This window comes from Tenrec ecaudatus, chromosome 4 (assembly GCF_050624435.1).
Source record: "Tenrec ecaudatus isolate mTenEca1 chromosome 4, mTenEca1.hap1, whole genome shotgun sequence".
NCBI lineage: Eukaryota > Metazoa > Chordata > Mammalia > Afrosoricida > Tenrecidae > Tenrec > Tenrec ecaudatus.
In genome coordinates this window covers 113,287,657-113,431,835 of record NC_134533.1, presented here as the reverse complement: position 1 = coordinate 113,431,835, position 144,179 = coordinate 113,287,657, and positions in this window count along the sequence as shown.

Genomic DNA, 144,179 nt, shown 5'->3' with positions numbered 1-144,179 from the left:
CAGCTGCTAACTGAAAGGATGAAGGTTCAGGTCCACCAGCAGCACCTCAGACAAAAGGCCTGGTGATCCACCTCAAAGAAAGTGTTGTTACGGGCTGGGATGTCCGTTCTGACTGACTCATAGCAACTCCACGTCTAAGAGAATGAAGCACTGCCAGCTCTGGGGCCGTCCTCACAATTGTCCTTCTGGTCGGGCCCATTGTTGCGGCCACTGTGTGACTCCATCTCCCTGAAGGGCTTCCTCTTTTTCGCTGCCCCTGTCCTTTACCAAGCATTTGAGTACGCATTTGAGGTGGTTGAGAATACCATGACTTGGGTCCAGTGCACCTGAGTCCTCAAAGTGACATCCTTGCTTTGCAACCCTTTAAAGAGGCCTTCTGTAGCAGATTTACCCAATGTAATGCGTGATTTGATAGCCCGACTGCTACTTCCATGTCAGTTGTCGTACTTAGGCGGCTGTGTGTCGTCGCAGAGGTTAGTTCACATAAATGTTCAAGGGCCTTCTTCTCAGAGGCTCATCTCTAAAGGTGTGTCAAAAAGCACAAACATGGTATGATCACACTTTTATGAGAGCTCTAGAACAGGCAGATAGATACAGCTCTGAGGGTCTTAGGGGCTCTTAGGGATAGGCAGGCAACAAGGAAAAAGAAGGACCACTCTTAACAGCACTGTGTGTCTGTGGACAGGTGTGAGAGAGAGAGTCACATCTGCTGAACGTGGTCTCTGTGTCAGGAGCACACTTATTAAAATAAGTTTGCGATAGAAGTGCTAACCTGCCCTTAGTAGACAGAGAGTGAAAGAACTTCCGGTTTAAAACAAATAAACAATGTCTTAATACGCACTGCCATTAAGTCAATGCTGACTCATAGCGCCCCCCCCCCAGTGGGTTTCTGAGACTTTCCCTATTTGTGGGAGTAGAAAGTCTTTGATCCTTGAAGCTGTTGGTGGTTTTGAGTCGCTGACCATGAGGATCACAGCCCAGTACATAATCACTACATCACCATGGGCACCACCAAAAAGGAGCATGGTTGTGATTTAAATCGAGGATGTGATGAGCCATGAAGTCTGTGATCTTTCCACAATCCCATGTGCTCCTTCAGGATTGAAAGTCCGGAACGCGAGTGTTCCAAAGACCGACCCGAGAGACTAAGTGCCGAGGGAGGGAAGAGCCAGCTGAGGGAAAGAGTTAGTGGGAGTCAGATAGCTCAGTTTATTATTGAGCTCTTGCTTCGTGTCCAGCAATATTCTCATATCCCAGGTAAGTGGGGCTACATCGGTGAGTGACTTGAAAGCCAACCATTGTTGAGGCTGCAGACCCATTGAATGGTATTATCCAAGAACAAAAATGTAGGGACCCCTGGCAGACGCTCTGCAGAGGTTTTCTAAACAGGATGGGCGGCTGTAGGATATAGGAGTGTGAGAGAGTGCTGTTTTAACACCCCCACCCTGGGTGCGCCAGGGAGGAAACCTGGCCTCTGGAGTGACTCAGCATTGGATCAGACCAGCATGTAGTCACTTAACCTGTGGTGTAAAATAGCGATTCTCACACAGGGGAAGACTCACTCACCACTGAGACACAGACATGCTCAGTTTTCACTATGATGTGAATCCTTAACATACTCGCTGCTAATCAAAAGGTTGGAAGTTTGATTCCACTCAGGAATACCTAGGCAGAAAGCCTCTGATGCTTTAGATCTGAAAATCAATCATGCATTCAAGTCCCTCCTTAGCACAGATTTACTCTGAACACATGGTGTTGTCAACAGTCAGAATCAGGACCAACAAAGAACCAGCAGGTGAGGTTAAGCAGATGTAAGAAGCTGGACAAATATTTTCTGAGCTTCCAGTATTTCCAATATTCTACTGTCATGGTCAAGAGGCAGCCACCATCTTCTCCACACCCAGGAATTTGAATGGCTCACCACTTACCAAGAAGCCCTCATGGAGTAGTGGGGAGCATTGACCCCCTAAACTAAGGGTCAGAAGTTCGAACCCATCAGCTCTTCCATGGGAAAAAGATGTGGCAGTCTGCTTCCATAAAGATTCGCAGTCTCAAAAACGCTATGCAGCAGTTGTCCTGTAGACTCACTATGAGCCAGAATGAACTTGACCCCAGTGGGTTTGGTTTTGGGATCCACTTACCACCCTTGACTTGAGTGGCCACGAATCCTTTGGGATATGAGCAGTAGGTTCTCTATAGCAGGAAGTTGGGGCTCTTTACTTTATAACAAGCAAGCCACCCAGAAAGCTAATCAGGTCTTGATCATCGGCATGGAATTAGGTCACTCCAGTCTCCCCTGGGCCCTAGCTAACCTGAAATAATGGGAAATCTAAAAACCACTTTCATTTGGTCTTGGGATGCATTATATGATTTTTCCTCCCAGCAGACTGACTTCCATGATGATGTTTGACTTAGGGTAATATTAAAATCCCTAGCTTTCACTGAGCATATATCCACTGGGGTGTGGGAGTAAGGCAAGATGGTGTAGTAGCTAAGAGATGCTGACAGGAAGAAGCAGCTGACCCCAATGTTAGCAGATAAGCCCTGTTGCTGCCTGGACCTAATTCCGAAGTGTGGGCGTTTCTCAATGGAGCTTGATGAGGTCAATATGTGATCCTTCCCTTCAGATTCAATAAGATTCACCGATGTTCCAACACTGTGATAAGTACTTAAACATCTTTATTTAATCCGTTCAATGGCCCCATAATATAGGCATTATTATTCCCAAATTTACAAGAAGAAGAAATTGGGTCTCAGAGAAATGAAATGTTTCAGAGTTACATAGCTAGCAAATGCCAGAGCCAAGATTTGACTCCAGGTTTTCTCATTAAAAGTCTGCTCCACTTTTCAGTGAAGAGAAGAGAAATCCTGATAGATGCTACAGCATGGAGGTACCCTGAGAACATCATGCCCGAGGGAAAGCCAAAAGGACAGATATTGCTTGATCCCCTCTATCTGAAAGGTCTACAAGAGGCAAATGTATCCAGAGTTAAGGTTGGTGGTGTTTACTAGGGTCACACAGGAGGGTGAACGAAGAGGGGGGTTCAGTGCTTAGGAGATAGGAAGATGAAGGACGATGGGAAAGTAAGACACAAGTCCTGGTGACAGTTGTACCACATGATGAGTGCAATTAAGGTCAGTAAATCACACACGGGAAAATGTTCAAATGGCAAGTGTGTGCTTAGTACACAGAACAACAGCAGAAGCACATGGCTCTTCTCATGAACAGGTTCCATATAGATTTATGCAACATCATGTAACCACAGTCTCCACCCAGTGCTTCCTGACAGCTTCTGTGTGTCCCCTCTTGGGGACATCCATAGCATGGAGACAACCAAGATGAACAAGATTCCGGACCGGTGGACTAGGTACCAAAGCTTTTTCTCTCTCCTAAAATTCAGATGGAAGTAAAATAAATGCCATAAAATTAATCAACAGGGAACATAAAACAAGTCCCTTGGTGCCTTATATTTGGAGGTTGTATCTGCTTTGGGGAAGGAAAATGGAAAGTGGGGTGGGCGCTGACCTATCCAGGTATGTCCTTGTGGCTTGTCCTACTAGCTCAGGCCAAGGATGGATTTGGGTGGCTCCCTGTCCCAAATAAGTCAACTGGCCTGTGTCCCATCTACAAATATCTCTCTCACTGCCATTAAGTCAACGCTGACTCAAAGGGACACCTCTGGATTTCTAAGACTGTAAGTGTTTACGGGAGTAGAAAACCCACTCTTTCTTCTTCAGAACTGCTGGTGGTTTTGAACTTCCCACCACTTGGATTGCAGTCCAACGTGAAAATACACCATCAGGACTCCTGTCTGCATGTACAGGTCCCAGAACAGGCGATTTCTCTTCCATCAAAGCAGTGGGGCAGACAGAAACTATTGGGCGATGCTCTCAGGCCTTCCTCCTAACAGGCTGACTGCTTTTCATTTTGCTCCTGCATCGCTTCCACCACCAGCTCCGCTGCATTATCTTCGTCCTCCTTTCAGCCCACAGAGTCGTTGGTGGTGGCGAGGGTGTGAAACTGCCATTCCCCAGCCCAAGAATGGCTAATCTTTGTCTCTCTAGGGCACCGTCTACTTTCTGAAGAGAAACAAGTAGCCTTCTGGGTCTCTCTGCTGAAGCCACTCTGTCTTTGGATAAAATTTCCTGGGGCTGTGGAAGTCAACAGCAACGTCGCATTTACAGTAACTGCCAAGCTTAATAGCATCTTGTGATGAAGTTTTACTGTAAACAGCAGAGAGGGCGGAGGGCAGCGAGCGGGGCCTCCAGTATCCTGCCAGTACTGAGTGCTTTGTCCCCTCAGAAATAACACTTGCGATGTGTGCTCCTTGTCAGCCCTTTAAATGGCTCCGTGTGTGAGCGCCCTGGGATTAATATCCATGTCACCTGATTTTATTGTGCCTCTTACCAATCTTTTTGCCTGCTTTTCGAGGGGAATGGGGGAAGAAGAGGAGGGATTTCTGGCACAGCCACAAGGAACATATTCTAGAAAGTTATCACTCTTCTTTCACACAGGTCCCTGCTTCCCTTTGCCCTGACCTTTTGATTTGGTAGATTAGTAGGGACTAGCAATGCCCAGAGGATCTTAATCCTGAGGTTTCTGGGCCATCTTGGTCCCCAAACACCTCACTTTCTAGATTGTTCTACCAGCAAGTGAGTCCTTTGGAAATGTCCCCCCAAACCCTGCCCAGCTGGACTTGTGCTGAGCAGTAGAATGACCAGGAAAGGGCTAGACTGCCCATAATTGATTCCCAGGGCTGCCAGGAGCTGGGCATTATCTATTTTCTCAAGGCGTTGTTGAGGAAATCTGCCCCCAACCCCCCCCCCACTCCCCACAGAGCAGAGATGGACAGCTTTGGCTTGTCTCTCATTTACCAACAGGAATGGGAGTTGGGTTCTGTGGGGGCCCTCTCACATCACTGGCAGTCCTCTCTGTTGGCATGGGGCCAGGCCCAGGGAGGAAGGTGGTGGGAGGTGTGAGAGTGACTCACTCAGCTTTATTGCCTGCCTTCCCACCCACTACTCCTTTGCTGCTGGGGGCTGGGGGTGCCAGTAAGCTTCACATGGGGCAAATGGCTGTAGAATCAGGCAGTGGGAGCCAGCAGACCTCTACCTGATGTCACCTGATGTCCGGCTGAAGGAACAAGGCCCAGAATAGAGGGTGAAAACTTAGGATGTGATCTATAGCATTATTCACCTACACAAGTAGCACCGAGCCAATGATAACACCACAATTGAAATAATCTTGGTTTTCATCTTCTTTCTTGTCACTTCCTTGCCTGGCTTCTTTTTTAAATGAGAAGCACCCCCTAGCCCCCAAGTTGTTTTCAAGTGGATTCCGACTCACGGCAACTGTTTATGTATCAGACTAGATTTGTGCTCCAGAGGGTTTTCAATGACTAATTTTCTAGAAGGAGATCACCAGACCTTTCTTCTGAGGCACCTCTGGGGTGGATCAAAATGGCCCATCGTTCAGTTAGCAGCCAATCACATTAACCACAGACACCTCCCAGGTAGCATAGATGCTACCTTCGTTATTTAAACATAAGGTGGGGTTGTGCTTGTCAGTAGGGCCAATCAAATCCTACTCCTCCTCCTTATCATCATCACCAAGGTTATCGAATGCTTATATGTTGTTATTTAATTTTATCTCAACTAACATCCTATGACTCAGGCAAAATTACTATCCCATTTCACAGATGAGGATCCTGGGGCATGGAGAGGAAAATTAGCCTTCACATGGTCAGCTCAGCAATTGGAAACCAATGTCCTGGACCACTGGGCCAGGCCAGCACATAGTCCTTGAATACAGTGGGCAGAGTCTGTCCCTCCCCACTAGTTTGTGGAAGGTCCTAGAATGAGAATGACTCATCATCCTCTTTTTCAAAGACACCAGGGTCTAGGAGGGTGAGCAATCAGAGGACTTCCAGGAGTACTTGCTTAAGTGAGGAGAGCCCCCCCCCCAAAAAAAACACCAAACAAACCAAGGAACCCATCTCCCTCACTGAAGTGGACCACAGATAGCATGCATGTTCCCGCCAGTGAGGCCTTCTCTGGGGACCTTGCTCCTGGAAGGGGCTGAGGCCAGAGGGCTGCAATGCTGGGTGCGACTGCCTAGGCTGAAGAGGGGTCTCAACAATGGGGGCAAGCTAGCCCTTTGCCTCTGCCCTTATTCCTCTCTCCTCAGGAGGGGATATATTTTTCTGCATCAGTAGTAAAACTCCTGCCTTTCATGTATGTACAGTTACTACTCAGCCCCACCATGGAAGCTTGTATGTTGCTAAGATGTTCAACAGAGCTTTGGGACTAAGACAGACTGAAAGAAAGGGTTAGAAATCTATTTCCCAAAAATCAGCCAATGAAAACCCTATGGATGACTATTGTCCAATTCCATGGTGTGTGGGGCCTCCGTGGGTTGGGGACTGACTCAATGGCAGCTGACCGCAACTGGGTTTCCCCATGGCCCATTGACAGGTGACTCTGGCAGAGAGCTTAATGGGGTCAGCGGGTGTCATTTGGCTACCACCAAAGTGCCACATAGGCACCCACAAATCCACTGCTGTCCTTGGAGAAGAGACATGGCATCCACTTGAAAGCCGAAGCAGTGTGCCCTGAGACACCTTTCCATCCCTTTGGTGAAGGGCGCATGTGCAGGATAGCTTGTGCCCTCACCTGGGGTTTTACCAGCAGACACTCTCCCAGGTGAGTCAAGGCTGATGCATCTCTCACCAGAGGAAGATGCCCCTCCAGCAGGACTTCACCCTATGACCTGTGTGTTTGCTATGGGAACCCTTGCTCCAGGGCTGCTGGGGCCCTTTGGGGAGAGGAGAGGTGAGAGGAGAGGTCCCCACTCTGTCACTGGCTATTATGGATTAAGCCTAGGTCTTGGGATCCTAACCCTTACACCCCTGGATACAATCTCCCTGGGGGCTGGGGCTTCTATTGTGATGTTAATAAGACCACACAGGTGTAGGTGTTGGGTGTAACCTAACCCTAAACACTTCCCAGTTAGAATAAAGGCAGATTGGGTATGACCTTGCAGGAGAACGCATCAATTGTTACCGGGGTGGGTGGGGGGAATGGGGTGTTCTTGTAGGGCCCCTCTGAGTTGGCATTACTCAAGATCGGTGAGTTTGGAGGCACAGAGTGTGGAAGACCGAGGCCCAGTGAGGATGAACGAGAATCAGCAACCACTCCAGGCTTTGGACAAGGAAGGAAGCAGCAGGGGCAAGCCCCTGGTTTGAACTTTCAGCTTTCAGAACTGTGAGGAGAAGGCCTTTCTGTTGTGTGAAGCCCTCCTCTTGAGGTATTGGTGTTACCGCAGCAATAAGAAACGACGGCGCTGGCCGTGGGCCCAGGCAGCAGAGGTGGGTTACAAGGTGGACCAATCTTCCCGCCCCCTGGCGCTGCCCTACCTGAGCATCACCCCCCCGGGGCCCAACATCCTGCAAAGCATCCAGCCCCCGCCTCCCCTCAGCAACCCTGCTCCTTCTTTTCTGTCTGGAGTGGCTTTTCTGTGGGGTGACCGTGGGGCCAGGAAGGAGGTCAAAACTGCAGGCCCAAAGTGAGATCTGGGGCTTACATGTGAATTTCAAATATCCATGTTTTTGCCCGAGGCTAAGTGAGGCGGGCTTGTTCCTGCTTTTGCATTTACCATGGCGACAGTCCTTCTCCCCACTACCCCCCCTGACAATTACTTACCCCGTCTGCATGGCTGGAGGAGAAGTTGTCTGAGGAGAAAGCCGCGCTGCCAGCCTCGGAAAATCCCCTGTTGGTTGGTTTTAATCTATAGCAGAACACCCCCACATTACTCTGCCATCCTGGGATGTGACAGGTATTAATAACCCCATTAGCTCCAATCCCATCCGGCGCTATTTACACAGGCCGCCCCTCAGTCACAGCAGCCACTTGGTGGCAAGGGCTTGTGGACCGTTCAAAGCTAACGAGACTCTGGCTCTGGTTTTTCTCCCCTGAGCTCAGGGTGTTGACAAATTAGGTTTTCGGAAGGAGATTCCCCATCCCTGTGAGCAAGCGCTGCCCATGGACCCAAGCCAAGTCGCCCTCAGCAGTTCTAAGGTGATGTGGTAACTTTAAGGAGGTTTCCAGGGTTCTCCCACGGCTGCTGTTGCTTCTTCAGCCAAAGGGCCTCTGCGCTCCCTTACTCCACTCTTGCAAACCCTTGCTCTCCTTCAAGACCTGGCTCAAAGTCACCTCTGCCTGGAAACCTCCCCTGAACCCCTTTAACTAAAGGTAGCCTCCCCTCACCCGACCCCCCCTCCCAAGACTGGCTATGCTTTCTCAGGAGGTTTTGTAGAGGCCCGCACCTCTCTCCGCTGTTGTGTTCTGGATCCTCCTGAGTTTGGCTTGCTTGTGCTCCAGAGAAAGCCGGTGCTCTGGAAGCAGGTAGCCTAGCTGGCCGTGGCACCCTGTTGGGCTCACAGAAGATGCCTGATCCATGCCTGTTGGGGGTCAGAAGCTGGGCCCTGCAGCTGGGGCCTAGCTTGCTTGGCACTGGTATGGCTCGCTGAGCACCAGGAAGCATGGCAAGGTGGGACTCCTCCAGCCTGGCACTTGATCTGCTTGTCTTCAAAAGGAAAGGTGGGGCTGACCAGGGTCAACACTTTGAAAGGACAAAGCTCTAAGGCCTGGGTGGGAAATGTCTGGTCTTCGGCCTGGATGACACTCACTGCCGTTGAGTGGATTCCAACTCCTAGTGACCCTGTAGGACAGGGTAGAACTGCCCTGTGGATTTTCGAGGCTGTAACTCTATAGGAGTAGGAGACTTCATCTCTCTCATGAGGAGTGGCTGGTGGTTTTGAACTGCTGCCCTTGTGGTTAGCAGCCCAACTCATAAGCCCCATACCACCAGGGCTCCTTTTAGGCCATAGAAGCTCCAACGAATCATCAATACCAGCGAACATCACATGCCTTACAAAGAGAAGCAGTTCCAGCCATCAGATTAGGCACGAGTTCATGAAATACTTGACCAGTATGGCCTGAGTGATGTTAGAAATATCCAACCTCGGCAGAGAACAGGTTTCCGGTCAGCCCTGAAGGGTCTGAGAGCTTAGTAAGAAAGAGACTGGAGAGGCAGACCATAGATTTCTGGCCAAGCAGGGGTCCAAATCCACTGCCACTGAGTTGGCTTGCACTTACAGTGACCTGACGTAGGATTCCCAAGACTGTCCATCGTCCCAGGAGCAGATGGCCACCTCTTCTTCCCTGAGAGTGAGTGGTGGGTTTGAAGTTCCTGTCTTGTCCTCAGCTGCCCAACACCTGCCCCAGGATGCCCTCAGCACTCCTTAAGTGGAGTGGAGCCCCAAACCGAATCAAACTCACGGCCATCCGGTCAATTCCCACTCACAGTGACCCTGTAGAACTGCCCCCAGGGTCTCCAACTCTTGACAGGCAGAGAAAGTCTCATCTGTTTCCAGCGTAAGGAGAGGTCAGAGGAAGCTTTTTGGTTGGACCTGTAGTGGAGGCCTGGAGAAGGGAGGAGAGGGATACAGGAATGGATCGTGCAGATGTGTGGCGAGAGCACCACTAGCTCACAAGGTGCCCTTGTGTGGAATAGAAAGTAGAACCCTTCCTTCAGCGTTGTGCCGCAGAGCCAGCAGATGGCCACCTCGGTGCCCCCAGTGCAACGTTGGCTTCAGCTAGATTCCTGTACCAGTTTGTGATTGCCACAGTGCAGTCCAAGACATCACCCTCCAACTCAGTGATTCAGGTGAGGGGGTGGCTTTCACGAGCAAGCGAATGTTCTCATGGACGGGAACAGTGAGAGAGTTCTTGTCTTCCATGGCCCTGGCCAGTGTACCTCCTCCACAGCCATTCTGTCTGTCGGTGGAGACTAGTGTGTGGATAAGGTGAACGTGTTTCATCAGAGCTTCAAGACTAAGGCAGATGAGGAAGAAAGACTTGGCAACCGACTTCCAAGAAGCAGCCAATGGGTCACGGTCTGAGCTACAACGGATCACGGAGGTGGTTCAGGACCTGACCGTGTTTCGTTCCATTGTGTCTGGAATCACTCTGAGTTTGGTGTGGGTGTCGAGTGGGGCTGACCTGGTGGCAGTTAACAGTAACAGCATATTTTCATAGATCTGAGGGCCGAGTGAGGGCTGGCTCATCTAGCCTCAGGTGGGCAGTTCCCTCATCATCCTTCTGATGCTGGGCATCGAGTCTGTGCATCCGCCTTGCCTGACAGTAGCTGAGGTACAGAGAGCAAGCCCAAAGATGTTTCAAGTCCTTGGCAGTTAGGCTAGCTAACATGCCACTCACCCTCTTTGCTGGCAAAGAGTTACAATTTAGTAACAGTCAAAGGCAGCCACGTGGCCAAGCCCAGTGGTTAGCAGGAGGGGAATGGGATTTCTCTCTCTGGAGAGGAAACGTTGACAAGTGGGTGTTGAAGTGAGCGCAAAGTTGGCGCACGGAGGCCCCTGTTGGCAGAGCGTCTCCCGTGTGGAAGCCCTGCCTGGCACGCAGGACCCAGCTGGAACACACTGCCCTCTGTTCTATGTCGATACTTTTCTGTCTTTCTGCTTGCGATTGGGTCTCTTCAGACTGTGAGTCTGCTTTTCGGTCATAGCGCTGTGGCCATTTTAGGGGGCACCGCCCCTCTCCCTGCCACCCCAACCCGGACATGCATTTCTTCACCTGGCTAAAGTGAAGCCAGGGCACGGTCCGGTGCAAAGGTGTGTTCAAGAGGAGTTCAAATACAATTGGGCTACAATCTAGTTGATTCTAACTCACGGTGGCCCTGTAGGATGGCGTCGACCTGCCGCCAAGGGGTTTTGAGATATCGGTCTGCAGCACAACAGAGCGTCTCATCGGTCTCCTGAGAACCCCTGGTGGGCTTACTAGAGACTGTGTGGTTGGCAGCCCAGCTCCCAGCCCGCTCTGCCACTCGGGCTCTTTCCGGAGGAGTGAGGAGCTAGAAAAGGGGAAACAAAAAGAGTAGGGAAAATAGTTTTCCAAAGGACAATGACTTGAAGAACTAGCCCAATCCTCCGAACTGATGCAGGCAGGTGTTCACTCCTGCTGATACAGAGAGATCAGGAGTCTCTGAGCAGTGCGGGTTGTTCAGCACACTTGATTCCGAACTGGGAGGCTGGTTCAAATTCACCCAGGGGGGTCTGGGAAGAAAGTCTGGGTGATTTATGCTTCGGAAAAGTCATCATCTTAAAAAAATAAAAAATAAAATAAATAAATAAATTAATTAAAAAGTCATCATCTTAAAAACCTTGTGGAGCCATTCTCCCCCGCCCCACACCCCAGGGGGTTTCCATGAACCAGTGCCAAGGGCAACTGGTAGCAACCTCACTTTCCCTCCATCTCTAAACCACCTCTTGGCTGCCCATCCCTGGGGTTTCTGCACCTGATGTCTACAAGGTTCTCTCGAATACCTAGCTCCAAGGCCCACTCTCTTTGAAATCAATTCTGGTTTAGCTTTATGGCTGCTTTTCTTGGCTAGGTGTTTTTGCTTGTTTGTTTCCATATTGAAACTGACCAATTTTCCTTTAATCTTGAAGAAGACATCCCCTGACTGTGTATATGTGATATCCCCATTAAGTCAAGAAATGGGGACCTATTCTTCTTGCAAATGCTTCCATTGAAAAGCAAAGAATCCAAACATTTAATCCGTGACGCCAGGACCCCACTTTATTACAGCCCCTTATTTTGTGCACTTACCTTCTCACAACACACACAATTCCTTCTTGATGGAAACACGTGTCTATTTTCTCAGTGGACACTTTGGGGAATCGGGCCCTTCACGCTGCTTTTTGGGGTTATTACACTGTCACATTTTACCACTTTGCAGAAAGAACATATTAAGCAAAATAGAGTTCTCTGGAGCAGGGCTTGCTATTGTTAGAGAAACAATACTTGGGAAATAATTCCCCCCAATTTCGTCTTCATCTTTTCTCTGCTGTGCAAAGAGGCACAATTTATTAACAGGAGGCAGAAAACGCTACTACTGCTCAGGAACCGTCGAGGTTTGTGGGGTTCACAATGTAGGGACGTTCTGTAGCTTAGGAGACATGAGACTTAGGGAGTTGGAGAAAATGAATTCCCAGTGGGAGTGGGTTGCTAACGGGAAGGGGGGCAAAAAGCCTCATTTGCATTGCACAAAGGTTTTGCAAAATCTTGGTGCCCTCCTGGTTGCATGGCAAGCCCCATTGTTTCAGCCCTGCTTGCCCGAGGACAGAGGTTTGGGTTAGTGGAGGGGGCAGCCGTCCAGAGTCTGCTGGCCTCTGCCAAGCTGACTCACCAAGCCTCAAACAGCATGTAGAGCAGGGCCTCAACCCTTTCCTTCTGCCATGAGTCCTCACTAGCAATTTGTTTATCCACTACAAAAAGAGGGGATCAGAATCTACAGTGTAACCAGATGACCAGGTGATTCTGGTTCAGTATTTCTGTGGTAGAAAGGCAAATTATCAGCAAGAAACAGAGCCAGGATGAATGGGGGTTGAACCTCCCATTTAAATCAGTATCTTAAATCTATCGCCTTAGCCTCTGCCCTTGTTTTTGCTTCCTAGACAGCCTATTGAACCCAAGGCACCGTGGCTATGCACTGGGTTGCTAACCACAAGGCCATCTGTTCAAAACCACCAGTGGCTCTACAGGAGAAAGATGAGGCTTTCCACCCCTGTACTGTTCAGTTAGCCTTGAAAACCCATAGGTGCATTCTTACACTGCCCTTGACTCCTAAAATTCACCCCCCCCCTTTTTTTGAAGACAGCCTGGCTCTTGACTTTCATTTTGTCTTAAACGTTGAACTCTAAGTTTGGCCTTAGAGGTTGCACTAGATTTTAGGTAGCATCTCTGCCCATTTGCACTGCCCCCCCGAGCATGGGGACACTCACATCTCAGGTGGTTGCTGATGCTCTCAGCTGCTCAGGACCATACTCAGCCTCACAAACTCCACGTGACCAGGTGGCCCCTTCTTGGCTATAGCCCACCTGGAGAACTATTCAGCTTGATTTGCCTCACCCCTTTGCTGGGGGCTGGCAAATGCTTGGCCGATGGGGAGAAAAGACTACCAACTCGCTTAGTAAGTCAGAAGTGACTTACACCATTGGATTGAAGGGGAAGGAGAAGGGGAAGTTTTAGGAGATACTACTGATTCTTGAAGGTGTGCAGATTTTTCTAAGATAAGCAAGCACTGCCTCGAAATAGCATTAGGACCATTGGCTTCTGTGGAAGGCATTTACATGCTAATGTTAGTCAGACTAAAGCTGCTGGGCTAGGTAAGGCCAGGAAAAGAGGCCCTTCTCATACAGGTGCCTGTAACTTGAAGCTTGACAAGCAGCCCAGTGCAAATGCAGCCCAGCCAAGCAGGCGAAGAGGCGGGCGCTTTACCCAGCTCCATAGGAGAAGCTGTGTGACTCTCTTAATGGAGCAAAAGATATTGGAATCCAATTGTTGATGGATCATCACACGCAGGGAAAACTCTCAGCTGCATTGACTGGGCGAGCAGGGGGTATCGTTTTGAACTTCTGGAGTTAATGAACTATGGCCTGAAAATTTACAACCTGGTCGTGTTATAGATTTAACTCCGTAGCACAACTCCGGGGAGCTGGCACACTCCTCCGACCTCATTGTGGGCCAGAGACCCTCCAGGGCTTGGCTTCTGAGTTCGCCCATTCTTCTGCAACCCATTAAAGGGAGCCCAAGAGCCCTGCTGTGTCAGTGGCCCCTTGGTGCTGTTGGTGAGAAACATTTGTTTCCTCACCCTATTGTAACGATCACAGCATAGGACAAATAGTGAAGAGATGAACCAAAGCTACCGTCCAACCTATTTCGGTGGCCTTGAAAGAATTTAGAAAACCAATTTGATAGGTGGGGAGGTTCTGGGTGATGCAAATAACTAACGTACTTGGCCGCCAAAGGAAAGGTTGGATGTTCCAGTCCATCCACAGGCACCTTGGAAGAAAAGCTCCTGAGGTCTGCTTCTGAGAAATCAACTAGTAAAGTCTGGGACACAGTTCCACCCTGACACTCAATGAGTGGAATAAGAGCCACGTGAGGTGGACTCTTTTTCTTGATTAATATAAGGCTAGGTGGCGAATGGGCATTATCTGTAGTACCTCATTTAGAATACACCCTTTTCAAACACAGGTTTTAAGTTCTGGGTGAAAACAAAAATGAATCTATGAAGATAATCTTCTAATCTTAAAATATACACATCTATCCAAATTCTTCCTGTTCTATGAAATATCTCTCATCAAAAACTAGAGATTTTCTATACATAAAACACCGTGCTTACATGGTGGCTGATAAACACTATAGTATCTAAATAATTCATGTATTATTCCAAAAATGTTTCACTTGAATCATACAATCTTTTTTCTCATTCCATTTGCTTTCACTAACTTCAGTGGTCATTAGTTACAGCTTCTACTTCTTAATTTGCCACTTACTACTTGACTTATTTTAAGTCTTGATTTCCTACTCTCTTATTAAATGTACTCTTATAAAAGTGGCCAGTCATCAAAGAACAAAAACTCAAATCATTGTGAATGAGGGGGAGTACAGATTGGGGACCCAAGACCCATCTGTAGGCAACTGGACATCCCCTTACAGAAGGGTTGTGGGGAGGAGACAAGCCAGTCAGGTCAAACTTTGTAGGTCAAAGTTAGGACTTGGGTCTAAATCTCTAGCATTCTTTTCTGTCCCCTGGGAGCCTAGCACAGTGGGGTTTCCAGATGAGCTGCTGGGTCTAAGAGCAATTTTCACTCACTTAGAGCTTTCTATGTACTAAGTGCTAGATTTTCCCTGTTCTTCATGTTACCCTGTTATGGGTTGAGTTGTGTACCTCAAAAAGGACACGTTGGCAGAGGAAGAGGTCACCTTGCTGGCCAGGGCAGCTGTTTGCTGAAAAAAACAAAAAGACATGTTGACATCAGAGTGCTCAAACCCCACCCCCACATCTCTGATCTCAGCAGGTAGATGTCTGATTTGGAAAGGAAATGGTTGCAGATGTAATGAGTTCACATGAGGTCATACTGGAATCGTGTGGGTCCCACTTCCATGTGACTGGTGTCCTCAGAGGAGCTCTGGTGGCCCTGTCGGGTGTGAACCAAAAGGGCAGCAGTTTGAACCCACTAGCTGCTTCTGTGCGAGAAGACGTAGCCCTCTGCTCCCTTAGAGACTGCCGTCTAGAAAACCCTATCTGTAGGTTTACCTTATCCTAAAGGCTCTCTGTTCCCATAGGCATTTACAGCCTTGGAAGCCCACCAGCCTGTGCGATCACGAGGTGCTGAAGGGATCAGGTATCAGGTATCATCGGAACAAAAAAAATCATATCACTGTGAATGAGGGGGAGTGCAGAGTGGAGCCCACTGGACGTCCCCTTACAGAAGGGTCTTGGGGAGGAGATGAGTCAGTCAGGGTGCGATGTAGCAACAATGAAAATACAACTTTCTTCTAGTTCCTAAATGCTTCCTCCCCCCACTATCATGATCCCAATTCTACGTTACAAATCTGGCTAAATCTGGTTAGACCAGAGGATGTATACTGGTACAACTAGGGACTGGAAACAAAGAGAATCCAGGGCGGATGATCCCTTCAGGACCAGTGGTAAGAGTGGTGATACTGGGAGGATGGAGGAAGAAAGGGGAAATTGATCACAAGGATCTACATTTGACCTCCTCCCTGGGGGACGGACAACAGAAAAGTGGGTGAATGGAGATGTTGGACAGTGTAAGATGTGACAAAATAATTTATAAATGATCAAGGGTTCATGAGGGAGGGGGGAGCGGGGAGTGGGGAGGGAGGGGAAACATGAGGAGCTGATACCAAGGGCTCAAGCAGAAAGCAAATGTTTTGAGAATGATGGCAACAATAAATATACAAATGTGTTTACACGATGGATGTATGGATTGTGATAAGAGTTGTATGAGCCCTTAATAAAATGCTTTTAAAAAAAGTGGCCAGTGACATTTTAATCATCAAATCAGGTTCCATTGCACTTTCCCATGCTCCATCCCTTCGCAGTGTTCAACAGATCACCCAACTTGACCCTGGATTTGGAAACGTTGGTCTGATGACCGGATGGAGAGTTCAAAGCAGATCTCTTTTCCAGTCAACAATGCACACCCACTCGGGTTCATCTCATTGACTACATCCTCCACAACGTCATCACGCTCATGTCCTTTACTCCCAGCACCTTCGGATTTCAGTCCTTTCTTGCCTAACCCTGAGCTTTGTCCTGGGGTAAACGTTGCCCTTTTTATTTAACATGGGAGATTGTTCTAAGGCCTACGTTCCCAGACTTGACTCTCATTGGAACCACGTGGGAAACTGGTGAAACCCCAAAGAGATTCTGATGCATTAGGTGGCAAATTGTGCCCAGGGAGCTATTGTGTCATGAAATCCTAAGGTGATTCCAATGATCAGCCAAACGTGGGATCTTAGGCTTTAAGGCAGGGGTTCTCAAACTTTTTAAACGGGGGGCCAGTTCACTGTCCCTCAGACTATTGGAGGGACGAACTATAGTTTAAAAACAAACTATGAACAAATTCCCATGCACACTGCACATCTTATTTTGAAGTCAAAAACAAATGGGGCAAAAACACCCAGCGGGCCGGATAAATGTCCTCGGTGGACTGCATGTGGCCCGCAGGCCATAGTTTGAGGACCGCTGGTCTAAGGTGTTTGCTTGACAAGTCAGCCCTGGGAAATGGGTGGGGAGGTGACTTCAGTTCCAGACCTGAGAGGTGGCTAAGTGCCACCGGTTAGGCATTCTACCAGTCTATCCAATCAGTAAGCCTGGCATCGTTTACGATTCTCCCATGCTCTTCGGGACCTTCTGAAATGCTCCCTCTCAGAGCAGTGTTCACCCTGGTGATTTGTTATAACAAGATGCCTCGAGGCTTGACCAGTCTTGATGACCAATTCTCGACCTCATTTGTCTCCACTTTGTCCCATAGCGGTTGTCATCAAAAAATGAGAACTCAGACTTCAATTTCTCTTTCCCTTCTAGACTCTTACTGTTTCCTCGTTTTTAAAACTTCAAATGCCGTCCTTGGAAACCTGGCTGCTAATTCTGCATTTGACCTTTTCCCCAGCTTCTAGCTTCCTTCATTTCACGAACATTTAATGAGCACCTAGGAAGGGCCTGGCCCTTTTCCAGGTGCTGGTAGCAGAGCAGTTGATGAATCATACAAACCTGTTTTTTTTTTCCATAAAGAAACTTGGATTCTAGTAGGGGAGACCGATAAAGATCAATTAATAGTAGCCATCAATTAGTTTCTGTCAAGTCAAGTTGGTCATCACAGGCGAACAACCCCCTGCCCAGTCCTGTGCCATCCCCATGATTACCTGTGGATTGGATCATTGCCAGTTTTGAATCCAGGACAACCCTATGTGATCCACAGGGTGTTAATGACCTGATCGTTGGAAGTAGATCCCAGGTCTGTCTTCTTAGCTTGTCTTGGTTTAGAAGCCCCACAGAAACCTCTTCCACTTCGTGGCCGCATGCGGCTTCCACTAACTGAAGGGTGCTCTGATCGGCAAAGCATGTCTCCTGCAGTGCCAACTTTATGCCAAGTACCGTTGCAGGTGTCATAGAGTGACGCTCACGAAGACTTTAAAGACGTGGAATCTGGTGCACAGAAAGCACCAATACCTTGCACAAGATCATCCAGCTAGTGAACGATGGAGTTGGGACTCCAGCCCAGGTCATTTGGCGCTAGTGTTTGTATTCCTGGTCAGTAAGCTGTCTTGCTTCCAAATGCAGTGTGTTAGTGATTGGTGTAAGTTGAAAGAAAAAAACGAAACAGGGGAGAAGGATGGAGGCTGCAGTTCGCGACAGAGTGGTCAGGGAAAGGCGCATGCATAAGGTGATCATGAGGAGGTGAGAAAGACCCATGAGGGAGGTGAGGAAGAGGCAAGTAGAAAAGGTCACGAGGCAAGCGTGTCTTCCGGGTGGATTCCACCCAATCCATTGCTTTCCCACGCTGCCACCTGGCCTCTTTCAAAAGAACATCCATAGAGGCAACCAATGGCAAATGGCTTAATGGACCAGGATCTTTAGACTACGTACAACCAGGCTTCTGAAGGAGAATAGCAACTTGAGCAAGCTGGCAGCGAAAATGAAAAAAGGAAACATTATGAACATCAGTTCATCGGGAGGGATACATTTTTCTTAAGGGCTTCATTTTAAAATAACCTCTTCTAGGTGTGTGAAGTATGTTTTACAGGATTCTTATGAGGCAAAGCAAATTGTAGAAAATACTGAAATTGGGTTAGATTAATCTCTTTTTGTTGTTCAAAGATGTTAATCGGTGACTGTTTATTAAGCGATTATACACGCAAGGCACTGTGTGAATGCCGCAAGACACAGATGTAGTCAACATGGTCTTTGCCTTCAAGTCTCTTACGATCTGATTTCAAGATGAAGTACAGGCATCCAGCACTAAGAGGAATGAAACAAAAAATAATAGCTGGACTAAGGGGTGCTGTCACAGAAAGAATTGTAAATGTAGTATTGATGAGACCTGAGTTCTAGAGACCGACCTCCAGGCTTCAAAACCAGACATCACTACTCGCTAGCACTCTATCACTGAGGAAGTTACTTTTTCCTACCTAGTATCTTCTGATATTAATAATAATAAACCGATGATGATAATAGAACCTAATTCAATGAGTATTAGTAGGCTACATGGATTAATAAAATAATATACCTCAGCTGCTTATACAGTGGAAAATATACAGTAAGCACTATAGAAGTATATGTCATGGTTATAATTTTTAACATTCAGGGGTAAATGCATGGTTTAAAAAGTACTTAAATCTTTTGAAGATGAGACTTGAATTTGATTCTGCAATCCCCCAAGTGTGTTCAAGATACTTTAGACTTCTGCCTGGATCTAATGATATTTTGACATCCCCAGGTCTTCACCTGTATCACTGAGGCAACCACAACATGACTTCTTTGGCCATGTTCAGGTAACAACCTCTGGATGGAGACAGGAGCATAGACAGAACTTTGTTAAAAGCAGCTTAGCTAAGGGAGACCCAATATTAGATTTGAATCGCTCTGGAAGGACCTGGGTCATCTGAAGTTACCAACTGATGATAGGGAGAAGACTTAGATTCTCCTCTGGTTCCAGCTCCAATCTCATCCTTTTTATGTGTGGACTAACGGCCATAGCTCCCATCTGTCTGTTGTTCTGTTGTATTTCAAACACCATCAGGATCACCCTTGGTGGAGAGGTTTCTGTGGAGCTCACAGAGCAAGATAGGACAGGCAGAAAGACAGACTTGTTGATCTACTTCTGAAAATGAGGCAATGAGAGTTATGGGTTACAGAGAACTGTTGCTGGATAGATGATATTTGCGGTCCAGGAGGAGGCGCTCTCTAGGTCGGCAGACACTCAGAATACACAGTGGTCACGACAAGGACTTCATGTGCCTACAATCCCGAAGCTGCACAGGTCAGCGGGCCATGTTTCCTTCTGTCGTACCTGAGTTCCCATGAGCTGGAACAGACTTAATGGCAGACAATGCTACAGATGTGTGAGTGTGAGTGAGCGTGAGTGAGCGTGAGTGAGCGTGAGTGAGCGTGAGTGTGAGTGAGCGTGAGTGAGTGTTAGTGAGTGAGTGTGAGTGAGCGTGAGTTAGCGTGAGTGTGAGTGAGCGTGAGTGAGCGTGAGTGAGCGTGAGTGAGTGTGAGTGAGTGTGAGTGTGAGTGAGTGTGAGTGAGTGTGAGAGTGAATGTGAGTGAGTGTGAGTGAGCTTGAGTGAGCGTGAGTGAGCGTGAGTGAGCGTGAGTGAGCGTGAGTGAGCGTGAGTGAGCGTGAGCGTGAGTGAGCGTGCACAGGCGCCACCTGCCCAGAGCGCCAGAGCCTTTGGTCCGAATGCTTCCAGGCCTTGTATTCTCAAGGCTTATCAATAAGAGGGTCACTGTCATTCCGTCATAAAGGGCCTCTGACTCTGGGAAGGCCAAGGGCCATCCATAAAAGTCATCCCACAGGCAGAGCTACAGTGAAGTCTAGCCATTTGTCTTGTTTGGACTCAGGGAGATAGTGCAAAGGGGACCTTGAAGGGTGAAGAGGGTGTGTTCCGGCGAGAGGAAGTAGAAGCCAGGGGAAGGAAGCCAGGGTGAGGATGAGGCTCAGGCAATGTGGAGATGGTGGGGACGGGGTTTGGAAGGGAGAGTAAGTGGTCTGTGAAGGAGGCTCTGAAAAATCGCTGAACAACTGCTTTTGTCATTTTGTCAGCTTTTGCTGCTTTTGTCATTTGGGGGCTCTCAGAAGATGAGGTCCATTTGGGGGAGGGGCCAGTGTCTCCCGGCTCACTGCCCCCAACCCCTGAACACACACGAAGCACTGCAGCCGCGTGGGGATCGCCGTGCTCTAGCATGCCCCCGCTCAGCTCTGACTAGGAGCAGCAATCTCGTCTGAGCTCATTGGAGCCAGCTGCTCGGGCGGGCCTAGGAAACAGGAAACATACGGACAGCAGCGTCAGACCCAGGTGCTCTCGGAACGTGGGCCTTCTGGAGCCCAGAGCTGCAGCTGCAAACACAATCCGGGGTTAATATGGCCTTGCAAGGAAGTGCTGAGGACGACTCTGACTTCCAAAGAGGCAGGTCACTCTAACCCTGGAGGAAGCACCACAGAGAGCCAAGAAGAGACGAATGGGATTTTTTTAAAGATCTTTTCCTTGGAACAACTTTATTACCTCCACCTGGGACACTCATTTTCTTTCCCCTTCCGGATCCCGCTCAGGTGGGCAGCCTACACGCGTGGGGCCGGGGCAGGGCAACGAGGACGGACCAGGGCAATTATGAGAAGTGGCCCTAGGCTAATGCCCACTGGGCAAAGCTGCAACTTAAGGTGAGCAGAGCGGGCTGGCCTGGAGCTGGGAGTCGGATCTCCACGGGAAGACCAGGCCAAAATCCTCGGTGGCCTAGATGGGGAGGATTGGCAGGGTGTTGGGCATCCACACAAAAGGCCTAGAAGCAGAGACAATCACCAGAAGCAACCAAACGGCAACCTGAAGCGCCAAGGCCAGAGTTAGAGTCCTCACAACCGCAAAGTGGTGATCAGGAGCCAGACGAAGGTAGTGCCGGACTAGACTTTATCTAGGATGCTTATTGGGAAGGAAGAAGGGGATGGTGGAATTTGGAAGATGGTGCAGGCTGGTTTAAAGGCAAGGCACTGGACTGTCAATGTTCCGGACAATCGTCAGATGAAAATGCACATGCAAGGCCTTGGAGAGGTGAGATGGCCACGAAGAAGAGACAGTCATCTGAATCTAAGAGTCAAGGCTGGCGAAGCCGGGCCAGCGCGTGGCAGCCTGCTCCCAGCCTCCTTGTGCAGAGTCAATACCAGTTTAATTTTATTCGTGGCGCTTGTACTCATTCCATGCTGCATCTCTTCGGTGAATACTAATGGGACTCCAGAGTGTTTAAAGTGAAGATCTGAGCAAGACACTGCCTTTCATCTTGTCAAGAGCTGTCATTTCCGACAGAGGTTTGTGGAGTTTCCTTTCCGCCAGATTCAGTGCAAACTCCTCGCTACACCAAGCTGCCTATGTATTGCTGGCACCGGGCGATTGCAAAACAGTCCTCCTGGAAAAGAAACCGTCCTTAGCCTTCTGCCCTCAGCATGGTCACTGTCAGCAGAGAATTCTCCTGGAGGAGGACAGAGGCATGACGAAGGAAGCCGGCAGGGAGGAAGTTCAGAGGTCATCTCTTAGAAGGTGGTGGAAGCTGGGGCTCTCTTTCCTTTGCAAGGTGGTTTTGATCATTTTAAATGTCATTTCCATTATTTTCATAGCCACGAGGCCTTTAGTGTTTAGAAAGAAGAATGGTTTCATGGGCATTTGAACTCCTTCCTAAATTCCCATCTTTCGGTGTTCCGGTCCATTTTGCATACAGTTACTATATACATCTTTTTCTTTTTTCTTCTTTTAAGTCAGGACACTTCCCTCCTCAAAAAATCCTCAGTGGCTGCTTGTGGTGTCTCAGGAAGACTTTTCGAGCCAACCCTCCATCCTCAACCTTCTTATCTCTCACCCCGCCATTCCAATCCCTCTTACCCAGCCATCTCCTGTCTACCCTACCTTGCCCAGCTTCTGGGGTCGAGGGGGAGCTTCTTATGTGCTAAGATGTGGCCCCTTACCCAAGGAGTAACTGACCAGCAGTTCACAGATTCTCTTCTCCAACAAGGAGCACAGGCTGAATCCGTCCTTTACCCTAAATGTAGAGACTGGGATACAGTTCGCCCGCAGACCCACCATGTATGCTTTATCTTCATTGTCCTCAATTTCCAAATGGTTTGGAAGCACCACGGTCTGAAGTAAACATAACCCCCCTGCTTTTGAATCATGTAATTTTTAGCTCAAAACCTGCTTTTAATTTTTATGGGAGGTAATGGAATGTAATATTTAAGACCCAGGGCCTAACAGTTCATTCCTGGCACTTTGTCACCTTAGGCAAGTTATTAAACCCAAGTCTCCTCATTGGTAAAATTAGAACGCTGACAATACTATTTTATAAGCTTGTGATTATTAGCTGAGATTTTATGTATTATAATTATTATAGTATATGTATTATAATTAGATTGGAGCATAGCACACAGTTAAATATCCAATAAATGCTTGCCATTATAACACAGTTTCTCAGTTAATGCTGGATGAATCAAGAAATAAAATAGGCAAGATTTAGATATACAGAGAAAGATAACATTTGATTGTTATTTGATAGTACTTGTCCTTCCTCAGATAACGGCCCACTCCTGAAGCAGAAGTCACCAACACAGATTGTATTCTTTGTGGCCCTACCACTATCCAAGAAGACTTATTTTAGGAAAAGGCACCATCTCTCAAGTAAGTAGGGATCCTGCTGGCCTGCGAGGCAGCCCTCAGCATGGATCTATCCAGCAAAAGGCACATCCTCTTGCCGCCCCCCCAACCCCCCCGCCCCCCCCCCCCCGCCGCTCATTGGGAATGGGAGCGAGGGAGGTGTAACATCTGCCAAGGCTCCCTTCTCTTGGGGCGAGCCAGCTGCCTGAGCAGAGGCAGTGTTGTGTTGTAATGGCCCACAACATAATGGCTCCGGGGAGCCTCTGGCAGGGGCGCAGGCCAGGGCTGAGTGGGCTGAGAACACTCAAGGGCAGTGCTAGATGGCTGCTGGCCAGAGGGGCCCATCTGTGAAGCTGGCCAGAGGGCAGGAGACAGACTTCATGTAGCCCATTTGTAGGGAAGCACACATTCTGCTTAAAAACAAACCTCTGATTGATGCATCTCTCCATCCTGGAGACCTGAGGCGGGTGAAGGTGGGGCTGCACTTCAGCTTTCTGTCTGGCTGTTGACTGTTTTTCTACTCAGGTGTAACGCAACAGGCTCTAGGATCCCATTCGAGATAGAAGGGTGAGGGCTTGTCTTTATGCTGAGCCACGATTTCTCTACAAAGCCCCAAAGTTTGACATGTTTGTTTGCGGTGGAGAGTCTTCTTCTGGGCTCTGGAGGCCTCTGATCAACCAGACCTTTTCTCTCCTGCCCTAAGCCCCGTTGCTTCTTCCTTACTATCTGCTCCTATTTCCATCCGCAGTAAAGACTCAGGGTTGCCCCGACTCTTTGAGACATTGAGCTGTCAATGTGATACTTCCTCAAAAGAGCTTTCTTTTCTCCCTGTGTCGTCTTTTTGTTTAATTTCACAAGTAGCACATATTCATTAGAAAAAATAGAAATATAGTGAGACAGAAGTAAATGGAGCAAAACGTGAGAGTCACCTGCCCTCGTCACCCGCCTCCCCATCTTCTCTCTTCTGCAGAAGCACCATGGTTACCAGGGGTCATCACTGTCATTCGCTGACACCTACGTGTTTATACATGCATATGTCGTGTGTGTATGTCTTTAATCCACCTGGTTTTTCTCTTAGGTGTTACTTGAAGTCGATAGTCTTCTTTATTGTTGCAAAAGTATGTGTAAATATTTACCATTTCAATGTTCTTCACCTATATAATAAAGTAATAATATTTATCATGTTGTTCGACCATCGCTTTTGTCAATTTTTTTCCCATCATCATTCACTTAACGGTCCAGCACGGCTCCTCGTCACTAAAAGGCATGACTTCACTTAGATGAACTAACAAGAGCAGGCAAGGTGATAGGAAGTCATGTTTGTTTATGGTGACCAAGAACAGGAGAAAAAGGAAACTAGGAACTCGTGTTTTTTTGTTTGTTTTTTTTTAACTGAAGTTCTGATTGCATGCAGTTTACAGAATCAGCTGTTCCTCCAAGACAGGGGTTCTCAACCTGTGGGTCACAACCCTTTGTGGGTGGGGGGGTGGGGTGGTCGAGCAACTCTTTCACAGGGTTGCCCAACTCATAACAGTAGCAAAATTACAGTGATGAAGTAGCAATGAAACTAATTTTATGATTTGGGGGGCGGGGGCTCACCACAACATGTGGGTCACGGCATGAGGAAGGTTAAGAACCACTGCTCCAAGACTTATGAAACACTGAAGTCTCTCTCCATGCCGACCTCTCGGCTCCCTGCTCTCCAGAAACAACCACTCCCTGGTCTCATGACTGATTCTTTTCGTATTTATCGACTGACTGCTAAGTGAATTCCTGATGTTGCCACTTCTTCAGTTTTAGACATCATTTCATATAATCCCATGTGGAAAATGAAAGGTTTATTTCTGGTTTGCCCTGGATTCCCTCTACACACTCATATTGATATTTTGTGTTTACATTATTATGACTATTATAAATCCTTGCACTGGCTTTTCCTCTTCTATCTAATGTTTTGTTCTCTGGAGTTAATAATATTGTCTTTGTTTATTTATTTCTGTGTTATTACCCTTCAACCTCAAACACTTCCTCAGTTATCTTTCTCCTCTCAATATATTCAGGCCTGTTGGTTACGTAGGCTATTTCATCTTCTTGATGCAGCCCCTCTGGGACCTCTCCGACCTTCCCCACGTGTCTGACCGGTATCCAGGCCTACTGCACATCTGGCTTTCCCGTCACTGTCCGCCTGGCCATGCCCTCCGCGTCTTTCTTCTGTATCATCCTGTGGTTGTTTAATCCCACGCCTTTCTGTTATTTGATTTGTCCTTTGTTTGGCATTGAGGGGACACATCGGCTCCAATTGCTTTCTGAAAGAAGCTACATCATCCAGTCATCCATTCACCGAAGGACCTTACATTGTAGCAGGGGAAGTCTGCAGATAAAAATAAACATAACAAATAAGTAAATTACACAGCATATGAGAAGAGGATCCTTGCTCAGGGCGATGGACCAGGTGGGGGGCGGTGAGTAGAGAAGACTGTAGGGATCAGAGTCCTTCTGGTAACATCTGTGGCGCCTGGAGCAAGAGTTCAGGTGAGAGCCCTTTCAATTAGCGTCCCTCTTGACTCAGGTTTAAGAGCACTATGAAACAATGTTACAGAATATTCCTCAGCTGCCCCGTGCAAACTGCTGTGAATCCATCTTGAATCGTCAGTACCCTGGAGCCACACATGGAGATTCAAAGAGAAGCAAGAACATGGAAGTGCCGCAGCCCCCCCCCCCACGGAAAAATGTTACTTAGTTACGTAAGACCCTTTTGCGTTCATGATATCTGAGTGAAAGGATTTGACAAGTTAATTAATTTGTGTCTGACTTACGTGTTTCTGCAGCTCAAATCCTCTGCGCACTCCACAGCAGTGTCCCTCTTTGATGCTGGCAGTGACCCGAGCAACCAATGTCCAGGCATTCAATCACCGCTTTGCTTATTTCAGGGACATAGGGGAAGAGATGGGAAGGTGCATTTCCCTGCGATCTGAATGGTGCTAGTCATGAGAATGTATATTAAGGGCTATTGGTAGCACGATGTCATGTTGGAGTGCCAGATTCTGCGTGAGACAGGTGTCCACATTGTATTGAATTGTGTGTGTGTGTGCGTGATGGAGCCCTGGTGGTGTAGGGGTGACAAGTGGAGCTGGGATCAGCATGGTCGGCGCTTCAAAACTCACCAGTAGCTTTATGGAAGAAAGGTTGGGGTTTCTACTCCCAGAAACTAAAGTTAAGAGTCTTGCAAACCTATAGTGAGTCACTATGCATTAGCAATGACTTGATGGCAGGGAGTTTGGTTTGGTTTATGGGTGTGATGTATTGAGCCTACAAAGTGGAGGTCAGAGGCTCTCTTGCCTGGATCTTTGAATGGTGTTGGGATCAATAGAGTTTTTGGAGGAAGTGAGCTTCCTGTTGTGAAAGGTAAGAAAAGACTAAATGGAGGTGTGCAATTAGCCACAAATTAGAGAGCATAACTAACACAGCAGCTCTAAGGCGTGTTGAAAAGTATCTGTAGCGTAAACACACTTAATTTAAGTTTTGGTATTAAATTCTGGGCAGGTTTTTTTTTTTTCCTGGGGAGGAGAAAAAATTGCTCCAGTGCATCTGCCTTCTATTATGGCCGTTGAAAAATCGGATGCCATCCTGACTCCTCACGTTTCATCAGTGACCTGTTTCCCCCTCTGTAGAGCTTTTCAGAGATAGTTTGTGCTTTTCTCCTTACCAGATTGTTGATGTGCGCCTACTTCTATGCCTTGTGGGGACGTCAGAGAAAAGAGTCAGAAATAGTTATAATTTCATTTCTTTAATCTGAACCTGGGAAGAATGTGCCATTGGATAAGTTAGGTAAGATTCCAGGAGTTGCCTATTTGAAAAAATAGCACAGAAAATTGGTCATTGTATTAGTGTCTTGGAAGCCATGGTTGTCCTTGGGAAGAGAAGTTGCCGTGGAGTTCTGGCTTCAAATGCATTTAGGAGAAATTGAGTGGGGAGAAATTAGAGGCAATAGATAGGAGGTGAGAAATGAGATGGTAACTAGAGGGGAGATAAGGCTAGGATTATTATTTTTAAGTTGAGAGAATTAATAGGAGGTTTATATACTCTTTGGAAATTCATACCCTTCAATTTTGTACCATGTTCTAAAATTATTATTTATATTTTAAAGATGTCTTCCTCTTCATTATTTCTATTTTCTCTTTTGAAACGATGAATTTTGGAGTGGTCCTCTAATTATATGCTGCTTATGTTTTCTGTCCTTCTGTATGTTTACCTTTTATTATAATTTCTGGAGTATTTCCCCCCTTAGCTTTATGTTTTACTTCTTCTACTGAGATTTAAAAAAAAAAATGAGTATGCTCCTATCTAATAGCATTCTGTTCTTGTTTCATGGCTAGAATAAGGCCTCTCATCTCTCTGAGGATTTTAATGGCAGTTTTGTTTGTTCAAATAATGTTTGTTCTCTTTCATTGCTTCTCTTTCCTCAGTTAGTTTATTTCTCCCCTGGCTGATCTTTTGGCTCCTGTTTTTCACACTAGATGCTTTCTCAAGTGGCTCAATGATCATTGGATTATTTTCATTTCTGTCTCCCTTCCCCCATCGCTTCTGTTGCTCTTCCTCTCTGATCACTGCAATCAGTTCCCCTTCTTCCCCTCCTCTCACCCCTCCCCCTTACCCTTCTGGTATCGCTATTGCCACTCCTGTTCCTGGATTCCGTGTGTCGTGAGCACTCATCTCTTATCTATACCTGTGTGCATGCTCTGGTCTAGTCTGAAGTGAGAAGGGGTCATGATAGTGGGGGGTGAGGAAGGAAACCTCAAGGAACCAGAAGAATATAGTGTGTTTCATTGGTGCTTTACTGCACCCTGGTTGACTCATCCCTTCCCTGTGGCCCCTCTGTAGGAGAATATTTCATTGTCTCCAGATGGGCTTTGTTCTCTCCTCCCACCCTCCTCATTCTCAACAATATGTTTTTGTTTGTTTGTTATGGGACATCTGATGGCTATTACCCGGTCCTGATGACTGCATGATTGCACCGACTGGTGTGCTTCTTCCATGTGGGCTTGTTGCTTATCTGCTGGATGGTCGCTTATTTAACTTCAAGCCTTTAAGACCCTTTTAATAGCCGGCACCATCCGCTTTCTTCACCACATTTGCTTATGCACCCATTTTGTCTTCAACAGTTGTCATTTACACTGTTGTTAAGTCTTCAAAGTAGTTGTAATTTCCGTACATTTTCCAAAGTTCTTTTTTTAAAACGTGTACAGCTATGTAAATGTTGGAATGATAGACATCAGAGCCTGCATTTTGGATTCACCGATTGTTCAGGTTTACCACTCCTCTTCTTTCTGCTTCCTGCATATTCGTTCTCCTCTGGCATCTCTGATGAGGTGCACGTGGTGTTGTTTTCTCTATCACTGAAGTTACAGATATGATCCTTCATCCTATATATTTTTGTAAAACTCTTCTAAGATTATTTAGCTACATAACCACAGCACAATTATCATCCCAATATACTTAATATTAATATAGTAATGCTATTTGTCCATTTTTCATTTTCCCCAGTTGACATAAACATTATTTTCCTCCTGCCCTCAATCGCAAATCCAGTCCAGGGTCAGACCCTGCATCTCGTTATCATTTATCTTTAATATTTTTCCATCTAGAATATTGTCCCACTTGTGTGTATGTGTATGCATTTTATGTCACTAATATCTTGAAGGATTCAGCTCAGTTTTTGATAGAATGTTTGATAATGAATATGTCAAATTATCTCCTTAGGATTAGATTTGAGTTCAATACATTTAGCTAGGAGACTTAATCTTGTATCATATCAGGAGGCATATGACATCAGATGTTCTGCTTTTAGTAATGCTAAATCTGACCACTTGAGTGAGGCAGTGCCCTCCAGAGCTTTCTATTTTTGACATCACCAATTGCAACCTGTGTACCTTACAACAACAAAGAAGTTGCTTAAGCTGTTTGTGTACAATCGAATATCTCATGTGGTTTGATTTCTTGTCTTGGATGCCTAAGGTCAGAGTTTCATGGGACATCTCAGTTTAATGGCTTAATACCGTGTTTAGTGCTTCTGTTTTGCTTCCTAGCTTTCTGTGTAGCGCCTGGGGTCTGAAAAACTTGTGAGAAGTCATTCCATTTACAACAATTGGTCTCCATTCAACTGGAACCACAGAAGAAGGAGAGTCGGGAGAAGGAAGAGGAAATGGAATGTGTGGCTCTAATGTTCATCATGGCCAACTTCCCCTCTTGATGTGAGAGCCAGATGGTGCCTAATTACCACCAGGTTTTGAACAAAGAGTGTACAGTGCTGCGCATATTTTCATCATCAACAACAAAAGTGACATCTTAATAATAATAAAAATCATTGCTGATGTCAGATGGAACTCAGATGTAACCAGAGCATAACACAAAGATGTTTACATGTGTTTTGTTGACTATGAAAAGGTGTAAGAGTGTGTAGATCATAACAAATGATAGATAACATTGTAAAGAACGGGAATTTCAAAACAGTTCATTGTGCTTCTGTGGGACCTGCAACATAAACCAGGAGGCAATTGTTTGAACAGAACAAGGGAATACTGAGTGGTTTAGAATCAGGAAAAATGCATGTTCAGGTTATATCCTCTTACCACATTATTAAATCTGAAGAGCTGGACTATGTGAAGAAGAATTTGGCATCAGATTTAGAGGAAGACTAGTCCCTGGAGAAGGACGTCGTGTTTGATAGCTGGTCGGTAAAGGAGAGGAAACCCTCAATGAAATGAGCTGAAATAGTGGCTGCAACAAGAGCTCAGACAAGTAACGACCGTGAGGATGGTGTGGGACAAAGCGGCGTTGTGTTCTTTTGCACATTGAGTTACTGTTGAGTCAGAACCAACCCAAAGCCATTTAATTACAACTACAGAATAGGTAATCTTTAACTGAATGGGCCTGACACTCATTGATGATCCTTGATCAAAGCAATTTCTATGTTAATGACTGGAGATGATACAATTCCGACTCTACCATTCTCTGTGCCTCTGGCGTTCCTATTGTGAGGCGCCATTGAGTTTGTTCGGACTCACCGCACCTACGTATGAAAACAGAACAAAACTCTATCCAATCCTGCTCCATTCTTACAGTTGCTATGTCTGAGCATACAGTTAACCCTTTACCAAGCATGAAGTCATTTTTCAGACACTGATCTTTCCTGATAAGATGTCCAAAGTATGTGAGACATGTCTTTGAATCCTCACTTATAAGGAGCATTCTACTGGGGGTAGGATGCCTGATTCATTCTATTTCCAAGACAGATCTGTGTGTTCTTCTGGCAGTCCATGGTGCTTTCAATATTCTTCACCAGCACCATCATTCAAATACTTCAATTCTTCTGCTGTCTTCCTTATTCAGTGTCAACTTTCTCATGCATACGAGATGACTGAAACGCCACGACTTTGATCAGGCACACCTTGGTCCTCAAAGTGACATCCTTGCTAGTCAGCACTCTGAAGAGGCCGTGTGGAGCAGATTTCCCCACTGCAGTACATCCTTTGATTTCTTGACTGTTGCTTCCGTGAGCATTGATTGTAAATTAAAATTTACAATCCAAGGAAAATTCCATCTTTGAAACTTCAATTTTTCTCGGTTTACCATTGGTCCAATGATTAAACTCCTGATTTTATTAACCCTGAGCTGCAGTCCTTGCTGAAGGCTGCAGTCTGAACGTCATCAGGAGTGCCTCAGGTTTCCCAAGCTTTCAAGCAAGCAAGGTGTGCCATCTGCTTAGCACAGGCTGTTAATAAGCTTTCCTTATTAATCTTGGTGCCAAGTTCTTCCTATAGTTCAGCTTCTCAGATTATTTGTTCAGCATACGTTTTGAAAAAAATATGGTGAGAGAATGCAATCTTGACGCTTACTTTTGCTTATTTTATTTTTTATAAACAGTTTTATTGGATCATAATCCAAACATCATACAATCCAATAGTTGAATCATATCAAGAAGTATTGTATGCATAAACATTACCACAATCCATTTTAGGAAATTTTCTCTTTTTGGTTATTAGCACCCCATCTCCCCCAACTTCCCTCTCTGTACCCCCAAGGAACCCTTAATCCAGGGACTGTCTCTGTAGATTTACTTATCCTAGATCTCATGTATTGATAAACATACAAAAATTCAAAACAAAGAGTCCAAAAAGATAGCAACAATAACAAAATAAAACGGAGAAAAACCTTCACCGGAAAGAAAACAGAAAATATTAAAAACTAGAGAAACTTTAAAATGGGCCAAAAGGGAGATCAAATGATAAGTTGTTAGATTTTAGCCTAGTTTCCAATGTGTTCTGTATGCTAACCTTTGCTGATTTTAAATCACACAATATTCTCTTGTTCTTTTTCAATAATTACATATTGTTCTATATTCTGGCTCTGCATGAGCACACTGAAGTATTCTGGAATTCCCATTCTTCCCAATGTTATCTATAGTATTTTTTTAAATGATTCACACATTTGAATGTCTTTAGCTAGTCAATAAAACACAGGTAAATATCTATCTCATATTTCCTGATTTCAGCCAAAATTAATCTGACCTCAGCAATGATATCCCTCATGTTACTTTGTGTTAGCGGGTTCTCTATAGAGAAGCAAGATCAGTGATCTATAGATATCAAAGTGGCACTGTGTTAGTCTGGGTAGACTAGAGAAACAAATTCATAGACACTCATGTGTATAAGAAAGAGGTTTATATACAAGAGCAATTAAATATTGAGAAAACAACCCAGCCCAGTCCAGATCAAGTCCATAAGTCCGATATTAATCCATATGCCCAGTACCAATCTATAATTACCTCTTCAGACTCACGCAGAACATGCAATGATGCCAAATGCAGGAAGAGCACAGTCAGTGGGTGGGAAGTCTTGTGGATCCAGTGGCAATGGAAACATCTCAGCATTGGCAGAGGTCTCCACATGGCTATTTCAGCTCCATGTGTCTTCTCAACAGGATGTGTGTGTGTGTGTGTGTGTGTGTGTGTGTCCCGCCTCCAGTGAACTATTTATCTCCTTAACACCTCTAAATGAGGTCATCAAGCTACAGTCTGATTTAGAGGCTAAACTCCACCCCTTCACTCTTAAGTTTCAAATTGACAACCGATTATGTAACTACCACAGGCACAATGGATATTAGATAGAGAGGGAAAGAGAAGGGCAGGGGAGCATGATAGAATGAGAAATTTATATCAAGAAAATAACTCCAACAGTTATAAAAGTAGGCAAATATAGTTCAGTTCTATGTCCTTGGATTAGATGTTAAATAAGAGGCCTCTTCTGATTTGTGTAGCTTCAGGGCTTGATGAACCCAAGATTGGCAGGAACCGCATTGGCTGATAGCTGTAAAAGCTGGTGAATCCAAGCTCAGCAATTGCTGATGCCTCCTAGGTCTGACAAGTAACATGGCGTATTGTTTGTGCAAGTCCAAGGAGCTGAAGGTCAATACGCCAGATGCAGGGTCCAGATCCAGCAAAAATCAAGCAAGCATTCCCACAGCATATATATTTATATAGGAAGTAGGCAACACTCCTGAAGAAACTTCCTTTCGATTGCAACAGGTCCATGACCTGTGTAAGGGGGTTGCTCTCCACTCTAATCTTCTTACAACTGCTTGGCTGCTCACAATAGATTCCACGATGGAATTGATCACATTGTGTTAGATCAAATACTAGCCTCAACTACCAAACCACTGAGAATCTTGACCCAGAATCTACCTATCACACACATCCTTTTCTGAATCCAGCTTTTGGTGATTCACTGTCAATGTACTGCTGCAGCCAGTTTTGAATAAGCTTCAACAAAATTCAACTTGCATGTGATATTAATGATAATGTTTGATAATTTGCAAACCTATTGTGTCATCTGTCCTTGGAATGGGGCAGAAATATATTTCTCTTCCAGTTGGTTTGCTAGGTAGCTGTCTTTCAAATTTCTTGGCATGAGTTAGTGAGTGCTTTCAGTGCTTCATCAGTTTGTTGAAACATTTCAATTTTGGTATTCCATCAATTAATTCCTGGAACCTTTGTGTGTGTGTGTGTGTGTGTGTGTGTGTGTGTGTGTGTGTGTGTGTGAATGCCTCCAGTGTAGCTTGGTCTTCAATCTGCAGTACCATTGGTTCTTGATCATATACTGCCTCTTGAAGTGGCTGAATGTTGATGAATTCTTTCTGATCTAGTGAGACGGAATTCCTTACATCTTCCTTTGATACTTTCTGCATCATTCATTATTTTGCCCAAAACTTCCTTCAATACTGTAACTCAAGTCTTGAATTTTATATTCAGTTTTTTTCTGGTTTAGATATACTGAATGTGTTCTTTCTTTTTGACTTTCTAACTTCAAGTCTTTGCATATTTTATTATAATACTTTATCTTCTTGAGCTACCCTTTGACATTGTCTGCTCAGGTCTTTTATGTTGTCGTTTCTTCATACTCTGTAACTGCTCTATGCTCAAGAGGACATTTTTAGGGCTTTTACTTGTTGATATCGGTCCATAATGAAGAGCTTTCTTTATTCCACTCCGTCCTCTCTTTCTTTAGGTTTATATTAATATACTAAAAACTCATTGCCATCGAGTTAGTTCTGATGCATAGTGATTCTATAGGACAGGGTAGACTGCCTCTGAAATTCCAAGGTTGTTTGTGGAAGCAGAAAGCCTCATCTTTTCCCCTTGGAATAGCTGTGCCTTTAGACTGCTGGTGCTCGGGTTAACAGCCAAATTTGTAGCCCACTGTGCCACCAGGGCTTCTTCATGAATGCACAGATTTTTAAATTCAATATATGACGATTAGACAATACATAAAGAAAACTGAAGAAGAGTTTGTGTCTTTAAATGATGGTGTTGACAAAGAAAACTAAAGAGACCACGATCTGCCAGAAGAATAAACCACTCTATCTGAGAAGTACAGCCAGTAAACTCTTTAGAAGGGAGATGGTGAGCATCCATCTCATGTACTTTGAACATGTGATCCAGAGAAATCAGTTCCTGGGGAAAGACATCAGACTTAATACAAGTAGAGGGTAAGTGTAGACGAGAAAGACCCACAACCAAATGCACTGACACAGCCTATCAATGACTGGCTGACACAGGACTGGACCACACTTCAGTCTCTCTACCTGGAGTCACAGTGAACCAGAACTGGCTCCGCAGCACCAGATGACACTGAGAGTCCATTATTGGTGACCTTCATTAGTTATTTAATTACTCAAATTGTCCCACATTTTTATTTTAATCAGAGCTCCTTCAAAGTTTTGGATACATTCCCTTTGGTCTTTTGAGTAGCATTTGCTTTCTAACATAGAAAGATGGTCTCAGGTCCCCTTTCTCCTTCTCTGCCTTGGATTTAGATTTTGGATTTTGTAATTCTTTATGGGACCAGAGAGCCTCATCTCTCTTCCATGGAGGAGTTAATGGATTCGAAACACTGATCTTGTCATTTTATTTCTAATGTGTAGAAAAATGATGAGTCTTTCATGAAACTAAGATCTCGATGTCAGGTTTCATTGTATGCCACTTTTGTGTAAAGAAGAAGAAATAAGAATATTTCTTATGCATGCACCACATTTTCACACAAATAAAGCATGGACATATGTGGATTTTTGCAAATCACCCTACCTTTTTGTGTGTTCATTTCCTATGCTCACTATGCATGATAAGTGTGTGCCATGTGTGTCTTATATGTGAGAAAATTTATAGTGATGGATGCGTTTATTTTTGCATAAAGAAACTCAACATAATAAATCAGAAATAAACCGAAATGGTTGCCTGTGGGAATTGGGTGGGAATGAAGTAGAGAAATAGGAATGAAAATGAAGTTTCTCCGAGGATATTATTTAATATACTGGGGTATCAATTCACCTAGACTCTTCTAATAGAACTAGCAAACTTCTTATAAAATTCTGAGTTTATATTGATACCTTCAATGATAATCTAACATGAGTCACCTTTGCAAATTCCATACCTGATTCTTCCCATTCCATAGTGTGTTAGTCTGGGTACATTAGAGAAACAAATCCACATAAACTCAAATATAAGAGTTTTATAAAAAAGGTTAAGTGCACATCAAGAAAACATCCCAACCCAGTACTGCCAAAGCCCACAAGTCCAATATTAACCCATATGTCCAACAACAATCCAAGAAGTCCTCCTCCATTTCACACACACAAAAAAACACACTATGATGCTAACTGCAGGAGGAAAGCCGAGTCAGTGAATGTGTAAATATCTCAGCACTGGCAGGGGTCTCCACATGGCTGCTTCAGCACCCAGGGCTGCATCGGGGTAGATCCATGTGGCCTCTACTCAGGAATGCCTTGCAGGAAGTGAGCCTTGCCAGCTAAAGCAGGGAACTAGCTAAAGCAGCTGCACCTTGGTCTGACCATCAGAGAGCAAGGGACCCGAGAACTAAAAAGGCAAGTCTGACTGAGCCATTTATCCCTCTGCCCTTCAATTAACCCCACATGTGTTTATTGGCCAGGTTGGCACAATAAACTAACTACCTCACATAATGAAAACCCTGTCTCCCTGTAAATCAATGTATGTATTCCTTTACTAGAAAATAAGTATAAACAAAACAAAATAAAGCACTCTAAACATAATGCTACCAGGTAGATTCAAACCCTTGGTGACTCTATGTAGGATTTCGGAGGTTTTGCAAGTATGGGAGTAGAGAGACTCATCTCTCTTCCATGGTACAGTTAATGGATTCAAACCACTGACTTTGTAATTTTACTTTTTAATATGTAGAAAAATTACATGGATCAATAGTGAAAACTATATAAAATTTTTATTCACAGAAGTTTGACTCAAACCTGATCTCTTCCATCCCATCCCGTTCATCCTTTGTAGAAAACAATTTCCCCCTTCATTTATCTTCCTTGGGCTTCTATTTATAAAAATAAATAAGCCCTTCCCCTCAATTTTTTTAGCACAAGAGACAACATTGTAATATTTTTTTGTTGTAAGAAGCTGTCACATCCATTCCAGCTCACGGTGACACTGACTGCTGCACCTTACTTACAATTGATACTATATGTGAGCCCATTGTTACAGCCACTGTGTTCTTCCAACGTGAATAGCTCATCTTGCAGTACTATATGAGACAGTGTTCCACTGCCATGGGTAAGGTTTTCCTCTCCTTTTGAAAATCTAGTTTCAGTGTGGCTCCAGTGAAGTTGACAGAGCAAACCTCTTTTTCATTCAATATTTTATATACATTTTAGAACATTGGTTGCCATTGCCTCCATATGGCGGCCCTCTTCCCACTTCCTTCCTTGGTCCTGTATTTCCATTCATCATCTACCTTCCCCTGTCTTGCTTTCTGAGCTTGGTTTTGGGGTAATGCTACCATTTTGGTCTTATACCGTTGATGTTTCAGAGGAATAGATTTCTTGTGAGTATTACTGTTTGCTTTATTGACCTGCTGTTTGGCTACAAGGTGATTCCCCCCAGGGGTGAGTTCCTTTCCAAATCTAAGAGGTCTAAAGCTCATCATCTCAGGGTTCCACCAGTCTCTATCAGATATGTGAGTGTGGTCTTTTTAGGATTTTGAATTTGTTCTCTATTTTTCTCCCATGACACCGTCTAGTTCATCTGGCCTAATGGGTAAAGGAGGATGTGGCTCATGTGATACAGTAGTCCTTGAGACCATTTATTCCCTTCAGCCTTTGATTTCCATCACTCTTCTCTCCTCCAGATCGGGAAAGGACAATATTCGCATCGTAGATGACCTTTACTTCGATATAAGACCCCAGTCACTACTAAACCCATCAGAGTACAGAACCTAGTCTTTGTAAGCTGTTATGCCAAATTAGTTAGTTGCCCCGAGACGATGGTCCAAAGTCCCCAAGCTCCGTGACTCATTCCCAAAGGAGTTTGGTTATAGTTAAAAGTTTTAAAATTTTGTCCCTCATTTGCAGTATTATATACATGGATATATAAAAATAAAAATAAACCAAACCCACTGCCATATAGTTGATGCTGACTCATAGCGACCCTATGTATGGGTTTCCAAGACTGTAACTGCTTCTTTGAGGACTCAGGTGTGCTTGACCCAAGCCAGGGTATTGCATCATATGCATGTGAAAGCTGGACATTGACCAAGGAAGATCATTGAAGGATAGATGCATTTGTATTACGGTGCTGAAGAAAATATTGAAAGTACCCCAGATTGTTAAAAGGACAAACAGATCTGTATGGAAGAAGTAAGATCAAAGTGGTCCTTAGAGGCAAGAATGGCAAGACTCTATCTTGGATACCTTGGACATGCTGTCAGGAGAGACCCGTCCCTAGAGAAGGACATCATGTTTGATAAAGAGGAGGGGCAGCAAAGAAGAGGAAGACCCTCGAGGAGATAGATTGACATAGTGGCTGCAACAATGGGTTCAGGCATAGGAACAATTGTGAGGTCAGTGCAGGACTGCAGCGTTTTGTTCTGTTGTGCACAGGATCGCTATAGGTTGGAGCCGACTCAGTAGCATCTAACAACAATAGTTTATGGGAGTAGAAAGCCACATCTTTTCTCATGTATATACAAGGGATCTTCGAAATGTTTATGGAAAAATTCTATTATCTTTCAATTCAATTTTCCAATGAATTTTAAGCCCCTTCAAATATACACATAAATATATATGACATACAATACATTAAATGCTAGCTATAATTCTCATGTACTTAGCATTTGAGGATTTTTTAAATTGAAAAATACCAGCATATTGAATAAATATCATTGAACAGAAATCCTCATCTTTGTTACTGCTGTATAGTACTCCACTATAAGGCCAAGCCTTAGTGTATTTTGTCCAGCCTTTGTAGAGAAGTATTTAGGTTGCTTCCAATACTTTTACATACTACAAATAATCCTTCAGTGAATAACTGTAAGCATGTGTGGTTTTGTATTTGTGGAGGTATATCTTAAAGATAAATTCCTGGAAGTGCTATTGCAGAGTCAAAGGGTTAAGAGACATGCAATTTTGTTTGATGTTGCTGAATCGAGCTATACTACTTTGCACTTTACAAGCAATATGTGAGAATGTCGGTTTCCTCACATCCTTGCTAAGAGAATGTTGTCAAGCTTTTGAATTCTTGGCAATCTGATGGTGAGAAATGGTATCTGAATATAGTTTTATTTTGCATTTCTTTGATGAGTGAAGTTGAGCATTTTTCATGTTTAAGGGACGTTTGTGCATCACTTCCTTTGAGCTGCCTTCCATCCAGAGTCTGTCAGTTGAGAGAAACCCCCTCAGTCATCTCCTCGTTGCCGTGTTCTTGCAGCATATGTATCCCTAGACAATCAAACGCAAGTGACTGTCGCCTTCAAACAGTCTTGGGTGCAGTGGTCACAGGGTGTCAAGGAGAAGCCTGTGAGGCACCAGGAAAGATTGAGGGCCAGTCTAACACTTGACCTCTCTGGTAACAGGGAGAGCCATCTGAGCAGACTGTGAAGTGTAGACTTTGGGGTGAGATGTGAACTGTAGAGCTTGGGGAGTGAGATGTTCTAGGCAACACGACATCTTTCCTTTTGACACTGTCCCTAGAATATTCTTGATGCCTATGAGAAAATCCATAAAGTATGGGGATTGGAACATTTATATCAATTCTTTACCTAGTCCCTGTTGGATCACATCTTGCTGGGCTAGATGAATTGTAACTACCTGGTTCTCCTGTGGAAGCCCTGGTGGCAGAGTAGGTTACGCGTTAGACTGCTAACCACAAGGCCACTAGTTAAAAAATCACTAATCCCTCTATGGGAGAAAGATGAGGATTTCAACCCTGGATTTACAGTCTCAGAAACCCAGGGACCATTCTACTCCATCCTATAGAGTTGCTATGAGTTGAGATGAACTCGATGGCAGTGAATTTTCTGTTTGTTTGCTTTTCTGTGTGCAATCTTGTGCTTATACATCTGTTATCCTCTTAGAATCCAGAGTACCAGGAAGGATAACCAAGGGAAGGACTTAAATGCCCCAGCTAGGGATAGAAAGATAAATTTGTGGGGTATTACAGAGTGGGCAATGTTCTCCAAAGGATTGTCTCATCCTCATTATGCCAGTATAAAATTGCTAAAGTTTGGCTCCCAAAGCAGTCCTTAACAGGCTGACTCTGAGATGGGAATTACTCCACTTAGCAAAGAGGATTAATGTTTCGTAACAAAAGATAATTTATTCAATTGTATGCAAAAGAGGTGGTAGTAATGGCATGCATAAAGCATGCTTATTTTTTCTATTGTATCATATGTTTAAGTCCTACAAAAACACCAGTAGTCCTATTGAGTACCTTTTGGAGAACTTGACCATTTCCAGAATGAATTGGATTGTGTTAATTAAATACACTTGACTTTGATGAAACTGAAACCTGATAGGCTTTCAAGGAAATGAAGCTTAGCAAGCTTTAGTGAATTTTAATAGATAGTGGATAGGATTAAATACAAGATCAGGCAGCTCTGGTTTTCATCAGTTGGAATGGCAAGAAATGATCAGTCTCCTCTGCCCATCTGTGTGACAAACAGTTAAGTCTAGGCTGCTAACCAAAAGACTAGCTCTTTAGACTCATCTGGAGGTACCGCCAAAGAAAGGCCTCCTTGTGTACTTTCAAAAATCACAGCCATTAGAAACCCTGCGGAGCACAGTGCTATTCTGAAATATATGGGGCTTCCCTCAGTTGGAATTGATTTGATAGCAACTTAAAAAAATTATAGTCATCTATGAAGCAGATGGCATGTCTTACAGTATCCAAAAAAGTTCTATTTGTAAGAAAGAATACTTAATGTTCCCCCCTTTTAAGATTGATAGCATATATGGCAAATGAAAGAATCAATATATGTAATTATCTAAACAAGATAAGACATGAGGTCAAACAAAGGAGATGAAACAGAACAGGGTAAAATATAAAATTCTTAATTAAAAAATTAACTGCAGTACTGTAAGGTTAAGGACAATGGGCTTTGCAGTAATTCATGTGAAAATTTTGGCTCATAATAATTACTATCTTGAAGTTAGTTAAGAATAATGGAGCTGCCTAGAGTGTTCACCTTGTCGTGGGTTACATTAATAAAGGTATCTATTCCCAGAGTCTGCTTCAAACGCCACAGATAAGAACAAGGTAGAAGCACTTCGGTCATGTGGTGTACCCATTTCAGGAGGGTCATAGACAGCTAAGATCATGTGGAATCGAGTAACTAAGATGGGGAGGAGTCTGAAAACATTGTGCATGAAGAACGGTGGAAAACTCTGGGATATTTGTCCCAGAAAAGAGCAGATGTAAGTTAGGAAGGAGATAATACTCATCCTGAAATATGAAGGCGGGTCATAGGAAGATGTATGAGGCGTCATATATTCCTCAACTCTTCTTTGGATGCCAAGGAGAGAAAGCCAGTTTGCAGTTGGTTAGGTTAAAATGAGAATTTGCTGTCTCGTGGAATGAAAGAATAGAATTGACATCAAGAATGTTTGAACCTAGAAATTTTAACCCCTAAAAGGCCATTTCACTCCATTCCTCATTTCTACATCATCCTTTGTCAGCTAAGTTATTTTTATTGCAAGAAGCTTTTTCCTTGGAGCAAAAATCATGACCCATAGCAGTTTCTAGGCTTCAGACACCCTATTTACAACCAGAAGGAAAGGAGTTCTTTCCCCACCTCTTATATGAAGAGAAATTTCCAGGGAAGAACTCTGATTGGCCTGACTTAGACCATACATCCACCCCTTGATAACACACTGTGGTTAGAAGGGTCACATAATAGCTCAGTCCAGAATCTACTTGCTGTTGTCAGGATGGTGAGTGTATGTAAGAAGGTAGAACGGGGCCATGCCAACATGCAAATAGAGGTTTGGTAGAGGCTATTTCTATATATGTATTTGTGTGTGCTGCAAATACATCTAAGTGAACTGTAAAGCACAAAGTAGACAGAGATATGTAAACTTCTTAGCCATAACCGAACACCTTGAGAGACTGGTCACTGGGCATGTGAATTTAGCAATATAGTCTCAGGGAACATGTAGGTCAATTGGCAGAACATGGCCCATAAAGACAATGTTTTACTTCCTACTTTGGTGAGTAGTGTTTGGGGTCTTAAAAGCTAGCAGTGACTATCTAAGATACAACTATTGATCTCTCCCCATCTGGAGCAAAGAAGAGTGAATAAAATAAAAGACTCAGGAAATTATTAGTCCAGAGGACCAATGGAGCACATGAACCACAGCCCCCACTACCCTAAAACCAGAACACTAGATAGTCCCACTTTCTAATACTGACCATTTAATTAGAAAGATCCCTGGTGGTGTAGTGGTTACATGTTGGGCTGCACTCCAAATGGTCAGCAGTTCAAAACCACCAGCAGCTCCAAAGGAGAAAGACTGGGCTTTCTACTCATATAAACACTTCCAGTCTCAGAAACCCATAGGGGGTTGCTGTGAGTCAGCATTGACTGCCTGGTAGTGAGATTGGTTTGGGTTTGGGTCATCCCAATCAGTATCACAATTGAAGATCCTGCACAGAGAGGGAGAAAAATGTGGAACCCAAATTCTACATCATAAAAAAAGACAAGACTCACTGGTGTGGTAGAGACCTAGGAGAACCCCTGAGACTGGCTCTTAAGACGCTCTTCACACATGGATCTGATCCATGCTGGAGATCACCTTTTATCCAAATAATAGATACACAGAATGAAACAACCACAGTAGACCAAAATGGAACAGAAATGATGGGCAAATGGAAATGGGGAGCCTTAGGAAGAAGTGGAGTACTGATATTTGAGGGGATTCCAAACTAATGCTACGAATCATAATATGTCTTGTTGAATGAAAACCAATATTACCCAAAGCACAATACAATGTTAAAATAACAGCAGCAGCAACAAAAGCACAACAGGAAATGGGCACTCCATGCTGCCCTCATCGGAGGAGGAGTGGGAGATGGTTGACCAGAAGGAAGGCCAACTTTTCAGAAGGTGGAGGTGCTGGAAACCAAAGCTGTGATTTCTTAATTAATGTTCTCTAATGTACTTCTTTAGGACAAATATTCATTGCAGTGGCCTCATAGAAACTTACAGACAAATTCATGATAAGAGGATTTATTAAAGAAATCAACAATTTGTAGTATCAGTGAGAAATGCCCAAGGCATGTTAAGAAGTTTCAGGTCTGCTATTAAATGCCCAAAGGGCCATACCTCTCTGCTGCAAGCCTCCACCTGAAAGTATTCAGCTCAAGCTTTGTGGATCAGCAAACACAGCTTCTTGAATTAAGTCCCCAGATACATCCCACTCCCATAAGCCTTAGCTCAAAGTCACTCAGCTCTGGTTCCTGGGTCAGCAAGTCCAACTTTCCCAGTTAGGTGTCCTGTGGCACCCCATACAGCAAACTAACCTTCTGTACAACAGCACCCAGCTTAGCTTACTCCGGGTGGGAAGCCCATCAGTCTGTTCCAGGAGGTGGCTCCCAAGTCTGCTGCAGCTCCTCTGTCCTCTGGGTCTAGGAGGTTCACTTGACAGAGATCTTGGGTCCAGAGGACATGCATCACTCCTGGCTCTTGTTAGTAATGAGATCCTTCCTCTTGCTTCTCTGAGGGCTCAAATTACGTACAGCAGGAGACCCCTCCAGGGAATCCTATCAGTATCTTCTCCTACCTTCTTACCAGTCCCATGCTGGAAAAGGTAGTTTGATGGGAGTTAGAGACTTTAGCTAAATGAGCCACATTAAATAATTCACTACCCTTGCAAAATCCCTAATTCTCCCCTACACAGAGAGATTGGTCTTTGTAAGATATAGTGGTGACTCTGTTAAGATTCACAACTTCCCAGGGTAATCCTTTAAGTCAGGGTGGGGAAGGCCTGGCCCTCAGGCCCTCGTGAAATCAACAATACCAGCTAACGTCACACGCCTCACCAAAGAGAAGCAGTTCCAGCCATCAGATTAGGGTGAGTTAATTAAACATTTGACCAGTATGACCTGAGAATGATGTTATAATATCCAAATGGCCATTGGCAGACAAAAAAGGTCCCCCAACTTTCCTTTAAGTAGCCATTTGTGACTACAAACGAGTGTAGCAACAGGGTCCTTGGGACTCCAGGGACAGGTGATCTGCCCTGTATCTCCATATATCTGTTCCTTTGTTTAAGCATATTGTCCATCTTCCTGTGCCTCACATTTTCATCTCTCCGTGTATTAAACTTAGTGTTTCCACTGTGATTCTGACTCACTGTTCTGGTAACGGTCTTGCTTAATAGCCTTTCCAATAAGATCCAGTTGTCAGACCTTATTGTCTTCTGTCCTCAAACTGGTCATCACGTTTGAACACATCCAGCTTGGTGAAGAGAGAATTGGGGTAGTTTCTTCACATGCATGTTCTGACAAGGGCCTAACTGAAGATGAGAGGGGCATCCTCTAATTTTAACAACTAAGGCTGCACAGAGGGCTCAACCTTGCTTGATGAAAGTCAGGAGGTCAAGGATTGCAGCCTTCAATATGGATTACAACTTTATATAGAGAAAACAAAAATCCTCACAATTGGACCAATAGGTAACATGACCAGTGGAGAAAAGAGTGAAGTCGCCAAGAATTTCGTCTTGCTTGGATCCACGAGCAATGCTCTTGAAAGATGCAGTCAGGAGAGCAAATGACGCATTGTATCGGGAACGTCTGCCGTACAAGACCTCTTTAAAGAGTTTAAGAGCAAGGATGTTACGCTGAGGACTGAGGTCCGGTATTTTCTAAGTCATGACCTGACACAAGCCGTGGTGTTTTCAGTCGCCCTGTGCATGTGAACAGTGGGCATTGAATAAGGGAGGCTGAAGCAGAGCCAATGCGTTTGAGCTGTGGTGCTGGTGAGGAATATGGAAAGTAACATGGACTGCCGGCATAGTAAGACTCTCATTTGCTTTGGACAAGAGAAAGTAGTTCCTGGATGTGTGAGTCAAGGTTGCCTAGAGAAACAAATCCAGAGACATTCATATGGGTACAAGAAAGAGCTTTATATCAAAGAGTTATTGTATATTAAGAAAACATCCCAGTCCAGATCAAGTCTATAAGTCTGATATTAGCCCATATATCTGATACCAGTCTATAAATTGCTCTTTAGACTCACACAGCACATGCGATGATGCCAAGTGCAGGAGGATCACAGGCCAGTGGGTGGAAAGTCTTGTGGATCCAGTGGTGGTAGAAGCATCTCAGCACTACTATGGGTCTCCATGTGGCTCCTCCAGCTCCAGGGTGCTGGCTGGTATCAGCATGGCTCCATGTGCCTTGTCAGCAAGAAAACGAAGCATAGCGTGTGTGTCCTGCCTCCAGGAAGGAAGACAGGAGTTCCCAGAACCCTCTGGAGAAGGTCATGCCCACACAAAGGCCTCATTGGCTATGACCTGATTGACAAGCTAGAGTCCAGGAGATTATGTAACTGCTACACTGGAAAAGGACACCATGCTTGGTAAAGTAGAAGGGCAGTGACAAAGAGGGAGACCCTCTGTCAGTCAGCCACAATGGGCTGAAACCTAACAGTCGCGAGGATGGCACAGGACTGGACGGGGTTTCCTTCTGTTGTACATAGGGTTGCTATGAGTTGGAACCAACTCTGTTGCGCTCACAGCTACCTCTGCAGATGTCCAGGGTTCTCTCTGTGTGCTTGCCTTTCTCTGAGATGCTACCCTGGAACTTTCTGGTTGCATTGGCTTCCGCATACTGCAAGCCCTAGCAAGCCCTCAGGAAGTGTCCAGATGCCACCTGGGTGTCCCGTCCCATCCCTGTGCTTTCTGAAGGCAGTGATCTGGGGCCATTGTCACTCTCACGCCTCAGGCTTGTCGTCTCCCAGGGATCGATGTTTGTAATTGCCTCAGGTTGATTTTCTTGAAAACTCTTGTTCATGTATCTTGTCTTTCCTTTTGAATTTGTTGCGGGTGGAGCTAGAAATTCGATCCTTGTACTGCCATCTTAATTGTAAGTGAAATGGCACGGTCAAGAGTTTGATTTTTGTTTAAACATTGTTCAAGTGTGCCAAGTTTTCCCTTAGTCTCCCCCATTCCTAGCTCTCTTGGACTCTGTTTAATCAGAAGAAATTAAGAAATCTTTTTGTCTTCCTTGCCCATTGGGTAAAACCATGGGATTGTATTTTCTCCAAATTCGCTTTTAACTGACCCCTTCTCTATCCTTTCCTTCCTCTTGCTTCTCTCCTTCCAAATCAGTCCTTGTAAATGATCACAGCTTACATGTATTCCTTTTCTACGTTCATCGCAAAAACTCGAGCTCCAAGGATGAATTATAAAATTGTTCTCTTAAAAAAGCCTTGAATTGCAGAAAAATGTCAGTTCATAGGAGAATAAAAGTAAAATGTGTTCTCGAGGCTCAAGCAGTTGGGAAATGGTCATTATTTGCTGAGAATACAGTAATTGCGCTACTTCTTGTGTCAAAGAAGAGAGTGATGACAAAGGGACCCGGGGAAGAACGAGCTTCTCTCTGGTGCTTTTACTCTTTTCCCCTCTTCTTTCATATACACCGGGCTAAAATTTTCTCCTCAATGTAGTCAATAGTTGAATGTACAAGAAAATTGCATGGGGAAATTGCAATGCATTGTTAATTGCTCACTTTATGGAAAATCCCTCTTCTTTAAAACACTTATTGCAAAACATGTGAACATATATATCAATAGCCTTTATCTGTTCACTATATTTTGCATGTACAATTCAGGGACATTGGTCTTATTAATCATGTTGTGCAACCAACACTGGTATTGGCTGCCAAATTTTCTGTCACCATAAACTCGAGGTTTCCTAAACAATAAAATCCATTTCTTAAAAGCTTGTACCAAACTACCATTGTAAACAATGTTTATACATGGAGTCGTTTGACTTACACTTGAAACCGGGCCTGCTTTCATGTGTGGATAAGAATCATTTGTAATTAGCACATCAATTATTTGTATGTAAATGACGATTTCTAAAGTAACTGTGGATGGTTCATTAACTTAAACAGTCTCCTCATAAATTTGTTTTAACCTCCCTGTTAACTTTTAAAAAATATTTCATAGCACTTATAAAAGTAAATTTCAGCTTAATCCATTGATGACTTATCATAAATCCTAAGTGAATAAGGTCCTAATTAATGAGGCTTTAGTATAAATTCATCCAGGGCAGAGTAGGCTGACTGTCCCAAGAGAGAGAGAGCGAGAGCAGATGTGTGGTTGACAGGAGGGCCCCTGAGACATTGTATTTATGGCTTGCTTGCATGTGCCAGATACTTATCTAAATGCCTAACTTGCATGTTCTCATTTAAAATGACCAACAACACTATGATTTAGATGATGCTCCCATTTTGCAGGGAAGGCAGTGGTGGTACAGAGGCGATTCAGGGGATTCTAACCTTCCCTGGAGGGGACCCAGGTTTGTTTCTGACCAATGTACCTCAAGTATAACCACCACCACTGGTTCAATGGAGCCTTGCACATACACATGATGCTAAACCGGTTTCAGGGGAGGTTCTATCCTTAAATGGACTGGATAGAAGGGCGTGGTGATCTACTTCTGAAATACTAACCAGTGAAAACTCCATGCTCCGATTCAGTCCATCGTGAGGATGGTGTTGGACCAGGGTGCAATTGGTTCCCTGTTCATGGGGTCACCATGACTTTGGGGTGGACTTCATGGCGGCGAACAACAGTAAGCCACTTCGGAAGACAATCTCAAGACTCATTGGGGTGAGAAGCTGATCAAACCACCCTGATAGCAAAATAACCAAGCGGAATATAAACCCAGACTTGACCTTTCACAGTCCCCACTTTTCCCCATAAGCAATGCAGCACGTCCAGTGTACCAAGAGCTGCCCTAACTGCCTGAGGTGTGCACAGCCTGCTCTCTGCCTCCTCCAATTTCTGTGCTGCTTCCCAAACTCTCTAGCCACCGCTAGTCTCTTGAGCTTTGGTCTCCAGGGGCTCAGTGCAGCCCAGTGCCAAAATGGAGACTCTAAATCTGCTGGGGTTATTGGCTGTCGAAGGCCATGGAGAGTGTTATGTCTTTTGTGAAAATGGCAGCTAAGGCTCTAAATAACCATGTGGGAGGATATTGGAGATGCTTTGAAAAGGAGTTTTGTTTGCTGATTTATAGCCAACTTTTGAAATGAAATTTAATAAATCTAGGAAGATATATGGGCCTTCCAGGGCTTGTTATATGAATTGTTTGTAACTGATTTCTTTCTTTTTATTTATTTATTTTTCCTAGAGAGTCTCATATCATTCTTTTTCTATGTTTCACATGCTCTTGGAAAATGAGCTCTAGGAAGGAGAATTCCTGTCTAGGTTCCACGTTCTCTCTTGATGCTGAACAAATGCTGATTGTTTCACATTACGCACGATTCCCTCCTATAGGGAAGGAAGGGAAGGTGTGCAATGGGACTTTAGTCCACATGCCATCCTGCCTGGATGTGTGACTCTGGGCATGACACCTAGGTCTTTGAAATAGAACCATAATCTTCTGTTCCCTTTCCCACCTCACCCACTCCCAACCTTATCAGCCTAGTCCAGGAGTAGAGAGAATGGACTCCCAGGTCAACCTAGCTAACAACATCTCCCCAAGTCAGTGCATTCGTTCACTGTTCATCCAGTCGTTTACTTTTTTTGCACTATAGTAGTTTATTGCGTTATTGCCAAGTGCTGGACACTGTTATAGGTGTGGGCATGTGGTTGTGAACAAAGGCAAACATGGGACATGCTTTCCTAGAGCTTTCCTTACAGGGCAGGAAAGGGAAAGACAAGGACCACACCCACAAACTAGTAAGAAAATTTTACTTAGAGATAGAAGTCGTCAAGCAATGATGAAACATACAACTTTCCTCTAATTCTTTAATGCTTCCTCCCCACCAATATCATGATCCCAATTCTACCTCACAAATCTGGCTAGACCAGAGGATGTACACTGGTACAGATCAGAGCTGGAAACACAGGGAATCCAGGACAGATGAACCCCTCAGGACCAGTGGTGAGAGTGGTGATATCAGGAGGGTGGAGGGAAGGTGGGGTAAAAAGGGGGAGCCAATTATAAGAATCTATATATAAACGCCTCCAGGGGGGATGGACAACAGAAAAATGGGTGAAGGGAGATGTCAGACAGTATAAGATGTGAAAAAATAATAATAATTTATAAATTATCAAGGGCTCGTGAGTGAGGGGTGGCAGGGAAGGAGGGGGAAAATGAGGAGCTGATACCAAGGGCTCAAGTAGAAAGAAAATGTTTTGAGGATGATGACAGCAGCAAATGTGCTTGATACAATGGATTTATGGATGTATGGATTGTAATAAGAGTTGTATGAGCCCCCCCAAAATGATTTAGAAAAGAAAGAAAATAGAGAATAAGTGTTTGGTCAAATGTGTGAACATTACGTTTTAGGTGGTGGTCAGGACAAAGGCCGAATGCACTGTTGGAAGAACCCACGAAATAGAGGGGCTATAAGAATGTCCAGAGGTAGAAGTCAAGTTGGCACCCAAAGAAGGTCGTTGTGACTAGAATAATGTAAAAAGTCCACTCTAAGAAGAGTCTTTAAAAATTTTTTTAATGGGTTTAGTGATATAAGATTCATGTATACTTCCATAGTTAAGTGCTTATTAAAGAGTTGTATATACATCATCACCATCCATTCTAGCACCCCCTCCCCACCCCATCCCTGCTAAACCATGGCATCAGTTATTGTCTCTCTGCAGTCTAAGAAGAGTCTTGTAGACTATAAATTAGGGGTTTGAATTCTGTCCTAAATGCAGTGAGCATTTTAGATACTTTAAAAAGAGCATTTTGGCTCCTTGGTGAAGAATAGAGTGTTGAGGTAGATGGTTCTGTGATTTTGGGAAATTAAGGTGGAAATTGGTTAGAATGAGGACATATCTTCAGTGATCACTAATAGATTTTACTGATGTGAGAGAGGTGAGGAAAAATAAGACTCATTGTGATGTCCCACTAACATACATACACATATATAAAAAATTAAAACAAAAAATTGGTACCTAAAATGAAGACTTGGCCAAAGTTCCAGCAAATTCTGGAGAATTCTCTCCCTTTCCTCTCTAAAATAGTCAAAATTTGTTTCATGGAGCAATGCCTCCTCAAGCTGACCTTATCTTCACTTCTATGTGCAGGGAACCTAACAGAGAGAAGTGTCGGATTTTTGTGCACTGATTGTAGGGGACGATGCTTTCTCTCAGGGCATGTGTAAGATGACGTGTGCGTCTCTTGCTGCCCTTGCAGTCCTCCTGGGAAGCCAGCCTGATAAAGGAACTGGCGTATGGAAGGGGACAGCGTGAGAGGCACACCGAGACCCAGAGTGCACTCTGTTCTCCTTGCTCCTGCACTGCTCGTAACAGTTCAGGTTGGTTTTATAATATTTGTAACCGAAAGCACTGTGAGTGGCTCGAGCTGCTTGCTGTTTTCATTGGGATACAAGGTCAGGAACTTGTTAAAGTAGGACCAAAAAGCCCCTGGGAAGAAAAAATTTAGGTGGAGGGTTAAATAAGCCTAAAGAATACCAGGGTGAATTGAGGAAAGATCCAAGAATACTAGAATAGTGGTAGAAGAATTGAATGCTACTGGACGCAGTGAAGAGCAAAACCAATTTTGTGGAAAATTAAATTTGCAATGCTTATTAAAAAAATTTTTTAATCCTCCTCGACTGCAGAGCAAACTTAAAGAGAATAGTACAGATATGGAAGACAGATGACAGCACTGCCAGTGTCCTCAAATTAAAATGACTAGCAATTGTAACAGAGGCAACAAACAAGGCAGAATCAAGTAAAACTTTCCAGATCTGAGCAACAACGAGACAGAATATGAGACTCCCAGGGATTCTCTTGGTAACAGGAAAAGGGATGAAAATATATACAGTGAGGAAAACAAACCACAAACACCATCGACACCAATCCCACCAACCACAAAACAAGAAGTTTCCATGGGAACAGAAATTATGCTGACTTTGAATGTCTCTGCAACACTAAGTACGAAAACCAATACAGTGATTTCTGAAGCAATTTCCTGTGTGGAAAATATGCTGACTAAAGAACTAAAACCACCGGCCTGTTGTTGTCTATTTGTAAAGACCATAGATCATTCTCAGATGTTCAAAGATTTGCATAATACATAAAATGGGTGGGAATGATATTAAGTGCCCCATCTAAAGTTTCAATATTATGTAGCACTATTTTGGCTCTGGAAAGATAGAATCCATGTAAATACTCAAAAAGATGCCTTGCGTGTCTACAGCCTCTAAAATTGTTTGTTGTGACTATTATGAAAAATCATCATCATCATCCTCCCCAATGGAAAGCATTAGTTGAGAATGTCCCTCATTTGATTAAGCCGGAACAAAAGCAAGAATTCAGGAGTTGTAATTTATTGTATACAAAATGCTGCAAGCCTCAAACTTTATTTTTGGGACATTTTATGATGAATTAGGTGAAGGTTTACAGAGCAGATACACAGTTTCATATTCAACAATGCATACAGGTTTTGCTTCATGTCACCCATTGCAATCCCCTCTACGTACCTTCCATCAATATCCCATTTCTTCCTTGTGTTTCCTGTTTCCACTCCTCCACCTTTCCTTCGGTCTTGGCCAAATGCTACTCTTTTGATCTTTGGTGGTTGATTACTCTAACACAGGGGTTGGGGGTGGGCAGGGGTGAGTTTGGTTCCAGGCCTGAGGAATGATTACAGGCTACAGTCTGGGGGTTCTACCAGTGTCTACATGACCAGTAGCTCTGGTCTCTTTTAAAGCATTAAGCTGTTAAAATACAGAATTAAAGCTTATGTTCTAAATAATTAAAATGCATAAGTAAAATTAATTTCTAATGATTTGTGTTTAGGATTGTTACAGGATAATATATATAATATCTATATGTAAGCACAATAATGAAAATCATGCATAATGCAAAAGATATAAGCAAATGAAATAATAAAATAATAGGCCTGTAAATAAGTACAATTTTATTTCAGTTGCTTAAGAAGCTGTGACCAGAACTTTGAGTCTCAGAAATGAAAGATCTCAGATCACAGGCTTCTTACCAGTGGATACTTTTCCCTTTCAGGAAACAGATAAGCCTTGTGCTGTATAAACTGTTCCAGGACATCAAAATAGATGAATGGTTCTGCTCAGTTCAGTTTATGAGGCTATTGAGGGACAACTGTCACACTATATGTGACAGTATCTTTGGGCTTATGAGTAGAAATTGAATTGCTGGGACAGATTTTTCTGATCCTAAGTTTTTTTCACCAACTACAAACTCTGTCTTCTGAAAACAAAATAGCTTGGAATGACCACATATTTGATCATGGTTGTTCTTTTTGTTACCCCCTTTTAAAAAAAATCATTTTTATTAGGGGCTGATACAACTCTTATCACAATCCTTACAAACATCAATTGTGTAAAACACATTTGTACATTCATTGCCCTCATCATTCTCAGAACATTTGCTCTCCACTTAAGCCCCTGGCATCAGCTCCTCATTTTTTCTCCTCCCCACTCTCCCCTCCCTCATGAACACTTGATAAGTTATAAATTATTATTTTGTCATATCTTGCCCTGTCCGATGTCTCCCTTTACCCACTTTTCTGTTGTCTGTTCCCCAGGGAGGGGGTCACATATAGATCCTTGTAATCGGTTCCCCCTTTCCAACTCACCCTTCCCAGTATTGCCACTCACACCACTGGTTCTGAAGGGATCATCTGTCCTGGATTCCCTGTGTTTCCAGTTCCTATCTGTGTCAGTGTACACCCTCTGGTCTAACCATATTTGTAAGGTAGAATTGGGATCATAATATTGGGGGGGGCGAAGTATTTAGGAACTAGAGGAAAGTTGTATTTTCATTGTTGCTACATTGCACCCTAACTGGCTCATCTCCTCTCTGAGACCCTTCTGTAAGGGGTGTCCAGTGGCCTACAAATGGGCTTTGGGTCTCCACTCCATACTCCCTCCCTCACCCACTATGGTAAGATTTTTTGTTTTGGTGATGCCTGATATCTGGTCCCTTTGACACCTCTTAATCACACCAGCTGGTATGCTTCTTCCATGTGAGCTTTGTTGCTTCTGAGCTAGATGGCCACTTGTTTACCTTCAAGACTTTAAGACCCCAGATGCTACATCTTTTGATAGCTGGGCACCATCAGCTTTCTTCACCACGGTTGTTCTTTTCTTAGTTCCTGGATCATTGCTTTAGAATATCTGTAATTTCTCAAATCCCTTCAGCAAAATCCTAAGGCTAGGTTTATATAAACTTTACATAAGCCGTGTCCTTCACTGGGTGTTCCCGGTCTTGGCACATCAAAGAATGGAGTCAAACTTATGAGATAAAATGGCAATGGTGGAAGGGTGAGCGTGGCTTTGGAAGGAGACATAGAGGTCTTCTCTAGTTTTCTCTCCTAGAATCTAGTCTCCGTTGTTATCCAGCTTGTATGGTGACTGGTGACTGCGTCTTGACCCATAAACTCTCCTAAGACACATGCAAGTGATTGCTTATTGGTTTTGCACTGTATTTCAAAGGTTAATCATAGGAGAGCATGATGTGGTGGTTAAAGGAGAGAATTACAACTTCTGAGGTCTAGCGGGATGGCCCTGTGACTAGGGAACTAGCGAGGGCTGCATTGTATTCAAATCTACATAGGAAATTATTCCTCATACATTACTTTCTTCTCTCACTATACAATCACGGAGGTAACCTAAACATTTTGTTTCTAACATCCCCAAAATCCTGACAACTACCAAGGATTACTTTCTGGGACCAGAAAGATGAACTGCTATTGGAAAAAAAAAAAAAAAGAAAGATTCTCTAACAGTCCTGGTAACATAAAGTCAACATTTTATACATTGTGCTATTTTAGTAAGCTAAATTTAATATTTTATTTTTCTCTTTTTTCTTGTATTTTTTTTAGAAGTCAGAGAATAAAACTAACACCAGTATTCCCACCTTCCAGAGTTTTAAAATGTTAAAATCTCCCATTATCTGCTTCTGTTTTTTTTTAAATAAAGGAGATAAAACAATATGGATGGATGAAACTTAAATTTCAAATGTTCCTATCTACGGTTCCATTCCTCACCATCCCTTGAAAGAAAATTTATTATGAATTTTCTCTGTATTCTTTTTGTCCTTGTTACACTTAAATGTTTATATATAGAAAAATAAATATAACATTGCTTTTGGTTTTTAACATCTGTACAAATCTTTTTTATTATGGGAATCTGTTTTATACTCTCTAGATATCTCCATGTGACTATTTATGGAGATCTAGCTAATTCTTCAAAAGCTGTTGTATTCCACTGTGAGACTATATCACAATTTACCCATGCCCTATTGGGGAGCATTTAGCATTTTCCCCTAATTTAAAAAAATTGTTATAAGCATTTCTGTGGTAAATATCCTTGCTATGTGTGTGATGTTTCCTTAGCATTTATGGATAGATATTGCATTGCTCGACCTATGGCATGTATCTTTCGGCTTTATTAGATATTGTCAAACTTCCTTCCAAAGTGACTGCTTCTGCCAATCCTACCACCAGCAGTAATCTTGATAATTCTCCCTGCTTTTACCTCCACAGCCTCACTGACCTGCCTCCTACACATTCTTCAAATCTACCCGAGATTGCTTCTGTTGACTTGACAATACCACCTTCTCTCGCATCATAAGCTTAAATTTCATTCTTTGAGGGAAAACTTCACAGATTCAGTCCATCTGTTGTCTTCAAACTTCACCACAATTCTAATTCTCACTTTATTGTGTATTTGTTTGACATCTGTCTTCCCCATTACTTCCTACACCCTCAGAAACCAGGGACTTTCTGTTTTCTTTATTCCTCTCTGCCAGTGCATACCATGGTGTTTATAAACCACTGTTAAAAAGATGCATGCGTTGTAACCATCGAACATAACCAGTCATCAATCACTATTGGATCCCTCTGTTGAGCTGGGTGATCATAATGGTTTGCAATAAATTAATAACTGAAAAGCTGGAGATGCAAACCCACAAATCCAGTGTGGAAGTAAGGCCTGTGATCTGTGCTGTAAATATCATAGCCATGGAAACCTGATGGAGCAGATGTACTCTGGAACACATGGGTGGCCATAAGCCAGAATCTACTGGAGGGCAACACGAACTCTTGGGCTGAGCTCCAGTGAGAGAGAGGACAGCATTGTGATTAAGAATAGTAGTTTGAGAACTAGAGAGACTTGGGTTTGAGTTGATTCAGCAACTAATTAAATGGGCATGGCATTGTGATAGTTATTAGAACTTTCTAAATCTCAGTTTCACCTTTGGTAAAAATGTGGGGGAAAATACAAAAGACAGTATTTTTTCACAGGGTTATCATAAGAATTCAATTGTACGACACATATAAACAATTAATAGGGATTTCTGGCAAGATGTTGCTAAGGTAAACAGCCCATACTGGGAGCTCTGTGGCATCAGTAATCTTGGTATCCAGGAGGGCAAGTGAGGGAGTTCTGGTCAGTGAAAAGACCCCCACAATAAACCAAAGGGTCTCCTCTGTCCCAGAGGTGACCTTCCCCCACATCTTCCTCACTCCAAAGCCGCAGGGATCTCTGCCCTTGTCCCTGGGATTTACCAGTCCATGCTGGCCACACTACTTCAGACCCCAGCGCGCCCACCACCCGCCGATTGCCACCCCTCCCCTCCCTAGCCTTATTACTGCTCCTGGGGTTAGCCAGTAGTCATACTGAGTTCCCCACAACCGCAGCTGGACTCCCTGACAGCAACAGTCCAGCCACAGCACTCTCCCCTGTGAACTGCTTCCTCCTCCCGAGCTCCCTTCTCCCGTGTGCTGGCAGGTCCCATCACTGACCCTGGGTCGCTCCTACAACCCTTCCATGGCCCCAGCAGCTGAGGCCAAACCTGTTTTCAGCATCCTGCAGTAATTTTAATCACCTGTGGCTGCAGCAACTCTCCCCATCATTACTTCACACTCACACACACACACACACACACACACACACTCACACACACAACCACCAACCACCACCCCTTCAACAGTGATGGCTCCTCTCCTCCCGCCACCCAGGCAGCAGCAGCCTCTCCCACACCCACACAGTGCACCCCACTTGTAGCACTGGCAGCTGCCCTCACTGGTGCCTGCCACCCTCACCTTGTGCAGGCTTTACCTCGACACCTGCATGAGCAGCTGTGGGGCTTTTCCCACTTTTGCCCAGCACCCCTTCCTGGCAGTGAGGCTTCCCCCACCGCTGTCTTCTATTTGGTATCTTTTTTTAAGGCTGAAAATCGTGGCCTACCAGCTCAGACCAGATCCGCAGCCAAGCTGCCTGCCCCAACTCAGCCCAGGAGCATACATACAGTCACCGGCCTCACCCTAGTCTCTGAGGCCCCCTTCCTCAGTTGACCACTGAGTCCCCGAGGCAACCTGCCTACACAGCAGTCTGACCCACCTCCATAGTAGAACACAGTCAGCCCTAAAAACACTTAGCAATCACACAGAGAAAGTGCTCAGGGTCCCTTGGTCTCCCAGAAACATGACATTCAGTTCCCCCAAATGACACACAAACAGCAATATACCACAACACCTTCAACAAGAAAACAAGAAAGACAAAACACAACAGTGGAGCTAATAATCTTCATAGAAGAATCACATATGGATCTGCCAAAGAAAGAAATCTTCTGAAGGCTGCTTGGAGTAATACAGGACACGAGGGAAGCAATGCGGAATAAGGATGCAATGATAGAAGATATGAAGTCCACGATAGAGGGGATGAAGTCCACACACCAAATGGAAATACAGGAGATAATGGATGAAGTAACAAAAGCTAAACACAAGATCACGGATCTCATGAACAGACTAGAGGAGGTAGAGAACCATACAAGTGATCTCAAGGACAATCAAGCAGACTTCAACAAACAGGAAAGACAATAAAAGATAATCAAAGAGGCAGAAGAAAATGAGAGACCAATGACAGATGCTATGAATAGGAACAATATTCAAAGAATTGGTCTACCGGAAAAGACACAATGAAGAATTAGCAAGGGAAATTCTGGAAGCACCATGATGACTTAGAATAAGACACTCCTACAGGAAGCAGAGAAAACACCAATGAAACTAACCCCCAGGAATAACTCACCAAAGCATATAATAGTTAAATTATTCAACTTGGAGGAAAAAAATTTAAGAACAAGAGAACAAAAAGTAGTCACATACAGTGGTGTTAAAGTAAGAATATATTCAGACCTATCAGCAGAAACCATAAAAAGGATGAGAGAGTGGAGTAACATCTCCCAAAAGCTGAAAGAAAAAAATGCCTCCCCATGAATCTTCTCCCCTGCCAAATTATCTAGCTATATAGAAGGCAAGGTAAGAGTCTTCCAGGACATGGAAAACTCAAAGGATACTCTGTAAGACACCTGTGGTGGTTACATAATCTGGTGTCAATTTAAGGATTGACAGTGAAGGGGTGGAGTCTGGCGTTTCATTAAGATCATAACCAGTGAGGTCTCTGTGTGGGAGTGGCTTTCTCCTGAAGATTTTGGGAACTCCTAATTTTCTTCCTTGGAGGCAGGAGACACACCCTCTCTCTGCTCATTCCCTGAGAAACTCTCTACTGACAAGACACATGGATCTATGCTGATAGAAACGAGATCCCTGGACCTGGAGGAGCCACATGGAGACCCCACGCCAGTGCTGAGATGCTTCCATCACTGGATCCACAAGACTATCCACCCACTGGCCTGTGATCATCTAGCATTCAGCATCATTAAATGCGTTTCTTGAGTCTGAAGAAGAATTTATAGATTTGTATCAGACATATGGGATAATATTGAACTTATCGACTTGATCTGGTTGGGCCTGGGATGTTTTCTTAATGTACAATTGCTCTTGCATATAAAGCACTTTCTTATACACATGAGTGTGTCTGAATTCGTTTCTCTAGTCTACTCAGACTAACACAACACCTAAATCTGTGTAAGGTCCTTGTTGACTCACTATGGTCAGAAGACCATCATCCATCAAGCACAAGCAGGAGAACACCATATAAACCAACTCTACCCAAAAGCCAACACACTGATAATAATTATCAAGATAATATGACCTCAGAAGGAAAAGAAGGCAAGAAGGAAGATCCTCCTCCCCCAAACACAGCTCACTGATATGATGGAAGATAGGAAACACCCAATGCAAAAGACATGAGATGACAGCAATGAATACACAGATCATGATAATAACTGTATATCAATGGTCTCAATCCATACATTAAAAGACAAAGGCTAGCGGACTGGCTCAGAAAAAATAACCCATCTATCTGTTGCCTGCAAGAGACACATCTTAAGCTCTCAGACAAAAGTAGACTAAGAATAAAAGGTTGGTGGAAAATATACCAAGTAAATGGGAACTTAAAACCAGCAAGGGTTGCAATCCTAATCTTAAAAAACATTGACCTCAAGGTCCAAACCATAACAAGAGACAAGGAGGGACATTTTATGATGCTCAATGCATTAGTAAACCTGGAATGTATGAGCGTAATAGATATATATGTGCCTAACAAGAAATTGTCAAGCTATTCAAAAGATGAAAAAAGAAATCACAGATTCAACTATCATAGTAGGTGACTTTAATACACCTCTATCAGAGGAAGATAGATCACTGGGAAAGAAGCTCAGCAAGTAGGCTATAGAGCTAAACACTACAATTAGGCAACTGGTCCTGATAGACATATATAGAGCTTTCCATGCAAATGCAAAAGATACACATTCCTTTCAAGTGCTCATGGCTCCTTTTTTGAAAATGGACCACACGCAAGGACGCAATTCGAGCTTGAGTAAATTCAAAAACATAGAGATCACCCAGACATCCCTCTCAGATCAACACACAATAAATGTGGAGATCAATAAAAGGGCAACCAGAACAACAAGTGAAAACAATTGGAGGAAGAATAATAATCTTTGTGACATGAATGGATACTTTCCCAGATAAGAGAGGAAATTACGATGTTCCTAGAAACTAATGAGAAAGAGAATACAATGTACCAAAATCTATAGGACACAGCAAAAGCAGTTATCAGAGGAAGCTTGATAGCAATAAGTGTTCATATGAAAAAAGAACAGGGACTTATGACAGATATGCTATCACAAAACCTCCAGCAACTAGAAGAGAGACAACAGAACAACCCTTCCAATAGCAAAAGAAAAGAAATAATAAAAATCAGAACAGAGTTTAACTAGTGGGCAGACAAGTGAACAATGCAAACAATGTATACAGCAAAAAGCTGGTTCTTTGAAAGGATCAATAGAATCTATAGACCACTAGCAAATCTAACCAAGGAAAGGAAGGAGCAAACATCAATAGGTAGGATGAGGGATGAAACAGGGAAAATCACAATGGACTCAAACAGGATTAAAAGGATAATCACAAAGTAAAATGGAATTCTGTATTCTCATGAATTCAACAATGTAGAAGACATGGACAAATACTTTGAAAAACAACCCCTCCCTAGATTATCCCTGATAGAAGTCAAGAACCTCAACAGAACCCTATCAAAAGAGGAAATAGATATAGTTATCAAGAACTACCAACTAAAAGAGCTCCCAGACCAGACAGCTTCATAGGAGAAATTTACCAATCATTTAGGAAAGAGCTTCCACTAATCCTCCAGATTTATTCCAGAGCATAGAAAAGAATGGCAAACTCCCAAACTCATTTTACAAAGCCAATATAACTTTGATATCCAAACAGGGCAAGGATCCTACAGGAATGGAGAATTACAGACTGATACTCTAATGAACATAGATGGGAAAATCCTTAAACACATTTTGGCCAACAGAATACAAAAGTATATAAAACATATCATCCATGATGATCAGGTGGGATTCATCCCAGGGATGCAGGGATGGCTTAACATCCCAAAATCCATCAAGATTATACACCATATTGACAACAAAAAGTATAAGAATCAAATGATAATATCGATAGAGAAAAAGCATTTAACAACATCCAACACCCATTCCTAATTAAGACACTCAAGAAGATAAGAATGGAAGGGGAATTCCTCAAGTTAATACAAGCTATCAAGAAAAGTCAATAGCCAACATCATAGTCAATGAAGAAAAGACTAAAACAATCCCATTGGAAAAGGGGGCCAGACAAGGATGCCTGTTGCCCCACATCTGTTCACCATTATACTGGAGGTACTAACTAACAACATAGACAGCAGAAGGGCATTAAAGGTATCCAACTGGGAGAGGAGGAGGTGAAACTATCGCTATTTCCATATGACATGATTCTACACATGAAAACCTCCAAAGCTCCATAACAGGAGTACCCACAGCGATAGAAGAATAGGGAAAAGTGGCGGGATACAAGATCAACAAACAGAAGTCTATTGGTTTGCTATATACATGGTAGAAGATCACGGAAGAGGAGATCAGGAAACCTGTTACCTTCATACTAGCCAAGAACAAATTGAAATATCTAGGGATATATTTAACAACAACAACAAAAAAAACCCCCAAAAGACTTATACAAGGAAAACTACAGATCCCTACAAAAGGAAATCAAATTGATCTCCACACATAGAAGAACATCCCATGCCCATAGATTGGAATACTCAATTTAGTAAAGATGTCAATCTTACCCAAGGCACTATATAAGTTTAACACTATCCTGATTTAAATACCAACAACCTTCTTCAAAGAATTGGAAAAACTTACAACCAATTTTAAATGAAGAGGGAAGAAGCCCAGAATTAGCAGAGAACTCCTCAAGAAAAAGGACAAAGTCAGAGGTCTTGCTTTACCTGACTTTAACACCTACTACACAGCCACAGTGGTCAAAACAGCGTGGTACTGGAATAATGACAGATAATAAGACCAATGGAAAAGAGTAGAAAACCCAGAAATGAAACATTCAGCATATAGACAACTGATCTTGGACAAGGGCCCCCAAAGCATCAAGTGGGAGGTGATGCCCTCTTTAACAAGTGGATATCCAGTAGAAAAAATGAGACCAAAGCTTTGCCTCAACCCATTCACAAGAGCAAACAAGGTGGATCACAGACCTAGAAGTAAACCCTAAATTATGAAGACCAACGAAGGAGTCAGGATGAACATAAGAACCTTGGCACAGGGAATACGTAGGCTCACTGCAATAGGGAAGGGTATACACACATGTGAACTGAAATCAGCAAGTGGGGTGTGCTAAGTTTAAAACACCTGTGTGCACTGAAAGACTTCAACTTTGAGCTACCTTATGACTCAGCTATCCCTCTACTGGGCATATACCAAGAAGAGGTAAGAAATAAACCATGACCAGTCATTTCCACTCCAATGTTTATGGTGGCACAATTCACAATCACAAAAAATCGGTAACAACCTAAATTTCTATCGATTCATGAGTGTACAAGTAAACTCGCACAGAAACACAATGGAGTACTGTGCAGCACTAAAGAGCACTGTTGAGTGCATAAAGCACATTGTCTCATGGGAAGGGTTGGAGGAAATCATGCTAAGAGAAATCAACCAATCACAAAAGGACAAATACAACATTCAGTAAGTATAATCAGCACAGCAGGAATAGAAGAGAAGCCACTTATATCACAACATATGGGTTGAGGTTCAGGCAGTTGGGTGGAGGTCAGACTAAATCCAAGGAGGTACATGTTATTCTAACACAAAGAAGGGGAGAAGGGGGAAGGCGGAGATGGAAAAAGGGGGGGAGTATAAAGAAATTTAAAAGGGGAAGATGATGTCATTGGGGGGTGCAGGGTACTAACTCACCCAGGGGGAGATTATTGGTTATGTCTTCACAGAATTGTGGACATGCGTACAGACCACACCATGGCACACCAAACCATGAAGGCAATGAAACAATGTGGAGAAATGAAAACATTGGGCTACAGGGCCGGCCCCAATCAGAACCAAACTGACCACCTGTGACAGAGAAGACTAAACCTACAGGTTGGGGAGAGGGGCTGGCAACCATGTCCACAAGGAAGCAACCAGGAAGGAAAAAAGTAAGGACTGGCCTAGACCCCATATTTGCACACCAAGCCTGGAAGATGACATCCCTGCATGGAATTGCTAAGGCACAGAGAGGACTGTAGGACCAATAACAACTTGAGACACGTTGTCCCCTCATTGGAGCATACTGTGACAGAGGACAATACTGGGGAACACAGCAGAGGTAGGCTGGTCTGAACCCCCCCACAGCAGAGCGAACCAAGAAGGGAACATAACAGATCAGCAACGGGAGCAAAGCCAAGCCATGAAGCCCCTAAAGAGACTCCAAAATAGACTTCAGGCAAGGAGGGGTAGCTCCCAGAATCTACCCATGACCAGTGGGGAGATAGTCATAAAGGTCAGCGGACAGACCTGGAATTATGTATGTTTTTGCTCTTTCCTCCCTCCACCCCTCCAAACATTGGTTTTCTTTATGTTTGGTCTCTGTTACTGTTGTTTTACCTACTGTTATAAGACAGGCATGGGAAGCAAGCTGCAGGAGAAAGCAACGGGACTAACAGCCTGGAGGGACTTTGGGGGAGAAGAAGGCAGGGGGGTGGGGGGTGAGGAAGGCAGCGGTGAGCAAACAATGCCATAGACAGGGGAACAACTAGGGAATTAAAATCAACAACAAGGAGGACATAGAGATCATGGGGGTGTTTGAGCACCAACAATCTAGCTGAGAGGAAGTACCAGGAGGTGTGGAAGTAGGGTGAATGTGATGGTGGGGCAGGAGGAAGGCAAAAGGAAACAGGGGCAGGATCTAGGAAGCAAAGTTTGGTAGAGGTATAATCATAAGTGTGTATTTATGTAAATACATTAATTCGTAAAAATAGAGGTAATGGCCTATGTACATATATTTACATGGCAATACACTGAGGTAGTGGATGGACTTTGGGCCTCTGCTCATACCCTCTCTCAATTCAAGAACACTTTGTTCTAACAATCTGGCAGTCTGTGATGCTCACCCTCCCAACATGATCACTGAAGACAAAATAGGTACGTATGCAAATGTGGTGAAGAAAGCTGATGGTGTTCCCATATTAAAAGATATAGCACGTGGAGTCTTAAAGGCTTGAAGTTAAACAAGTGGCCATCTAGCAGAGAAGCAAAAATATCACATGGAAGAAGCACACCAGCTGGTGCGATCATGAGGTGTCCTTGGGACCTGGTAACTGACATCAGAATATTCATAACAAAAAAACATATTGTTGAGAACAGTGGGCGGGGGAGGGAGTGGAGCCGAGACCCAAAACCCATCTGTAAACAATGGGATTACCAACCCCCACCCCCCCCCGCCCCCACACACAGAGGGATCATAGGGAAGGGATGAGTCAACCAGGGCGCAGTAAAGCACTGTTGAAACACACAGTATTCCTCTGGTTCCTTGAAGTTTCCTCACCCCCCGCTATCATGACCCCAGCGCTATCTCTCACTTCAGACTAGACTGGAGCATGTACACAGGTACAAATAAGAGATAAGAGCTCACAACACACAGAATTCAGGAACCGGAATGGGAATAGCAATACCAGAAGGGTAAGGGAAAGGTGGGGAAGGGAGGAAGGGGGAAGTGATCACAATGATCAACACACAATCACACCCACCCACCCCATCCAGGGGGATGAACAACGGACACCATGGGTGAAGGAAGACTGTGGTCAGGGTAAGATGTGAAAATAATAATAATTTATAATTTATCAAGGGGTCACGAAAGTGGGGGGAGGGAGGGAACAAAAGAGGAGCTGATACCAAGGGTTCAATAGAAAGTAAATGTCTAGAAAAGAATGAATGATGGCAACATAAGTACAAATTTGCTTGATACAATTGATGTATTGATTGTTATAAGAGTTGTAAGAGCCCTCAATAAAATGATCTGTTAGTTAAAAAAAAGTTAACATGATACCCAATAAATAGTAAATACTAAAAACACCCCAAACAAAACAAAAAGAACTTGCCCATGTGTCTACTTTGTCCTATGAAGATATGAGCATTTTTGAGCAGTACTCAGAGGGCAATTCATGACAACAGACATACACATCAAAATGAAGGAACCCAAATAAACATTTATGCTAACATCTTCATTAATTAAAACATGAACAGCAAGATAAAACTACATCCACCAGAAAAAAAATTAGAGCAGGAATAAGTGACACAGAAAAACTATAGAAAAAACCAGCAGAGAAGAACTTGGTTCTTTGAAAAGATAAGTTTGATCAACCACTGTGTATGCAATCTGGCCAAGTCCATGAGCAGAATTGTTACTCAATTTCATAGAGGCATTTCTGCGGAAAAGATCTTCAGTCTTGTGAAATTTTATCATGTATTCTGAAGTGCTATTTCCATCATCAAGGCGATACTTTCTAGCTACTGATCCTCTTCTTTGGTTCCGATTTTTGCATTCCAGTCTCCAGTACCTGTGAGTGCATATTGATTGCATGTTTAATCAATTCAGACTGCAGAAGCTGGTGAAAATTCTCTATTTATCTTTGATGTTAGTGATTAGGGTGTAAATTTGACTAATAGCTGTCGTATCTGCTTTCCCTTGTAGATGTGTAGTTATTACCCTATCACTGACAGGATTGTCCTTCAGAACTGATGTTGGAATATTCTTTTTGATGATGAAAACAACATCATTATTCTTCAATTTTCCATTTGGGCCATAGTAGGTGTATGAGTTTTGCACAGAATGCAGTCAATATTTCGCATACAACGTGGTCAATACCAGTCCATTTTAATGCACCCGTGTCTGGAATATCACTCATGTGTTACATTTCAATTGTAATGAGCTCCAATCTTCCTAGACTCATAATTTGTACATCTCATGTTCTGATGGTTAATAGATGTTTGCAGCTATTTCTTCTTAGAGCCAGGCCAATCAGTGAATAAAGGTCCTGAAATGTTTACTCCATCGATGTCAGGAAGGTTGGCTCTCCTTTGGGGAGGTGATTCTTCCGCAGCTTCGTTTGAAGTGACTTCCACCCTGAAGGGCTCAACTTCCCACACTAGATCAGATAAGGTTCTGTTGCTGTGCTTTAGGTTTTTACTGGTTTTTTTTTAATAAGTAAATCACCAGGTTCTATTTCCTAGTCTTGAATCTTTTCTTAAACCTCTCCACTACTGTTGAGCCTGTTGGTACTGGAGATGCCGGTGGCCTGGTTTTTCAGCAGCATAACAACATACAATCAACATTGTACGACAAACTGACAGACTATGTAAAGCTATATAAATGAAGAATTATTATAGGGTTTATATGAAAATGTGGTCAATCTTTAATGGTCTGTTTTCCACATATAAGAAACTCGTCTTTTGTTCTCCTTTTTTGAGGTGAGAATCAGGTATTTCAATAATCTAATAATACTATACTGAATCCAGGATGTCTTTCATAGGTTAGCAGACTCTTTGACAAAAATAACTAGAATCTGATGGCCTTCCAAATATCACCCCAGGAGAATATATATTGGAAAGAATATCAACCAAAATTTTAATTGAAATCTTTTTTGATGAAGGACCTTTCATAAACTCTTTATACAGAAACACGTGCTACCAAATTACAAGACCTAAATGTAATCCTCTTAGCAGAACGCAGCAATGCTGAAGACCCTGCTGGATGACACGAGCAAATGCTTTGTAAAGACGTCATCCAGGCAGCCAACACACATGAAGAAATGATTGAAGATATTAGCCATTATATAGATGCAAGTCGAAACAACAGTGAATTATTAACTCAGACCGACATGAATAGTAGAGTCCAAAAACACAAGGACAAATGCCGGCAAGGGTATGTGGAGGGACTAGAACCCTAATCCACGGATGGTGAAAGGTAAAATGACACAACCACTATGATGCTTCCTTGACAATTTGGAAATAGAAATACCATATGATCCATCAATGGCACTACATGGGATCCGAGACAAACTAGAGCTGTAACACAGATAGATATATGTTCACTCATGTTCATCATAGCACTATTTACAACAGCAGAATAGCAGTAGAAGAATGGGTAACTGCATTGCAGCACAGATAATGACATGCTCTGCAACACTGAAGATTCATGATGAATCTATGAAACATCCAATAACATAGATGAAACCTGGAGGACATTATTAAGCTGAGTGAAATAAGTCAGTCATGAAAGGGCAATTATTGTGTGAAACCACTAATACAGAAAGTCAGGAATATAGCTATATATAGAAAAACATAACATTACTTGATGGTTACCAGGACTGGGAGGGAGAGCAAGTTTAAATGACTAACTAGAGGGTAGACACATATTTTGGGAAAGGAAATACAATGTGCAATAGGAGGGAGGTCATTAAAAATGGTGGAGAGGAACACACAAGGAGGAATGCAAGAGTTAAAGGCACTAGAGGTAAATAGTGTCATATACATAAGCTTGCAATAATATACGCATGGGTAGACAAGTAGCATGAAAGGATATGTGAGGTACAGTAGGGCCGTACCCGTGACTAAATTTACATTTGACAGAGGATATTTCTCTGTGTCCCTACATATGCTGCTGAGTATGTCTCTACAGATCCAGGTATGTGATGGAGCATGTAGGGAGCAAAATCATAAAAACGTTTTAGACACCGCCAAATACATGGAGAGAATGAGTCCTTGGGCCTGGGGGATTCAGACCATGCTTCCAGAAGAAACAAAGTGGCCAATGGTCTACAAAGATAATGTTTTACATCCTATTTTGTTGATAGCAACTGTAGTCTTAAAAGTCCACGAGTAACCATCGAAATAGCACTCTCCATCAATCATAGACTTTTTGTCTCTACCCATTTGGGACAAAGATGAGTGAAGAAAATTGAAGCTGTATGGAACATTAGTACAATGCACTAATGAACCATGACAGCCCCGGCCTTCCCAAGTCAGACGCCAGGAGATTTACGTGGTGCCTTCCCACAGTGATGCCCAACTGCTACTCCAAAATGCTCTGAAAAGGGTCACTTTTGAAGGTCTGCATAGAGTAGAAGAAAAATGTGGAACAAAAGTCAAAACTATGCCCTCAACACTGTGAAAAAGACAAAGTTTAATGGTCATGTAAACTGGCAGAACCTTCAAGACTTTGGCCCTCCATCATCCTTCAGGTTTGGAACAAAACTCACAACTTAATTTTCAGCCAAACAATAGATATATAATGGGAACAATAACACCAGGAGACACATAGTCCTTCGAGCCATCAACCTTAAGATTAAAAGGGCATTATTTATCCAGAGCAAAGTAAAGAAGCTATAGGAAAGAAAGAGGAATGAAAAAAAAAACCCAACACAAGATGGTATTGAAAAGTGATATTTCATTGTGGGGTTGTAATTAATGACTTGAAAAATATGTTGAATGGAAAAATTGTTGAATGGAAAACTGATTATCTCTGTAAACTGTCAGCCATTCACACTTTTAAAATAAAAAAAAAGAAACTATAAACCCTGTCTTGATATCTAATTCATGGAAAAACTCAAATGAAAATGGACAATCTGTAAGTCAGAAGCCTAATTGGAACCGGTTGTCTGACCCCTCTTAGCCAGGATGGTACAGCTAGCTGCGACATTTCAGATCACCTTGCCCCACAATCAGAATCATGACTTCTTTAGCTAAAGTAGTTTTGGGCAACACATCAGTTCTAAATCTTCTACCAGCATGGCATAGAGCAGTTTGTGCCCTTGCTAACACCTCTCGTGGGACCTGGATAAATGCCACTGGAAAAGCGGGGCATCAGAAAACATTGAAAGACATGCACTTGGCTCTCTGTAGAAAATAGTAGCAGTTGTGATGACTGGTTTTACTCTTCTAGTTGGTTTTCCAATGGGTTCAAATCTCATGGCAGTTCCCATGTAAAGCCTAGGTTAACTTTACCCCTTTTTGTTACCACATTCTTTAGCCTGATTAAATATCTCTATTTAATTTCCTAGCACTGCCTAGGTTTATAAGCAAGCTTTCATGCCCACTCACAATATGTAATGTACTCTGAAGAAATTGCTGAGACCACTGTAGATTTTTCCTAAGGATACCATTTTACCTTGTAAGTCTAGCCAGCCCAGAGTCAGTCCACTACAATTTTAAATAGAATGGCAAAGACATTTGTGGTGCTCTCCAGTTATTTATCTGGCAAAGTTATCCTTCTGATGGATCCTAAAGAAACCCAGTAAATTGCCACCTGTTTAACCACCCATCACTCACAGAAGATGGTTTCCTCTTTGTGGACAACATGAGACAAGCTCATCCTGAAGATGAGACCCTACATATACCAGCATCAATAGATTAATGGTGTCCAACACATTGGAAGTAAGACTACTTGCCAAACTAACTCTTAAGGATTTTGTCTAGGGTAAATCCAAGCAGATAACAATCAATGAATTAAAAATTATTAATCAAAATGAGCTAATAGCAAATTATATACTCCAATACAAAATTATAGCCTAGACTTGTCTCATGTCAAGAACGCAAGAGTGCCTCCATCTTGACCTTCATCTAAAAGTGACTCCATCTTAATTCATTTTTAAACTTTCTTTTTAGTTTTATATTATTATTTATTTTCTTTTTTTATATCATCTAGGAAACAACTATACATTTGGTGGTTGGCTGATTCTCAGAAAAGTACACTAACTCCCTCTCTTGAACAAATTCTTGCCTGACCACATATATCTGTAATGGATCTATATGAGACCAAAAAAACCTCCCAAACCCCACAAAACCCAACAACCCTGGTTCTGCCTAGTCCACCTTCAGTTTCCTGATTGCTTTCCTACCAATGAAGAGAGTTTTAATTGTACCTCAGTTGACTGTGTTTTTTGCCTTTATAGATACTTGTTGCTTCATGCCCCTTGTCCTATATGACACACTGCTTCTTCAACTTGACTTGTTTGTATTCTAAATAAATCTCTCATTAATAAGAGTTGTTCAGTCTTGAGCTATACTCTTGAAAATCCCACACCATGGATTACCCTGGAAAATAATCTAATCCTAAAGGACCTCATATCATGTAGGGCAAGTTATATAAAATGTACAGTATTGGGAAATCCGTAGCGATAGAAAGGTTAATTATTGTATAGGTTTTGGGGGGTAGGGGACTCATAAGGCATAATTACTAAAGGCTAAGAGTTTTCTTATTGATATTATGAGAATGTTAAAATATCGACTTGTGATGGTTGCACATATCTGAAAAATATGCTGAAGTCCATTTAATTGTGCACCTTAAATGGGTGAAGTGTATGGTATGTGCATTAATTATGTGTATACAAATACACAAGCACACAGAAATGAAAACCTAGGTGGAAGTTGCCCTTTAAAGGGACTAGATGACACTAGATTGGCTAGCACATTACATCTTTTGTCCACGAGCCTAGCAAATAGTCATGTTACCTATTATCGAAACACAACTTTTAATTTTTTTAAAAAGGAGCAATCAAAGTGCAAACAATAGGAGCTGCTTGCAAAGCTATCCTGTGGTGATGCACAGAACGCCCCTGTTGCAATTTAATATCTTAAAAGTTTTAATCCTCCTGAAATATTCATATTATTGAAATTTCAAATGTAATTATAAAACAGTGTGAAAGTATGATTCAGTTTTGTGTTATATAAAAATATGTATTTTTGTGTATATACATATATGCATTTATAAAAAGAATTTTAAGAAAATGTTAGGAATGTGTTTTTTTCACTCCCTGGGACCATGATGACAAATATTGGCGTGGAAAGATTCCCAAATGTTTTAATCTACTTTTATATTTAAAAGTATCTTATGCTGTCTGAAAATTTTCCGATAACACATTATCTAAAATAATTGCTCACCAATAAATACTAGTTCCTAAAACTAGTATTGACAGTTCTGTGTGCATACTTCTAGTTGTTTTTCAAACACACACACACACACACACACACACACACACGCATGAGGGAGATACAAACATTTGTGGAAAAATTACATTATTCCTTAGTTCTATTTTCCCCAAACTTTTTTGCGCCCCTTTTGTATATGTATGGCATTTTCAAACTCTTAAATGGGTTGTAATATTCACACAGTATTGCAACTTGCTGTTTTCCCTCCAAAAATGTAACATGGGAGTCTTTCCATGCTAGTATATACAGAGATTCCTCATTATTTTTAATTGTATCATTGCATTGCATAGTATACATAATTTATTTACACAGTCATCTACTAATGGATGGTTAAGGTGTTTTTCTTTCTTTTCTGGCTGTTTTTAACAATAATAGGAGAGTAGAAGCAGGGTCGCTAATAACCTTTCTCCCATATGGAATAAGAAACATAGAAGAAGCAAAGCCAAAACCAAACCAAACCTCCAGAAAACAGAAACAACAGCAACAGAACACATGCCAGGAAAAGGAGAAAACCCAACAGCATTGGCCATAGCCAGGGATGGCCTTCTGAGAGTCAAGACATGATCCATGTCTCTCTTACACCCCAAATAAGCACCATGCAATTGAGGGAAGAAAGAGCCAATTAGCAGAAGAAATGTAGAGAATTATCACCGGTCTCTAATCTAAAAGGGAGCGGATGCTGGGGTTTGGTAGACAGCCCCGAGGACAGACAAGACTGTCCCTCTGCAGGAGAAGACATGGATTGTCAACAGCAAAAATGTAGCTCACAAGAGCTTAAAAAACAACAGTTTTCCAACAGATCTCACTGTGTTCTTTTTCCTTGGCGAGAAGAATGGCAAGAGAGAACCTTTAGAATGATCACCCAACACTAACAATCTCCGACAATAAACAGCTATTCACAAAAGGAAAACCAACCATCATATTTTTTTTGCATTGTGGGAGGAGCAGCAGTCTGAGAGAAAGATACATGAAAGGTCTCAGATGTTCCTCCCTCAGTGCAGAGTACTAGCTGGGTAGAACAAATCTTTGGATTCCAACCCCCCCCCCCATCCCAACTTTTATCTGTAATTGAAATGGAGTAGTCGCTAAGAATAAATGTGAAGAGGAAGAAGTGAGAAGAAATACCAAGTGCTGAGATTTACTGTCAGCAATGGGGACTAAGCTGTTCATTTGAATTAGGAAACAGCCAAACATCGAAGAGCACACTCACAGGAGCAGGGAGCACCTGGACTAAATGTAAGACCATCCATATTAAGCTTCTAAGCAAATGACACCAGAGAAGCAAAGGCACATCCAACAATGATTGCTTCCCACAAATACTCAGTTAAAGATTCTTCTCCACTCCGAGGATCAATAACATAGAACACAAGCTACAAAATCCCACTCATCACACTGAAGCTCTGGCGGGAGACACACCAAAGCTCAGATTTAAGGACGAATAAAATCAGAGAATCCCTTTACAGCACACGGAAGGTCCAGCTAGAGCCACAGAGTGAGTTCCTTGCACAAATCGTGCAGGAAAGGAAAGGGTGGGGGAGACAGAGAGCAAAGACTATTATATGAACTACAGCAGAATTGAAAATATGTGCAGCAGCACCTCGAGAATTGCTCAAAGGTCAAGCCCGATTCAGAAGAGGATGAGAAACAAGGGCACCATTGCTGATGTCAGGTGGGTCTTGACTGAACACAGGACTGCCAGAAAGATCTTTACTACTTTATGAACTATGCAAAACATAGTATTTTAAAAACATCATTTTTGGGGGGGCGCTTACAGCTCTTATAACATTCCATACATCAACTGTATCAAGCATATTTGTACATATATTGCCATCATCATTTCCAAAATATTCTCTACTTGCGCCCTTGGTATAAGCCCCTCTTTTATCCCCTCCTTCCACTACCCTCCCAAATCCTCGATCAATTACATGTTGGTATTATTATTTTGTATCTTACACTGTCCGTTGTCTCCCTTCACCCACATTTCTGTTATTTGTCCCCTTCAGGGGGGCCTATATATCCAACCTTGTGATCAGTTTTCCCTTTCTCCTCCTCCCCACTCCCTGACCATCTTTCTACCCATATGATATTACTCTTCCCACTACTGTTTCTGAGGGGTTTTTCTGTCCTGAATTCCATGTGTCGATAGCTCTTATCTGTACCAATGTGTGTTCTCCTGTGTAGCCAGATTTGTAAGGTAGAACTCAGTCACAGTTGTGAGGGGGAGAAGAGGAAGCATTTAGGAACTACAGGAATGATGTGTGTTTCGTCAGTGCCATACTGCACCTTGGTTGAATCATCCCTTCCTTAGAACCCTTCTGTGGGGGGATATCCAATTGTCTACAGATGGGCTTTGTTTCTCCACTCCAAACCCCCTGGTTCACATCAATATAGTTGTTTGTTTTGGATCTTTTGATATCTGATACCTGATCCCGTCCATACCTTATGATCACACTGGCTGGTATTCTTCTTCCATGTGGGCTTATTTGTTTCTGGTTGGATGGATGGCTTCTTGCTTAACTTCAAGCCTTTAAGACCCCAAATGCTCTATCTTTTGATAGCTGGGCACCATCGGTTCTCTTCACCACATTTGGTCTTTAGCAATCTTGCTTTGGGAAGGTGAGTATCAAAGAGTGACAGGTATTAGAGCTAAATGTTCTTCTTGTGTTAAGGGAGGCCTTCAGTAGAGGTCCAAAGTCCATCTGCTATCTTAATACTTAACATATAAATATATGTACATTGGTCTCTATTGCTTTCATTACAAATCAGTATACTGACATATATACCTGCCTATAGCTAGACCTCTATAAATAGCTTTTGCCTCCTATTTCTTTCCTTTATTTCCTTTCACCTTCCTCCTATCCCACTATCATGCTCATCTTCCATTTGGCTTTCAGTAATTCCTCTCAGATACATTGCACTTGATTTCACTCCACGAGGCATTACATGCATTACATGCCCTCCTCACCATCAATTTTAGATCTCTTGTTCCCTTCTCTCCCCTTCCTCTCCCCTGTCCTCCTGGAACTGCCAGTCCCATTGTTTGTTCCTCGGGATTGTTCATCATGCCTATCTTATATCGATAGACATTGGGTGAAAGGAAAACAAAAACAAACAAACAATACAATACAAATAAAACAAAACAAGGAAAGAAAGCGATACTTCCAGGTGTGTCTGCCAATCCTCATGTATGTTTTCCAATAAAGTCTGATGAGGTGCCAAGCCCTATCCCTCAAGTCAGAAGTCTACTTTCAGGATTTCTTGGGGACTTTGTTGCTTTGCTCCCTTTGCTGCCCTGTTGCACTCCCTTTGTGGTTCAGCCTGCTGTACATGAGGCAGCCCAGGCACACTTTCTGCAGTGTCTCCTGCTGTCCCCACAGCACTATGGGTCAGTGAGGAAATGTCATGTCTCCTGGTGGGCCAGTCCTATGGTCCTCTCTGTGCATTGGCTGCTCTGAGCAGGGAAGCTTGGTGGGCCATGATGAGGTTCTTTCTCTCTCTCTCTCCCCCTCTTAGTTCTCTCTGCGGGTCTGGAGATACCCACCTGTCTCCCCGGGCTATATCTTCAGCGCTATCCTTTGTATTGCCTTCTGGGGAATGGAGTCAACATAGCCTGGCTTGGGCCTGGCCCCGATCCCAGAGTGCCAAGCCTTGAGGGCAATTCACTGGCATGGAGCAGCAAACTAACAGAGAGGACAACAGGTGCAGGCCCAAAACATAGTATTTTATCGATTACACAAAGCATTTAACTGCATGGATCATATATATTATGGATCATATTTTTAAAGGGGGATTCCAGAATAACTAATTGGGCTCATGAGGAACCTATACTCATACAGAGAGATTGTCATTCAAACCAAACAGGAGGATATTGCATACTTTAAAATCAGGAGAAGTGTATTCACAGGAGTCAGGGATTTTGAGGAATGATGGAGGAGAAATGGCTTGGAAGCAGCACTATACAGCTGGGATACCTGGCCCCACTCCAACCCTAGGGTGTGTGGGTTAAAGAAACACAAATTACCACAATTTTGAAGGTGCTCCTAGGAAGCGCTGCCTCATATTATTGCTGTTGCTGGGGGTGGTTGAATCAATTCAGACTCAGCATCCTTATGTGCAACAGAATGAAACATCACCTGGTCTGGCACCATTCTCAGAATTGTTCTTGTTTGAGCTCACTGTTGCAGCTACTGTGCCAATCTATCTTCTTGAGGACCTTCCTCTTTTTGATGCCCTCGACTTTACCACACATGATGTCCTTCTCTAGGGACTGGTCTCTCCTGATAACATGTCAAAAATACATGAGAAGTTTCACTATCCTTACCCCAAAGGAGCACGCTGGCTGTATTTCTTCCAAGACAGAATTATTTATTCTGTTGTCAGTCCATGATGGTTTTTTTCATTTTATTATATTAAAAATTTGTTCTAGTCCATGATTTTTTTCAAGATTCTATACCAATCCTGTAATTAAAACACTTCAATTCTTCTTTGGTTTTCCTTATTCAATGTCCAACTTTCACATGCATATAAGGAAATTGGAAACACCATGACTTGAATCAGGTACACCTTAGTCCTCAATGTAACCTCATGGCTCTTCCACACTTAGAGAAGTCTTGTGCAGCAGATTTACCCAATGCAATGCATCATTTGATGTCTTGACTGCTGCTTCCATGAACATTGGTTGTTGACCCAAGCAAGAACAAAACGTTGATATCATTTTCTCCATTTATCATGATGTAACCTACTGGTCCAGGCGTGAGGATTCGGATATTATTGACATTGTGTTAGAATCCCCACTGAAGGATGAAGTCTTTGAACTTCATCAGCAAGTGCTTCAGATCCTTTACTTTCAGTAAGGAAAGTTGAGTTGTCTGCACATCACAGATGTTGTTCATAAGCCTTCCTCCAACCCTGATTCTTCTCCATATAGTCCACCTTCTCTGATTATTTGCTCAGCATACAAATTGATAAGGATGGTGAGAGGACACAACCCTGACACATACCTTTTCTGATGTTAAGCCATGCAGCATTTCCTTGTTCTTTTCACTCAACTGACTCTTTATCCATGTGCAAGTTCCCCATGGGCATAATGAAGGGTTCTGGAATTCCCATTCTTCTCAAGGATATCCATAGTTTGTTATGAACCACAGAGTCAAATGCCTTTGTGTGTCTAATAAAACACCAGTAAACATCTTTCTGGTTTTCTCTGCTTTCAGCCAAGATCCATTTGATGTCAGCAATGATGTATCATATTCCATGTTCTATTCCTAATTGGCCTGAATTTCTGGCATCTTCCTGTAAATGTGCTGCTATAATCATTGTTGAATAATCTTCAGAAAAATTTTACCTGCATGGACTAGCAATGATATTGTTCTATGATTTGTGCAATCTGTTGAGTCACCATTTTTTAAGTGGATATAAATATGAACCTCTTCCAATCAATTAGCCATCTTCAAAATTTCTTGATATAGATGAGTGAGTGCTTCCAGTGCTTCATCAACTTGTTGAAACATTTCATTTGGTACTCCATCAATTCCTGGATCCTTGTTTTTGGTTAAAGCTTCAGTTCAGTTTAGACTTCTTACTTCAGTACCAATGGTTCTTGATCATATCCTACCTCTTGAAATTGGTGAATATTGACTAGTTTTTTTTGGTACAGTGACTCTGTGTATCTTTTCGATCTTCTTAATACAGTTTTATCAACACTTCATCCACATGTTATACAATTCAATAATTCAATCATATCAATACGAGTTGTCAAGTCTATACCATGACCAATTTTAAATAATTTTTAATTATTGTACTAATTGTTATTAGTGTAATTATTATTTTTTAATTGTGGCAAAAATATACACAACAAAACATTCTCCACTTTCCCAAGTTCTACATGTATAATTCAGTGCCATTGATTATATTCTGTGTTGGGCAACCATTATTAATATCTTTTCCCAAATTATTCCACCAACATTAACATAATCTCAGTGCTCCCTAAGCAAAACCTCATCTTCCTCACCCATTGTAACCATTGGGCAACTTTGTTTTCTTTTTGAGTAGTTTCTCTATATAAAATCAACATCTCATACACTTTTATAGTTAAGTTGCTCTTTAAAAGAGTTGTGTATACATCATTATAATCAGTTTTTATGCTCCCTCCCCCTCCCATATTCCTTGTTTGCTCACCAATTTCCTTCACCACCCCCACCACCACCTGCCCCATCCCTGATCAACCATTGTATCAGTTATTGTTTATAAACATTCATTCCTTCTGTGTATCTTAAACAGGGAAACCTAACAGAAACAATAAAAAATGAAAACAAACTGAAACAGAAAAAATAAAATAATGATAATATAAAGATAAAAATAAAGAGTAAGAAAGAACAGATCACCAACAATATTTTTAAAAGGCAGAGAAGAAATTTCTCTCATGGAATAAGCAAGAAATATTTGAGCTCAGAGCAAATTCAGTTTGGGCCAAGAGGGAGGTCAACTAACCAACTATCATTTTATACCATGGTTCAATTCTCCATAATCAAGTTTACAATAATCTCTGTCTGATAACGAAGCCATTTGAGTCCATCCCCTGTGGTCAGAGATTAAAAGTAAAATTTAAAAGAACAGCAGCAGCAAATAAATAAATAAATATAAAACCTCAAGTAAAATAAAAAGCACTAAAAGGAAAAACATTGTCTATCACCCCCTGGATATAAGACATTGATAACATCAATAATTTATCCAATGGCATAGAATTTAGGATACTGGTGATTTGAGTTTATGCAAATATAGTTCAACCGTGAGCTGCAATCTATGAGGTGTTGCTTTGTAAAGATTGGTTTCTTAATTGATTGAGCTCTATTTACATTGAACAAGGTGGTTGGTGCTAGAGGAAATTTTTGTGTAACATTTCTTACAAGGGGAGATCCTTGCCTATCAGATTAATATCTGTCATATTAGTGCAAGAGGAGCATCAAGATAGTAATTATATGGTTGTGTTAGTCCAGGTAGACTAGAGAAACAAATTCATAGACACTCATATGTATATAGGAAAGAGGTTTATATACAAGAGCAATTGAATATTCACAAAACATCCCAGCCCAGTCCATATCAAGTCCTTAAGTCCAATATTAGCCCATATGTCCAATACGAATCTATAAAGTCCTCTTCAGACTCATGAAATACATGCAATGATGCTGAATGCAGGAAGATCACAGGGCAGTGGATTGGAAGCCTTGTGGATCCAGTGATGTTGTAAATATCTCAGTGCTGGCAGGGGTCTCTATGTGGGTGGCTTTTCTGATGACAGAGGTCTAGTTCATCAGGGTAGGTCCATGTGGCCTCTCTAGCTCCCAGGGTGTGTCGCCATGTGCCTAGTCAGTAGAGCCTATCTCAGGGAGTGAACATTGTCTGTAGAGGGTCTCCAAGGGAGTGAGCCAGGAGAGAGAAAGTCTGTCTACCCCCTCCAAGGAGGAAATCCAGAATTCCCAGAATTCTCAGGAGAAGGCCATGCCCACAAAGAGGCCTCATTGACTATGACCCAACTTGATAGGCCCTTCAATCTTAATCCTCTCACATCCCAAATTGACACCAGATTATGTAACTACCACAATGGTGGCTCTGGGTGACCTTTCATTGGACACCCACCAAGCCAGGGGTCCCACACTAGATCTAATGACTGCCATTCCCCATCCTTTGCTTCCTTTCTTATCAGGGAATTTTAGTCCTAAAATCCAAGGGCTATAGGTAGTTTTGAGGTAGGGCCCAGTTCATTCATGCAGGTTTCCACATCAAGTCCTTGTAGTGGGTCCTTGGGGATGTTATGTTCCCTGTAAGGGCAGTGTCATCATAATGCTTAATCCATGGCATGGTTTACTGAGGGTTGAGTAGAAACGTCTTTGAAGTGTTTACTCAGGACCACAGAACTGGGTTTATTGTCCTCCTAGGTTTCTACAGTTACTGTTTATTTAGCATTCCTTTCTGATATGAGGTTGCTCATCAAAAAAATTAATGCCTCCTCTGAAATGTAGATCCCTTCTCCTGGTCTTAACTTGATTTAAAAAAAATGCATTTACTTTAAAAATCATTTTATTGGGGGCTTGAACAACTCATAACATTCTACACATTAATTGTTTTAAATATATTTGTACATCATCATTTTGTAAACACCATCATCATTTTCTATTTCAGCCCTTGGTATAAGCTCTCCTTCCCCCCCTCTCTTCCCTTGTGACCCCTTGATAGCTTATAAATTATTATTGTTTTTATGTCATACATTGATCTCTGTCTCCCTTCACCCACGTTTCTGCTGTTCATCCCTGTGTGTGTGTGTGTGTGTGTGTGTAGTGTTATTATGTGTCGATCATTCCTCCCCTCTGCCCCCACCTTCTCCCTACTCTCCTGGTATCACTTCTCTGACTTCTGTGTCCGGGGGTGTTTATCTGACCTGGATTCCGTGTGTTGTGAGCTCTTATCTGTACCAGTGTACATGCTCTGATCTAGCCAGAACTGAAAGTCAGGGCTAGAATAATAATAGTGTGGGGTGTAGAAGCTTCAAAGAACCAGAGGGATATTGTGTATTTTATTAGTGCTATACTGAACCCTGATTAACTCATCCCTTCCTTGTGACCTGTCTGTGAGGGGATGTCCCATTGTCTACAGATGGGTTTGGGGTCTCTACTCCTCCCCTCATTCTCAACAATATGTTTTTTGTTGTTGTTTATTTATTTTGGGTCTTCTAGTGCCTGTTACCTGTTTCCATGAACACCTCATGATCACGCAGGCTGGTGTGCTTCTTCCATGTGGGCTTGTTGCTTCTCTGCTAGATAGCCACTTGTTTAACTTCAAGCCTTTAAGACCCCAGACACTATATCATTTGATAGCTGGGCGCCATATGCTTTCTTCATCATATTTGCTTATGCACCCATTTTGTCTTCAGTGACCTTTTTGGGAGGGTGAGCATCACAGAATGCCAGGTTGTTAGAACAAAGTGTCCTAGACATATATCTTTAATATTCTTCCATAATGACTTATGCTGTTAGCTAGGACCTCCAGTATTATGTTGAAAAGAAGTGGGGACAAGGGACATCCTTGTCTGGTCCCCTTTTTCAGTGGGATTGTTTTTGTCTTTTCTCCATTGATTGTGATGTTGGCTACTAACTTTTCATAAATAGCGTATATTAATTTGAGGAATTCCCCTTCCATTCCTGTCTTCTTGAGTGTCTTAATTAGGAATGGGTGTTGGATGTTGTTAAATGCTTTTTCTAAATCTATTGATATTATCATGTGGTTGTTATCCCTTTTCTTATCAATATGGTGAATAATATTGATGGATTTTTGGTTGTTAAACCATCCCTACATCCCTGGGATGAATCACACCTGATCATGGTGGATTATATGTTTTATGTACTTTTGTATTATGTTGGCCAATATTTTGTAAAGGATTTTTGCATCTATGTTAATTAGAGTTATTAGTCTGTAGTCCTCTATTCTTGTGGGATCCTTTCCCTGCTTGTGTATCAAAGTTATACTGGCTTCATTAAATGAGTTTGGGAGTTTGCCATTCTTTTCTATGCTCTGGAGTAATTTTGGAGGATCAGTGACAGCTCTTCCCAGAATGCTTGGCAGAATTCTCCTGTGAAGCTGTCTGGTCTGGGAGCTTTTTTAGTTAGTAGTTTCTTGATAACTATATTTATTTATTCCTTTGCTGTGGGTCTGTTGAGGTTCTAGACTTCTATCTGGGATAATCTAGGGAGAGATTGTTTTTCCAGGTATTTGTTCATGTCTTCCATGTTGTTGAATTCAGTAGAATAAAGACTTATATGGTACATTGTGATTATCCTTTTATTCTCATTGGGGTCCGTTGTGATTTCCCCAGTTTCATCCCTCATCCTGGTTATTGATGTTTGCTCCTTCCTTTCCTTGGTTAAGTTTGCCAGCAGACTGTCAATTCTGTTGATCCTTTCAAAGAACCATCTTTTTGCTTTGTTGTTTTTTTGGATTGTTTTCTTGTCTTCCCACTGGTTTAACTCTCCCCTGAGAGTGCTATTAATTCTTTTCTTTTGCTCTTTGAGGGGTTGTTCTGGTGACTCTGTTCTATTTTATGGGTGTTTTGTGATAGTGTATCAGTCTTAAGTTTCTCTTCCTTTTCTATATATGCATCAATCACTACCAAACTTCCTCTGATAATTGGTTTTCCTGTGTTCCATAGGTTTTAGTGTGTTGTATTTTCATTCTCTTTTGTTTCTAGAAACTTCCCAATTTCCTCTCTAATCTGAGCTAGTACCCATTCATGTCACAGAAGATCATTATTCTTCCTCCAATTGTTTGACCTTGTTTTTCTGGCCTTGCTTTGTTGGTCTCCAGTTTTATGATGTGGTGATCCAAGAGGGACATCCGAGTGATCTCTATGTGTTTGAATTTACTCAGGCTTGACTTGTGTCCCAGCATGTGGTATATTTTCAAAAATGAGCCTTGAGCACTTGAAAAGAATGTGGATTTTTTACATTTGGCTGGAGAGCTCTATAAATGCCTATCAGGCCCAGTTGCCTAATTGTAATGTTTAGCTCTGTAGCCTCCTTGCTGAGCTTTTTTTTAACCATTGATCTATATTTCTCTGAGAGAGGTGTATTAAAGTCACCTACTATGATGGTTGAGTCTGTAACTTCTGTTTTCATCTTTTGAATAGTTTGGCGAATATTGCGGGTCTCTCATTAGGCATATACATATTTATTATGCTTACTGGTTCCTTGTCTACTGATTCTTTGAGCATTATATAATACCCATCCTTGTCTCTTGTTATGGTTTGCATCTTGAGGTAAATTTTGTCGGCAATTAGGATCGTAACCCCTGCATTTTTTTTTGAGTTTCCATTTGCCTGGTATGGTTTCCACCAGCATTTTATTCTTAGTCTATTTTTGTCTGTGAGCTTATGATGTGTGTATTGCAGGCGAAAGAGTGATGGCTTATATTTTCTAAGTCAGTCTGATAACCTTTGTCATTTAATGGGTGAGTTCAGGCTGTTGACATTCAGAGTTATTACCACCATGTTTGGATTCACTGCTGTCATCTTGTACCTTTTATATTGGGTATTCCCCTATCTCCATTCATATCAGTGTGCTGTGTTTATGTGTGTGTGTGTGGGGGGGCTTCATTCTTGTCTTTTCCCTCTGAGGCAATGTTATCTTGATCATTGTTTTCAGCATGTTGACTGCTGGATGGAGTCGAGGTATATGGTTGTCTCCTGCTTGTGCTTGTTGGTCTTCTGACCACAAGGATTTTCAACAAGGAGTGAGTCGGCAAGGATCTCCAGCAAGGTTGGGTGTGTTATGACGTATTCTTTGAGTTTTTTCTTGTCTGGGAAGGCTCTTACCTCCCTATCTATCTTAATAGATAATTTGGCTCTGTAGAACATTCTCTGATTAGCACTTTTTACTTTTAGCTCTCAGAAGATGTTATGCTAACTCTCTCCTCCTCTTTTTAGTATCTGCTTGGAGGTCTGAGCATATTATTACTTGAGCACCATTGTATGCGACCGCCAATTTTTCTCTTGCTGCTCTTAAAACTTACTCTTTTTCATCGAAGTTGGATAATTTAACTATTATGTGCCTTGGTGAGTTCTTCTTGGGGTTTAGTCTAATTGTGTCATCTCTTCATCCTGTATGAATGTCTGATTCTCATTCATTAAGGTGGAGAAATTTGCTTCCAGGAATTCCCTTGTTAATTTAGCCATAGACTTCTTCGTTGTGTCTTGTTCTGGAAGGAAAATTATTTGAATGTTGTTCTTAGTCATAGCATCTGTCATTGATCTCAGGGTTTTTTTTTTCTCACCTCTTTGATTTTCTTATTTGACTGTCTTTCCCATTTGTTGAAGTCTAACTGGTTGTCCTAAAAAAATGCTTGTACATTTCTCTGCCTCTTCTAGTCTGTTGGTGAGGCAAGTTATCTTGTGTTTTGTTTCTGTTACCTCATCCATTACTTCTTGTATTTCCCTTTTTTTTGTGTGGACTTTCTCTCCTCTATCATGGACATTATCCCCTCTATTATGGACTTCATCTCCTCTATCATTGTGTCCCTTTTCTGTGTTGCTTCCCTCATATCCTGTATTGCTCCAAGCAGCATTTTGAGATTTATTTTTGTTTCAGATCAACATCTGTTTCTTCTAAGAGTGTCATTAGGTTTAGGACTTTCCCCTCACTGTTTTATTTTGATTTTCTTGTTTTCTCATTGAGGGTGCTGAGGTATGATGCTGTCTGCATGTCGTTTTGGAAGACATGTTCCTGGGAGACTGAGGGTACCTGAGCTCTTTCTCTGTGTGACTGATAAGAGTGGATTCGGGGATCACTTGTGGCCTACTATGGCTGTGGGTCAGGCTGCTGTATAGGTGAAGTGCCACAGTGACTCATTGGCCGATGTGGTGGTGGGCCTTGGAGGGTGTGCTGAGGTTGGTGACTGTAGGTATGCCATTGGGTCAGGGTGGGCAGAGGCAAAGCATGGGCACAGGTCTGATCTGGACTGTCTGATCAGAATTTGCAGTCTTTGAAGACTCTCTACGGAGCCCAAAACTGGCAGAGCCGTTTTTTTGGCTAGGGCTGTGGCTTTCAGTCCCTGGCTTTTCCAATTTTGTTATGTTAAAATCCTATGCTGTGCTGTGGGGATCAGCATTCTGCCTGTCTTGTTATGCTAATATCATGCTAATAGACAATGGCCAGGTTTCTGGCTGCCTACATTCAAAGTTATGCAAAGGAACACAGCCTGGAATTGTAAGCATTTTAAATATATATATATATATTTTTATAATCAGCTTGTGGTGTGCCCTGGTATTGGGGCTTTCCAAGTGGTTTCTGGGCTGACTTTATCTGAATCCTCCCCTGGCTGCACTCATGTCACTCCTGGGTCTCCTGCACAGCTATGTCACAGGTAAATATCCCAGGGGATCCTCAATTGCTTCAAATTAGTAACTATATATCGTTACCCATGCTGGCATGCATGGAGCTGGGGAGAAGGGAATGGGTATTGCTCATGTAGTCATTTTGTTCCTGGATAGGGAGGGAGAATGCTTGAGCAGCGTGGATAGCAGAGAGGGGAATTCCCGTGTGAGGTCTTGTGACTAGTTCTTGGAGGCTTTCAACAAGTCTTGGATTATGACCACCTTTAGACAGCAGCGTGATGAAATTACTGCACATTGCAAGACTCGTATCTTGGGCATAAGGAGGGGTGGTCAATGTAGTCCCACTGGATCTGGTGAGGGATTAGCAGAGCCTGCAGTCAAAGGCAGTGAACTTACAACATTGCAGGGAGTTCTGGAATTGCCCATGGGCAAAAATCACAGGGGGAGGTCTTAACCTGACCCTAGTACACTGAATCTATATTTAGCACCCACCCTCCCAATATTGGCCTCCTTACCCTTTAACTTTCTGATGTAGCAACAGGAGCACCTGTTGTTCTATCTGGATGCCATAATGACTCCTTCTCTTGACTTGATTTTCTAATAAGTTCTTCTCTCATTCCTTTGGAGTGCCAGTTAGTTTGTCACTGCTTTCTCTCATTGCTGTATACCATCAAGTGGATGTTCTTCTCTCCTTTCCCCCTTCTTGAAGGAGGGACTTCAACCAATGTGAGGTCACCTCTTTTGAAGTGATTGTCATGAAGTACACATAAGGTGGATGATGTAGGTTCATGGCCAGTAGACAGACTGTACCCCTTTGGGAATTTGTTGGTTAGATATATTTATGTGGTGGTTTTCCTTATAGTAGTGGACTCATACAATATTTGTTTTTTGTGTGTGTGTGTGTGATTGACTAATTTCAGTCAGCATAGTTGTTTCTGAGGCACTTCCATGTCATGCAGTGTTTCATGCTTTCATCATTGTTTTTAGGGATATATAGTATTCCTTTGTGTGTATATAGCATGGTTTCTTTTTCCATTCTTCCACTGTTGAACATTTGGGTTTCTTTCAGTTTTTTACTATTGTGAACTGTGCTGCTATAAATATTGGAGAGAAGACTTCCACTCTTGTTGTGTCTCTTATTTCTTTGTGTGTGTGTGTGGGGGGGGTGGTTATATGCCTGATAGTGATGTAACTGGATCACTTGGAATTTCAATTCCCAATTCATTAAAGATCACCATGTCATTTTCCATAAAAGTTGTAAGGATTTACAACGTCACCAACATTGTATATGCGTTTCATTCTCTCCACAATCTCTCTAGTATATGTTGATTTCTGTTTCTTTGAATTGGGCTATCATTGGGGTTATTAGATAGTATGTCATTATTTGCATTTCCTGGATGGCTAGTGATTGTGAGCATTTGTGAGCATTTTCTTATGTTTGTTGGCCATTTGTACTTCATTTTTGGTCAAATGTCTTTTTCGTATTTCTCCCACTTTTTAATCGGTTCATTTGTTATTATTATTTTATATTGAAATGTTGTAGAGTTCTGTAGATTTTGGTAAGTAGACCCTTACCGATATGTTGCTGGTAAAATTTTTTTTAGAGATCTGTGGCCTCTCATATTACTCGTTTGATAAGAAAGAATATGCACATTTTTTGATGTGCATAAGTAATATAATTTCAGCATGTCCCTGTCATCCATTTTGTCTTCTGCTTTGTGCTTTTCCTTTATTATGCTTGGATTCCATCTTCTTTTGATGGTTCCTCCTGCATCAGTCAATAATTTACCCATGGACTCTTTCAATATTGTAACAGGAGGCTTGGCTTGTTTATAGTTTTTCCATTTAGAATGTCCTGAGAACATCTTCCTTTTGGGTTTTCTAACTTTAGATCTTTGCACAGTTTATTACAATTTTTTAACTTTGTCTGCTCAAGCTGCCCTTTGGAATTTTCTGTTCACTTCTTTGAGGTCTTCATTTCTTCCATTTTCCTTAGCTACTATAGTTAAGAGCAAGTTTCAGAGTCTCTTCTGACATCCACTTTTTTCCTTTCTTTCCTATCTTTTTAATGCCCTTTTGCTTTTTGGATGATGTTCGTGATGTCCTCCCACAGCTCATTGGACCTTCTGTCATTCATGTTCAATGGGTCAAATCTGTTCTTAAGATGTTCTGGAAATCCAGGTGAGATATGTTCAAGGTTGTATTTTGGCTCTTGAGGGCGTGTTTTATTTTTCTACAGCTTCAACTTGAACTTGCATGTTAGCAATTGGTGATCTCTTCCACAATTGGCCCCTCAATTCATTTTACCTGATGATATTGAGCTTCTCCATTGTCTCTTTTCACAGATGTAGCCAGTTTGATTTCTGTGCCCTCCAACTGCTCCCTCCTTTTTGTTTCCGACTTTTGTATTCCAATCATTAATAATTATCAATGCATTCATGTTTGATCAATTTCAGCTTGAAGATGTTGGTAGAATTCTTCAGCTTCTGCATCACACTAGGTTTAGTGGTTGGTGTATAAATTTGAGTAATAATTTGGATTGGTGTTGATTGGATTTCCTTGTATACTGATAGATATTAACCTATCACGGGCAGCTTTGTACTTCAAGATAGATCTTGAAACATCTCTTTTGACAATGAATTCAATGCCATTCCTCTTGAACCTGTCATTTCTGGCATAGTAGACTACATGATTTTCTGATTCAAAATAGCCAATACCCACCCATTTCAGCTCACTAATACCTAGGATATCCACCTTTATGCATTCCATTTCATTTTTGACCACTTTCAATTTTCCTAGATTCATAGTGTGCATATTTCAACGTTTCATTTTTAATCGATTTTTGCAGTTGTTTCTTCTCAGTTTGACTCATGCCCCATCACCAGATGATGTTCCCAAAGACTTTACTCCCACAGGCTTTATTATGTCCAAGCCATTATGGCTAGCCTACTTTGAGAAGGCAGCCCCTCTTCAGTCATATGTTGAGTGCCTTCCCACCTGAGGGGTTCATCTTCTGGCATTGTCACTGGCAATGTCTTGTTGCCTTTCATTAGGCCTTCAGTAGCTGACAATGTTTCGATGTATCTATAGGTTTCCAGTGGCAATTTTCTCTGAGTGGACAGCCTATTCCTTCTTCATAACCAGTTCTTAGTCTGGAAGCTCTACTGAAACCTATTCACTTTATAGGACCCCGTTGGTATTTGAAATATCAGTGACATAGCTTCCAGCCTCACAGCAAAACACTAGTCACCACAAAATGACAAATTGACAGAGAGGTGGTGGAATACCTCCGGTGGTAGTCTGAATTCAGTGATCAAGAGAGTGATAAGTCCTTTCAGAGAAGGGGTTGCAGATCCTCTGTAGAAGATTTTATTAATAATAACACGAGTTCCACAGAGTATAGCCGAAGGATTCTGTGGGTATGGGGATATAGAATATTGAGCAGATGTTGAATTTGAAAATATCATTGGAGATATGAGTTGAATGATGGGAGGTTATGATATAAAAAGAAGTAAACAAGTATAAAGGGCCTAATGGAATTTTTGTCTTGAAAATCTCTAAGGGAGATATGCAATCGATTCTACAAATAACCTTCTGAGGAGTGTTCTCTCAGACAGTGCCATCATGAGGGGGGCAAGTTGTCTTACCAGGGACATATGCAGCTTCCCTTATCTCCTTAACATTACACCTGGCTGTGCAGCAGACAGTAGCCATGGCTTTGGAGGCTTGGAGTGCTGGGAGCCCTCATTACTGAGTTCAGGGGGTGCTCTTGAAACAGAAGGGAGTCACACTGAAATAATTCTTTAAACATTTTTAAGGAGGTGTACCTCAATAGATGTTGATGAAATCATATTTGTCAAAATTTTGTGTCTGGCCTAAATGAAGAATAGATGAATGTATCCTTTATGTGTAAATAAAACCAAAATAAAGCCTAAAAGTTCTTTTAGAAGGCATTCTTATTAAAGGGAGAATATTTTAAAATGATGATCAGTACCACCATAAGTGTTCAACATTGTTTTAGATCCAATGATGTGCACATTGGAAAGGAACTTGCAAAATAAATCGTTTTAGGTGAAATGGATGTATATCTAGTAAAACTTAAAGAAGTACTTAAAGAACTATAGTTGTTATTGTGCGCCATCAAAATCAATTTTGACTCAGTAAGACGCTATGGGGCAGAGTAGAACTGCCCTGCACAGTTTCTAAAATTAGAATTCACTTGACAGCAGTGTCAGGTTGAGTTTTATTGATGTTGTTGTTTTCTTTCTTGCTGCTGTTGTTTAATGTTTTGGAAAGCATATCCCAATCCCTCAGCTGGTAGCTTCCAAAGACTTATCTTTCTATTAGCAGTCAAGTGCTTGAACCTTGCACCACCAGGTTTTATTTGTTTTGTTTTTAAAAAAATCATTTTATTGGGGGCTCTTATACCTCTTATCACAATCCATACCTACATACATTGTGTCAAGCACACTTGTATATCTGTTTCCATCATCATTTTCAAAATGTTTTCTTTCTACTTGAGTCCTTGGTATCAGTTCTCCCTCCCCTCCTCCTCACCCTCCTTCCCTCATGAACACTGGATAATTTAGAAATTATTCTTTTTTTTTAATGTCTTACACCAACCACTGTCTCTCTTTACCCACCTTTCTGTTGTCTGAACCCCTGAGAGAGAGAGACTTATATGTTGATCATTGTGATTGATTCCTACTTTCTCCCCCACTTTCCCCTTCCCCTCCTGGTATTGGTACTCCCAATATTGGTCCTGAGGGTTTGATCTGTCCTGGACTCCCTGTGTTTCCAGCTCTTATCTGTACCAGTGTACATGCTCTGGACTAGCCATATTTGTAAGGTAGAATTGGGGTCATGATAATGGTAGGGACGAAACATTAAAGAACTAGAGGAAAGTTGTTTGTTTCATCGGTGCTATACTGCACCCTAACTGGCTCATCTCTTCCTTGTGACCCTTCTGTAAGAGGATGTCTTATTGTCTACAGATGGACTTTGGGTTTCTACTCCATTCTCCTGCTCATTCACTTCAATATTATTCTTTGTTTTGGGTCTGTGATGCCTGATACCTGATCCCATCAACACCTCATGATCACACAGGCTCCCCAGTGGTTCTTTTTAAATTCGCCCCCCAGTGGTTCTTAAGCAATTATTAACAACTGAAAAACAATTCTGTAAAATGGTTACAAAATTTTAGACTCAATACCTCTTGCAGGGCTGAAGGCAAAAAGTTCAGATTTTTTGCCTAAGTGCAATGAGAAGACTTTGTCAGAATGGACTCATTGACAGCAACTTACAATAGCAACAAAGCTGATAGGGATGGGACAATATAACGTGATTGGTATTTATAAAAATAGCACTGGTCCGTTACATGAAAAAAATTGATTGAGGTAAATAGCCACTACACCTTTAAGGAGCCTGGTCCCAATGCCAAGTCTCTACCACCCAGGTAGCTTCATTCATGAGCAATCTGCCTGGCTCTACAGCAGAGGCTCTTTCTAAGTAGGGGCCACTGCTTGAACACAGGAATCAGGAGTGAGTCAGAGGACAGCGAGTACTCTGAAAGAGAGAAATTTGAGGGGTAAAAAGTAGGAGAAAAAGTTCTGAAAAAATACCTGGGGACCATTTGTGCTTGCAGCCTTGTCTGAAAAAATTTTTTTTCAAAGGATAAACAATTTAAATAGAAATCATTACAAACAGAAGAGCACTTGGGTAAATGTCTTCATCTTGAAGAGAGGAAGGTCTTTCTGGGTGTAACAATGATCTAACAACAGGAAGCAATCTTGGTGTCACTGTACATACATGCTGCTGTAGAAATCCTGTAAAGGGTGGTGGTGGTGGTGGAGAGTTCAACAGACCACATGGAAATGAACAGTTTGGATAAAACTAGAAATACATAATTAAAAAAAACCAGTTGACTGAATGTAATCCAACTCATGGCAACTCCATGTGTGTTGGAGTAGAACTGTGTGTCATAGGGTTTTCTTTCTTCCCTTTTGTCAAACAAATAATATGTTTTTGTGTGGCTGGTGAAAGTTTACACAGCAGTTGAGGTTCCCACCCACTAATTTCTGCATGAGTTATTCATTGGCTATGATAAAATTCTTCACAATTCATGGTCCTTATTATTTCTGTTCAAATTTCCTTGTTTTCATTTAGTTTCTTTTCCCTTTCACATTTATTCTCATCTTTGTTTTAAAATAATTGTCGACCATTTGGTCTCATATAGGTGATTTTTAAAAGGAGCTTGGTACTTGTGTTAGACCAGGTTGACTAGAGAAACAAATTCAGTCACACTCAAATATGTGTAAGACAGAGCTTTATATCAAGAGGTAATTATATATCAAGCAAACATCCCAGCCCAGTCCAGAACAAGTTCATAAGTCTGATATTAGTCCATCGATCCCTCTTAAGACTCACATAGCCACATACAATGATGCAGAATACAGGAAGATCAAGGCTGATGGTGCACAGCTGTGTGGATCCAATGGCGGTGTTTCTGGCAGCTCTCCAAGTGACTTGACAGCAGGAAGGTGAAGTAGAGAGTGGGGATGGGGCGAGGTTCCCAGGACCCTCCTTGTGAGGTGCCCACAAGGAGGCACTATCAGACTACGACCTGATTGACAGGCTAGACTCCACTCCTACACTTCAAGTTGACACAGAATTATATAACTACCATAGTACTTATGGCTGATATTCATTAATTTTTTCAAAAGCATTTTATTGGGAGCTGATACAGATATTATGTCATTCCATAATTCAGTTGTATCAAGAACTGTTGTATAATTACTACTAAAATAAGTTTGAAACATTCTCTTCTTTCTTGATATCAGCTCCCATTTTACCACCCCTGCCCCCACCCCCACTGTACCCCTAGGAACCCTTGTTCTGCTTGCTGTCTCTATAGGTTCATCAATCCTAGGTGTCATATACTGAAACCCAGAAAAACATAAAACCATATTCAAGAGGACCACCCACAATGGCACAATACATCACAGTCAAACCCCAATATGAAAATTAAAAAAAAAACCCACAGAAAATGTTAAAAACCAGTTCAGTCCCAAGGCAATTTGTATCAGAAGAGGGATCAAGTGACAAGGATTTGACCATTCAAGCCAGCTTTATCATTTTGATCTATAGTCGTCTCTCCAATTCTCTGTTTGGTAACCAGTTTCTTCCCATCCCTCTATTATGGATAGAGGGAAATCATGGGAGGCTAATTTCCTGTGTCGATCTCACAAATGTATCTTGGGCTTCCACTGTCCTCCATAGCCTTCTGTAAACCAGAATCACACAATTTAGGCGCTGATATTATTTCTTCCTTTGGCTTTGGATTATATGATTTACAATCTTTGTGTCATAAATGTTGCTGTGCTTCTTCCATGTGGACTTCGTTGACATGTCAGTTAGATGGCTGCTTGTTTGGAAACAAGAGGTTAAGATCCCAGACGCCATTCTATCTGAAAGCTGGGCACCGTTTAAGTTCTTCACCACGCTTTGTGAAAGCACTCATATCTTTGTTAGCACTCATATCTTCTGTGTTACCTTATGCCTTATGTTTTGAGCTAACTTGTTAGCTACTTCCAAGGTGAACGGAAGCTTAGTCTCAGTTCAAGTTTTGAAGAATATATCAGGGGAGGAGTACTGGGAAGTCTTCCAGTTTCAACTAGTTCCATAGGTCTGTTTTTAGAAATGTGATATTCTGTTGTGAATTTCTCCTATTCTATTAGGATCCATCTGTTGCAGCCCTAATTGCAATGGTTAGTAGTGTTATCTGGGTACCATCTACTTTTGCTGGTCTCAGAAGAAATGAGGTCCTGGTTCATATAATACTATTTGTCCTACAGACTAGTTTCTTCATTGAGACTTTGGTTTCCTTTTTTTTCTCTTATCCTCCAGATGAGTGGAGACCAGTGGTCTTTTCATGCATGGATGCTCATAAGGTTTAAAGGCACCAGGCACAGCTCCATAAACTAGCATGTACAATATAACTTTATCAACTACGTTAGGTCAATTGATTGAGATTTCCCACGGGACTATGGTCCCAATCCTTCAAACCCAGAAATCCAATCCCACGAGGTGTTTAGTTATATCGAAGAGCGATCTATGTGCTTAGTGATCCAGATGAGTATATGGTATCTGTGCTGACAGTTGCGCAGATGCATATGCATGAACTATATGAGGGGGCTTCAAAAAGTTCCTGGAAAAATTCCACTCTTTCCGTTCCATTTCCCATGAACTTTTGAAGCCCTCTCATCTATAAGCACATGTATAAAACCATATTTCTTGGTTGTTATTGCTGTTGTTTCAAAGTTATATAGGGCACAGCACTCACCCACAGGTCCCCCACCTTTCTAGCAGACAGGACAAGTGGAGCTCCATCTGAGTCGCTAGCTTGCTTGTACAAATTTACACAGTTGGCAAATGGAAGACTTGGAATTTGATCCCAAGACCTCAGCTAGAGATCTTTTTGTTTGCTCACAATTATCCTTAACTTTTCTCCACCCTTCCTCACTCTGCATTTTGGGCCTACGACACAGCCTTGATCTCTGGCTTTCCATTGGGTTTTGCCAATAGGAGACGCTGACTGGAGGATGGTGGAAAGTGAGACTAGGGCATTTATTTATTGGGCTCCCTTCGCACTTCTTGCTTCCTCTTCTAAGAGTCACGCTGTCTGTCTGGAGTTCCCACCCCTTCTGGCCCCAGAGTGGTTATGGTTTCCTCTTGCTGTGTCTGCTAACCTCTGCTCTTCACCATCTCTTGTTAGTTTCCCTTAAGGCTGCTCACACTTCTGTAAGTCGTCCCTGTATTAAATTCTCCACCAATTACCTCGCTTTCCTTGTGCCATCTGTTGCCTGCCGGGACCCTGACTGATCCCAGTCAGAGTCTAAAGACTGCAAGCTAGAGTGACTGCCTTGGGGCAGAGGGTGGGAATGAGTCAGGACAGTGGGCATCTGAAGGCAGGGAAGGCTGGGTGTGGTGGGGGTGGGGGAAATGGCAGGACTGTGAAGTGTCTGGGGATCAGAGAGAGGAGAATGCCAATTGCAAGGCTGAGAAATCCCAAGATTTTCTTGACTTTCAAGTGACCATTAGCAAAAGGGTGCAGATTCCCAAAGGGTCTTGCTGACCCTCATAGAATGTATCCATTGGGTGGCCATTGAAGGTTAAGGAGCCCTGGCCAGGCAGTGGTTAAGCCTTTGGCTGCTAACCCAAAAGTTGGCTGTTCGAACCCACCAGCGGCTCGGTGGGAGGACAACCCTGGCAGTCGGTCTCCGTAAAGATGACAGCCTTGGAAAGTCAATGGGGCACTTCCACTCTGTCCTGTAGGGTGCTATGAGTCAGAAGGGACTTGGCAGCACCTAACAAAAGGGTAACAGCAGGTGGTGGGGGGTGGGGAGTACGGCTGGGATTATAGAGCATGGGGGTCGAAACTGTCTCCGAAAACTCCAGCTTGACACAGGCCCTTTTTCTTCTTGTGTATTCTGTGGGCTACTTAGCAAGGTCCTTTCCGCCCTCCCTCCCTCCCAGGCCTGTGCAACCTTTCTCTTCTGGCGGTGGCATTCCAGAAAAGCTCCGCTCAAGATTGATGGCTTCATAATCGGCGCGAGTCCTTGTGCTGTGCTGCAGCGTCCATGAATCATCGATGCCACATCACCCCACTCCCACCAAAGAGGGCCCGAAGGACACTCCTGAACGTGGGCAGGCCCTGGAGCCCCCCTGCTGGCTGGACACTGGGCTGTGGCCATGAGGAAGCGGGAGGAGGAGCCGCAGGCAAGCGAACGTGCTTCCTGGGTTGAGAGGACTTCGTAGCTCTGAATTCTCTGCAAAGCGCTGCAGTGGGGCTTCATTCAGGCTCACAGCTGCTCCTCTTCCCTCGTTTCTCAGGTGTCTGTCTCACAGGCATGCGCATTGCCGCAGCAGTGACGGTTTACTGATGTGGGTGCCCACATCAACTCGGGCGTTATGCACATTTCCTAGTTCCATCTGCCTGGAAGAAACTGAAGCTCTGTCTTGTCACCCCATTTCATGGTTTGGAAAACGGAAGCTGATTGAGTGGTGATCCTGGGATTCAAAGAATGGTTCTGATTTTTAATCCTGGGCTCCTGCAAGTAGCCCTTTGTCCCCAAGCAAGGGGCTGTGGGTGCTTTGGTGGCAGAATTCTCACCTTCCCAGCAGAGCACCTGGATGAGATTCCCAGTCTTTGCAGCTCGTGCTAGGTAGCCACCGCCTTCCTGTGGGAGGAAGTTTGATTGAATCAGTTTCCATGCTAGAAAAGACTAGGAAGAAAGATCCAGGCAATCTGCTTCCAAAGTCCGCCAGAAAATGAGCCAACAAATAAGGGTCACGGTGCAGACTACAGCAATCAGACCCTGTTGCACCGAGAGTCCTCCTGAGTGACGCTGGCTCCATCACCACTACCAGGAAACACGTGTGCACGTGAACAGCGAGTTATAGAGGAATTTCTTCCACATTATTTTTCTTTATTCCAAAGTGAAGCTCTTGCATCTGCCAAGGCGTCCAGTGGCGCTTCCATTCCACAAGGGCCTCGGAGCCCGGGGAAGACTTGGCTCAGAGTCCTCACGTTGGCCCAGGCAGGCCTGGCCCCTGGGTGTGGGTGGTTCTGCCCAACACACGCAGATGCTCCTTTGAGCCTTCAGCCACAGAAGGAGGAGGAGAGGGACGTGGGGTGTGGGGCAGAGGTAGAGACAGCAGCCTTTGGTGGAGGCAAGGGGTGGAGACTCAAGAAAAGGGGAGCAGACGCAGCAGCTCAATCTACCCTTCGCCGCCCATGGGGCGAGTTAGTGTTGTAAGAGGCAGTGGGACTGGCTAACTCCGTGCCATCACCGTTTTATGAAATGAGGGTTTGCAGCGCCAGCTCATCCCAGCTCATAGATTACTCTTAGCGATAGCACCTCGCAGGCACTGTACCTACTGTCCCCGCTCACAGAACGTCAGACAACCCTCCCAGGAAGGAGGCTCACGGCCAGGACCTGGCTCCACCTGCGGACTCAGTATCTCTCTGTGCCGGGGAGCTCGACCACTTAATACCCGGAAAATAGGGATCATTCCGCGTCCCAGAGAGGAAACCGATCAGTGGAGGAGAGGGCTCCGCTTAAGGATGAGCAGATCTAAGGAGGGGTAGGGGTGGGGGAATTAGCAGCAGCTAATTCAGTCACACTTAATTTAAAGTCTTCCCAATAAGAGGCTTCATCTAGATGGAATAAAGTAGGATGTGCGCGTTTGCTGGTAACTGGAAAACTCTGGATGAAAATGTCGTCGTGGTCGGTCATCCAGTTATCCTCTTTCTTGTGTATCTCCAGTCTTGTTGATGAAGATGGCTGTAGTGCCAGAGTCTGCGAGAGGGTTTTGCATTTGATAACAACATGGGCTAAGATGGGGAGCATCTCATTTGAATACAAATGGCGGGTTGGAGGATATTTGCTACCGTTTCACTCCTCATGCACTGTGCATTAACAAACATTTAATAAGCAACCCTGTGTGCTAAGCCAGGCATTTTGAAGGGTCTCACAGGGCTTAGTAGGGGCGGGGTGGAGAGGGGGTACATTTATAGCTATATTCCAGTTTGTGCACCTCAAGTGCCCTGGGCACACAAGAATGACTTGGAAGTAATGAACCACCACATCTCTTTGCTCTGGTAAACACTGGAGGGGGGTGTTTGGAGAAACTCGGAAGAGGAGGCCATGAGCTCAGGGATGGGTTGAAGATGCTGGTTGGGTAAAGGGTCACAGAGGAAGTGACAGTTGAGGGTTGCACTTTGGCTGCTAACCAAAAGGTCAGCAGTTTGAACTCAACCAATCACTCCTTGGCAGAAACAGGAAACTATGTGCTCCCATAAAGATGTATAGCATCAGAACCCCAAAGGGGCGTTCTACTCTGTTCTATAGGGTTGCTAAACACTCAGTGGCAGTGCGGATGGGCCAACCATAGGATGTAACTTACTCAAAGTAAGGGGCAGGGCTGGGCCTGGAACCCTGCTTCTCAACTTCAGAAGCAACATCTATGACTCCATTCTCACGGCCCTAAGTTTAGAGCACCCTTCATGTGGGGCGGTTGGAGAAGACAGCACACAGAGAAAGCAGCTCTCCCGGGCAGCCACACGTCAAAAGAGGCTGCAGCTGGCACGCAGGATGCCGCACCCGACCGGAGGTCGCAATCCTTGCTGCCCCTCTGGTGTGAGGCAGTGATCCACAGCGCAGGCAGACCCGGCTGTTCCTCTTCCCCTTACAATTGAACTGATTAGATGGAAGCTTCGACTTGATTAGTGATTATTGTCTTAGCACAGCCGTTGCTCTAAGCCTGCTCATTTTAGGGAGGAGAGGGATGTTCTGGGAAAAGGCAGGCGGCATCTCATTGCTGCAGTGGATGAAAGCTCCGCATCTGGTACCTTCTCTGCGTGGCTTCTGAACTGGTCCTGGAGCTGCTCAGAGGAGGCCTGGACAAGCAGCACCAAACACTCACTGTGCCCGCCGTTCTGAGGCACGGCGACCCTGACAGGGCAGAGGGGCACAGACCCCTGTGGGTTTCCAAGGCTATCAATCTTTTTTTTTTCTTTATCATTTTTTGGGGGCTCTTACAAATGTTAAAACCATCCACAAATCAATTATCTCAAGCAAACTTGTGCATATGTTGCCACCATCATTTTCAAAAAATTGTCTTTCTACTTGATACAGTATGGCTATTTCTTTCTTTTTTTTATCACAATCCATACATACATCAATTGTGTAAAATGCATGTGCACATTCATTGCCCTCATCATTCTCAAAACATTTGCTCTCCACTTAAGCCCCTCATTTTCCCCCTCCATCCCCACTCCCCCTCCATCATGAGCCCTTGATAATTTATAAATTATGATTTTGTCATATCTTGCACTGTCCAACGTCTCCCTTCACCCACTTTTCTGTTGTTTGTCACCCAGGGAGGAGGTTATATATAGATCCCTATAATCAGTTCCCCCTTTCTACCCCACCCGCCTTCCTCCCTCTTGGTATAGCCACTCTCACCACTGTTCCTGAAGGGATCATCCGCCCTGGATTCCCTGTGTTTCCAGTTCCTATCTGTACCAGTGTACATCCTCTGGTCTAGCCAGATTTGTAAGGTAGAATTGGGACCATGTTATTGGGGAGGAGGAAGCATTTAGGAACTAGAGAGAAGTTATATGTTTCATCATTATTACACTGCACCCTGATTGGCTCATATCCTCCCCGCAACCCTTCTGTAAGGGTATATCCAATTGTCTAGAGATGGGCTTTGGTTCTCCACTCGGAACACCCCCCCCCCATTCACAACGATATGATTTTTTGTTCTGATGATGCCTGCAGGTAAACAAGTGGTCATCTAGCTGAGAAGCAACAAAGCCCACATGGAAGCACACCAACCTGTGCGATCATGAGATGTCGAAGGGATCCAGTATGAGGCTATCAATCTTTAGGCAGCAGACAGCCCCATATTTCTCTGAAGGAGTTGCTGGTAAGTTCAAACTTCTGACTTTGTGGTTAGCAACCCAAATTGTAATCCACTACATCACAAGCAACTCCTTGCAAAAAGGATCTCAAAGCACAAACATATTCTATCGGGGCCAATGCTCCTTTGCTCATCTGCTGAATCCTGAGTCATAGAAATCAGACTAGCTCAGGGGTTCTCAACCTGTGGGTCCTTTTGAGGGTTGAATGACCCTTACACTGGGGTCACTTAAGACCATCGGAAAACACCTATTTCAGTCAGATACAGATATGCACATGCAGATATGCACACATATGTACCCAACATGAAGACTGCTACCCATGCTACACCATGCTTCAAGCCAAAATGTAATTTATTTGTAATTAGAAATAAATATTTCACAATATATACTTACATATTGCTTTTGTGATGAATCACTATCCTTTAATTATGGTATGTTCAATTTGTAACAATGAAAATACATCCTGCATATCAGATATTTACATGACAATTCATAACAGTAGCAAAATTACAGTGATGAAGTAGCAACGTAAATAATACTATGGTTGGGGGTCACCACAACATGAGGAACTGCATTAAAGGGTCACGGCATTAGGAAGGTTGAGAACCACTGCTCTAGCTGAGCATTCAGGCATCAAATGCCTGTAGTCGTGGTGTGAGTGGTCCAGAAGCCCTCAGGCCATTCATCCACAAGTCCAAGGTTCCAGCCACCTGGGTCATCTTGAGAAAGTTGCTGGACCTCAGTGTGTCTCAGACTCTTCATCTACAACGTGAGCACAGTAATAATGCCTGCCCAATGGGCACCTCTACCCTGTCCTCTAGGGTCACTATAGGGCATCGGTTTCAGTACTGACTTGATGGCAGTAAGTTAAGTTCCCCTTAACGAGGTTATTGAAAGGAGCCCTGGTGGTTCAGTGGGTTATGAGTTGGGCTGTGTACCACAGGTCAGCAATTCAAATCTACCAGCTACTTTATAGGCAAAAGATGAGACTATATCCTTCTGTAAAGAATTAAAATCTTAGAAACCCAAAGGGGCAGTTCTACTCTGTCCCATAGGGTCAGGGTAGGAATCAACGCAATGGCAATGGGTTTGGTCTGGGGGTTTCACAAGATTATTGAGAGGGGCTGCTACCTGGGGCATGAGCAATGCTATTGATCTATTCCACATAGGGTTGCTATGACTGGTAGCTAAGTTGATGGCAATTAATAACAATAACGATGTTCATCATCATCATCATTATTGATGTGATTATAAATTATGACAATCCCAGGTTGACTACTTAGAGTGTGGGGCACGTAGAGCAAATCCCTCACGTCTCTGGACCTCAGTCCCTCCATGACTGAGAGGGCAATGAGGCTTATTTATGCAGTTGTGGGGAAGATGAAGCGAGTCCATGTGTGTGAAACAACCTCCCCACGCAGCCCATGCAGCAGAGCAAGGATTCTCTACGTGTTAGGTTTATCTGGCTCTGTGTTGCATGGGGCGCAGTCACTCAGCTCCAAACTAGGCCAATGTCCCCCAGGACCAGAGCGATATGTTGTTGTTGAGTGCTTTTGAGTCGATTCAACACACCTGGCCCCATGTGACAGAGTAGAATGGCCTCATAGGATTTCCGAGGGTTTTCTGCGGAGCCTCTGGGTGAGTTTACACTGCTAAGCTTTGGTAGTCAACCTCTTATCTTCTGCACCAGTAGGGCTCCTAGGAGAATTTAGGTGGTGTGTATTGTGGACGTCCTAAGGGTATGGGAGAGGCAGCCTCTGTCCTGGGAAGTTCAAGTGGAAGGAAAAGAAATAAAGACTAAACAACAAGCCCTCTAAGCTCCAGTGCAGATGAAGAATGCCAAGTCTAGCCCTCGGGTACTGGAGGGGCACACAATGGAGGTGGGAGCAATGTGGGCAAGGACTGCTGGGGCTGACAAAACAAACCCCTACAAACAAATTCACTGCCCTCAAGGCAATTCCGGCGCAGGGACCCTAGGGGTGTGTTCAAAGACACTGGGAAGGGGCAATCCCCAGGGGAGGAGGAGGCGAGCTTGCCTAGAGTCACCTGTGGATTATCTACTCCACTAACCTTCCCACCACCCAGGGGCAGTACGGTCCTACCTGACAGCTGAAGGATTGGGCTCAGTGCAGTTACGGAGTCGACACAAGTTCACAGCAATGCTAGGATAGAGCTGGCACTCTGTTTGCTCCCAACCCATTCTTGCCAAAATGCGTGCTGCACTTTCCCATTTTGATTCCATTTCTTATTGATCTCTTTTCTTTCTGGCCATGGACTCAGGCCCGGACTCATCTGGAAATTCTGACTTCATCTCCACAGCCCAGCCTCCTTGCTTTCGTCAGCATTCCTTTCTCCGAGCACTTAGCTAGCCTGAGAAGTACCCAGGAAGTATGTAGAAGGGTACTTCAAAAAGTTCACAGAAAAATTCGTCGTCTTGTCATTCTATTTTTTCATGAATGCTTTGAAGTATTTATTGTACAGGGACTATTATGGATTGAACTGTGTCTCCCCAAAATACATGCAGAGAGTCTACCACCTGAAATTTAAAATATGACCCTCTTGGGACATGGGAACCCTGGTGGCATAGTGGCTATGTGTTGGACTGCGATCTGCAAGGCCAGCAGTTCAAAACTACCAGCTGTTCTGTGAAAGACCGGGATTTCTGCTCTCCTAAAAAGTTAGTCTGGGAAACTCTGAGGGGCAGTTCGACCTGTCAGGTCGGGTCACTGTTGAGTCAGCATGGGCGCTATGGCAGGGAGTTCTGGCTTTGGACATAGGAGATTTCTTTTATCATGTTAATGTGGTCATACAAAAGTGAGACCCAGTCACTTTGACTAGATGCAGACACACTGGAGGGAGACACACTAAGGAACACTAAGGAATGCCAGGAAACTCCTGGAACTACTGACAGGGAGAGACTCTCCCTTAGAGTCTTGCCCCAATTTGCATTTCAAAGCTGTGAGATGTTAGTTTTCTATTCTTCAAGGCCACTCCTCCAGGCATCTTTTGCTATGTTGTTGTGTTAGGCTGGATTCTCTAGATAAGCAAAACAACAATAACAACAAAAACAAGTGAGTGAATGAGTGAGCAAGTGAGGGCAAGAGAGAAAGAGATGGAGTGAGGAATAGAGAGAGAAATTTCTATCAAGAAATTGCCCCACACATTTGTAGAAACCCAGTCCAGTTCAAGTCTGTTGGTCAGGTGTTAAGCCAGAGGCTTCTCCTGACTGGTGTGGTTGTAGGAGATGAAGCAGGACGATCACAGACTGGCGGAGGCAGAGTTGGATGAACACAGACCAACAGGTCAGGTGTGTGGCTGCAGAGTCCAACGAAGCCAAGGTCAGCAGATCAGATGGCAGATGCCTAGCACGGGTGCTGCTGGTTCCCAGGACTGGTAGGCAATATGCTGGCCATTGGTTCAAGTTCAAAGAACCCAGGGTCAATGAGCCAAATGCAGGAGACAGACCAGCAACATGCCGAACAGCTCTCTACAAAGTTTACTTCTCTCAGCAGTAGGTTACATCCCTGAGGACACTTCCTTCCAGTTGCATCAGGGCTGTGATTCGAGTTAGGGGGTTGTTATTCTAACTTTTCCAAAACTGCTTGGCTGCTCACAGCAGATCCCATCATGGAATTATTACCAAGTACTGAGAATCCTAGTCCAGCCAAACTGACACAGAACATACCCATCCCAGGCATCAATGAGTAATTAAGGCAAGGGTAATGTCCCCCAAACATTGTTGTTAGGTGTTGTCCAATCAGTTCCAACCCACAGCAACCCTGTATACAACGGAAGGGCATTTGACCCAGTTCTGCATTATTTTCACCATCATTGCTCTGTGTGAGCCCATTGTGACAGTCGCTAAGAGCTCCTTTTCATTCACCGTCTACCCAGCATGAGTAGAGAACAACCATATAATACAACGCATCCAAAGTCAGTAGCACACAGTCATGCCATTCTCCCTAATAAGGAGCACTCTGGTTGCACAGCTTCCGAGACAGATTTGTTTGTTCTTCTGACAATCAGTGGCCTAGCTAATTCTTTACCAATACCATGAGTCAAAGGCATCAATTCCCCTCTGGTCTTCCTTATTCGCTGTCCAGCTTTCACACGTGTAGGAGATGATTGAAAATACTCAGGTTTGGAGAAAATACATGTTTGCCCTCCAATGACACTGAGTTTTCCACACTGTAAAGAGGATTTTTTCAAAAAACAGATTTGTTTCCATACACAACATTAATTTTGTTTCTTACCTGCTGCTTCCAGGGATGTTGATTGTGGATTCAAAGCAAACTAAACTCAAATATGACCTGCTCATTATGGGCCCTTTATGACTCACTCCCTCTTGAAGAGGGTACGTGCACATGTGGGGATAGTATGTGCTCTCTAGCTATCGCCCGGCACATTGGAGGGGTGGGCTGCCCCAGATCCAGTGCCCATGGAGACAATCCTCAGGCACCCATTTTTCTCTCCTTTTCTTCTCTCTTTCTCTTGTTGTGTTCTTGCTTCCTCGCGGTTTCCTTTGCTACTCTAACATGGCTTACTCTTCTGCCCCGTAGTTCTATTTCCTTGCTGCTGCTCTGCTTTGGGTCTCCTCTCAGCAGGCCCACAGCCTACAGCTCTTATTTCTGCTCTAGAAAAACCGCAGAGTGTAAGCTGGATTGTAACTTGCATGCCAGCCTGGCCTGCAGCCCAGGGAGATAGAGAAGGTATCGTATTTGGGGGTGATGGGTTGCTCCCCTTCTGTCACGTACCCAGGGGAAAGTCACAGAAGACCAAACCAGACTCTGTGATACGAGTCATGACACCTTGGTTCAAGTTCCGGCTTTGTCATTTGACTTTGGCCACGTCAGTTTCCCTACCTGCAAAAGTACCTTACAGGACTATAGCAAGGGTTTGGTGTAGTAACTATGGGAAAGTGCTTATGAATGCTCACACTCCAGCATCGGCTCTGTGTGTGTATGTAAGGGGTGAGGGGACATGGCCTCAAGCTGTCCTCCACCCACAGCCGCCCCATTCAGAAAGAGCTGGCCGCTTTCCCAAGGCCACCCATCAAGGTGCCCTTCTGCTCGTGGCTTCCCATCAGGATTCTCTTCTGCCTCCTCCCACCAACCGCCTTCTCTGGCAGCCCAGCAGCCTCACCCTGGGACTGCCCTCCCTGAGCAGGTCCCGTGTCTCAGAGTCTGACCATGTTGGGGTTGTCCACAAACTCCTGGCAGCCGGGCCGCTGATTTATCTCCCGATGCACTCTTTGCCATCTGTTTTTATATTGCTTTCAGCACAAGATAAGTGGCTCCCATACAGCGCTGAGCTTCAGAGATTGCAAAGTTCATGAGTTTGCAGAATTTATGATAAGGCAGACAATTGTCTTAGTGCATCATTCATGTGCGCGAGGTCCAGAACGAAATGCTGCTCCTTCCAGATGTTTCCTTCTTCCCTCCCTTCGCCTTCTCAGGAGTTGGGCATGGCCAGCCAGCATCCCACCCCTCTTGGGTGGACCTTGCGAGTGTTTCATGTCTTTACAAGTCTCTGCAGTGACACAGGAGAAAGCATCTCTTCACAGGAGGGAGAGAAGGAGGATCACAGGAAGGAATGATGGGTCATCATGGTTCATGGACTTCCAAGAGTGCTTGGCCGACGACCACAGTGTGAGGCAGGTATCCTAAGGACTGGGTGATAAGAAACATTTCATTTCAATCTTTCTGACCCCCAGGCAGCAGTCTAGCAGTATATCTCATGATTAGGTAGACCTATGATTCAGAATGGTAAAGTGGGAGAAGTCCTGGCGTAGCATGACCAGGATGGCATGCCTATTTCTCAGGCCATAAGCTGGCAAGTCGTCGGCAGTAGTATGGGCAAGTCCACGTTGACATGGCCCATGTATCAAAATGCGGGTCGAGATAATTGCAAGGTATTGAGAGTCCTGGAAATCAATGAAGAAGTTAGAGGCCCTGCTCAAGTTAGCTTCTTGGACTGCCTGATCCACTCATGCATCATGCCTTTGTTTCTCTTGCCATCCCACACTTCTTCTACCTGTGCTCTTCCTTAAGCTACTAGGTCCTCAGGTGTTCCTCTTGGATCAAAGCAGTCTGTGTTTCTTCCTGAGAGCTGCCTCCTGAAGATCACTTTTCCCCTTTGCTCCAGAAATTCACGTCTGCCCCCCTTACACTGTGATTTGTGTCACCTGGTTCCCAGGACTTTCCTGTGGGTATGCACCTCCATGAATATGCGCCTCCCATAGCCTGCCTTTGTCTGATGGAAAGAGTTCAGACATAACTGGTTGTGACAGCGTAACTGGCAAAACAAGTCCTGAGCTGTTGTTAGGTGCCATCGAGTTGGCTCCCATGCAAAGCAACCCCGACAGAACATAACACTGCCCATCCTGTGCCATCCTCACAAATGCTCCTATGCCTGAACCCATTGATGTAGTCACTGGGTCAATCCATCTCTTTGAGGGTATGCCTCTTTTTCGTTGCCCCTCCTCTTGGTCTCTCCTGACAATATGTCAAAAGTATATAATACAAGATCTAGCTACCCATGCCTCAAAGGAGCACTCTGGCCTTACTTCTTCCATACCGATGGTTTGTCCTTTTAGCAGTCCATGTACTTTTCAATGTTCTTCTCCAGCACCCCAATTCAAATGCATCGGTTCTTCCACAGTTTTCCTTATTCACTGTCCAGCTTTCACATGTGTATCATGCAATGAAGAACACCAGGACTTGGGTCAGGTGCACCTTAGTCTTCAAAGTAACATCCTTGCTCTTCAATACTCTAAAGGAGTCTTGTGCAGTAGATTTATCTAATGCAACACACCCTTTGATCTCTTGACTGCTGCTTCCATGAGCATGGACTGTGGGTCCAATAAGACAAAAATCCTTGGCAACTTCAACCTTTTCTCTGTTTCTCATCATGCTACCCATTGGTCCAGTTTGGAAAGTTTTGGTCTTCCTTACATTGAGTTGTCACCCATACTGAAGGCTACAGTCTCTGATCTCCTTCAGCAAGTGCTTCAATTCCTCCTCAATTTCAGCAAGCCAAGTTGTGTCATCTGCCTCCCACAGGTTGTTGATAAGCCTCCCTCCCATCCTGATGCCACACTCCTCTTCCTATAATCCTGCTTCTCTGACGCCGAGGAGGAGGCAAATAATTGAAATGACTTTTATGGACAAGACCAGAGGCAGAGCTCACTTTGGAGAATTGGGATCCTCATCTGGGTCTGATGGGGTTAGGTCACCAGAATAGGGACAGGGGTTGTCCCTCCCATATAGGGGGTTGGGAAGGCCTCATATAGGAGGTTGGGAAGGAATCAGGTGAGCATTAGTCACCCATAAAGACCCCTTAACTGGGCATGCTCAAATTTAGGCTCTTGAGCCAGGTGGATATTACACCTGGGTGGCCCAAATGGGCTTAATTCAACCAATGGGGTCAACTGATACCTTCAACCATTCCTCCCAGCCAGAGGTTTGAAATACCCCGGCCTTTCTCTCTCTTTACCCTGCTCCTGAGCCTGCTTGGGCTGTGCTGCACTCTCTCTGGCCTCAGTTCACTATGTGTAGGCAAGCAGTCCCATGAGGTTGCCTGTGCTCAGTCGTGGGCCCCGTGCAGCTTCCACGTGGTTTGACATATGTCCCTGAAATAGCGTGTACTCTTTTGAAACTGTAAAACCTGAAACTTCCCCTGACCTTCATAAAAACCCGCTTGGATTACAAACCAGGCTTTGGTGTGAATTCTTTTTTGTGCGAAGCCAAGAAATCGAGGTATGACCTACCCGAGAAATCTCACAGTGGCAGCAACCATATAGAGGGTGCACTGCCCAAGTCAGGGTTGGGTTGGGGAATCATGCTAAGTCTGACCCTGCCCTAGGACAACACAAGGGTCCAAGCACAGGTGGAGTACAGAGACAGATTAGACTCCAAGAGCAAGCTCACGTCACAGTGGATGTGAAAAACCTTTGATCAATATGATACACTGCAATAACTATCATGATTGTCTTGATGTAATTTTTGAGAGGATTCCAGTTGGTGCCGACCGGTCTGGGAACATAGACCATCAATTCCTATTAGAATGTATCAAGGAACCCCTTGGGGATGCAAACAGTTAAGCACCTTACCATTAGCTGAGAGGTTTGCAGTTCAAACCCACCAAGTAGCTTTGTGATCTACTTCTACGAGGCCCCAGCCTTGAACATGCCAGGCAGCCATGCTGCTCCCCACCCATGGAATTGCCATGAGTTGGAATTGCCTTGCTGGCTATCAATTGCAACCAGAGCGTGAACTAAGCAGGGTCCAATAATGGCTCCTCATCGGGACAAAAGTCTCCTGGGTTTTATCTGTGCTAGAGGGGCAGGAGGGAGAGAGGCAGTGCGGTGACAAAGAGGCCATGGGATAAAGGATATGAACTGGCCCCTAGTGAGCACTGGGTATGCCCAGCGCTGCATTGGCCCCCACACCCTTTGTCTCAGTCAATGCCAAGCACAGTGCTGTAAGAGGCTGCTTATCGCTTCTGGGCTCAGAGGGGCTAGGAGACTTAGCCCCGGTGTCATAAACAGTAAGACGAGAATTCACAATCTGAACTCAAGCCTGTCAAATCCAAGATTCACACTTAATCACTGAAGTAGCTATCATCTCTGAGTGTCTCAGCTGGTTTGAATTGCAGCATCAGTCTCAGCTTCGGCATTAATTGATTAATTTCCCAGAGGTATTTACATTTGAATGATGAGTTCTTGAAAAGAGAAAATCCCCCATAATGCAAATGGATGGAGATTTGGCTTCTAAACAGAGTTTTTAAGGAGTCTGGTGGTGCTGTGGGTTAAGCTTCCTTAGGGGGTTGTTTACTCTGTCTTACAGGGTCCCTCAGAAGTCCTAGGGTGCTGTTGAATAAGAGTTTGGTTTGCTAAACAAAGGGTGGGCGGTTCAAACCCACCAGGCGCTCTGCAGGGGAAGAGGATGCTATCTGCTCTGATAAAGATTTGCCACATGGACGAGATGGCAGTAGACATGGGTTGAGAGGGTAGCTGGAAGTCAGGTCAGTTTGAGGGCAGTAGGTTTCATAGGGTTTTGAGATATGGGTGTGTGTGATTTTCTAGATCTGGGTTGTCCAAGCCAAATGTGGCTATTGATTGTTTTTAAGTAGCTAGGCTGTCGGTGTAGCATCATGCCAGGCTTTGAAGACAGTAATCAATACATATATTTACAATTTTATATTGGTTACATATTGAGATAATAGTTAGGAAATATTGGGTAAATAAGCTATCTTATTAAAATTAACTTCATCTGTTGGTTTCTGTCTTTATTAATATGGCTGCTGGAAACATTTAAGTGACCCGTGCCCTCCCTTTGGGGCTAGTACGAGTATCATGTTTCTATCAAACTGTCTGCTCCATGACAACATTCCTCTTCTTCTTTTATTCAAAACATATTTATCGACCATGACTAATTTTTATTGCAGGTTTATTATGCACCAAGAATCTAAATGAACTGATCCAAATGTGCTGCCATCAAGTCAATGTTGACTCAGCAACCCTGTAGACTGAGCGGTTCTCAACCTGTGGGTCGCCTGATTCATAACAGCAGCAAAATGACAGTGATGAAGCAGCAATGAAAATCATTGTATGGTTGGGGGGTCACCACAACATGAGGAACTGCATGAAAGGGTCGCGGCATGAGGAAGGCTGAGAACGACTGCTGTGGAGGGTTTCTCAGACTATATATGTTTATGGAAACAGACAGCCTCATCTTTCTTTCAAGGAGCCTTGAGTGTGTTTGAAGCTCCAGCCTAGTGGTTAGGGGCTCATTGTCTCCTTAAGAATCTACACAAACGCAGTGTTGTTGCATCAATGCTGACTCCATAGCAACCCTACACAACAGAGTACTACTGCCCCCTGCGAGTTTCTGAGACTCTAGCTCTTTGTGGGAGTAGAAAGCCCTGCTCTTCTCCCTCGGAAAGGCTGGTGGTTTTGAACTGCGAACCTTGCAGTTAGTCATCAGCCCCACTTGTAACCAGCACTCCTACAAGAACCTGCATATTACTATATGTGCTTATATACTATACAAGGGGCCCTGGTGGTGCTGTGGGCTAGGCAATGGGCTGCTAGCCACACAATCGGAGGTTCAAGCCTCTAAGCTGCTCCTGGAGAAACGGATATATGGTCTCAGAAACCCTATGTAGTGTCACTAAGAATCAGAACCCATTCATTGGCAGTAGGTAGGAATGTAGACATCAGTATGTCCATTTAATATATGAAGACATTGAGAATTAGATTAATTAAACCCAATGGCCATCAACCAATAATAGACAGCACAGCACCTTGTCCTGAGTGTGGACAGTGACTTGGATTCCTATCTCACTTCTGCCACTGACTACCTGGTGACTTTGGGCAAGTTAATGTTGCTGTCCCTCACTTTCCTGATCTGTGAGTATTGAAAAACAGAATAGTTAAGTCAGTAACTACATACACATTAAACACTGCCAGCAGTGTCTGCCATGTATGAACATAATGGAATAGTTGCTAATAATAGAATATTATCCTGTACTGCTTTGCAGGGGTAGAAGTGCGATCGAAAGCTGCTTTGTCCAATACTCTTGCGACAACACCACGTACCAGACACCTGAGGTATCCCTGAGCTGTGCATGATTTTTTGTGGTATGTAATATGAATAAGAAATAGGTCTTACTCTCCAGGAGCTCATGGGCTATAGACTAATAGAGAAGATTAAAAACGTGCAAGGAAACTGCAATATTGAGTGAAAAGGAACGAGCGCTTGTCATTGCGTTGTCCCCAGCTCACGGTGGTAGATCACCAGGCTTGTCTTCCGAGAGACCTGTGTGTGAACTTGAACTTCCCACCTTTTGATTGGTAGCTGAAGGCGTTCACTGTTTGCACCAGGCAGGGCCTACAGAATAACACGGAGAAGATATAAGTGACCTGAGGACGGGAGGAACTTAGGAGGTGCTGGAGAGTTCACTTTAGAGCAAGATTCCTTCAACTTGGAGTCTTGGAGGCAGTGGCATTTGAGCTGGATCTTTAATCTGCATAGGGCCATGCTGGGGTTAGGGTGTTTGTTACCCCAAATGAAACATAGCGATATGAAAAAGTGCAGGTAAGCTCCCGGCATGGTTAGCAGTGCCCTGCTCTGAAGTGCAGTTGGTTTGGGGCAAGGGCATGGGATATTGGGTTGCACAGTTGGGATGGGGCTGGCTCATGAGGACCCCACGTTTGTTTATCAAAGGGCAGACGTCAGTGCTGCCGTCTATGGCTGCGCACGGGAGCCCCCCTGCACAATATGACGCTGAAATCCCTCCCTCCACCACCAAGCCATGCTTCTTTATTACTTTACACAAAGCCTTGTCACTAGCTTGTCCCCTTAGCAGAGTTTCTCATCACTGGCAGTCCACAGTGTCACCAGCGCTGTTCTTCAGATGCTGGTTTCTTGCCATAGGCCCCGAAGCTGTTCGCAGCCTTCTCTCCTGCCCCAGGCCCAGGAATAGGTCCTCTCCATCTCCTGCAAGCACAAATGACAGCTCTGTCCCCCGGCACGGGTCATTTCCATGCAGGTTAGCATTGCCGATGCAGGAGGGTCTGCAGGATCACCTCCCTAAGGCCTTGGCTCGTGTTTGTTCAGTTAAAAGTGCCCAATGCCGGTATCTTCCGTGACTGACCCCAACATTGGCCCTGCCCCCCTGGGACCCAACAGCCAGGCACTGCCTCGGCTGCCATCTCCTGGGGAGCTTGGCGCTCTTAAATTGTGTTACTCGTTGCTCCTAACTTTGCTGTCATCATTTCCTTCTGCAGCCTATTAAAACTCTATCCCTGACTAATGTAGCTGAACACACTGCTCCCACCCTGTTCTTCTGCCAGGAGCAGCTGCACGCGCGCGCGCGCACACGAGCACACACACACACACACACACACACACACACACACACACACTCAGCTTTGTCAGGCAGGCTTTTCTTTCCCTCCCCTCCCTCTCCTCCTCTCTTTAAGAGGCCACCCAGTAATTGTTCTTGCCAAATATTCCCCAAAGCTCCCTGTGCCCTTGAGCTGTCCTCAGCCTGGATTCCAGGACTCCGGGGCAGGCTGTTTGTCTCTGGACCTGGCAGGCGGCAAGGTCCTCTCCTGGCCCAGCTGCCATCTCCACCAGCCCATATGGGCAAACAATATGCTTTCTATAGCAGTATTTGCAGGTTCCCTCCAACGCAAAGCACTGCGTCTCCAGCCCCGTTTGCGTGTGAGATGGGAACAAATCAGACAGTTTGTTGACACGCTCAACACATGTGTTTTGGCACCAGTCCAGGTTGAATGTATTCTGGGTGCGTGTTAAATATGTTTTCAATCTTTAGCCTTCGCGTCATGTCTATATATGTGTACACATGCATACTGATAGGAGAAAGCCGTGTAAGTAGAGAGTCACAGCATTTGAAAGAAAGTAGGCACTCAGCTTCATTATAGATACAGTCTTTTCAATCTGCTGCCTGTTTGCTTTGGTTTTCTTAGACTTCTCCGCGAGTAAATGGCTGGGGTGCTGGCCACGGGCCCTCGTGAGAAAGGTCAGACCTGCTGTCCCCTGGCCGCATAGGAAGGGCACATTGAGCAAAGGTTGGGGAACAGAGGGCTAGATGGCTCCTCTCCCCAAAGTATCTTTTTCTGTGGCTGCTTTCTCTTTTACATTTAAATATGCCTCATCTGAAGATAGAGGCTGACTAATGTCCGCAGCAGGAAATAAGAACAAGCACATTTGTCAATTAGAATCTTGTTTGTGCTTCTGTGGCCCAGGTCAATCATTTTACTAATTAGTTAATTCATTCCTTCATTGATTTATTCACATATTCATTCATTCGATATGAATTTATTTTTTAAAAATATCACCCCCCTATTATAATACTAATGCATATTCATGGCAGAAATTGGGGAAATACATTAAAATACAAAGAAAGAATGAAGATCAACTTGTTTTCTCTCTGTCAAAGGTAGCGACCAGTAATACATCGGTGCATTCTCTTTCATGAAGATGTCTCAGGTGTGGTTGGCCCTGTTGGGCAGCCGGGTGTCTTACCCTTGAACTTACCTGGAAGTAAGTCACCTCTCCTCAGAGCAGTTCTGAGCTTTTCCCGTATGTGAGAAAAAGGAATCTTCTGCTGAAGGCTGCAGGGGAGGCAGAGCAGAAGAATGGGGTGCAGACTGCATGCATCTGATAAGACATCTTCAGTAGACATCGGTGGTTTAGGATGCCCTGAAGCCTGCCCCTTGCCTCAGCTCCGTAACTATCATTCCCGTTGGCCCTCAGGGCCGGCCCCGCTCTACCCTTTCTCCTCTCCCTGTACCCACATGACTTTCCCTCTGTAAGCACAGGCCTTATCGTAGCATCTCTCGCTCTACAAGTCAGCGGGAAGCTGTAAGCAGCATGCATTTTTCCTTGTAGTAAATATATTTTTCTGTCTCATTTAGATACAGATGCATTTCAGCATGGGCATTTCTATTGACTATACATAGCCACACACCTATTATATTGGCATTTTATGATCCTGAGATACTGTAGCTACTCTTTTTAAAAGCACCCTGGTGGCACAATGCTTACGCTCTGGGCTGCTAACCTTTCAAGTCTACCTACCAGTGACGCTGAGAGAAGAGCTGCCAATTTGCTCCTGTAACAATTGGTGCCAAGAAAATCCCAAGGAGCTGCTCTCCTCTGTCACATGGGGCCGAGGTTAAAGTAGCCAACAACCGTAGCAGTCATTTTAAAATGGTCTACTCCCCACCCCTACATAAAATATACTTTATTTTCATGAGATGTTCTTTGAAAGCAGTGCTTCCCAGTGCACACACACCCTGGGGGAGGGGTGGCAATGGACCCACCCAGGGAGCTGCAAAAGCAGATGCCCACACTTTAGCCTGGATTACGGCCTAAAGTTCAAAAGTTTTTAATCTCCAGGGTGCTGAGTAAATTTTATTTATTTCTTTGGAAAAGGGGTGGCTGGTAGACCCCACCAATTTTGCAATATATGTTTTAAGACATAGTGCTGTGGGCTAGGCATAGGGCTGCTAACCAAAAGGTCAGCAGTTCAAGGCCACCAGCTGCTGTGTGGAAGAAAGATGAGGCTGTCTCCCTCCACAGGTATTGAAAGTCTCAGAAACCCTGTGTGTAGAGTCGCTATGAGTCAGAATGACTCAATGGCAGTGGGTGTTTTCATAGCTGTAGAGTATGACTGCTTTTGTTTGTTTGAGATGAACTTGTCCGTTTCAATCTTAGTTCTCCTCCTCTCTCTTTCTTTTCTCTTAAGATTTAGGTTTGAGGGATAAGGAATCTGGAGGAAATTTTTTTCTAGTTTTTTAAAGAAAAATATATATATACACACAGTGTATCTCAAGAAATGAGATCAACAACAATATCTTATTAAACCCTCCATATGTATTTTTTTAGTTGTATAGTATTTTTATGTATATGTATTTCATTACATAAGGTGTATTATCTGATGTATATATTCCTATCTCACCAGGACTCTAATGTTGGATGTTTAGATGGTTAACAATTTTTACAATTATATGGAAGCCTTTGATAACCATCTTCTACATTTCCAATTATTTTCTTAGAGTACATTTCTAAGCTTGGAGTTTCTGTTATTTCAGATAAACACTTTGGAATTTGATATAAACTTGAAGCCCTCCATAAGAGGTGGCATATCAAACAGTTATTAAGCACTTGTTGGGTACCAGGCACTATGGCAGCTACATGGAATTTGAAAGCATGTCAAACATTTTCTCTGCTATTTATCTATCTGTCTATCTATCTATCTATCTATCTATCTATCTATCTATCTATCTATCCATTTATTTCAGGCAGGCCTGAGCCATCTTTATTCTGCAGAGGGACTACAGATCTATACACCATGTCAAGACTGGGGTCAGTTCTTCAGGGGGGAGCAGGTCCAGGCAGGGGACAGCGCCTCAGTGGGTGAGGAGCAGATGGGCTGGCAGGCAGGGTCCTCCCGCCTACTACTGCTGGCTCAGAAGCCGAAGGGTAGACCATGTAGAGGAAACCGTCCTCGTCCTCCCCCTGCTCGTAGATATGGGCAATGGCCGTGGACGAGCTGACCGTGCGGTGCTGGTTCACCAGCAGGAGGCAGGTCTGCCTGGGGGTCAGCTGCAGGCGGCGCTGGATGCTCTGGACCACCTCGCTCATGTTGACATGGTCTGGGACCAGGAACTTGGTCTTATCCGGGACTGGCAGCTGCTTCTCCTCCTTGTAAAGTCCAATGATCACCTGGATCTTGCTGGGGAGCTGGTCGCGGATCTGCTGCACGCCGTTACAGTGGTCTAGGAAGCTCCGCCGCTGCTTGAAAGGCCCCTCCGAGGGCCTCGTGCGGCAGGAGGGGCAATCTGGCTGCGGCTTCGGGCGCGCGGTATGCGGATGTAGCCTAGGTTCCGGTACCCAATACCTCCTCTAAACAGTCTATTTTAATTTGTATTAAAGACATTGTGGAGACAATGCTGATCTTGACTTTAAATTTGTATTTAGAATATATGTGTCGCACACACACACACACGTCTGTCTAATTCTTGTAAACAACCTAAAACTTCTGTTTACAATAGTTATCAGCTTATAAAATAGGTAGGCATCTAAAGTTTTTCTAATTTTAAACACAAACTCTCCATTTTGAAGAATAGGGTGATCATTTTTTTACGGTTTGAATGAAAAGTTATTTCAATTGTCTTAAAGAACATATTTCTGTTTTGTTCATACAGATATTTGGACTAGAATCTTGCAGTAAATACTAAATTCTGGCTATGCAGATATTGTCCATCAATAAGCGATGAAACTAGTGTCTTTGCTGGGAAAATTTCTGCTGCCCCAGTCTGTCATTACTGTCAGCTCCTATCTTGTTCTAAGTGTATTGTCCATTTACCTCATATAAAAACATTTCTTAGCATTCTTATAATGATGAAATAACATACAAGCGATGAATTTGGATTATATATGTGGTAGTAGACTATTATTTCTATGATGGCTAATGTTATATGTCCACTTGCCTAGGCCATGATCCGAGTGTTGTGTGGTTCTCCTCCATCTCACAATATGATGTGATTATCCTCCATCTTGTGATGTGACATAATTATCATCCATTTTGTGATATGACATATTTATCCTCCATTTTGTGATACTCTGTAGTTACTCTCCTGTCTATGTACCATGTAGTCTAATCTCATTGTGCCCTGGTGGCATTGTGGTTAAGCATTGGGCTGCTAACTGCAAGGTCAGCAGTTCAAAACCACCAGCCACACCATAGGAGAAAGATGAGGCTTTCTATTTCTGTAAAGAGTTATTGTCTTGGAAACTCACTGGGGAAGTTTTACCCTGTCTTATAGGGTTGCTGAGTTGGCATTGACTTGATGGCAGAGGGTATATGTGAGTGAGGAAGAATTAGTGTGTGTTGTATCTTGAGTCACAGTATTGCAGGAGGGTGTGACTCGAGTGCCACCCTTATTCAAGTCACACTCGAAGTCTGAGACATTTCTTTGAGGGTATGACCTGTATCTGATATATGTATGGATGCTCTGACCAGGCTCTCCCTTGCTCCAGGTACTGGATCCAACTTGTCATCACCTGACTCCAATTTTTGAGACTTTTTTTTTCTAACTATATATATATAAATATTTAATATCACCATTGGAATAAAGAAAAATAAAGATGAAGACACATGGTTTATCTACCAATAGACCAGGCAATCTGTTTTTCTATCCATCCACACATAAAACTTCGCTGGTTTTGCTTCTCTACGGGACGTAGCCTAAGATATACTATAGCAAAACGATGGCTGGGAATTCATAACCCAATTCCTGAGTCCCCGACGATTTTTCAGTGCACGGTGATGGCTCACTGTTGCTGTGACGCTAGAAGCTTTGCCGTCAGTGTCTGAAGTACTCGCAGGGCCACCCAGGCGACTCTGATTCCACTGGAGACTCTGCACTAAGACAGACCAGAGAAAAACGCCCTGGTGAACTGCTTTGGGGGGGTGGGGGTGGGGTGGGTTGACAATGAAACTATCATGGATAGCGAGAGAACTTGTTTGACATAGCTCTAGAAAATAAACTTCCTCAGATTAGAAGGCACTCAAAACACAATTGGAGAAGAGCTGCTTCTTTAAAGTAGAGGTGATCTTAATGATGTGCACGGAGTAAAGCTTTGGGGACCTTTTTTTTTAGTGATTTAGCCTGACCAAAAATGGGAAGACACAACTTCAAACACCCACGAGTAATCAAAATGTGGAGTGAACCAGGTACGAATCATGGGAAATCATCAGCTATAAAATGGAACACTTAAAGAACTCAATGTTCTAGGCATCAGTGGGCTGAAATGGACTACTTTGGGCCATTGTGAATGTATGCCAGAGGTGACTAATCGAAAAGGAATGATAACGCATTCATTCTAAAAAATGACATTTTAATCCCTACCCTGAAGTACAGCACTACCTGTGATCGGATGATATCTATATGCCTACATGGAAGACCAAGGGATAAGACTATCATTAAAATTACTTACCAACCACTAATCCAAAGAAGACGAGATTGAATATTTATACTAACTTCTAAAGTATGAAATTGATTGGACTTGCCATCAAGATGTGTAGGTAATGACTGGCGATTGGAATCCAAAAATTGGAAACAGAGAAAAAGGATTAGAAGATGGGAAGAAAAAAAATGGCCATGGTGATAGAAATGATGCCACAGATGACATGAGAGAATTTTGTAAAACCAAGGACTTATTTATTATAAATTCCGTTTTTCACACCGCTTGTCTGTCAGTTTGTCATAGTGGCTTGTGTGAGCCTGTGATGCTGGAAGCAATGTCACTGGTATTTCAAATATAACAGGGTCACCCAATGGGAAAAGGATTCATCAGAGCTTCGAGTAAGAAGAGGTCACAAAGAACTAGACTGTCCACTTTGGAGGAATCCACCAGTGAAAACTACATGAATAGCAGCAGAACATTGTCAGAGATAGTGACAGAAGATGACCATGGCAAGTCAGAAGACACTCAGAATATAACTGAGGAAGAGCTGCCTTCTCAAAGCAGAGTCAGCAATAATGACTGGTGGATAGGGCATGTCTCAGAATGAGAAGGAGTAGCTGCAAACATCTATTAACAATTGGAACTTGGAAGATATGAATCTAGGAAAAGTGGAAGTAATACAAAATGAAATGACCACATAGAGATGGCTATCCTAGGCATTAGTGGGCTGAGTGGGAGCCCTGGTGGCATAGTGCTTATGTATAGGGTTGCAATCCACAGGGTCGGCAGTTCAAAATGACCAGGGGCTCCTTGGGAGCAAGATAGGGCTTTCTCATCCCATAAAGAATTACAGTCTCAGACACTCACTCAGGCAGTTCTACTTTGTCCTATCGGGTCATTATGACTTGTCATTGACTCAGGCAGTGAGATTTTTAAATTTAAATTTATTGTTTTAGTGTGCTGAAATGGGCTGGTATTGCCCATTTTGAATCAGACAGTAATATAGTTTACTTTGCTGGAAATGACAGCTTCATGGGAATAATATTGCATTCATCATCAAAGACCCTTTAAAATCTATCTTGAAGTATACAGTGCTGTCTGTGATAGGATTATCTCTATCCACGTAAAAGAAAATCAGCTCAATGCAGCTATTATTGATATTTATGCACCAACTACTAAACTAGTGATGAATAAATTGAAGACTACTACCAGTCTTTAGTCTGTAATTGGTCAAACAAGCACTCAAGATGCATTGATAATTTGGGGAGATTGAAATGGAAAGGCTGGAAACAGTAGTTGGAAAATATAGTTTGGGCGATGGTCACAAAGCTGGCCTCACCTGGTCGACTTTTACAAGACCAACAATTTCTTCATGGCAAATACTTTTTTCCAACATCATAAATAGTGACTATACACATGGATTTCTCCAGATGGAATCTATAGCATTCAAAGTGACTACATCTGTAGGAAGAAATGATGGAGAAGCCCAATATCAGCAGCTGATATGAGGCCAAGGGCGACTGGAACAGGTTGCCGATTGCTCATCTATAAGTTCAGATTCAAGCTGAAGAAAATGAAAACAAGTCCCCAAGAGCCGAAATAGGACATCGAGTCGGTCCCATCCGAATTTTGAGAATATTTCAAGAACACAATTGATGCAGAGAACACTAATGACAGAAAACCTGGTGAACTATAAGAGGACTGAGGGTCATCATCCATGAAGAAAGCAAAAGGTTATTAACAAGTCAGGGAAGAATGAAAAGCTCAAAGTGGATGTCAGAGGAGACTCTGAAACTTGCTCTTCAACATAGAGTAGCTAGGGCAAATGGAAGAAATTATGGAGCCAAAGAGCTGAACAGAACATGCCAAAGGGCAACTCAAGAAGACAAAACCAAGTATTATAATGACTGTGAAAAGACCTAGAGTTTGAAAGCCAAAAGTACAGGACACACTCAGCATGTCTTACACTCAAAGAACTCACGAAAAAAGTCAACCCTCAAGTTGCAATACTGAAAGTTTTTATGGCCAAAATATTGAAAGATGCAGGAAGCATCGAACAGAGATGGGAAGAAAACACAGAGTCACTGTACCAAAAAGAGCTGGTGAACATTCCAGTTATGACCACGAATCAATTAAACTGCAGGAAGAAATTCAAACTGCACCGAAGGCCTTAGCCAAAGCCAAGACTCCAGAAATTGAAGGAATACCAATTGAAATGTTTCAACAAACCGATGAAGCATTGAAAACACGAAACTTGTCTCCCAAGAAATTTGGAAGCCAGCTACCTGGCCAACTGATTGGAAAAGCTTCATATTTGTACCCATTCCAGAGAAAGGTGACCCAATGGAATGCCCAAATTGTAGAACAGTATCATTCCTATGAAATGCAAGTAAAATTTTGCTGAAAAGCATCCAAAAATGGTTCCAACAGGGCATTGACAAGAAGCTACCAGAAATTCAGGCTGGATTCAGAATAGGACAGGGAACAAGAAATATCATTTCTGATGTCACATGGATCTTAGCTGTAAGCAGAGAATACCACAAAGATGGTTACTTGTGTTTTATTGCCTCTGCCAAGGCATTCGAGGATATGGATCATCACGAACTATGAACTGCCTTGAGGGAAGAGAGGGGGCCTTGAACACCTCGTTGTGCTTGTGCAGAACTTGTACAAAGAGGCAGTTGTGAGAATAGAACAAGAGAAGAAACACTGCAGGGTTTAAAATCAAGAAAGTTGAGCTTCAGGGTTGTGTCTTCTCATCATACTTATTCAATCTGTCTGCTGAGAAAATCATCAGAGAAGCTGGATTATATATGTAGAAGAAAAGACGGTATTATTTTGGAGAAAGGCTTATTAACAATTTGTAATATGCACACGACACAAACTTGCTTGCATGAAATAAGGAAGACTTGAAGCACTCGATGGAGATCAAGGACTGCAGCCTTCAGTATGAATTACAACTCTACGTAATAAAAATAAAAATCCTTATAACTGAGCCAGTGGGTGACGGGATAAATGAGGAAAAGTGTGAAGTTGTCAAGGATTTTGTCTTGTGTGGATCCACAGTGACTGCTCATGGAAGCAGTAGTCAAGAGATCAAAGGACACATTGCATTGGGTAAATTTGCTGCGCAAGACCACTTTAAAGTGTTGAAAAGCAAATATGTTAATTCAAGGACTAAAGCACACCTGATCCAAGCCATGGTATGTTCAAATCACTTAATATGAATGCTGGACAATGAATAAGGGAGACCAAGGAACAATCGATGCGTTTGAATTTTGTTGCTGAAGAAGAATGACGAAAGTAAGATGGACAGGCAAAAAAACAAAAAACAAACAAAACTGTCTTGGAAGAAGTACAGACAGGATATTCCTTAGAGGCAAGGATGACGAGACTTTATATCAGGTTGCTTTTGACATGTTTTTAGAAGAGACCAGTCCCTAGAAAAGGACAGGATGCTTGCTAAAGTAGAGGAGTAGCAAAAAAGATGGATTGACCCAGTGGCTGCAACAATAGGTTCAAACAGCTGTGAGGATGACACAGTGCTTTGTTCTGTTGTCTGTAGGGTCGCTCTGGATCAGAACTGATTCAACAGCACCTGACAACAACCACCTTTTAAAAAACCAACACCGTAAGTGGAATCTATGAACTGAGACCTTGTCAAATGGAATTCATAAGAATGAAGTCTTTGGAAAGGACAATACAGAAATTGAGTATAATTAGAACAAGGTAAGACAATGATTGTAAAATCATTGGTTGTTCATATGCAAGTTCAAATTGACAATGAAGAAAACGTAAGCAAGTCCCTGAGAGTCAATGTACAATTTTGAGCATACCTGGTTGAATTAGAGATCATCTCAAGAACATATTTGGCACATTACACACTAATGACCCAAACCCAGATAAGTTGTATGATGATGTCATCCATGGAAAAAACAAAAGGCCCTAAAAGAAAAAAACAGACCAAATTGGATGTCAGAAGAGATTCTGCAACTTGCTCTTGGATGTAGAGTAATTAAATTAAACAGAAAACTTGATGAAGAGTTGAACAAAATATTTCAAAGAGCAACTCAAGAAGATAAATAAAGCCTATCAATGAAATGTGCAAAGACCTGGAGTTAGAAAGCCACAGGAACATGCTTAGCATTTCTCAAACTGAAAGAGCTGAAGAAAAAAAAAATCTAGTCTCCAGTTACAACATTGAGAGATTATGTTTAAAAAAAAGAACAACGTAGGAAACATCCCTGCAAGATGGAAAACAAAACAAAACACGGTAACTGTACCCAAATGAGTTAGTCAACCTTCCATCATTTCAGGAAGTAACATATAATAAACGAACAAGCTATGGTGCTGAAAGAATATGTCCAAGCTACATTGAGGCACTGGCAAGACGCAAAACCCTAGCAACTGACAAAATACCAAGTAAGACATTTTGACAAACAGATGCAACTCTGAGAATGCTCATTCACCTGTCAAGAAATTTGGAAGACAGCTACCTAGCCAGCTGATTGATCCGTATGTGTGCCCATTACAAAGAAAAGTGATCCAATGGAATGCATAAATTATAAAAAAACTATCATTGATAACACACACAAGTGAAAGTTTGCTGAAGATAATTCAAACATGGTTACAGTTGTATGCCAACAATTAACTGCCAAAATTTCAAGCTGGATTCAGAAGAGGATGTTGAACAAGGGATACCCTTGTTGATGACAGATGTACATTGGCTGAAAGTAGAGAATATCAGAAAGATGTTCATTTTTTAATTATCTATGCAAAGTCATTTGACTGTGTGGGTCATAACATACAATTCATATAATTATGAAAAAAGTGAATTCTAGCCCATTTCATTGTGCTCATGTGGAACCTGTCCATCGTCCAAAAGGCAGACTTTCAAGCAGATCAGGGGATACTAACTATATGGTTTAAAATATCTTTTCAGTATACTCATGGCATCTGCATGCTGAGCAAACTATTCCAAGAAGCTACTCTGTATGAGGAAGAATGCAGCATCAGGCTTGAAGGAAGAGTCATTAGCATCCTTGCTGGCTGAAAGTTACACGGACTTAAAGCATGGATTGGTGACGATCAAAGGCTGTCATTTTTATTATGGATTACACTTCAATGGTTACAACTGGACTAAGAGGTAGCATTATGATAGACAGAAAAATAATTATTGAGGTTGTCAAGGACTTAATTATACTTGCATTTATAGCCAAGTCCCAGGGAAGCAGCAGTGACCAAAGCAGTTTCCTGCATTAGGCGAATCCGTTGCAAGGACCTCTTTGAAGTGTTCAAAAGCAAAGCTGTACACACATCCCCAAACCGACCAATGAGTAAAGACCACTGGAAGAGTGACACATTTGAATCGCAGGGTTTTTGACGAATATTGAGCAGATTGTGGACTGCCAGAAGAATGTCCAAAGCTGTCTTGGAAGGAGGATAGCCGTAATACCCTTTCGAAGGGACGTTGGCAATACTTCCTCTCATGCACTTGGGGCACGTTATTTGGACATGCTATTGGATACCAGCATCTGGAGCAGAACATCCTGCCTGGTAGAAGGTGAGTGTAAAGGAACCCAGAGCTGTAACCCTGGGCTCCAGTGTAGTAATGTCTGTGCCCATCTCCCAGGACAATCGAAGCTTATGGAAGCAGTGCTCAAGAGACCAAGCAAGGCAGGGTATTTATTGGGTGAGTATACTGCACAAGGTCTCTTCAAAGTGTTGAAAAGCAAGGATGTTACTTTGAGGGCTGAGGTGCACCTGACCCAAGCCGTGGAACATTTAATCGCCAGTGGCACCTCAAAACACAGAAAGCAGAGTGACGGTAATAAATTAATGTTGTTGCTGTTAGGTGTCATTGAGTGGGCTCCGACACATGAAACTCTGCACAAGAGAACTAAACACTGTCTGGTCCTGCACCATCTTAATTGTTTGAGCCCATCTATGTAGGCACTGTGTCAATCCATTTTGCTGAACGCCTTCTTCATTTTCACGGGCCCTCCACTCTACCAAGCCTTATGTCCTTATTGAGCAAATACAACTTGCAAGATAATCTATTCAATGCTGGGAACTCAGTAGATTACAAATTCCCAGTACTGAGTCAAAAGACATGGGCCTTGCCCCTATGAAAGAGATAGGCAGTAAATTAGCAAAGAAAAAATAAGTAAATGGTAAAATGTCATGAAGTAACGGTACCGCCTGGAGTTATGGAAGACGGTGGCAGATGAGAAGATACATGCTTAGATAAAATTGTCAAGGAGGGTTTCGATGATCAGATAAAACTTAAGCTGAGACCTGAAGGTCAGAAAGGAGCCAGCCTGCAGAGAAGTATCGCAGCCTGGAGAGAAAGGAAATATAAAGGCTCCCGGGGTGGACAGAAGGTGGCTCGTGCCTTATTTGAGGAGCTAAAAGAAGTCTAATTTTTACAAGTGGATCTTAGGATGAAGGGAGGTCAGCAAGACAGCAGAACTTATAAAACATGATAAGGTGTTTAGATTTTATTCAAAGAGAAATGGGAGGTCACTGGTGGGATTTAAGTCGGAGGATGTCATGCTCTTATGTTTCTAAAATAATATTCGGGGAGCTGTCATAGCCATTTATAGAAAAGGTAATTATAGCTTAGATCGTGGGGGTGACAGTGAATATGGGGCACAACGAATGGGTATTGGATAGATTTCTGCACAAGAATTTCATGAGTTGCAAATAAGCTGGGTTATGTAGTTTTGAGGCCACCGTGCATTTGTTAGTCTGTCATTTCGTCGTGGCTTATGTGTTCCTGTGATGCTGGAGCTCTGCCAATAGGGATCACAACAAAATATTGCCTGATTCAATGCTGGAGATGAACCTCAAGCTATGCTGAAGGCTCTCAAAATACATAGCGGTCGCAACAATGGTCAAGTATATCAACCGTCTTAAAGGTGGTACAGAATCACGGCACGATTTCTTGGGTTGTACATGGAGTTGTCATGAGTCAGAGTCAACTTAAGGGCAACTAACACAGCAACACATAGTAAGGAGGAGGGAGGAAGCCAGGTGACATCCATATTTCTGGCTTGAGGAACTGTGTGCCTCAAAGTACCATCTACTAGTATGGGTTGAAATAGAAAAGAATGATTTTATGATAGGGAGTAGGTGAAATAATTGTACATATATTAAATCTGAAATGCATATAAGGGGAGCCCTGGTGGCGTAGTGGTTGTGCATTGGGCTGCTAACCGCAAGGTCAGTAGTTTGGAACTCCCAGCCACATTCTCAGAAGCCCACAAGGGGAGTTCTACTCTGTCCATTAAAGTTGCTGTGAGTCAGAATGGACTCAGTGGCAGTGTGTTAGTCTGGGTACTTTAGAGAAACAAATCCACAGAAACTCATATATATAAGAGAGAGCTTTATATACAAGTTAAGTGCACATCAAGAAAACATCCCAACCGAGTGCTGCCCAAGTCCACAAGTCCAACATTAACCCATATGTCCTACACCAAGTCACAAAGTCCTCCTCCATCAAACAAAACACACACAATGATGCCGACTGCAGGAGGAAAGCCCAGTCAGTGAACGTGTAAGCATTTCAGCACTGGCAGGGGTCTCCACATGGCTGCTCCAGCACCCAGGGCTGCATCGGGGTAGGTCCATGTGGCTTCTCCTCAGGGATGTCTTGCAGGAAGTGAGCCTTATCAGGTAAAGCAAGGAACTGGCTAAGGCAGCTGCTCCCTGGTCTGACCATCAGAAAGCAAGAGACCTGAGAACTAGAAAGGTGAGGCTGGCCGAGCCATTTATCTCTCTGCCGTTTAATTAACCCCACATGTGTTTATCGGCCTGGTTGGCACAGTAAACTACCTTAGATGAGATAAGTAAAAGGAGGAGAGATGGAGTAGGCAGCAGGCTATCTAAGTCTAGCTGAAAAGAGAACTTTGGGCAGAGGTACACATTTTAGCCTCGGCAGCATATAGGTGCTATTTAAAGCCATAGAAGAGAATGAGTTTCCCTAGGGAGAGAGACCCAATACATGCTTGCTAAATGAATGAATGGATGCCAGGATAGCGTGGGAATGCCAGAGGAGGAGCCAGCTTGGCAAAGAGGAGTAAGGGAATAATCAACATGGTTTGGATTTGAGAGCTGGGCACGCCTGTTCCTCATTCAGTCAGAGATGTCAGTAGGCAACAGGTCTAGCTCCAAGCTATTGTAATGCACCTCAGACTAACTGGATGACTGGGTCGAAACAGAAGAAAAGAGCATCATTGTTGGAACCACAAGGCACCGATTTCAAGATGGGCGGAGCAGGGGCATCTCAAGGAAGAAGCAAGAAGGAATGGTCAGAGATGAGACGGAGCAGCAGGGGAGACTCAGCTGTGGGCAGACCAATGGAGGAGGACATCTTCAGGAGGGGTTCGTGGTCAACAGTGTCGATCACTACAGAAAACTGAAATTCTGACATTGGAGTTGGTAAATAAATTCTGACGTTTCTGAGAGCAGGGTCACTCACAGTGATGGAAAGCACACACAGCCACGGCCTGGAAGAGGGGCCTGGGCATGGGTGGGTGGGTGGGGGCTGGCTGATCCCATCAAGTGACTCGGTGGAGATGAGAAAAGGAGAGTTTGTGGGGAGGTGGCTCGAGAAAAGACATATTTCAGTGTGAGGATTGATTTATTGATCGAGGAAATGAAGGATGGGGAGAAAACAATTGTTGCATGAACAGCTGGCACCAGACTTCTTCCTAGGGGGAGGAATGGTTTTGTTTAGGAAAAGCGTTGACACCGTGTCTTGAATGGGACAGATAAGGCTCCACACACAGTGTGGAACGATGGCACCGTAAGAAACAGCTCTGCATAAGAAACAAGTAGGCACTGGGCGGGGGCCGGCGCTGGGTGAATAGCAAGATTGCAGAGAGAACATGGGGGAAGAGAAAAGGAGGCAGGGTGGAAGCAGACTGAAGGCTGCCCTGTGATGAAGCAGAGAGGAAATTGTAGGTATGACAGTGACCGCTGAAGGATTTTTATGACTAGGAGCATCTTATCATAATATGTGATGGGGTTTTACTGGTTCAGTGATAGAATTCTTGCCTTCAATGCAGGAAACCTGGATTGGATTTGCAGCCAATGCGATGTGTCGCCACCAGCCTTCTGTCAGTGGAACCTGTGTGACGCTATGGTATTGAGTAGATGCCAACAGTGCATCTAGATTATGGAGGGATAGGAAGACAGGCGTGATCATCTACCTCTGAGGAGCAACCAGAAAGAACCCCAGGGACCACGGTGGTCTGCTCTCTAGATTTCCATTCCTGTGGACTTGGGGTTCCCCTGAGGGGGGGCTGACTCCATGACAGCTAACAATCGCAACAATCAGTTAGAGTTTGCAGCGTGCAAACTCCGTGTCCTCGCATTTATGGAAGGCCTGCTGCAGCCACAGTCTCATGGGAAGAATATTTAGGGGACTGAAGAGTTCAGGTGGTAGGTCATTTGGAATGGAAAAGGCATAAGTCTCTTTAGGTAATAAAATGAGACCCAGATGGAACTAATTCTGAGGAAACAAGAACCCAGACTCTAGAGAGAGGCCACCAGAAAGGGTATAAATGTTTCCTCTAAGATGTAGAGAGAGTGGGGTTTCTCCAGAAAATGGAGTTGGGGGTAAAGGCCAGTTTTGCTGGAATCTCCTAGGACAGGTTGGCTCCAATTGATATATGTATTTGCATACTCTGGGCAAGAAGTGGCATGATGAAGCTATTAATATTTGCTATTTCTTATTTTTTTCAAGTTTTCAGAATGATACCATCAAGTAAATATTAGCATATTCACTTCTAATTTGAGAAAAGCAGAGTATTACTCAGAGAGGTTCAATGTCATTTCCAAAATCACACAGCTCGTATCAGTGAATTCAAATTTCTCAGACTCAGGGGGTCCTTTGTCCCCTCCCAATGACCCTGCTCGTGAACAGTCTTGGAGGAGAAGGCCGTGGCGGAAACACTTGAGACCTTTAACAGACCGAACAAAAGGAATCACAAGAGCAAGTGATCGAGAAGATACAGGAATGGGAGGAGGTGGTTGATGAAGTGAAGTTATTTTCCTATCCCGTCCCTACCCCTACCTTCCTTCCATCTGCTTAGGAGATTCTGAGACAGGCACCATGCTGCTGGGCAAAAAATGAGAGCAATTAGTGGGCTCTCCTTTCCCTGTTTAATTTTGGATGCCTGGCCTCTTTATAGAGTAGTTACTTTCTATTTGGCTGAGCAGATATGAGCAATGCTAATTCTATAATTGGGCCTACCACCCTGGGTGCTTGGTAAGCGTTAGGTGCCAAACCATGTTGTTCCAATGAAAACAGCCTCCTCTTAAAGCCACCAGTGCCCACGTGGAGGCCCTCAGGCCTTTACATGCTTCAAATAGGCTTAAAGGGCACACTTAGGACTTCACAGCAGGGCCCCAGGCTCCCGAGCACTTTGTTTTTGCCCAGGATTATGTAGGTTATACTCTAGCTTATTTATGCTAAATGATGATTCCCTTGCGCCTGGACGTGAAAGCAGGCCCCTGATTCATAAATCTGCTGTGTCCTGGTCTTCGCTCTAGTTTGGGGACTCTTAGTAATCATCCATGTGCTGTTTGCGTTTTATGTATGTGTTTTGGAAACAGCAACATGGTACGCTGCCCAGAACTCTGTGACCTGGGAAGCCGGGCTCAGAGGCCAAGTTGGCCACTAAATGGCTGGTCAAGACACTTGATTTCTCTAGAATTGAGTTTTCTCATTTGTAGAGTGAGAGCCTAGGGAGAGATCAAAGAAGGCAAAGTAGCCAGCACCCTGTCCTGAGCACACAGCCAACCACTAAAACCCACCCCTGCCATCGCCTCGATGCTGACTCACAGCGGTCCTGTAGGACAGAATCGAACTGTCCCTGTGGGCTCCCGAGACTGTGGATCTCTAGCGGAGCAGGAAGCCTCGTTGTTCGCCCGTGGGTCACTGGGATGCTGGCAGAGAAGACGAATTGATTACTGCGCTTCATTCTCTAGCTTCTGCCTCAGAACGGTCTCACCACTTCTCACCCGCGATGCTCCAGGCAACCCTGGCTGGGAGATGGCACTGAGTGCCCGGGAAGCTCTTTCCCTGCTCAGAGGAGGGATCACCCATCTGGTATCGGGTTGTTACTCTGTTTCAAGGAAGGACTGCATCAAATTTACCCTAGACACACACAAGTCTATCTGGAGTGTGGTGGTTACACATGGGGCTGCGATCCACAAGGTCAGCAGTTTGAAACCACCAGCCGCTCTTTGTGGGAGAACGATGGGGCGGGCTCTCTACTCCTGGGAACAGTCACAGTCTCAGAAATTCATGTTGCCGGGTAGGAGATGGGGTGGGGTATCACTATGAGTTGGTATCAACTCGGTGGAAGTTTTGTGTTTTTTTAAATCACCTTCTTTAATAGCCTCTGCTGGAATTTTACAGCATTTCTGTTAGAAAATTGTGTTAGTCTGGGTTGACTAGAGAAACAAATTCATCGACACTCTTATGTGTACAAGAAAGAGTTTTTTGAGGTTTTTTGTTGTTGTTGTTATTGTGGGTGTTTGATGCCTGATACCTGATCCCTTCGATGCCTCATGATCTCACAGGCTGCTGTGCTTCGTACATGTGGGCTTTGTTGCTTCTCAGCTAGTAGCCATGATGAAACATAATTTTCCTCTAGTTCTTGAATGCTTCCCTCCTCCCCACTATCGTGATCCCAATTCTACCTTACAAATCCAGCTGGACTGGAGGATGTATACTGATACACAGGAACTGGAAACAGGAAATCCAGGACAGAAGAACCCCTCAGGACCAGTGGTGAGAGTGGTGATACTGCGAGGGTGAGGGACAAAGGGGAGACAGATTACAAGGATCTACATATAACCTTCTCCCTGGGGGATGGACAGCAGAGAAGTGGGTGAAGGGAGATGTTAGATGGTATAAGATATGAGAAAATAATAATAATTTATAAATTATCAAGAGTTCATGGGGGAGGAGGAAGTGGGGAGGGAGGGGAAAATGAGGAGTTGATATCAAGGGATCAAGTAGAAAGCAAATGTTTTGAGAATGAAGAGGGAAACAAATATACAAAAGAGCTAGACACAATGGATGTATATATGGATTGTGATAAGAGTTGTACAAGCCCCCAATAAACTTATTTTTAAAAAGAAAGAATTGTATATACATGGGCAATTGAATATTGAGAAAACATCCCAGCCCAGTCCAGATCAAGTCCTAAGTCCGATTTTAGCCCATGTGTCCAATACGAATCTATAAATTCCTCTTTAGACTCACCAAACACACGTAATGATGCCAAATGCAGGAAGATCACAGGCCAGTGGGTGGAAAGTCTTGTGGATCTAGTGGTGGTAGAGACATCTCAGCACTGGTAGGGGTCTCCACATGGCTCCTTCAGTTTCAGGGCTCTAGTGTGTCTTGTCAGCAAGCATGTCTCACCAGGAGTCTGTCTGTGTCCTGCTTCCAGCGAGCTATTTATCTCCTTAGTGCCTCAAAATGAGGTCATCAGGGTGCAACCTGATTGACAGGCTGACCTCTACCCCATCACTCTTCAGTCTCAAATTGACAACAGATTATGTAACTACCACAAAAAAAGTTTGAGTTAAGTCTTAAAGTCTTAAATGTTAGCCTTCTTCTGCATGTTCTTTCTTCATGGGAAACGGGACAATTTAAGATAGGCAGTGACCTTGGAGATCACCAACTGATGGCTATTAACAAACTGTATCAAAAACCTAAAACCATTGCTATTGAGTCAATTCCATTGCACAGCGACTCACGAGGACAGAGTAGACCTACCTTATAGGCTGTGAGTTCAAATCACGGCCTCTCAACTAAGAGCGTAGGAAACATTACATTATGTTAACGATAGCCAGTGTTTGCTGGGGATTTACTACGCATCAGTTGTTGTGAGTTGTTGAGGTGTTCTCATATCTGTTTTTTTTCAAACAGATATGATTGATTGGTCTTCTAAGTAACTTGTCTAAGAAGGAAAATAAAATATATAAAGGAACTGGGATCTGAGAAACATCTCAGTTTATTTATACGGTGAAATAAGAAAAGACAAAAGAAAAAAGCAGTGTTGGTAGGTTAAGAGAGAGAAATAGTAAGTAGGGAATGAGGTGCTGGATGATGGAAGAAGATGAGGTTAGGAACATGTTGAGGACGTGAGCTTTGATTGCAAGAACATGCGAGGTAAGAAGTAAGTTGATAGTAAGAATGTAAGAAGATCGGAAGAAGTTAGTTTTTACTATCTTCTTCTATAAGAATAACAAACTGGGAAAGAGATGGTGGTGTGTGAGCCATCAAGCCCAAACCAAAGTCACTGCCACTGAATGTATTCCAACCTATACCGCCTATTAAACCCAGGAGACATTGTTCAGTACTTGTCTTTATATGTTTTTCTATATCTTTTGATGTAATCATCATACTCCTTTTCTTGAAATCCTCTGCTCCCTTGGCTTTTATTTTTGATTTCTTGATGCACTTCCTACCTCATAGGTATTTTTTCTTGGAAAGTTTTATAAATTGGATTGTGTGCTGCCGCCACTACCTCCCCCCCACCCCCCGCCAGTTTGTGTCAACCTGGCTAGACCATGACTCTAAGTATACTGTACTTACCCTCCATTTTGATGTAATTATGCCATGTGTTATAAATCCTAACATTCATACTAATGAGGCAGAAGTTATATCGCTGAGGTAAGAGACAATCTATGAGATTAGATTTTATCTTTAGTCTATTTCTTTTGCAATATTAAAGAGATTAAATATAAGAGAGGATCCTATGTGGAGTCAGTTTGGACCCACAGTGACCCTACACACAACAGAATGAAATGCGGCCAGCCCTGCACCATCTTCACAATGTCCCTGTACTTGAGTCCATGTCACAGCCACTGCATCAGTCCATCTCATTGAAGGCTGTCCTCTCTGTCGCTACTTCAGCAAGCATGATGCCTTTCTTCAGGGACTGGTCTCTCCTGGCAACATGTCCAACGTACGTGAGATGAAGTCTTGCCATCCTTGCCTCAAAGGAGCACTCTGGCCAGACTTCTTTCAAAATATATTTGTTTGTCTGTTTAGCAGTCCATGATATGTTCACTATTCATTGTCAGCACCACAATTCAAAAGTATCAGTTCTTCAGAGGTCGCCCTTATTCAGTGTCCAGCACTCATGTGCCTATGAGGCAATGGAAAATAGCATGGTGTGGGTCACGTGCACCTTAGTCCGGTGCAGCAGGTATACCCAGTAAGCTCTTGACTGCTTCTTCCATGAGCACTGATGGCTGATCCATGCCAGGCGAACTCTTTGACAACTTCAATCTTTTCTCCATTTATCATGATCCTCATAGCCATAGCCACTCTGTGATTAAGTTTCGGGAGAGACCTATGACTACCAAGAAAGAAGAGCCAGGAGCTGGGCATGTGCTCTGGACTTGGGGTTTCTGCCTGGGGACCTCATCCACACAGGGGGAGTGATGGCAAAGACACAGAGTTGACACACAGAGAGACTTTCCCTAGAAGTGGATCCCGGAAGTCAGACTTTAGCCACCTGAACTACAAAAGAATGAACTTCTGTTTGTTACAGCACCCTCTGTGGTGTTTATTTCTATTAGAGGATAGATAATTAGGCAGCGATAGACCTGTCTCAGATAATTAAGTCAGGAATCTTTCTAGCTTCGGCTTTGTTACTTGGTCTTTCAATGTAGGCGTTCTTAAATGTCCTTACTCCTCCCCCTCAAGCACCCCTTCCCGAGTCATTTCATTGTCACCCACGGTGGTAACTACCAATGTTACACGATGGAAGCCCCTGCTCCAAATTCTTAGCGCAGCGTCTGGTTCCTGCTGCTCATCTCCACGGGCATGTCCACAACCTTCAGAGTCAACAAGTTCAAAGTCCGAGGGACTTGCCTCCTCTCCAGGCCTCCCTCTTCCTTCAGAGCCTCGCCTCGCTCCAGCGCTGTGTGCACCCTCGGTGGTGCGTCCAGCCGCCTCTGCCACGCCGCGTGCACTTGCCCTAAGGTCCTACTCACTCACCCTCACTTTCAACCAACCAGACACGGTTCCAGTTTTCACCTCCAATCGCTTCTCCATTTTGACCTACCCTCCTCATCTCCCTTTTTAGGCACCCACTTTCTCTCACCGGGGACTTGCAGGTCCCTAGTTAGCCTCTTTATCTCCAGTGACCGTTAAAACACAAACCTGATGATGTCCCTTTCTTGTTAGAAATCCTTCAGTGCCTATAATTGCTTCTCGGATGAAGAACAGTCGTCAGTGCGGCGAGGAGGAGGGCCTACTCGGAGCAAGAAGGCTGAATGCCCTTGCTGGTTTTAAAGTCCAACTTTATCATCAGTGACTTGGGGACAATTTTTTTCATCTCGATTTTCCTTAGTTCCATTGTGTGTGTAATGGAGATAATGTAGAGCTGTCGTGAAAATTAAAACAATCCATGCAAGGCCCTTTAGTCTTCGTTGGGTATTTACAGTTCTACTACTACTACTACTACTACTACTATTAGGTTTTTCCTTATTCAGTTCCTTCTGCAAAGAATATCGTCCTCCACCCCTATTTTTGTTACTGCTCCTCCTCCTCCATCTCTGTCTCTATCTCACTTACATGCATATGTGCACACACACACACACACACACACACACACACATTTGACTCTGACCAGCCTCCTGAAGCCTTCTTCAAACCCAAAAGCTGCCAGGAAAGTTCCTCCTGTGCACTCCCAGAGCACCCTGTACTTAACTCTGTGCAGCATTCAGTACTCCGTTAGTCCATCTACTTTTCTCACCCTGTGAAGAGCAAGTAAGTAGAAGATGGATGAGACTAGCACTGTTCTTGGTATAGCTATCGTTCCATGAGTGTTGTTGAATCAGTACATGCATGAAGAAATGAACAGATTATAAGATGTGTCTATACTTCCTTGATATAAGTCTTATTATAATCTTGATATAAAGCAATTATGCTCCCTTGCTGTAGGACTCTGTCTTTGTCTCTGGCCATGAGGGCCACCGAGATAACCAACAGCCATCAGCATGTCTTTCTTCTCAGCTGATGGATTGGGAGTGATGGCCAGGGATCTCTCCTTTCTCTCACACCTGAATCCCCTGGGTCTCTTGGATGTGAGCATGAACGAGCACAATACTCCCATGAGTGAGAGGCCCTGGTAACTCTGAATGAGATGGGATACTGAAGGGTTAACTAATATCCTGAAGAAAAACTGGGTTGGAGGGAGGGGGGAAGGGGGAAGGGTTGGGGATGTAGAGAACCTTTGTGTACATCTGTACCAGTGTGTACTGGTACAGATAAGAACTGAAAACACAGGGAATCCAGGCCAGATAAACTCCTTGAGTCCCATAATGAGAGTGGTGATACCAGGAGGGTAAGGGGAAGGTGGAGTAGAAAGGGGGAACCAATCACAAGGATCTAAATATAATCCCCTCCCTGGGGGATGGACAACATAAAAGTGGGTGAAGGGAGATGTCGGACAGTGTAAGACATGACAAAATAATAATTTATGAATTATCAAGGGTTTGTGAGGGAGGGGGACAGGGAGGGAGAGGGGAAAATGAGGAGCTGATACCAAGGGCTCAAGTAGAAAGAAAATGTTTTGAGAGTGATGAGGGCAACAAATGTACAAATGTGCTTGACACAATGGATGTATTAAGTATGGATTGTGATAAGAGTGTATGAGCCCCCAATAAAATAATTTTTAAAAAGACCCTTGAATATGCTGTAGAATTTGCTACTAATCATTCAAATATGTTCACCCATCTCTGCCATTCCAGCCAATCTTTGCTCTCTTCATTAAACATACAAGAACAGAACAACAAACCCCCAAATAGGTCTTTGGGTTTTGCAATAAAATGGTAGATTCAAAAACTGAGAAGAGCTCATTGTTTTTGCTTCATTTCAGACCTCACTGAGTTTCATTTGGTCTGATTAGCTGAATCTTTATTAGGTGACCCGGGATTGGCAGCAACAAGCAGGGAGCGGTAGCCTCCGTGCAGGAGTGCCTTTAGACAGCAGCATCGCCGGGCACAGGCAGGCAGGGCCTCCTGGGTGCCGTGCACCTGGTTGGCCCATTGTGCCTCCTGGTGAGGGCACGGAGCACAAGCAGGGGGTGAAGCAAGAAAGGGAGATGAAGTTTTCCAAGCCGTGTCTCTCCCAGAAGATCGGGGCAGTTTCCCTTCTTTTTCTCCTCTAGCCCAGCCCCTGCGAGGTTTGCTTGCCTGGAGGTAATTTTATTTAATCTTGGCAATCTTCCGGGATAGACTTAAGTAAACAAGGATCAAGCTACTCACAACCTTAATTAGTCTACACATAAATAATGGATTGCCGGATTAGTTGAGAACATACAGGAGGGATGTGAGAGCAATAAAACCAACCTTCCTTAAGTGGTCCCTTCCTTCCAGGAGCCCCGTGTTCTCCAGGCAGATATCTGTGTAAGACGCCGCGGAGACATTCAAGCACACCGGTTCTCACTCATTCATTTATTCATTGGTTGATTCAAGCATTCCACCTATTCTCACTGAACCCTCCCGCCTGGAAACAAGACAAATGATAGATGTGGGGGAGACGGACAAGGACGTTATCTTTTAGTTGTTCACAAGGTCGGCTCCAGGACAGAGAAGTGAAAATTGATAAAGTCGACCAGTATGAACATGGTGGCAGATTGTTTTGTTTTTTCCCCCAAAGATGGTCACAACAAGAGCTCCTGTTCCACATGCTTTTGAAGCACCGTGACATTGACACATTGCTCATCCCGTGGGGGAGCCTAGGACGGTGGCCTCTGTTGAATCTTTGCAGTAGACTTGAACTCTTTGTTATTGCCTTGTCCAGTTGTACAGTATGGCAGAAGTGGCCCCGTGCAACTCTGGAAGATAGATAAGTGCCTCACATCTGCATCTTTCTGCCTTACAAGGCTCTCATGAACCAAGCCACCGATACATGAAGAAGTTCAAACCATCCCAGGCCACATGGCTCTGGCATCAACCACCAGCCATACTTACATCAGTGCAGGTAGCTCCAGATGATTCCTGTCCCACTGTGAATTCTATCCAGCCTGCAAGTTTTCCCAGGTGAGGCTACAGTCAGACATGGTGGACCAGAGAACAGCCATCCTACTGTGCACTTTCTAGATACCTGACTTGCAGAATCTGTGCCTTTAATAAAGTCTCAAGTCATTGCCATTGAGTCAGGGTGGACTCCTAGTGACCGTGTGGGACAGGGTAGAACTGTCCCTGTGGGTTTCGGAGAATGGAACTGTTTACGGGAGTAGAAAGCCCCATCTTTCTCCTGTGGAGCGTTTGGGGTTTTGAACTGCTGACCTTGCTGTTAACAGCCCAACATGTAACCACTATATTAACAGGGCTCTTTTTTGTTTGTTTGTTTTAATAAAATAGTTGGTTTTAAATTGTTACATTGGGGGATAACTTGGTGCACAGCAATAGCAAGTGGGACAATGCTATGCTGTTTAGGGGGGAAACTTGGGGTTCTTGAGGCCTTTTACTACCACTCATTGACCCCCAGTTAACAAATATGCCCTAGTCTACATTAAGAATGGCCCTGGTATCTGGTCTCTCCTCATTCTTATCACTGTTGCCTTTTCTTGGACCATGTCGCCTCTCACCTGGGGTTTCTGCTCCTGGTCTCAGCCCCATTCTGATTCTTCTTCCCACGACCCGCTATTGTAAGGCTCAGACTCAGGTCAGAGCACGCTGTGCTCTTTCACCCGCAGGCATGCTTCATCCTGGACAAAGGATACATATGGGGGGGTGCTCTTGGTAGAGAACCCAGAACATGAGTATGATAAGTCCTTCTTTGGCTCCACAGGAAGCGATCTCAAATATTTTTATTTTCAAGCAAATGTAGGTACGTTATAGCTCCCAAACCAAACTGAACAAGAGTTTAAAAATGAAACTAAGGCTTCGTGGACATGTCTCTCTCAGGAGGGACTTTGCTGAGACTGCTGGCAGAGTGATCTGACCTGTTCTTTTCCCTCCCCAGTAGATCTGTGGAGAACGTCAGAAAAGAGCTGCCTCCTGCCTTGGTGACAGCGAAGCCCAGGAAGTCCCTGGTGCCGCAGATGATCCCGCATCCACCACTCCCTGAGGTGCCTCAAAACAAAGACTGGAGGATCTGCTTCTGCGAGGTCTTGACCTTGACACACACCCCCCCCCACCCCCAGCTGTTCTACTCTGCACACTTGGGGTCTCCAGGAGTCAGAATGGACTCACCGGCAGTGGGTTTGGTTTTGGGATTTGGGAGCTAAAGCACAGTAATCAAGGTCACCCACATTTTCAGTCTGGCTTCTTACTGGTAAGCTTCCGGGATAAGAGAAGTTGGGTGCTTGGCTCCTTGTGCCCAGAAAAGTCTCTGCCCAGAGAGAGCAAAGGGATTTGAAAGAAATCAGGAAAATGGCTCAAATTAGGCAAATGGTTTTCTCGTTCTGACCCCTGAACATGCCATAGTTTTGGTGCCCCTGTGTTTTTTTAGCTGACTGCATCCGCATTCTGGAAAGACTAGGCCCCTTCCATGCTTCCATCTGAAGTTTAAACGTCTCCCTGAGGTGCGCCCCAACACCTTTGGGGAACTCGCTCACTGCCATCACGTCCCTACTAACTCATAGTGACCCTGCAGGTCACGGTGGAGCTGCCACTGGCGGTTTCTGAGTCTGTAACTCTCTATGGGAGTAGAAAGTCCCACCTGTCTCCCTTGGAGTGGCCAGTGATTTCCAACTGCTGGTCCTGGGGATGAGAGCAGTCCCACATGGAGCGCCTGTGCCACTACGGCTCCTGAACGGGCTCAGCCTGGGAGTCCATGATGCCCCAGCGACCGCGTGGGGCAGGCTAGGATCGCCTCTGTGCGCCTCCGGGACGAGCTCACCACCTCACTCCTCTGGCTCTTTGTTCCTGCCGCGCTCTGTGTGGGTGGCTCTCTTGGCCCTTAGACTTTGGACTCCTCACGGGCAGGAATAATGTCCCACGTGTTTTTCAACCCCCACCCCCACCCCAAACCACCTCCTCTCCCGCCACACTTCTCCTGTGGCCGAGTGTCTCTTAAACCGTCGGCTTTCAATACTTATTTCTTAAAGGAAGTCAGTCTACTCACTTTTATTGATATTTATACAAATAATTACTTCCAAGTAGGTAGGGCCTCAGGCCAGGCACCCCTGGCTGCATCTGGATGGGTTTTCAGATTCTCAAGGAAGATGATCCCTCACTGGCTCTAGAATTCATCGCTTTTTTCCCTCTCCCCTAGGTATCAACACGATCCTGCTCATTGTCCTTTAAGAGGACCCAAGGATGTGCACAGGAGCCCTGGTGGCCCTGGGAGTTTGGCATGGGGGTTCTAAACACAAGGTCCACAGTTCAAGCACACCAGACTATCTTTGGTTCCGGTACAGAGTTTCAGTCTCAGAAATCTTATACAAGGTTGCTATGAGTCAAAATCTCTTAGGTAGTCAGATAAGGAGTTGTCCCTCTCTATGCCAAGGCGCCCCTACAGGAGGTTGCTGCAGAGAATCAGGTAAGCCGAGCCAGCATGAATACTAGAGGGCATGCTTACACTGAGGCCCTGAGCCAGGGGGGTGGTATACCTAGGTGGGCGGTACACCTGAGTTAACCCCATCTAGACCAGGAGGGCTTCATTCAGCCAATGGGGTCAACCAGTACCATGACCATGCCTCCAAATGGGGCCCCTGAAAAGCCAGTTCACCTGGGTGGGTCCCAATCTGGGCCAGGTGAGCTTCATTCAGCCGCTGGGGTCAACCAGTACCATTGACCACACCTCCCAATGGAGCCCCTGAGAAGCCAGTACACCTGGGTGGGCCCCAATCTGGGCCAGGTGAGCTTCATTCAGCCACCGGGGTCAACCAGTACCGTTGACCATGCCTCCCAACGGGACCCCTGAAAACCAGATTTGGGAGCCCACCGCTCTCTTTTCCAGCCCTGTCTTTCTAGCAGCTCCTCAGCCATGCTGTGGTTTCTCCAGCCTCAGGTTTCCACGTGTGGGTGTGCAGTGCCCTGATGGGGCCTGTGTAAAGCCTGAAACTCCTTCTGTCCTTTATAAAAACTCACTTGTATCACAAAGTTGGCTTCGGCGTGGAAGTGAATTTTTTTATCTTGTGAAGCAAAGGACAGAGCTATTTCTAACCTGAGAAACCTAACAACTCCACTTGGTAGGAGCTGGTTTGCTTTTGGGGGTGAGGAGGGGGTATGTGCATGGAGTCCCTGGGGGGTGCACATGGGAAACGGGCTTGGCTGCTCACTGAAAGGTTAAACATTCAGAGGGAACACACACGCACACACACGCACACGCGCACACACACGCACATGCCGAGCAATCTATTTCTGAGAAATTACTCATTGAAAACCCCATGGAGCTGAGTTCTCCTGTGACACACATGGAGTTGCCATCAGTCAGAATGAACTCAGTGGCCACTCACTGGTTGCCTGGTAGTCTGTGTACAGCTGGGTGCTTTTATTTATTATTATTAAGTGAGTAAGCTGCCCCTGCCTCTCACAGGACGAAGTAGATGGAGAAGATACTGCCAGGCCAATCTCTCCCAGCCATAAAAGAGCTCTCCCACGGTCTGCCCCATGTCTACCATTTTACCATTGGAGATTTTTTTTTAACTTGTAAGGGTTCCTGATTAAATGCAGATAGTCCAGGAAAGAGGAGAGTGTTGAGTCTTTGTTAAACTGCCACCTTGCTGAGGTCACAGTGATAGCTGGGCCAAGAGCAGTGGCCCTTGAAGCAAAAGGACAGAAGGTAGGAGCAATCCTGTTGAAAAGCAAGAAAACAATAGGCCAGCCCCCCCCCCCCCCCCCAAGGGCTCCAGTGCATCCAAAAGCCCTTGGCTCGCATTGTGTCTCTCCTTGGCTGGCCGCTATGCAACATAATGGGGGTTAATTCCAGGCCCTTGAGCACTGCCTGGGAATTGGAGTTTCTAGGAGGGTGACTGAGGGTGGGCTCAGGTTTGATTTTCTTGTACAACCTCCTCTTTCTTTTTCCTGGAAGATGGGGACATCCCTGCCTCAGGATTCTGGACCAGAGAAGACACAAAAATGAGCTTCAGTGATGTTTCTGTATCCTGGAAAAAACAACCAGGCCTTTGAGTGAGATGTCAAAAACTGGTAAAAGCCATGGGAAGTCTCATCTCTGGGGAGAGGCGGACGACGGTCGGGGAAGGGAGTTGAGGGGTGCGTTTCTATGAGGATGAATTTCTACTCCAGCTACCAGCCTAATTAGTTTTAAAAATGGCTTTAATATCTATCCGAGTTTAGTTAAGAGAAGCCCCACACATAACTGGAACCCTCAGAACTTGATAGCACCTTGGAGAGCAACCAGTTTAACCCGCATTTCAGAGAGGTGAAGTAAAATGCACAGATCATCAGCAAGTTAGTGGCCAAAGCAGGGACACGCACCCCATCTGTACCAAGTCCTGCTTCCCCATACTGGACTCCCCTAAACAGACCTCTCTGTTGGGAATGTGGTTACCCTGGTATGGAATGTGGGAAGTAGAGGTTCAGTGTGAGGATTTTCACCCCCACTCCCTGTGCCTGGGTGCCATTTCATCCCTTGTTGGGGAGGCACTGGGAGGTGACGCTGCTCTTCAACGAGGAGGCTTCCCAGAGCCTGCAGTTAAACAGGAACCTGTAGTCAAACAGATAATTCTGAGACAGGCCGAACCTAGTCTGAGGAGGAAATAAGTCTTCGAAGACAAGCTTCTAGCTCGGCTTAGAGGCCCACTCTGTTGACGTTGATGCATGCAGGATAAAGGTCTTGGGGGGAGAGGCCCTCCATGCCACCTCCCCCCACCTGGCCCCACTGCTGGGGTTCATGCCAGCAGCTCTGCCAGGACAGGAGTTGGTAGGCAGCATCTCCCTCCCCCCACCCCTTCTCTCCATGGCCCAGGGGCTGGACCAAGTCACATATAATTCTTCTGGTGGTGGCAGTTCACCCGAGTTCAGCAGGCGCGTGATGGCAATCGATCAGCGGGTGTCCCTCTCCTAATGACGCCAGAGCGGTGAGAAGTTGAGCTGTTTACACAAGGTCACTTTATTAGCAGGGAAATTGCTCTTATGATAAATGAGCATCCCGATGCGGTGATGCTGCTTCTCTGTTTCTCTCTTTCCTTTCTGCTCCAAGTGATTTTTGAAGCCACAGCTACTGTGTGCTCGGCAGTTCCACGTCCTGAGGAGGCCAGGGGACCCTTTCCCTTTGAGCTCTGATCCTCAGGGTCACGCAGTTGATGGCAAGGTCCTTCCCAAGGAGAAGGTCTTTAGTATCCTCTTCACAGGGCTCCCTCCACAAGAACTTGGCAGCAGCTCTCAAATGGGTACATAAGCAAATGTGGTGAAGAAAGCTGATGGTGCCTGGCTATCAAAAGATATAGTGTCTGGGGTCTTAAAGGCTTGAAGCTAAACAAGTGGCCATCTAGCTCAGAAGCAACAAAGTCCACATGGAAGAAGCACATCAGCCTGTGTGACCATGAGGTGTCGAAGGGAAGAGGTATCAAGCATCAAGGAACAAAAATTCATAGCATTGTGAATGAGAGGGAGTGCAGAGTAGGCACGCAAGACCCATCTGTAGGCAACTGGACATCCCCTTATGGTAGGGCCACAGGGAGGAGATGGGCCAGTCAGGGTGCAGTGTACCAATGATGAAACATACAGCTTTCCTCTAGTTCCTAAATGCTTCCCCCCACCCCCCTCCCAATATCATGATCCCAATTCTACCTTACACATCTGGCTAAACCAGAGGATGTATACTGGTACAGATAGGAACTGGAAACACAGGGAATCCAGGAAGGATGATCCCTTAAGGACCAGTGGTGAGGGTGGCAATACCGAGAGGGTGAAGGGAGGGTGGGGTAGAGAGGGGGAACCGATTATAAGGATCTACATATAACTTCCTCCCTGGGGGATGGACAACAGAAAAGTTGATGAAGGGAGACGTCGGATAGTGTAAGATATGACAAAATAATAATTTATAAATTATCAAAGGCTCATGAGGGAGGGGGAGCAGGGAGGCAGGGGGAAAAATGAGCTGATGCCAGGGGCTTATGTGGAGAGCAAATGTTTTGAGAATGATGAGAGTAATGAATGTACAAATGTGCTTTATACAATTGATGTATGTATGGATTGTGATAAGAGTTATATGAGCCCCCAATAAAATCATTAAGAAAAAAAAGAAACACATCCTTTGTATAGACAAGTAGGCCAGATTTCTTTGTCCCTGGGTGCTGCAAAGGAGCCCAATGGTGGTGTTTGGGGAATGCTGGACTGCGAACAAGGTCGGTGCTTCGAACCCATCAGCCGTTCTGAGGGCGGATGGTGAGGCTACCCTGCTCCCTAAAGAGCTACAGCCTCAGAAACCCCAAGGAGGGCTGCTTTGAGTTCGAATCATTTGCTAGCACAGACATGGGTCTGAAATGAAGGCTTGAGCCTTTTGCCTTAAGCTCTCGGAACACGGATTTTGGAGCCAATAAGATCTACGTTCAATTCTTGACTTCCCGATTACTGGCCAAATGGCTTGGAAAGTTCGTGAATGAAGTCTTCCTTCCCTCCCACCACCACTGCCCCCAACTCTAAAATGGATCATAAGGTTTTTATCACCTCGTAGGATTTTGGTTGAGATTAAATAAGATAAGGCATGCTTAAAAGTCAGCCTATGGAAATGCCTTGGATCCCAATGGTCTGATTCCTTTGTACAGAGGTTGTTAAGAGCTAAGAGCCCACTCGGTGGCATCTAGCAATAACAACAGCATGTGTAGTTCCGATATGCAAAAGGCAGTGTCAACCTGGCTGATGTAGAAGTGCGCCTCCAAAGACCTCTGGTAGCACTGCATCTGCCCAACAACTCTCCTACTGCTGGAAGTGCCAGCATCTGAACTGTCCTGGGGTTCCTCTTCTGATGCCATCAGGCAGAGAGAAGATCGCTGTATCTACAGGAGTTCATCAAGTGAGGCTGTACAATACTGGACTTCCCAGGACAAATGGGGTCACTAGAGGTCTGCTGAATTGGAGGTTGATTGGCAGAGGAAGATGGTGTTTACCGTATATGAAGGAATGCAAAGACTCCAGGGACTCACCACATGTCCGAACCAAAGAGCTACTGAAGGGAGGGAGGATGGCCCACAGGCCTAAGCAGCATGCATGCATAGGTAGGCAGACCTATTTTCTTATAATTATCCTCACCTTTCTTCTCTCCTAGCACAATCATAAGGATCCAAGAAAATGCTTTGTTCTTGGAGACCAAGGAAATGCATCGTGTTCTGAATCCCTGTTTCATTGTGTGTAAAATGAAGAGCCCTGTGGTGACACATTCATGGGCTTGTTGAGCAAGTTCGTGAGAGCATCCACGTGAAGTGATAGCTCAGTACACACACACACACACACACACAGAGAGAGAGAGAGAGAGAGAGAGAGAGAGAGAGAGAGAGAGAGAGAGAGAGAGAGAGAAGAGTAGAGTTAGCAAGTCTGGCTACAAAATGAAATAACCCTTTATCAAACAAAAATATCAAAATGTGAATCTATTATGTCTTGACACATCCTCCATCAAGATCTATGCAGTTCTGAAGCTGGTATTTCTATTTCTCCAAGTCTTTTCTCAGAGAATCCTGTGCTCTTCACTTCACACCAGGTCAAAATAGCAGTCTGGGCTTTCTCCAGGGACTTGAATGGTGTTCCTTTTAAGCATCCTGTGAGTTTGGGATGTTTGAGTTTACAAACAAAAGTAAATTCAGGGATGTAGGATGGACGGGGTAAAAGACATGCCAATGCACTTTTTGTTCATCCCTTGCTACCCGTGAAGAATAAGCAGGTGCATTTTTTAATAAAGCAAAGTTCCTCGACTAAACTTTCTTTTAAAAAAATTAAATCATTTTATTGGGGGCTCGTATAGCTCTTATCACCCATCCATCCACCCATTGTGTCAAGCACATTTGTTCATATATTGCCATCATCATTTTAAACACATTTTCTTTCTATTTGAACCCTTGGTATCAGCGCATTTTCCTCAGCTAAACTTTCATGGCCTTTTGCTCACTAATACAATTTTCAATTTTCTTAAAATTTCTTCCTAATAAGCACCCTGATCACCTTATGACCAAGAAAATCTATCGAGTTAACTATTTGGTAATCTAAACATATTATCCTCCCTAACCTCTGAGCTGACCTCTCTGCCTTGAAGAAAATGGGCCCAGCAACCCTCATGGCATAGTGGTTACGCACTGAGCTGCTAACCGTGACGTCAGCAGTTTGAAACCACCAGATGCTTCTCTAGGAAAAGGGGGGCTTTCTACTCCTGTTCTGAGTTCGTCTGGAAAACCCACAGGGGCAGTTCTACCCTGTCCTATAGGGTCACTATGAGTCAGCATTATGAATGGCAGGGAGTGATGTGATGGGTGAGCAGCACCCCCTTGTTTTGATTGGACAATCTTTTGAAGGTGCCCCAAGGAGAAGGAGATAATGTATTACTGAGAAAATCTGTCTGCAGCCATCTGCTGGTCATAGAGATGTGTATAAAAATGTTTTGTTTGGAATAAACCCATGCATGTATGAACTGGACCCCTAGTCAATATCTTTGACTTGTGTACATATATGCATACATATACATGTATGTATATGTATGAATATACACGTATAGTGCATGCACCTACTCTTTCCTTCTGAACTATCTTGTAAGCTAACATTTCTCATTTAAAATAATTGTAAAACATCTACTCTCTGATTATTTTTCACATTAGCCTGAGCTTCCTCCCTGCACCCAGCTTCTGGCCCCAAATGCAACCCATCTCTGTCAGGCTTGCAGGGGAAGCATTGGGCCCCACCGTATGCCTCTGGCCGGCTGCAGTCCCACAGCTCTCGGTGCCAAAGAGGCGACTGGGGTGGACTTCGATGGAGCCTGTCCTAGAGGGAGGAGCTCTGGTGGCATAGTGGTTTACCTGTTATGCTGCAAACCACACACTCAGCAGTTCAAAGCCACCAGAAGCTCTGCAGGGGAAAAAGATCAGGCTTTCTACTCCTACAAACAGTTATAGTCTCAGAAACTTACAGGCATTGACTCAATAGTAGTGAGGTTTTGTGTGTGTGTGTGTTTGGTTCAAAAAGGGTCTTCAAGAGGTCAGAGGGGCCCAAGAGGAAGTGAAGTAGGGCCAGGTGATAGGAAAGTTACTACTGCTTCTCCTGAGAGGAACAAGATCCTGCAGCAAGAATAGTCCAGGGAGTAAATCAGGCCTGGAATCTGCAGCGGAAGCTGCTGCTTCCTGCTCCTCCCTGGCCCAGGCTGATCATCTCTTCTTCTGAGAAGCTGTTTCTCTGCTGGCTGCCAGCCTCTCATTCAGAAACCTCCAGGACCAGCAAAATGTTGTCCCTTCCATGGGGCCCTTCCTTTGCCTATGGGTTGGTGGCAGGCAGCGAAAGCTTAGGAAGGGGTGGCTGCAGGGAACATGGGCAGGGCCATCAACCACCCTTGGTCATCTTGACTCCTGACCCCACCAGTTGGCCAAGCGCCAGGACTGCCAACAGGGCCTGTAGTCCATCTACCCAGCCCCGGGTCCTCTGAAGTGCCAGCTCCAATGACAGAACCTCAGGACACGGGGCACAATGGTGTCGGGCTGCACCGCAGTTTGCAGGTGCTGGGGGACATAGCCAATCAAGGACCTGGGTTCCAGGGCCCCCTCCACTTCCCTTCCCCGAATCATGCTGGTGTTGCATAAGACCTAGGTCTTTGGAAGCTAGCCAGCTTGACAACTGAGGAGGGGGTGTATATTGCTAGCTGCCATCCAGGAGATTCTGCCCCCTTTAAACTTCTCGCAACAGAGTAAAACTGCCCTCTGAGATCCTGTTGGCTGCAATCTTTACAGGAAAAGATGGACAGGGCTTTCTTCTCAAGAGATGCGGGGTGAGTTTGAACATCTAACCTTTTAGTTAGCAATTGAGAGAGTGTGTATGTGTTTGTGTATACATACATTCATGTGTGTGAATAGATATAAAGTATATAGATGTGGATCAATATATATACATAAATACATTGTTTTTCTATATAAAGTGCACAATAAATGGTGGTGATTATTTCTTAGACTTTGGCTAAACCTGCCTAGATCTATGACCATTGTCCCCGTTTGATGGATGAGAGGACCGAGGTGTAAAGAGGTGAAGTAACTTGCTTAACGGCTAATGTCTACCTATTAAGAGGAAGAGTTGGCATGTGAACGCATGTTCCCGTTTTCCTCCTCTTCCTGTCTCAAATCCTAACTTTTCCCCACGAAGCTCCTAGACGTGAAAGGCTATGCACTCGGAAATTGGCATTTCTGATGGAAACACAGCATATTTTCCAGGGGAGGCTAATTGGGTTCACTCGTCCTTGAAGGCGAGGAAGAGTGAATTTGTGGTAGCGATGGTGCAACTATGGCTTCCGTGTGCGGATCCCTGCTGGAGCGCTGCCTTCGTGCCTGGGGGAATGTGGATGTGCCTGCAGCCAAGGGCTGCGCTGTCTTGTGGAGGGAAAACCGCAGTGGGCAGGGAAGGCAATGACTTAGGGGGAGCTTCCGGGACACTGGAACTCAACCCAGTGCTGATGTATGATAACCGGGCATGTTACTGAAAGGCATAAAATAAGACAAAAAGTTATTTTTCAGCCAATATGCTGACACAGCACTAGTTTGGGTCCCTAACTGAAAATGATATATGAATTATCTCAACCTAGAGTCGAAAGTATAAATTATAGAATATATCTTTCACTGTTTTATTTGGGCTGTAAAGCGACACCTTATTATTTCTCCCTCCTGGGCTTCCTTTAATGAATCGGGATTTGAAAGTGAAATATTTATTATATTGCAGGGAAGAGATTACATCGTGCATTTCAGAAGGCAGGGAGGCAGGGGCATGGAAATCAGGTGGCATCTTGGAAATTGGTCTCTTTCTTGTTTATGAGAAATGGCTAATGCGCGTGTTTCCTCTCCCCACCCCCCAAATGTGGGAGGTTCAGCGAAGAGGAGCCCCTCCAGCATGGGGAAGACAGGGCACAGGTTGCCAAGTGAGGGATCTCGGTCCCCAGCCTGTCTCACCCGTACATCCGCCTCATCTGATTGGGGCAATCCAGTGGTTGGGAGACATTTGATTATAATGCTTTTGTGGATTGCGTGGGGAGATGGAGTATCATGAGCTGTCTTATTAAATCTGGATGGGGTGGAAGAAAGGGAGGGTGGGAGGGAGAGAGGAGATGCCTTCCTTTCCATTGGTTACCGCATGTTGCCTAATGGCAATTGATTATTCAAACCATAGGGCAGTTACTGAGACTCAGCACTGGCTTAATGGATATATTTCTTCTTCAAGCTCCCAAATCAGTCCTGATGGATGATTATGGGGTTTTAGTATGTCATATAAGTGCTCAGGGCCAGGCAACCAGATTGTCCCACTGTTCGGAGAGAGAACAATTGTTCTTAGGGCTGCGGGAGGATTTCTGGTGTTCCCACTGAACAAGATGAGAGGAAAAGAAGGGAGGGGGGCTGAAACGCTGGGCTTTGTGTTGCCCAGGGGCCCCTCTGCAACCATGGCTGGGTCTGCTGTTCAGGAAAAGAAATTCTTGTGTGCAAGAGTTCTGAGTGTTGACTTCTCATTTATTCACGTACCTATTTACTTATCTGTGCATCTCCTTATTCTATAGATAGCGATGAGTATTTCTGTGTGCCATACGCTCTGCTGGGCGCAGTGGAAGGGAGAGGGAGAGCACACAGCCCTGTGCTCAGTGAACTACAGACTAGGGAGGAAGCAGAAATCAAAAGGGGGCTTCAGCTGTACTCTGAGGTATGTAAGTGACTCAGAAGGGCTGTGATGGACACAGATGGAGGGAAGTGGACACAGGGAAGGCTTCAGCTTGCCCACAAGGTGATTCCTAGGCAGATTTGCGCTGAATGGCTTACTTCATCATGAATACATAGCCTCATGTATTGAATTGTTTCCCCTCAAATATGTGTTGGAATACTAACTCCACTGATCCTGTTTGAAAATTACATCTTTCTTATGCTAATTAGGCCATATCCAAATAAGGTGGGTTATAATTCGCACCGCTTCTGAGTTATGAAAAGAGCAGAATGGATATAGGGATGTGTAGGGATAGGTTCGTGAGGGAAGGCAGACACCCTGTAAAGACAAGAGACACCCAGGACTGCGAAACCGAAGGAATTAGCAGGGCGAAGACTCACAGAGATTTTCAGTTTCTAAAACTGTGAGAAAGTAAATGTCTATCTTTAAAGCCACCCATGCGTGGCCTTCCTGGGACAGTAGGACTAGGTGACTGAGACAGGCAGAAAGGGAAGGGCATTCAAAAGCAGGTGCAAAGACAGCCGTGAAATAGGGAGGCTGAGAGGACGTGTTGGAGGCAGGATGCCATAGCTGTCGAAGGGGAAGTCTGCTGTGGACCTCCGTTTTATAGGCACAAACCCTCGACTCCCAGAGTGCGTTCTCTTATCCTCCCACACGGATCTCTTCACGATGATTATTTTAGAGGCCCCATTATTTGGAGGTCCCATGCCTCCAAAATAGGAAAATGCTCCTCCATAGTCCAACCTAGGGGCCGGCAACATGAAAGTCCTCATTCCCAACCCATCTTGATCTCCACCATTAGGCCCCAGTTTAGTTACCTGCTACTCGCTGGCACAATGACATTCATTGGAGGAGGGTGTGTCTGTGTCACTCAATAGGCTGCACCTAGGACCGGGGGTTAGACGCTTCTGTCCAGAAGACAAGAACCCTAGGTTTCTAGACTAAGGTAGTCTGAGGCTGCCTTGCTAGCAAGAGGCGTTTGAGATAGACTTGACTGGCATGCTGCGCCTGGGAGGTTGAAGGGGCTGAACTCCATTTGTCAGGGCAGTGTTTGTGTTGAATGTCATTCGCACTGTGGAAGGACCACGTGGCTTGGGAGGCTGGTGCACCAGTGGAATGGCAGCAGGCCCCTTCCACAGCTGATGGGGTCAGTAAGCTGGGGGGGGGGGTACTCCAGGAGGGACTGTGCAGCTATCTTGCATTAGCGATTCAGAAGGGACTGGCAGTACCTTAGGGCTTTCCCCTGACAGCCAGCTCCTGGAACTCTGAGTTAAGCAGAAGCGCCTGCCAATTGTAAAACGCCTGCGTCCTCTGAGTGATCGCTGTGGAGGTGGCAGCCCAGACGAGCAGGCCAAGGCACTTCTTCGTGACAGGGATGGCACAACCCTATGATTGTCATGCATCGGCGTTCCGGGCAGTGTTGGTAGACATTAAAGCTGCATGAGGACTTAGACACCAACCAATGCAAGCTCTTCATTCTACGTGTGCAGATGCTGTGACATTGATGGAGGTTCCAGAGTGGGCACGCGAGAATCTGAACCCAGACTTACTGACCTCCTCTCCGGTGACTTTCCCTTGCCTCTATAAACATTCAGGTTGGGTGAAATGGGAACAGAATGAATTGAAACCTACAAAGAAAAAGGTAGATTCACCACCAATCTGCAGTACATCTAATCTCTAACAATTAATTCATAACTATCTTCTGACTTTTGCTAAGGGTTACAAAGGTTTGGCCTCATTGGGCATAGGTCACCATGAGCTGGATGGCAACCCAACAGGAGACAAGGACAATAGTCATTTTCAGTATTTATCATGACGCTCTACTTGTTGCG